We start from the raw sequence: 144179 nt of genomic DNA, 5'->3' as shown, positions 1-144179 counted from the left end.
TTAATCCCTTAACTTAGCACAGGGGAAAAAATCCTCACAGCTCTGCAAGCTAACAAAATACTCTTGCTCTTGAGGGTAACACAATACTCTTTCCCTTACGCTGGGGGAGAGAAAGAGGAAGAGAAGCATTGAACATTTCCTTAGAAATCTACTCCTTGCTTAACAAATTATGGAAACCTACTTCCTCAAAAATAATTCCAGGCTTCATTAAAATCATGATGAAAAGAGTACTGATGTCTTGATACACACAGGCACTACATAGAAATCCCAGGAGATGTGCTCTGTCCACATTAGATCTTGCTGTCTAAGGAGCCATCCCTACCCCACAAGTTGTTCTCTGCCCACCCTTTGATGGAGAGACATACAGACAATCTACCACTCATGAGTATCATGGTATCCAACACAGCACAAATATTATTCAGAAAGCCAATGCCCATTCTCCCATCTATGTTAGCAGAACGAATAGATAGGTTGTTTAGGTGGAGCAAGAAATAGGCAGTGAGGGATATTTGCTCAATTTTTCTTCTGCACTGTATTTTTCTTTTTTTTTTCCTGCTCCATTAACTATATTTCAGGCAGGTGGTGGAATGAAGATGCATACCAATTCACAGGTTGTGCAAACCCTGCCATTCTCCTGGTTGCCAAAGATGGAAATCATAACCTGGGTCTGCTGTCAATATTTTAGTAAATTCTTAACAGACTGTAAATGTATAGTTGTGTCAGTGTTTCTTGTTCTGGGCTTCATCCACATTCGTCTTAATGAGATGGCTCCAGGGAAAGAACGAAAAACCAAAGAAGGTAAAGATGTTGTTATTATTTGTTGAGAATAATCATTTAGAAAACATTTTCATTTACAGAAATTTGGTTGGGAAATATGCAAAATAGCTCCAATTATATTATGTGATTAAGAAAGGACTCTAGACTGAAGAGAATATGAGAATCCTGGTGATTTGAGTTTCTTTCATTTTGTATATTATATATAAAAATGTGTATAATGAGCATATATTTATAATTGCTAAATTTAGCAAATAAAAATAGCAGATGTCCAGTTAAATTTAAATATCAGATAAACAATGAATATTCTTTAGTGTATGTCCCAAAGATTGCATGGGACATACATATACCAAAAAATTATTCATTGCTTATCTGAAATTCAAATTTAGCTAGTCATCCTCCTTTTTATCTGGCAATCCTACATGTAATTAGTGGTAGTAGTTAAAAAGAAAGAAATAACATACAGAGAACATAGAAAATTCGAACAGCAGTTCTTTCCACATGATGGGATTTCTGCTTTTATTTTCATTAAACTTTCCAGAAATTTCCAGATTTCTTGCCATAATTTTTATAATCAGAAATAAAATGCAATGATAGTTTTTTCAAAAAGAATCTGTGTCCAGTCAGGCCAATATTTACATAAGTTGTATTAAAAGACAACCCAGTTATTTAGAAAATAGAATCTAGATTCCTCTTTTAGATAGTGAGCAGAAGGACTAACCAGGTATAAGAATCTATAATTGTCCATGCACGAACTGGGGAGCAAGCATTTGATTTAACCCAGGAATTCAAAATGGGAAGAAACTTTTCTTCTACTAAGAACAAACATACCAGCCTGGCCAACATGGTAAAACCCCATCTCTATCAAAAAATACAAAAATTAGCTGGGAGTAGTGGCACGCACCTGTAGTCACAGCTAATTGGGAGGCTGAGGTGGGACAATCACTTGAACCTGGGAGGCAGAGGTTGTAGTGAGCCGAGATCATGCCACTGTACTCCAGCCTGGGTGACAGGAGACCCTGTCTCAAAAAAAGAAAAGAAAAAACACAGGCTGGGCACAGGCAGAAGCTCACACCTGTAATCCCAACACTTTGGGAGGCCAAGGCAAAAGGATTGCTTAAGCCCAGGATTGCTTGATGCCAACCGAGGCAACATAGCAAACCTCCATCTCTACAAAAAAAAAAAAATACAGAAATTAGCCAGGCATAGTAGTGCATGCCTGCAGACCTGGCTACTCGGGAGGCTGAGGTGGGAGGCTTGCTTGAGCCCAGGAGGTCAAAGCTGCAGTGAACTATTATCACACCACAGCATTCCAGCCCAGGTGACAGAGGAAGACCTTGACTCTCAAAAGAATAAAAAAGGAAAGAAAGAAAAAATATGTCTATCCATTATAGAGCATTCCTGTAAATGAAAGTCCTGGAGCATGATGCACAGGGGAACAGGAAATATCATTCAAAAGTGAAAAGGAGAATAGTAAGGTTTTGAGTTTTTTAATCATCAAAGCATACAAATTAGAAAAGTATGCATTCACGTTTCCTAATACATGATCCATCGATGCTTGTGTTTGAACTTGCATTGAACTCATACCTTTTCTTTAAATTCAGTCAGTGTCCTATGTAAGTGGCCAGTTAAAAAACAAAATAAAACAAACCTCATGTCTATAGGCAATGATCTTCCAACTTCAACATTACAGACCAGGAAACTATTGAGTCTTTGCAGGCAAGCTTTTCAGAATCATGAAAATTTGAGTAAAATTGCTTTATTGTTAGTAATAAAAACCTCAAGTTATTTTTTCCATGACTTAAGAAATACCATCAAATAACTTTCATTAATATTCCACTTAAGTCAAAATCAGACACCAAATTTGTTTTGATTTATACTCATTTTTAAATTATTTTCACTTCATGGAATGATTTGTTGAAATTTGATGGTCTCTGTGATTTTATAAATCACCCCAGGAAATGGTTCCTCACAAATTTGTTGGGATTCTTAATAAGTTTACATGATTAATGATGATTAAAGGTTATTAAGAACTTAACATGATAAATATTAAATATCCTTTCTGGTAATTACTGGTTCTTATTCAGAGTCATTTTTGCAACGAGAGATGCTGTGAATGGTCTCTGGAGGGAAACAAAAATGTCAAACACAGCCCTGCTTTTTAATAATAGCCTTGAGCTGCAACTTCTAATTTTCATTGAACAGTTTTCTAAAGCCACCTCAATCCCCCCTGTAGGAGGATATATATGAAGAAGAGCTTAGTAATGACAGGCAAGCTGTACCACCACCAGATAGTAGTGATTGGGCCGAGCCCTGACAACCTCACCTCCTGAGTCTTCTTTTCTGATCAACCCCGTTTCCACCACTTAGAGGTGTGTGAATCAGGAAGACTATTTTAACCTCTTTGTGGCTCAACTTCCTTGTCTTTAAAATAGGGATTTTCCAAACTTGCAGATTTATTATGAAGGTCAAACTAAACATTGCACAGAAAATGCATAGTGCACTTAAAAAAAAAAAAAGAGCACTGAATAACTAGAAACTGCTCGTTCTATTTGCCCTCCTCCCAAGAGGATGTCTTGGGAAAGAAAATATGAGTCCTGCTTTGCCTGTGATTCTCAGAGGCTCTATACTTCACAGTCCATTTTCCAGGGCCTGAAGTCACCTCTTCTTTGGACCCCAAGAGAGACATATACTTTATGAAATTACCAAGCAGGACTAGGTCCACATGCGTCAAGATCATGATAACAGGAGATTTTACCAGATGATTTCTCCCTTTGGGAATCTCTAGAATTTTTAACCTGTCCATAATTCCCTTTATTGCTACATGCCACCACTTCAGGGCAATGCCCCTTGAAGGTGTCAAGCCACCTGACCGGAGGCTGGGGCACGGCTCTCTGTTCTGGTAAACAGAGCCTGCAAGTATCTCTGGATTTTGGAGGATGGAGAAAGGGAAGAGTTTTTACCAGAAGCAGCTGGTAGAACTGGTGTTTCATCCTGTGCCATTTAACACATGGAGCCAGGGGTGGGCCTGCACAGTCATGCATGAGGGTAGGCTGTCACCTGGTTAGATGCTGTCTCTGATGTCACTGCTGGAAAACTCTGCTCTTCCATATCTAAATCCACACATAAGTGGGATGAAGCTGTTGGAATGGAACAATATGTGATGATACTAGTTTGTGGAGTAGCTTCCTCTCCCTGTATTTTCCCCTTTCCTCTCCCTACTTTCAAACCAGTAGTAGGTTCTGGTCTTGTGGTCTTAGGATAGCAGGTGGGGCTCTGAGTGTGTTTTGGAGGATGGAGGAAGGGAAGAGCTTGTATCAGAAACAGCCTGCAAGTATCTCTGGATTTTGCATTCTAAAAGTCTAAACTTTTAAGAAAACATACAGGGGTTTTGAAGAAAGTGAAAGGAAGAGGGTATAAAGCCTGAGAGAAACAAAGGATCCCCTTTCTGACTTCTCCAAATTGGAAACAGAAAGCTCAGGCAGAAGAGGAGAAAGAGCGAGCAAAGCCTTTGGTGCCTATACAGGAATTAGTTCTCCATTGCTGTATAACAAATCACCACAAACATAGCAACTTAAAATACCATTTCTTAGCTCTCAGTACTATAGATGCAGCATGCTCTATAGCTCTCTGGTTCACAGTTCTATGGGCCCAGCTCTGTAAGTACAGCACAGTGTGGCTGGGTTCTCTGTGCAGAGTATCACAAGGCTGAAATCAAGGTGTTAGCCAGGCTGAGTTCTTGTGTGGAGACACTGGGGAGAAATCGGCTTCGAAGCTTTTCAGGTTGGCTGAACTCAGTTTCTTGAGGTTGTGGGTCTAAGGTCCATATTTCCTTGCTTGCTGTCAGGAAGGGCTTCTCTCAGCTCCAGGAGGCCAGCTGAATTCCTTGCCATATGGCTCATTCCATCTTCAAGCCAGCAATGATATATCGAATCCTTTTCATGTTTTGAATCTTTGACTTGCTCTTCTGCAACCAATAGGAAAAAACACTCGACTTTTAAAGGGCTTATGTAATTAGGCCAGTTCATCTGAATAATCTCCCTGATTTAAGGTCTTCTGATTTGGGGACTTCAATTACATCTGCAAAATTCCTTTACAGCAGTACTTAGGTTATTGCTTGTTGAATAATTAGGAGAAAAGTAGGTGGACCCCTGGCAACAGGGATCTTGAAGGTCATCACAGAATTCTGTCTACTACAGTACCAAAGCAAGGAACTGAGCCCTGCTTCTTGGCAGCACCATCGGGGTTATGGAGGCAATGGCTGGGTGATGTACCCAAGAACAAAGGATCTTAAGGAGTCAAGCAAAGATTCCCACATGGCCCCAGTTTGCATGAAACTAGCATGCCAATGTCAAAGCCCCAAGTACTGAAGTGGAACTGAGCAATAAACATCTGAGCATTGACCAATGGGGACATCTGAGCAGTAACCAGCAGTAATCACACTCCTGAAACATCATACTATGTGAAAGCTTAGAAATGCAGTCAGAAATTGAGTTATGGAAATTAATGACAGTGATATTTCTTGCACATCCCATAAGACAGTAGTGGGAGACCTTTGTATTACCATTACCAACTGTAGTACCTCGTATTTTTTTTATTATTGAATGAATGAGTGAATGAATGAATGAATGAAATAACAAAGAAATGAAGCTAGTAATCACTAGTTGGCAAAAGTTCACAAAAGCCACCAGCTTCTTAAATCTATCTTTCAGGTAAAAGAAAAAAACATGCATTAAGGCTGTTCTCAATAAATGTGTTCAACAAAAAGTCATTTTAAAACTTTTTAAACAAGATAGTTGGGAAAATGCTAGATTCACAGTGGTAAAAAGTTCTTTTCTGCAGGATTTTTAACATCCTTTAAGACGCCAATGTACATGATTTCCTTTGAGTGGTATAACATATGCAACTTTTCCAAAATTTACTTGACACAAAGAATCCCTTTTTTCAAGGAATGTGCCTGTAATCCCGTTTCTCTAAGAAAGTACCTGTAAGGATGCATGAGTTGGGTAATGCTGCAGTAACAAAATCTCACACACACACACATACACACACACAAATCTCAGTAGTTTCTAACAACAATGCTTTATTTCTTGTTCACTTTACATGGCAACTGTTAGTTGGCTGAAGCTCTATTCAGCATTTTCTTCACTCTTGGATCAAGCTTAAACAACCAAGTTTCCCATCTGGTTATTGCCAGTCTCATGGAGGAGGAAACAGAAAATGCTAGAACCATGTGATGGTTTAAGGCTTTTGCTGGAGGTAGCAACTAGCACCTTGTATGCCATTTCATTGACTGAAGCAAGTCATGTGGATCAAGCAAATCATGAAGATATATAACCCGCCACAGGGAGCATTCAGCACAACTGGTTCTAGAAACACACTTTGAGAAACCCCATACTAGGGACACAGAAGATGAAAATCTCTCTGGGTCTAGGGCACCCTGCGTTTCCCATGGTAGAAGAAGGAACCAGAACCACAGGGCAGTGCAAAATTATACCACAAACAAATCTTGGATTCTATCCCAAATCTGTTACACTTATAATTTAGACTTTTCTTTCAATTTGGGAAAAACAGTAAATAAAATAAGGATTGTAGAATTGTCCAAAATTTCACTTCTCTAGCTTAATGTGCCTAAATATTTTTAAAAGAAGAGAAACATTAAATCTTCCATTATCTTCTGCCTGAAAATTCTGATTGTCAGACTTACTCAAGAGAAAATAGAAATCTGCCTGCATCTGGAAGAAGAGAACACTGTTGGTTTGGTTTTCTTCTTTAAGCTATTTTGGGGATTGAGCTCCATGCATTGTAAGTGAACGCAGATCACCAATGCCCTGCCCTCTTCACAGCACTTGGCTCATCTTTTCTGACAGGGCTAGGTACACGTCCCCACTTGGCCCTGCCAATATGCCACTGCAGATAGATCTGAATGACTTGATGAAAAGCAAACCATTTTGTCCAAATAACTACTTGACTATGGGCTATATCTGAACCAATAACAAAGCTGGTCAAAGGCTTCAAAATCCCAATGATAGAACATGGCATTCAGTTATTGAAAAAAAAGAAGATTCAAGTGAAAAGGCACAAATCCAAGGTTAATGACTGAGACTTTCTTTTCTTTTCCCTCTTCTTGCCCTTGGCTTTTTCACTTCTGTGTACCAGGCAGGGGACAGAGGCAGCTTGTCCCAATTAAGAAAAATAAAAATAGTAGGTATGTTAATTACTAATTGGCTAATTACTGATCCTAAACTTAACTCTCCTGACTAAAAGTTCAAAGCACATTAAATTTTTTACTAACAATCCCTAGAACAACTCCATCCCAACAAATACATATGAAACATTTCAGGAATAAGGATCACTCATCAGGTTCCTCTTCTTTAAGGAATATCTTTATACTCGTAACTTAAGACTGTTGACCCATTCCGTGCAATAAGAAAAAGACGTTCAAAATCAGTTTTAAAAACATCACAGTTATTTGGACTCTATCTTATCTCTCACTCCCCCACCATTAAAAGTCCCTTCATTAGAGCTGGGTGTGGTGGCTCACGCCTGTAATCCCAGCACTTTGGGAGGCTGAGGTGGGCAGATTACTTGAGGCCAGGAGTTTGAGATCAGCCTGGCCATGTAGTAGAGTCATGGTGAAATCCTGATTCTACTAAAAATACAAAAAAGTTTAGCTGGGTGTGGTGACACACGCCTGTAATCCCAGCTACTAAGGAGGCTGTGGCATGAGAATCACTTGAACCCAGGGTGCAAAGGTTGCATTGAACTGAGATTGTGCCACTGCACTCCAGCCTGGGTGACAGAGTAATGCTCTGTTTCAAAAAAAAGAAAGTCCCTTCATTAAAAGTTACATTACACTGTACACACACACACACACATACACACACACATACAGTGTTTGGTTTCTTTATGCTACTTTGAGGATTGAGCTCCATGTGTTGTATATATATGTGTGTGTGTGTATATATATGTTGATATATGTGTGTGTATATATGTGTGTATACATGTATGTATATATGTATATATGTGTATGTGTGTATACATATACACATACATATTTAATATATATAGACACTTGCTGTTATATAACTTAAAACTCACATAAATTTGAACTTAAAATTATATGTCATAGAATTTAACATAACACGTTTTATGTATATATATAATTTTATATAATAGCTACACGTTGATAGCTAGAGACTATGATTGAAATCTTCTATTTAAATAAAGCATCTTTAAGGTAGTTTTAACTGGTGCCCTTTAAAGAGCCAGGGACTGGCCCAGTGATTGTGTTTTATGAATGTCTTATTTTATTCTCTCCTGGGCCACATGTTTTAAACAACACAACTAATAAGTCTTGCATTTTCATCTCTGCCAAAAAGGTTATTTGATTCATGAACAATGGGTTTGACCTAGATTTGACTTTACCTGAATGAAACTAGTCCTTGTTCTGAGCCATGTGTCATCAGGATTTAAAACCAATTCTTTAGGTAGATATGATGGATTCGCTGGCTCTTCAGAAATGAATGGCTAGAGAGGCGGGATACAAAAGAAGTATTTCAAGTCCCTTAAGTAGCTTTGTGCAACACAAGTTATTTCATACTGCCTAAAATAGGCACAAACCCAGCAGTGTTCACAAAACCGTAACTCACACTCTTTCCTCCTCTAGATGGTCTTCATAGTAGTCTAATTAAATTATTTTGTTAGCTAAAACCTATCATTGCAATATAATGAAAACTTCCTACTAACTTATAACTTAGAAGTCACAGTCAATCATCTTGAAACATCATGCAGTTTCACCACTTGATATTTATTATGAAACTGTCCAGAAAAATGGAATATGATATTTTAGTATTTATCTAGGCTATTAAGAAGATACATTTTAGTTATAGCTTTGGATAAGTGTTATAAATTATTTTTCTGACTTTTAACAAAATTCTTCCAACCAAAGAACTGGAGGAAATGTAAAGAAAGAAGAAAAGGCTAAGTCTGTGTTAACAAAGACCTCAGTTGTGGCTGGGCGCGGTGGCTCAGACCTGTAATCCCAGCACTTCGGGAGGCCAAGGCAGGTGGATCACGAGGTCAGGAGATTGATACTGGCTAGCACGGTGAAATCCCTTCTCTACTAAAAAAAAAAAAAATACAAAAAATTAGCCGGGCGAGGTGGCGGGCCCCTGTAGTCCCAGCTACTAGGGAGGCTGAGGCAGGAGAATGGCGTGGACCCAGGAGGCGGAGCTTGCAGTGAGCTGAGATCGCGCCACTGCTCTCCAGCCTGGGCCACAGAGCAAGACTCCGTCTCAAAAAACAAACAAACAAACAAACAAAGACCGCAGTCGTAAGCAAACTTGCTGAGACAAATAGGAATTTCATGTAAGAAAGAAAATAACTGGGTAGTGGTCTATCTATATTGTTAATCTTTTTTTAAAAAACCAGCTCCTGGATTCATTCTTTTTTTTTTTTTTCTTTTTAAGGGTTTTTTGTGTCTCTTTCTTCTTCAGTTCTGCTCTGATCTTAGTTATTTCTTGTCTTCTGCTAGCTTTTGAATTTGTTCTTGCTTCTCTAGTTCTTTTGATTGTGGTGTTAGGGTGTCAATTTCAGATCTTTCCCGCTTTCCCATGTGGGCATTTAGAGCTGTAAATTTCCCTCTTAACACTCCTTTAGCTGTGTCCCAAAGATTCTAGTATGTTGACTTGGAACCAACCCAAATGCCCATCAATGATAGACTGGATAGAGAAAATGTGGCACATAGACACCATGGAATACTATGCAGACATAAAAAAGAATGAGTTCATCCCCTTTTACCTTTACAAGGACATTACTTTTGCAATTGTTTCTTCTTTCCAGCATCCTCTACTCACTTTTTTCCCTCTGGATCACTCCACTGGCACATGGACATATTCCTGTTGTCCACTCTCAAAAAACACATAGCAATAGCAATGAAAGCAAACTCCCTTAGATCCCACAGAACCCTCGATACCTGACCTACTGCCCTGCTCCTCTTCACAGAAAAACTTCTCGAACTTGTATCCATCCATTCACAGTCTTCACTTCCTAACCCCCTTTAACCTTCAGTCCACTCCTATCAGTCTTTCATCTTACACACCACTGACTGCTTTGTCCAGGGTCACCATAGTATGTTGCACTTCCAAGGGTCTATCTGCCACCATGTTATATAAACTCTCAGTAGCTCTCAAACAGGTGACCATTCCCTTCTTCTTGAAGCACTTTCCTTAGGGAATCAATGAGTCCATAATTTCCTTACTCTCCATCTATGTCTCTGCCATTTATTTTCTTTCTTTATGTGCTACTCATCCTTGGTCCAATCTCTAAGATTAGAAGGGCTCAAGATTCAATCTTCCTACTATGTGTTTTCTCCTTGGGTTATCTCATCAAATCTCATGGCTTTTAATACTATTTATGTTCCAATGACTAAGGAGTCATCAAGTAGGACTCTCATACTGCAAATAACCAAAAATCAAACTCTGTCCTAAATAATAAAGGTTTTTTGGCTCACATAACTGAAAATTCCTCAAGCAAGATAATCCTGAAGGCCCAATGGTGTCATCCGAGGATCAATTTTTTTTTTGGCTCTCTGTCCTGCCTTTTATTTTATTAGTTTCATCCTCATAGCAATGTCCCTTATGTTGACAAAGTGGCTGCAACAGTTCCAGGCTTCACATCCACAAATCATATCATCCATAATGAGAGGGATATTTGATTTATGGTAGATTTTTCAGCGTTCTCCAAAGGAAATAAAATATTATTTTTTAGAAGATCCCAGAAAATGAGATTCTACATGTCCTATTTGCCCAAATGTTTTACAGACCTACTCCTAATCCAGTTTCTTTGGAAAGATTAATGCCATGTGCAGAATGACTTAAACCTAGTTTACTTTAAACAATAAATGTAATGTGGGCCAGGTACAGTGGCTCACACCAGTAGTTCCAACACTTTGGGAGGTCAAAGCAGGCAGATCACTTGAAGCCAAGAGTTTGAGACCAGCCTGGCCAACATAGTGAAACCCCATCTTTACTAAAAATACAGAAAAAAAAAATAGGCTGGGCATGGTGGCACATGCCTGTTATCCTAGCTACTCAGGAGGCTGAGAATTGCTTGAACCTGGGAGGCAAAGGTTGCAGTGAGCCGAGATCGCGCCACTGCACTCCAGCCTGGGTGACAGAGTGAGACTCTGTCTCAAAAATAAATAACCATAATGTGGAAGCAGAAGGAGTATTCACAATCAATATCTACACCAGACTCCAGGTGAGGAGTCAATTCCCTCCAAATAATATGGGTGTCACACAATAGTGGTAGGAAAAAGGGGATGGTGGGGAGGTAACCACTATAACCATACATAATATTCCAAAATGATGCTTTATTTTTTTCTCTCCTCTGAGCTCCAGACTTAAGTATCCAACTATTAATAGTTAAGTGCCATATAATGACATTTCAGTCTACAACACACTGCACATTCAATGGTGGTACCATAACATTATAATACTATATTTTTACTGTACCTTCTCTATGTTTAGACATGTTTAGATACACAAATACTTACTTAGCACTGTGTCACAATTGCCTACAGTATTCAGCACAGTAACATGCTGTACAGGTGTGTAGACTAGACTATGCCATACAGCCTAGATGTTTAGTAGGCTATACCAACTAGTTTTGTGTAAGTACACTCTATGATGTTCACACCATTAAAAAAATCACCTAATGATACTTTTCTCAGAATATATTCTCATGAAGTGATGCATGACTATATTTAACATCTCCATGTGACATGACCAAGCTAACCCTCTCTTGCTACCATATGCCCTCACTGAATCTGGTTTCTCCTCTAATATTCCCTTATCAGTAATTGGCATCACTATATATTACTTTGCTAAGACCAAAATTTGGAGATTACCTTTGACTTTTTGCTTTTCCTTACCCAGTAATCTAATCCGTCAGTGAGTTCTATTGGTTCCATCTTCCAATTACATTCTAAAGCTATTCATTTCTCTGTCTGCCTCCATTATCACCCTTACGTCCAAGCCATCATTATCTCTTGCCTAAACTACTGCAATCACCAACTGTCATCCTGATTTCTTTTTTGCCTTACTATAATTCATTCTTTACAAACCTCTAGAGTGATCTTTTAAAAATATCAGATCATGTCATTGACCTGCCTAACTCCCTTCATTGGCTTCCTAGCTCCTTTAGATTAAAAAAAGAAACCTCAACTTTAGATGTTAGATGGAGGCCCACCAACATCTGGCTTATGTCCACTTCTCCATTATTACCTCATTTCACTTCCCCTTTATTCTCTACATTTCAGACATACAGATTTTATTTTTTTAACCACATCCTATACATGGGCAGCTTGGACCTATTTTCACTGTTGAATGTTTATAGGCCCCAACAGCCCATTCTGTGGCCATAATTTCTTATCCCTGTAGTCCCTTCACTGGATCACTTGTTCATTATGTTCTCCAGGCCCTTGACTACATGATTCAAAAGTATATCAGTTCTTCCACCCATACTTCCTTCCCATCCACCATAGACAACATGGAGAAAATTATGCAATTATACAAATTAGTGCCATTGTCTCATGTGATCTTTGGACTTGTCTATGCCCAACATACTGTTTGACAATCTTGGCTGGGCACGGTGGCTCACACCTGTAATCCCAGCACGTTGGGAGACTGAGGCGGGTGGATCGCTTGAGCTCAGGAATTCAAGGCCAGCCTGGGCAACATGGCAAAACCCCATCTCTATAAAAAATATAAAAAATTGGCCAGGCATAGTGGAGCATGCCTGTGGTCCCAGCTACTCAGGAGGCTGAGGTGGAAGGATCACTGGAGCCCAGGAAGTTATGGCTGCAGTGAGCTGTGATCATGCCACTGCACTCCAGCCTGGGTGACAAAGCGAGACCCTGTCACAAACAAACAACAACCTTACTGCATGTCTCCAGACAGATCCCCTCCCATTGCCTTCATCATTGTCATCAATCCTCAATGTCATCTCCTCTCTCATCATTTAGCTTCTGAAACCACAGGAAAAAAAAAAAAAAAAAGAATGCTCTCTCAGTCTACTGCCCATCTAGCACAAAATAAGGTGCTTGTCCATCCATTTTTAATTTTTTCCACAATATCTCACAAAGAGAAGCCTTTTAGTTTGGATAAGTTCTGCTGTAAATACTGTAAATACTAAAATGAATGTGGTTTAAATAGCAAGAATATATAAACTCATAGAACAAGAAGCACGAAGTCTAAAGGTCAATGCAGTAACTGATGGCATCAAGGTCCCAACTTCTTCCCATCATTCCACTCTGCCGTCCTCACCATGTTAGCCTTCATCCCAAGGCGTCACTTCCTCATTCAATGTAGTTCAAAGGCAGAAAGACTGGTAGTAGGATCTCTTCTTGTATCTCTTATCAAAGGGAACACCCACCCCCCTCCAGGAGAAACCATGCAGACGACTGTTCCCAGGGTCATGCAGTGTGGACTGGTAAATATTTCATGGTCTGCTCTCCATGAAAATGCAAATAATCCTCAATTATTTATCTCCAGCCAAGACTTATTTTTAGTTCCAGACCTATATATACACTTGTCTTTTATAAATTTACACATTAATGACTTCCAAGCATCTCCAAACTATAATTCGTTATCTTTCCCCCAAGCTACTGCACCTATACTGCCATTGTCCACGACTGATACATCCAGACTAGATTGCTGCGAGTCATATTACATTCTTCCATTGCCTCTACCCTCTCTAATAAAAGCTCAGTATTGTGAGTCTCCTTCCTAAATATCTCCAAATCCTTACTCACTCATTCAAGAACCATCATCCTTTTCTGTACATTCAGTAACCCTGAATGTTCTCTTTGTCTCTAGATCCTCCTACACACCTTTAATCTATCTTCCCCGGGTTTTGTGGAGAGACCTTTCTATTATACACGCTGGCTCAAAATTCTTTACTGGCTCTAATTGTCCAAAGGGTGAAACTGAATTCCTTTAATTTACACGTGGACCTTCATTATCTGAACTCTAACAACATGTTCACTCTCATCTTCTGTCTTTCATCTCTCGTCGCTCTAATTTTGCCTTCTCACTATGTTAAACTATTTGTACAGAACACATCATGCTCTCTTATGCTTCCACTGCTTTGCACATTGTGTCTGTCTTTCATGTGGACTTTCCTTTCTTATGTAACAAGAAAACTCTTCATCCTTGAAGTCTCAGTAAGCATCTTTGTCAGTGTAAAGTCCTCTCTAAATATCTCAGAGAAAATAGGGGCTTCTATATTGACTGTACTTTGCACATATCTTCATAAAATAAATTTCTCACTGTATTATAATTCTTGATTTTTAAACTCTTCGAGGACAAGAACAGCTTCATCACTATACCCTTTGTGCCCAGAATAGTGTCAGGCATGCAGTTAAGTGTTTAAATAAATGCTTATTGAATAACAAAATGAATGAACATATTAATATTGAATTGCTAGAATAATAATTGGTGCTGTTGTAAAGACAACAGAAACTGGTTTAACAAAGCACTGCTATGAGTCTCAGATCAAGGATGCCCATCTCATAAAGATCAAATAACTCTACTTGTCTCATAGCAAGTCAGCCACCAACTTTTTGCCAACAATATAGTAAGATGGGTATAAATGTGTCTACTGTACTGTTCAAAAAATAAACTATTGATAAGTAACATGGTCTATTGATAATGGGCATTATGTGTACAATGAACAGCATATAAAAACATACATTTTGATAATAAAACATATAATAGAGACTTCTAGAAGCTAATTGACTCATTCCCTCTCCTCTAGGTCAAACTTAGGACAGCTACATTAGAATGTGTGTCTTTTATTTTTAATCCTTTATGTTCCCCTGCAACTTTCTAATACAAAATTTTCATATTTTAGGTTTTTGGACTGTGATCCTGAAGGGACTACAGGTTCTCTTTTATTGTATGCTGAGTTTTGTAATAAGGCATCAATTGTAGAGCAGGTTTAGAAAAAAAAAATTATTGATTGAATTTGATTATGTCTTGCTTGAGATGTGGGGGTAAGATTGGTCCAGATGGCTATCACAAATAGGTCTGGAGCTTAAATTTTCCAGTTTCTGTTGCTATTTAATAGTAAATAATGTCACCAAAAAAGTTCACAAATGGGTTTGGGTGAGTTTATGTTTCTGTCATGTAGACTTTTCTCTTTCTCTTTATGTCCTAAAAAGAATTTCAGGACAAGTTTTCTAACTGTAATCCGAGTCTTTTGTGCATAAACATTTATAATAACACAAAAAGATAATTGCCTATAAGGTAATGAATAGACTTTTTATACAATTTTTCTCACAAAGTACACATCAAAAATTATATAGTTATTAAATTCAGCCCTAACTAAAAGGAAAAACAAAGTGTGTTAAAATTATTTGGAACTCAGAAAGAATGGAAGATGCATGTATTGATGGAATGAATAAAGAACAAGCACTGAATCCTGGGCATTTTTGTGGAAGCTATGTCAATTTTGTAAAGCTGCATCAATTTGTTTTTCTTCTTTAGACTTCACATTTTTGACTTTTTTCTTTAAAATGCCTTTAGGAATCCTTTGAAATATTTTGAATTTCTCAGAAATAGGATAATTTAACAGTCAATGTTGTTCAAAAAATTCTCGACTCCTAATCTACTTGGTAAAAAGTGAATAGCATGACTGGTTACCATTTTGACTTACTTTACCAGAGGCAGGGCTGTCTTAGAAAATAGTCTCCATGCCTATTAGAGCTGAAGTTAAAATTAAATAGATCAAATGTGCTTTTATCAAGAGAGTTTTTAAAATTGCAGGTACTTTGAAATAAAATCTTAACAAAATTTCATTACAATCTAGTACTCCAAAGAAATATATATATAAAAAAAATTTGACTCATCTTGTCTCTACCCTGAATTTCCCTGAGATTGAGAAGGAATTATTCAATTTTCTCTTCTTTCTGACAGAACTATCCCAGATGAATAGCTTACAATGGCAAGGGGACCTACCGTAAGATTTGCACTCTGAGATTCCCTTGTTAAGGGTAGGAGACGGACTCATGGGAAGATTTTGGGATAGGAAGGGATGGGAAAGGAAAAAGGGAAGGAGAAAAAGAGGGCATTCCTCTAGAAGCTCACAAAAATACAGACATAACCTCATAAACCCTACCACAATACATGGGAAAAAAGTTGTGCCTTCCCCAAAGTTACACAATGTCCTCTTGTGTCTTCTTTTTCCCCGGTCAAGGTGAGATTTCGCATACATAATACTGTTCATTGGTGACTCTTCAAGGATGTAGAGTTGGAAAAGAAGAGGGTATTAGACATTGTAATGTACCTGAGCCCCCAGACTTCATAGCCCCACATTCTGATGGTAGTTTTCTGTTTTTGTTCAAAGAAAAGAGAATTAAGATTATGCCATTAAAACACTATTGGTTTAACCTTCTATGATAGGTAGACACATGGTAGCAATGGAGATAGAGAGAAAGGCATGTCTTTGGGATATATTTTTGAAGTGGACCAACTTATGTTATTGTTGAAGGAAAAGCAAATAAAAACAGAACCAAGAATTACCCTGAGGTTTTGATAGGGTGGATGCTATTGTCTGAGATAGAGAAAAATGATCAAGAAATAGGTTTAGGGGTGAGGAATAGAAATTAAGAGCTTTGGTTTGGCCATATTAAGTTTGCAATGTCTTTAGTAGTCCCAGTAAATGCAGACTTGGAAGGCTCCAGTGCTGTATTTAGGCTGATGTATTCTCCTCAGTTGAATGACACCAGCATCCACTCTGTCTCCCAGGAGGAAAGCGTAAATGGCAGCCCAGAGCAGCCTTCCCCTTCCTGCCAGCCATTCACCTGCAATCAATTCAAGCTGTCTACATCTCATCATCCTGTTATTACATCTAAATTCTCATACCCAACTGACTTCTTCAATCCAATTCCTATAACATTGTGCCCCTTTCAATCATTAGGACCAAAAACGTGTAGTTGTATAACTGCTACTGGATGGTATCCATCACAGCACAGGACACAACCCAACAGATGATAAAGATTTGATAATCTGCTGGGCATGGTGGCTCACATCTGTAATCCCAACACTTTGGGAAGCCAAGGTGGAAGGACTGCTCAAGCCCAGCAGTTTAAGATACGCCTGGGCAATATAATGAGAACTCATCTCTACAAAAAAAATGTAAATGAGATGGCCATGGTGGCATATGCCTGTAGTTCTAGCTACTTGGGAAGCTGAGGCAGGAAGATGGCTTGAGCCCAAGAGGTCGAGGCTTCAGTAAGCTGTGATCATGTCACTGCACTCCAGCATGGGTGAGAGTGAGACCCTGTCTCAAAAAAAAAAAAAAAAAGATGATCTGAATATGGTAGAATTTTATGTTTCTTTTATTTTTTGTATCCTTCCCACACAACCCTAATGTGGGTACTTCCAACAATACCCACAGGTAATGCTGCCACAGCCCCAGTAGAAGTCTGGTTAACCAGAGCTCCAGTTAAGGCATCAAAACTAGTTCCAAAGTCTAGAAAAATCTCAGCATCACTCAGTTAGCCCAATGTTTCCAGCGCAGGTGTGTCCAGATCAAGTACTTCACCTTTGATGATTCCTTATCTCTTTCATGCGATGAGGCAATAGAAGGAGAGTGGAAAGAGAATAAATGCTATGTATATGTCATTTCATTTCCACGCTCTCAATCATCATCATTCTAATATCATATGGTATGGGTGCATTTTCCTGTTCCAATGGCCATCAGAATGGATCTCTAGTTAACACCAATGGTCTACTGTCTATATAATCATTACAGAATGAAAAGACAGGAGTAAGCATAAATGATTAGAAATTGTTCAAATTTCTTCAGAATAGGTTCTTACAATAAGTCTCTACTGGGGCCAGGTATGGTGGCTCACACCTGTAATCCTGGCACTTGGGGATGCCAAGGAGGGCGAACCACTTAAACACATGTATTCAAGACCAGCCTGGGCAACGTGGTGAAACCTCATCTGTACTAAAAATGCAAAAAGTAGCCAAGCGTGGTGGTGCACACCTGTAGTCCCAGCTACTCGGAAGGCTGAGACAGAAGAATTGCTTGAACCGGGGAGATAGAGGTTGCAGTGAGCCAAGATCGCCCTACTGCACTCCAGCCTTTGTGACAGAGTGAGACCCTGTCCCCACAGAAAATAAATAAATAAATAAATAAATACAGTCTCAACTGGTCCTGACAAGTGAAATGAAGACCCAGGACATGGCAGAAAGGAAGACAGAAATTACCCTAGTTAGACAAAGTACATTGAGATGAGGCAAAACCAATCAGAAGCAGCTCATGAAGGTGTGCATCAAGAGATGAAGACACTTATATGAAGCTGGCATGGGCATTCCATGGAGGTCATTAGAGTTCATGGGCAGAAATGTGAATTTCATTCCTGAAGTAACTGAGAAATTGTTAGAGCAAATTTGACCAATTATAATTAATCCTATTGGACCAGCCAGGGTCAGAAACACGCTTCCATTCTCTTTTCCAGACCTCAATTCCATAAGAAGTTAATTTGTATTGCACAACCCAGTCTTCTGGCTTAGATAGAAACATTTCGTTTTTTAGAAATTACCAAAAATATTTATAGCTTGACTAAGCTAATTTAAAACACACAGCAAAAGCATGGCATGCCTTACGTTCTCTGGGCTGCAGCTGTGGGAGTGGCTGCATATCTCTAAGCCCACATGATGGCTCTGTCAAGAGTGCTTTATTAAAAGCAACACGCTCCATTCACCAGGACTGTTGCATGGATTACATAGGACCTCTTTTGTTCATTAGGTAACTGTCTAGCATGGAGATGCAATTGTTTCCTGTCACGTTTTCTTCAGAACCTAAACTTTCGAGGCATTTGGGCCTTGAGCAAGAGCCTGAGCTCATCTCAGGGTGAGGCATTTTGTGTACTGACCCAGCAAAATATTTTACAATCCGTCTCCTAATCCAGGAAAAGCTGAATCTTACCCTTGAATAAACCCAAAATTTGCCCTGAAAAACAAATGTGATTAAACAAAACAATTGGGAAAAGATTTGCTTTGTTCTGCTGAGAAGATTCAACATTTGCCCAATGGCCACAGCCAGCCTAGCCATCAGGAATCATGGCCAAGGTATGCAGGCAGCCAAGCTCATCCCTTCACACCTGACAGACACCAGACATTGCTGCCTCTCCTCCTGGCCCTTTAGGAGAAGCAGAGACTACTATTGGTTTCTTTACTATCAAAGACAGACACCAAAATCTCCTCAAATCTCCAGAAAATGTGAAGTTTATCATTTCTAAGTATACTGGACAAACTCTTTTTTTTTCTGATTTAACTAGTAATGTGTCATCTGGAAAAGCTATTTTGTCATAAATTAGAAAGGGCATCAAGAAGAAATAAAAATTATGTTGCTCCAGCATGTACATGGAGAAAAGGTAAGTGGAAGAGCAGAGGGGAGGGGAAGGGAGGCCATTAGGAAAGGCCACCACTACCAGCTAAGGTTTGCGCTGTAAACTTCTTTAAGCAGATGTTGATTTCACGTGCTACATTTGATACACATGTGTCTCCTGATAAAAGCAAAAGGAATGAAATTTCAAAGTCCAACACTGTCATCACCACAAAGCAATATGCAAATTATGGCCTTAAAATAAGGGTCTGAGAGGCCTGGGTAGTTTCACCCATACAAAGGCAATTTCTTTATCATCCTCTTACTGTTTAACTACAGTAATCTCCAGTGAGGCGAGCTTGAGATTCCTACAAAGTGCAATGTTGTGATCCATGACATTTAAGACAAGGAAGGGGCCTCTCCAGAAATGAGCCACTGGGCTGAGCCTGGGCAGAAAATAGACTGCAATGAGTCACACAATGTAAGACGGCACAAAAGATGATTCACCAGGTCTAAAGGAAAATAAATAGAAGTGAATGGCTAGTGTACTCAGGGAAACTCAGTCCCAATGGACAGAGTTTATTGGTCTGCATTACTCTGAGTTCCGTCACGGAGCTGTTGGGATGAGGTGATGGTGCTGGAAATGCTGAAACGGATGGGGGTGAAGAAGCAGCTCCTTTTGGGGCGGTAGCAGTGCAGTAGCCGCTTGTTTCCACTAAGGATCTCTGTGGCAGGGGGATACGTCTGTACTGGATGCTCTGAAGTGTATGATATGAAATGATTTATCCAGAAGGCTGCACAGCTGGCATCAGATAAAACATTTGGAACCACTTTAGCTGTGCATTACCTAGAGGCAGCATTCCCTTCCTCGATGCTAAATTTAAACCATTCCTGTCATTTCAGACTCTCTAATGAAATCTGTTTCTCACGGGATGTCTCTGTCTTAGAAATGGCATGTGATCTCCTTGCAAAATGAAAAGGAATTTATAACATATAAATCACCTGTTCTTCCTCTCTCACCCTACACACACACGCACATACACACACACACAAACACACACACACACACACACATATCTTCTGTTAAAAAAAATTCAGAACAGAAGAAATGCATGGAAGTGATAAAGGTGTGATTCTCAGAACAGGGAATGATGGCGGGGGGGGCGGTTAGTGCCTGTCAATAGCTCACAAGCAGCGATGCTGACTCCTGAATGACTCACGCAAAAGTCCCAGAGGGATCGGTTCCCTCAGTCGCCCTTTAGGAGAGACAGAAAACGTGATAGAAATGTTCCCACAGAATCACGACTTTATCAGATCCAAGGCTTATGCTGCTGCTCACTATGCTGGAGTGTAAATAAGTCGATGTGCGCTATTGTAGCTAAAAACCTAGTAGAAAACATTCAAAACACTCACCTACATAAATGTACGCAATTCAAGCTCCAAAGGGAAAGTATAAATAGTCTGAGTCTATCCTGTTCTATGCTTGAGTATTAAAGTAAGTTTTAAAACCTTCCAATATTACTTAATGCAATTTAAAAGCTAAATCTATATTGTGATATTACTATCTTTATCTCAACTATAATTCCAAAACCACTTCAAGATTCTAAAAATCAAGTTTAAGCAGAACTCAGGAAGGGCTGCAGTTTGAAGTCTAAACACAAATGCTCTTTACTATTGGTAAATAGGGGCCTTACTTACATTGATTATAAGCCACAGTTACAAGAACACCACATCTTTAACTTTTCCCATATGCCTTGGTTTTGCATGGTGATGATGCTACTGCTTACCATGGTTCTTCACCTCACCTGGAATTAGCCAAAAATTGGATGCTATTTCAAGGGTGCTAGGAAAGATGCCTGGGTCTCGTCCCAATTTGTAACAGCGCAAAAACTGGTTAGTGAGCCTTGTCTGCCTGAGTACCCTCCTTCCTCCGCACAATGTGGCTCAGAAACAGCAGCTAAGTGCAGGCTTCCGTGCCCCTCTCTTAAGGTGAACAGACAGAGAGGACACCAGGAGCCCTTAACAATGATGGTTCAGTGGGAAATTAGAAGAGTTTGGTTGTTTTATGTCCAAAGAAGCAGACCCTCTGAATACTTTCCTAGAGAGTCCAAACCATTCAGGTTACTTGATCTCTTGAGTTTCCAGGGTTCTCTATCCAGGCCTTTGGCCAAAACTGCTGTGGTCACCATGCATTGAGATTACAGTGTTCAAACAGTTAATGTGGCTGAAAGCTTCCACTTGACATTTTACAGGAGGTGACACAAAGCCACTGGAGAAGAAACTGGTTCTTCATAGGAAGTCCTAAAGCCCTACACCATAAATCACTTCAGGTGTCAAAACATCTTCTTGAGCCACATCATCAATGTTTCTGGCTTTCATTAACACAAGTAAAACCACCTGCAGTCCTCACTACCAAAACCAAGAGCTTTAGTCTTCCCGAAGTTCTACCTTGTTTCTTATCCATATTAATTATTGCAGAAACAACTAATCCCTTCACTCGTTTCTTCGTGTCAGGCTTGCCATCTAAAGGATGTTTTCAGAAATATCAAGCAGTTTTTGACCACCTAGTGTATGTCAGTGTATTCTGGCAGAGACAAATTACTGTTTTGCATTACTTACCATATTATCTTGCAATAAAAGACCTGCAAACTCATCACAAGATCAACTGCAGAGTCATCTACAGAATGTAAACATATCTATAATGACAAAGAAGACATTGTTATATTACCTCATCAAAATATCCTACATTGGTGCTATCCTACACATTTTGCTGCCAATTCCAAATCTCTTCCTGGTGGTTTTAGCCCAAGTAAAAGTTGCCCCAGTGAAGGTGTGTTAATGAAGTCCACTCCACTCCCTGCCTGGTTACTAACACCTTTACTCAATGCTCAGAACGAAGTCTGATTAATTCTTCACTGACTTTCAGAATGCAAACGGTATCCATATTTTCTCTTCCATTAAAATATGCAGTGATTAGCAGAGCCTGGCAATAGCACAGCCAGTCATTCAAATCTCTTTAGAAGCTACTTAAAGATACTTTGTAGGCAAGAGTCATGAAACCAAGATTTCAGGGTCAAATATAAAACAGGCACAGCTCTTAAGTATATTCCTTTTCTAATAAAAAGTATTTTCAGATCTCTTCTATCAAAATAGAAAATAGTTTTGGTTGTTCTGACAGCAGTTTATCATACTGGCTCCCTCCTGAGGTTTCTAGTGCTAGGGTCTGGCCAAGTCTGTGCTTTCTGCACAATGTGTGAAGGGGACTGTTAGCTGTTTATTCCCTATGGCCTGGGCCCAGATCTGTGTCTTCCTTTCCTAGGCTTATTTTCAAATAGAAAATAAAAAATAAGTCCCACTTATGTCAAAGAGGTTCAAAGAGCTTTGTATTAAAGAAAAAACAACTAACTTTGATGGCAACCCACTGAAATAAGGAAAAGGTGTTAACAAGATTCTTATTGGAAGATTGCAATACTAGGCAGGGAAGGCCACGGTATGCCAACAAGCATACTGCAGTACAATTGAACAATAATTAGTCCTAATTTCCAGTCCATGTGCCAAAAGCCTGGCTTCCTGCTGAAGCATCACTTCATGCTTTCAGGCAACACACTTATTCAATATGTGAAACTAAATTCAGAATCATCTTCCTGTTAAATTAGTGTATAAAACTTCTGCTAGTTGAAACCCCGGCCTTTAGAGCCTCTATTGTCATTGTTAAAACACAGCTATTGTGAGAGTTGGTACCATAGAATCATGTTCCAATGGATATACTTGTATAAAATAAATGTCAAATTTAAAAGTCATATTATGTTCAGTTGAGCAAGTGCATTCCTCACTGAAAGTATTATTCACAATTGCTTTGGGCTTTGTTATTCCAAGTGTTTAGTTTAACTAAGAGTATACATTTAAATAGTGTTCCAAACTAAATCACGATTTCAAAGCACTGTGTACTCAGTAGTCAATGAAAACAGGCCTCTCCTCTGTGTGGAAAAATGGACAAATTGATTTTTACCTCTAGAAATCATCTGGCTGCTCTGCATATGTTTACATGACATCCCAATAGATGTTTTGTGTGTGTGTGAGAAGAACTTTCCAGTAACACAGGAATAACACAATTAACTTTTCTTAGGTGAGGTAGATTTACCTTATAGATTTGTTTTGCGAGTAGGGATAAGAAACAGCCTGAGAATAACAGGATGACATCAGGGCAGTTGTGGGGAGCAGAATGAATTGTCTTAACCATTTGTCAGCTCTGGTAGCTATAACAGAACAACACTGCTTCCATTCTCCTCCTGGTCCTGCTTATGAAGTTTCTCCTTCCACTCCCTCCTCTCCAAAGAATATAGTAAGGAGGATGCACATGGTAAGTGTTTAGACACATTTCCTTCTGTGGACATACTTCTTATTGACATTTTTCGAGTGCAGAGAGTATATGCCAAGTACCTGACATTTCTAACATTCATGAGGGAATAGGGGTTTGAGTGGCAGTTCTATGGGGGTATAAAGAGCATAGAGTTGGGCAACTGCAGGACTATGGAGCTAGTTTTGTAGAAAACATTCTTCTCAAGGATGGGGTGGAAAGGAAAGGACTCAAAATAAGACAGTCAGCATTTATTCACTTGACCATTCACAATTACTGAAAACAGTAACTCAACCTCCTGATCTATAGTATCCTGAGGTGCAAGGAGGGACTGAAAATAAAAAATTTTTTAAATTCACCATTTTACTATCTTAGACAGTGAACAAGAGAGCTACTACTTAGGAAAAATTTTAAGCCCAAATGCTTAAATTTATTGGCATAGCTTTTGGGGGGATTACATTGTGATTATTTTAAATGCTCTTCTTTCTTCAAAGAAAAAGCAAAAACAGTGTTTATAAAGCACATTGCCATGCAGTAAAGCTCCTTCCTCAAAGAAATTAGGTGATTTCAGTCACCATATGTGGTTTGAGTCCATCTAAGTATAAACTTAACGTTTCTAGTAAATTAGTACCCTTGTTTTGTAAAAAGTACAGCTGCGCAACTTACAATGGGGTTATGTCTTGATAAATATCATAAGTCAAAAATGTATTTAATACACCTAATCTACTGAACATCCTAGCTTAACCTAGCATAACTTAAAGGTGTTCAGAACTTACATTAGCCTACAGTTGGACAAAATCATCTGGTACAGAGTACACTTTACACTGTAGAGTACTGGTTATTTACCCTCGTGATATAATGGCTGACTTGGAGCTGCAACTCACTGCTGCCCAGCATCACAAGAAAGATCATGGAGCACACGGCTAGCCCCAGAAAAGATCAAACTTCAAAATTTTAACTACAGTTTCGACTGAATGTGTATCACTTTTATACCATCACAAAGTCAACAAATTGTAAATCCATTGACATACAGTCATAAGTCTGGGACAATCTGTGTAGTACTTTGTAGTTTTGTTTTTAGTTTTTGAGACAGGATCTCACTCTGTCATCCAGGTTGGAGTCCAGTGACACAATCGTGGCTCACTATAGGCTTGACCTCCCCAGGCTAAGGTGATCCTCCCTCCTCAGCCTCCCAAGCAGCTGGCACATAGTCATTTCTAAATTGAAAACATGTGCAAAAGATGCAATGGTTAAAAAAAAAATTTTTTTAAAGACATAAAACTTAGGATTCCTTGGGGAAAGGGAAGTGCCTATTTTCTCATTGTGCTTTGACCCTTGCTTGGTTTCCACTGTGGGCATTCACTAGCCCTTTACCATGACATCTTCTGTGGGCTCAGGTCTGTCCTAATTTGAGAGATCTTTCAAGAGTCTGTACATTTCATCTGCCTCTGAAGCCACAATGTAGGATTTGGTAAGAAGTTCCACTGACCAACACAGGATTCACTAGTTCAGATTATCCCTGCTCAGGTTACTTGCTGCAAAAACTCCTTGGCTCTGCCTAATCCCCACGTTGTCCATTCTTTTCCCCAATTTGGTCTGTTTACAGGATTGGGTCTCTGCCTAGGTTCCCCCTTTAATTTTTGCCAGTTAGTTGCCCTATTTAGTACACTCTTTACCCTCAAAGACAGGTGCTAGATCCTGAGCCTGAGTTAATGGAGAAAGAGCCCTAATGGTTTTCGCCAACAAATATCTAGAGCTACGTACGACTTCTGTCCTTGTACTCTCAACGAAATAAAGGCATATCATTTGGGATCATGATCTGAGTTTCCTGGCTCCAGAGGCCCAAGTTCTAAGTCTCCCTACTACTATTTATTCACTTAGCTGGAGGTGTGTGCAACTTGTCTCTGAGGTGGTAGCAATAATCTCTCCCATCTCACATGCACAGTTTTAAAAACCTTTTTATTTTGAAATAATTGTAGTCTCACAGAAGGTTGTAAGAGTCCCATGTAGTCTTCAATCAACTTCCCTAACTGTTAATATAAAAAGTATAGCTATGGGGCCGGGCACAGTAGCTCACACCTGTAATCTCAGCACTTTGGGAGGCCAAGGTGGGCGCATCATGAGGTCAGGAGTTAAAGACCAGCCTGACCAACATGATGAAACCCTGTCTCTACTAAAAATATAAAAATTAGCCAGGCATGGTGGCATGCATCTGTAATCCCAGGTACTCAGGAGGCTGAGGCCTGAGAATCGCTTGAACCCAAGAGGCGGAGGTTGCAGAGAGCTGAGATTGCGCCACTGCACTCCAGCCTGGGCAACAGAGCAAGACTCCGTCTCAAAAAAAAAAAAAATTTATAGCTGTAGTACAATATCACAATTACAGTACAATATATAGTGATATAGTACAATCTGAAAACCAGGAAGTCGACATCAGTGTATTACTGTTAACTAGAATACAGACCTTACGGTTTTGATTTTTTAACCTAAATTCATTTATGTGTGTGTATGTGCATATAGTTCTATGCAATTTTATACCATATGTAGATTCATGTAACAACCACCACAATCAAGATGAGAACTGTTCCATCACCAGAAAAGAATTCCTTTGTGCTACTTCTTTGTATTGTGCCCCCTTCTCCCAATGACCCCCTCCCCACCTTCAGTCTCTTTCCCCTGCAAGCCACTAATTTGTACTCTATCTCTATACTTTTGTTATTTTGAGAATGGTATATCAATGGAATTATATAGTATGTAATCTTTTAAGATTGACTTTTTTTTACTAAGCATAAATTTCTCAACTTACAGTTATTAAACTGGAAAAAAGTGAGATCAAGGTAGCCAACCAGTTTCCCCAGCACCTTGGGTTCCTTGGCAGAAGAACTGTCTCTGCCTCAACCCAGGGAACACATCAAGGATGCCTGAAGGGAGAAAAATTCCTGAGGAGAGCCAGAGACAAAGAGTAGGCAGGTGGGACAAGCATCCCCAGACCAGGAAACTCTGCTCTGTGTCTTGGGCACCATGCATTAGGAGGTATATTCCACAGGTACCCTGGGCAAGAACAGCCTTCCCACACTGTCAGGATATCCCCCTGGGGACCTCCTGTGTGTCAGGATGGACAATGCTCCAAAGTTGGCAATAGCTGAGGCAAACCTGGGCTTAAGGTGCCATCTAGTGCTGAAAAGGAGGCAGCAACATAGTGTGAAGAAAAGTTCAACAGGTATATTATTTAAAAAATCTCCAAGCAGGCCAGGCCAAGTGCAGTGGTCCATGCCTGTAATTCCAGCAGTTTGGGAGGCTGAGGCGGGTGGATCACTTGAGGTCAAGAGTTTCAGACCAGCCTGGCCAACATGGTGAAACTCTGTCTCTACTAAAAATACAAAAATTAGCCAGGCATGGTGGTGCACACCTGTAATCCCAGCTACTCAAGAGGCTGAGGCAGAACCTCTTGAATTCAGGAGGCAGAGGCTGCAGTAAGCTGAGATTACACCATTGCACTTTAGCCTGGGCAACACAACAAGATTCTGTCTCAAAAAAAAAAAAAAAAAAAAATCTCTAAGGAAACACATGCAATAAGAAAACAAAAGAAAACTAGAATAAATAGCCCATTCTTCACTGTAAAGGCATTCACGTACATCCATAACAACAGCAAACAGAAAAGCATGACTTCCCCAAAGAATCAATGCAAGGAAGCAGTGACTGACCATAACAAGATGGCAATAGGCAACCGCTCTGAACAAGAATTACAAAAACTCAGTTTTGGGCCATGCACGGCGGCTCATGCCTACAATCCCAGCATTTTATGAGGCCGAGGCAGGTGAATCACTTGAGCTCAGTTTGAGACCAGCGTGGGCAACATAGTGAGACCCTCACCTCTCTTTCTTTTAATTTAAAATAATAATAATAATAATTAATAAATAAATATCAGTTTTGGCCAGGTGTAGTGGCCCATGCCTATAATCCCAGTACTTTGAGATGCCAAAGTGGGTAGATGGCTTCAGGCCAGGAGTTCAAGATCAGCCTGGGAAACATAGTGAAACCTCATCTCTAACAAAAAATATAAAAATTAACCAGGTGTGGTAGCATGCACCTGTAGTCCCAGCTACTTGGGAAGCTGAAGTCGGAGGATAGCTTGAGCCCAGGAGGTAGAGGCTGTAGTGAGCCAAGATCGTGCCACTACACTCTATCCTGCGACACAGCCAGACCATGTCTCCAAAAAAAACCTTGGCAGGACACGGTGGCTCACGTTTGTAACTCTAGCACTTTAGGAGGTTGAGGAAGGTGGATCACTTGAGGTCAGGAGTTTGAGACCAACCTGGCCAACATGGTGAAACCCCAACTCTACTAAGAATAGAAAAAAAAATTGCCAAGCGTGGTGGCAGGCACCTGTAATCCCAGCTGCTTGGGAGGCTGAGGGAGGAGAACTGCTCAAACCCAGGAGCTGAAGGTTGCAGTGAGCCAAGTTAGCACCACTGAACTCCAGCCTGGGCATCATAGTGAGACTCCACCTCAAAACAACAACAAAAACAGTTATTTGAAAAACTTTCCAAAACTTGAGAAAGATATAAATTCTAGGGACAAGAAGGTCAGAGATCACCAAACAGATTAAATCCAAATAAACCTTTCCCAAAGCATTTAATAATCAAATTCTCAAGGAAAAAGAAAGGATCCTAAAAGCAACAAGAGAAAAGATAATAACATATAAAGGAGTTCTAATTCATCAGGCAACAGAATTCTCAATTGAAACCATAACTATACAAGCTAGGAGGGAGTGGGACAACATTTTCAAAGTGCTAAAAGAAAAAAACCTGCCATTCAAGAATACTGTTTCCCGCAATGCTATTCTTCAATTATAAAGGAGAGATGAAATCTTTCCAAATAAAAGCTAAGAGAATTACCACCACCAGATTTGTCTTACAAGAAATGATAAAAAGTTGTTTTTCTACCTGAAAGAAGAGACCACTAATGTTTAAAAAGTAAACAGCTGAAGGTAGAAAACCCACTGGTAAAATTAAGGACACAAACTCAGAATACTCTAATACTGTAACATCAACTCTTAACTCTCATATGAAAACCAAAGGATAAATATGTCAAAAACCATAGCAATAGCAATCTATCAAGAGATAGGCAATATAAAATACTTATACTGAGATAACAAAAAGTCTCTGAAAAAAAAAAGAGAAATAACAAAAAGTCAAAATGTGAGGGGGGGGTGAAATTATAGAGTTTTTGTAGTTTTTCTATTTCTCTTCTTCTTATTCTTTTTTTTTTTTTTGGACAGAGTCTCACTTATCACCCAACCTGAAGTGCAATGGCATGATCGTGGCTCACTGCAACCTCTGTATCCTGGATTCAAGTGATTCTCATGCCTCAGGCTCCTGAGTAGCTGGGATTACAGGCATGTGTCACCAAGCCTAGCTAATTTTTGTACTTTTAGTAGAGACGGTTTATCACCATGTTGGCCAGGCTGGTCTCAAACTCCTAGCCCCAAGTGATCTGTCCACCTCAGCCTCCCAAAGTGCTGGGAATACAGGCATGAGCCACCATGTCTGACCTATTTCTGTTCTTTTCTTTGTGATCAAATATAAGTTGTAATCTGTTTAAAATAATTTGTTACATCTCTAAGATGTTTTTTGTAAGCCTCAAAGTAACCACAAAACCAAAAGCTAAAATAAATACACTAAAACTAAAGAGCAATAAACTGAAACATACTACCAGAGAAAATCATTTAATCACAAAGGAAGACAGTAAGAAAGGAAGAACGAAATAGAGAATCTACAAAACAACCAAAAATTAAATTTAAAATGGCAGTAGTAAGTCTCTATCTATAAATAGTAACATTGAATGTAAATGGACTAAATTTACCAATTAAAAGACATAGGCTGAACAGAAAAAGAAATAAGACATAGGCTGAACAGATAAAGAATAAGAAATATATGCTGCCTACAAGTAATCCACTTCACCTATAAAGACACACACCGTGTAAAAATGAAGAAATGAAAAGTGATATTCCATGCAAATGGAAACCAAAAAAGAACAGGAGTAGCTATACTTATATTAGATAAAATAGACTGTAAGCTAAAGACTGTAAAAAGGGACAAAGAAGGTCACTATATAAGGATAAAAGGGTCAATCCAGCAAGAGGACATAATAATTATAAATATCTATACATCCAACACAGGAGCACACAAGTATAAAAGCAAATGTTAATCAGAGTTAATTTACACACTAGACCAAATGGGCCTGACAATTACAGAACATTTCACCCAATTGCTACAAAATACACATTTTTCTCATCAGCAAATTGAACATTCTCCAGAATATACCATATGTTAGGCCATAAAGCAAATCTCAATTCAAAAAAAGTTGAAATCATATAAAGTATTTTTTTTACTATAATGGAGTAAAACTAGAAATTAGATATTTCTAGTTATTATTATAGGAGGAACCTTGGAACCTAAACAAACACATGGAAATTAAACAACATGCTCCTGAATAATAAATACATCATTGAAGAAATTAAGAAAAAACATTTAAGATTTTCTTGAAACAAATGAAAATAGAAATACAACCAGATTATACAACCAATAGAAATAATATCAAATTACATGGGTATTTCATATCCAGCTGCAAAAACAATGCTGAAAGGGAAGTTTATAGCAGTATATGTTTACATCAAAAATGTAGAAAGTCTTCAAATCAGTTTTTTTATTAAAAACTGATTTGAAGATTTCTTGAGATGCTAATAACGTATCTCAAGAAACTAGAAAAGAAAGAACAAAACCAAATCCAAATTTAGTAGAGGACATAATAAAGATCAGAGCAGAAACAAATGAAATTGAAACCAAAAAACAAACACAAACAACCAACAAAACAAAAAGTCAGTTTTAGAAAAGATAAACGGAATCAACAAATCTTTAGCTGGACTAAGAAAGTAAGTGAGAAGACTCAAATAAATAAAATCAGAAACTAAAAAGAAGACATAACAATCAATATCACAGAAATACAAAGAATTATTAAAAACTATTATGAACAATTATATGCCAATAAACTGGAAAATCTAGGAGAAACGAATAACTTTCCAGACACACATAATTGTCCGAGACTGAATCTAGAAGAAATAAAAATCCTGAATAAACCAGTAAGTAATGACAGTAAAGCAACAATTAGAAAAAAAATCTTCCATCAAAGAAAAGCTCAGGAACTGATGACTTCACTGATAAATCCTATCAAACATTTAAAGAACTAATATCAATTCTACTCAAACTCTTCAAACATGTTGAAGAGGAGGGAATACTTCCAAACCCATTCTATTAGGTCAGCATTACCCTGATACCAAAATCAGGCAAGGACACAACAAAAAAAATTACAGGCCAATATTCCTGATGAAGACAGTTGCAGAAGTCCTCAACAAAATATCAGCAAACCAAATTCAACAACATATTAAAAAGACTATTTATCATGATTAAGTGGGGTTTATCCTAAGGATGCAAGGATGGCTCAACATATACAAATAAATCAATGTGATACATTGGATTAATAGATCTAAGAACGAAAACCATATGACCATTTCAATAGATGCTGAAAAAAACATTCAATAAAGTTCAACGTCCCTTTATTGTAAACAACCCCCCACTCTCCCCACCAAAAAAGAAAATGGATCTAAAAGGAACACAGGTCCAGACAATAAAGACCTATATGAAAAGCCCAGAGCTAACAGCATACTTAACAGGAAAAAATCCAAAGACTTTCCTCTAATATATGAAATAAGACAAGGATGCCCACTTTCACCAGTTTTATTCAACATAATACTGGAAGTTGAAGCCACAGCAATCAGACAAGAGAAGAAGGAAAAGGCAACCAAATTGAAAATAAAGAAGTCAAATTATCCTTGTTCACAGAAGCCATAACCTTGTATTTAGAAAACCCTAAAGACTCCATCAAAAAAACTGTTAGGACTAAAAAACAAACTCAGTAAAGCTATAGGATTAAAAAAATGTACAAAAAAATCAGTAGCATTTACATACACTAGGAGTGAACAATCTAAAAAAAAATCAAGAAAGCAATGCCATTTAAAATGTCTAGAAAAAATATAAAATACCTAAAAATAAATGTAAACAAAAAAGTGAAAGATCTCTACAAGGAAAAGTAAAACCTCTGGTAAAACAAATTGAAGAGGACAGAAAAAAAATAAAAAGATATTCCATGAACATGAATTGGAAGAATTAATATTATTAAAATGTCAGTACTACCCAAATCAATGTACAGATTCAATGCTATCCCTATCAAAATGCCAATGACATTTTTCATAGAAATAAAAAAAAATCTTAAAACAAGTACTGAGCAACAAAAGACCCTGAATAGCCAAAGCAATCCTGAACAAAGAGAACAAAGCTGGAGGCATCACAACACCTGACTTCAAAATATACTATAAAGCTGTAGTAACCAAAATATCATGGTACTGATATAAAAACTGACATATAGACCAATAGAACTGAATAGAGAGCCTATAAATAAATCCCTCCATTTATAGCTGACTCATTTTTGAGAAAGATACCAAGAATATACATTAGGGAAAGTACAATCTATCCAAAAAATGGTGTTGGGAAAATTGGATAATCACATGCAGAAGAATGATTGGATAACCATATGCAAAAGATAGATCCCTATCTCTCATAATATACAAAAGTCAAATTAAAATGGATTAAAATCTAAGACCTGAAGATAGCCATTCCAAGATGGCTGAATAGGAACAACTCCAGTGTGCAGCTCCCAGCATGATTGATGCAGAAGACAGGTGATTTCTGCATTTCCAACTGAGATACCTGGTTCATCTCATTGGGACTGGTTGGGCAGTGGGTGCAGCCCACAGTGAGGCAAGCAGGGCAGGGTGTTGCCTCACGCAGGAAGTGTAAGGGGTCAGGGGATTTCCCTTTCCTAGCTCAAGGAAGCCATGACAGACTGTGCCTGGAAAAACGAGACACTCCTGCACAAATACTGTGCTTTTCTCAAAGTCTTAGCAACTGGCAGAAAAGCAGATTCTCTCCCGTGCCTGGCTCAGCGGGTCCCACACCCACAGAGCCTTGCTCACTGCTAGCGCTGCAGTCTCAGATAGAACTGCGAGGCGGCAGCCTGGCTCGGGGAGGGGCAGCTGCCATTGCTGAGACTTGAGTAGGTAAACAAAGCAGCCGGGAAGCTCGAACTGGGCAGAGCCCACAGCAACTCAGCAAGGCCTACTACCTCTATAGACTCCACCTCTGTTAGCAGAGCATAGCTGAACAAAAGGCAGCAGACAATTTCTACAGACTTAAATGTCCCTGTCTGACAGCTCTGAAGAGAGCAGTAGTTCTCCCAGCATGGTGTTTCAGCTCTGAGAATGAAAAGACTGCCTCCTCAAGTGAGTCTCTGATCCCTCTGTAGCCTAACTGGGAGACACCTCTCAGTAAGGGCCGACAGACATCTCATATAGGCAGGTGTCCCTCTGGGATGAAGCTTCCAGAGGAAAGATGAGGCAGCAATATTTGCCATTCTACAATATTGGCTGTTCTGCAGCCTCCATTGGTGATACTCAGGCAAACAGGGTCTGGAGTGGACCTCCAGCAAACTCCAACAGACCTGCAGCTGAGGGATCCGCCTATTAGAAAGAAAACTAACAAACAGTCTTTCTGTTTGTTAGATGTTTCCATCAACATCAACAAAAAGGTCATTTAAAACAAATCCCCATCTGTAGGTCACCAACATCAAAGACCAAAGGTAGATAAAACCAGAAAGATGGGGAGAAACCAGAGCAGGAAAGCTGAAAATTCTAAAAACCAGAGTACCTCTTCTCCCCCAAAGGGTTGCAGCTCCTTGCCAGCAACAGAACAAAGCTGAACAGGCTTCAAAAGGTTGGTAATTACAAACTTTTCCCAGCTAAAGGAGCATGTTCTAACCCATCGCAAGAAAGCTAAAAACCTTGAAAAAAGGTTAGACGAATGGTTAACTAGAATAAACAGTGTAGAGAAGACCTTAAATGACCTGATGGAGCTGAAAACCATGGCACGAGAACTTCGTGACACATGCACAAGCTTCAATAGCAAGTTTGATCAAGTGAAAGAAAAGGTATTAGTGATTGAAGATCAAATTAATGAAATGAAGTGAGAAGAGAAGTTTAGAGAAAAAAGAGTAAAAAGAAACAAACAAAACCTCCAAGAAATATGGGACTATGTGAAAAGCCCAAGATTGGTGTACCTGAAAGTGACAGGGAGAATGGAACCAAGTTGGAAAACACTCTGCAGGATATTATCCAGGAGAACTTCCCCAACCTAGCAAGGCAGGCCAACATTCAAATTCAGGAAATACAGAGAGCACCACAAAGATACTCCTCAAGAAGAGCAACCCCAAGACACATAATTGTCAGATTCACCAAGGTTGGAATGAAGGAAAAAATGTTAAGGGCAGCCAGAGAGAAAGGTCGGGTTACCCACGAAGGGAAGCCCATCAGACTAACAGCGAGTCTCTTGGCAGAAACCCTAGAAGCCAGAAGAGAGTGGGGGCCAATATTCAACATTCTTAAAGAAAAGAATTTTCAACCCAAAACTTCATATCCAGCCAAATTAAGCTTCCTAAGTAAAGGAGAAATAAAATCCTTTACAGACAAACAAATGCTGAGAGATTTTGCCACCACCAGACCTGCCTTACAAGAGCTCCTGAAGGAAGCACTAAACATGGAAAGGAACAAACGGTACTAGCCACTGCAAAAACATGCCAAATTGTAAAGATCATTGATACTATGAAAAAACTGCATCAATTAATGGGCAGCATAACCAGCTAACATAATAATGATATGATCAAATTCACACATAACAATATTAACCTTAAATGTAAATGGGCTAAATGCCCCAGTTTAAAGATACAGACTTACAGATTGGATAAAGAGTCATGACCCATCAGTGTGCTGTACTCAGGAGACCCATCTCTCGTGCAGAGACTCACATAGGCTCAAAATAAAGTAATGGAGGAAGATCTACCAAGCAAATGGAAAGCAAAAAAAAAAAAAAGGCAGGGGTCGCAATTCTAGTCTCTGATAAAACAGACTTTAAACCAGCGAAGATCAAAGGAGACAAAGAAGGCCATTACATAATGGAAAAGGGATCAATTCAACAAGAAGAGCTAACTATCCTAAATATATATACACACAATAGAGGAGCACCCAGATTCATAAAGCAAGTCCTTAGAGACTTACAAAGAGACTTAGAGTCCCATATATAATAATGGGAGACTTTAACACCCCACTGTCAATATTAGATCAACGAGACAGAATATTAACAAGGATATCCAGGATACTCAGTTCTGCACCAAGCAGACCCAATAGACATCTACAGAACTCTCCACCTCAAATCAACAGAATATACATTCTTCTCAGCACCACATCACACGTATTCTAAAACTGACCACATAATTGGAAGTAAAGCACTCCTCAGCAAAAATGTAAAAGAACAGAAATCACAACAAACTGTCTCTCAGACCACAGTGCAGTCAAATTAGAACTCAGGATTAAGAAACTCACTCAAAACCACACAATTGCATGGAAACTGAACAACCTACTCTAAATGACTACTGGGTAAATAATGAAATTAAGGTAGAAATAAAGATATTCTTTGAAACCAATGAGAACAAAGATACAACATACCAGAATCTCTGGGACACATTTAAAGCAGTGTGTAGAGGAAAATGTATAGCACTAAATGCCCACAAGAGAAAGCAGGAAAGATCTAAAATCAACACCCTAGCACCACAATTAAAAGAACCAAAGAAACAAGGGCAAACAAATTCAAAAGCTAGCAGAAGGCAAGAAATAACTAAGATCAGAGCAGAACTGAAGGAGATAGAGACACAAAAAATCCTTCAAAAAGTCAATGAATCCAGGAGCTGGTTTTTTGAAAAGATCAACAAAATTGATATACCACTAGCAAGACTAATAAAGAAGAAAAGAGAGAAGAATCAAATAGACACAATAAAACGTGATAAGGGGATATCACCACCGATCCCACAGAAATGTAAACTACCATCAGAGAATACTATAAACACCTCTATGCAAATAAATTAGAACATCTAGAAGAAATGGATAATTTCCTGGACACATACACCCTCCCAAGACTAAACTAGGAAGAAGCTAAATCTCTGAATAGACCAATAACAGGCTCTGAAATTGAGGCAATAATTAATAGCCTACCAACCAAAAAAAGTACAGGACAAGAGGGATTCACAGCCGAATTCTACCAGAGGTACAAAGAGGAGCTGGTACATTGCTTCTGAAACTATTCCAATCAATAGAAAAAGAGGGAATCCTCCCTAACTCATTTTACGAGGCCAGCATCATCCTGATACCAAAGACTGGCAGAGACACAACAAAAAAAGAGAATTTTAGACCAATATCCCTGATGAACATCAATGTGGAAATCCTCAGTAAAATACTGGCAAACTGAATCCAGCAGCACATCAAAAAGCTTATCCACCATGATCAAGTCAGCTTCATCCCTGGGATGCAAGGCTGGTTCAACATACAAAAATCAATAAATGTAATCCATCACATAAACAGAACCAGTGACAAAAATCACATGAGTATCTCTTGATGCAGAAAAGGCCTTCGACAAAATTCAACAGCCCTTCATGTTAAAAACTCTCAATAAACTAGGTATTGAAGGAACGTATCTCAAAATAATAAGAGCTATTTATGATAAACCCATAGACAATATAATATTGAACAGGCAAAAACTGGAAGCATTCCCTTTGAAAACCAGCAGAAGACAAGGATGTCCTCTCTGATTCAACATATGGCTGGAAGTTCTGAACAGGGCAATCAGGCAAGCGAAAGAAATAAAGGGTATTCAATTAGGAAATGAGGAAGTCAAATTGTCCCTTATTGCAGATGACATGACTGTATATTTAGAAAAAAACCCATCATCTCAGACCAAAATCTCCTTAAGCCGATAAGCAACTTCAGCAAAGTTTCAGGATATAACATCAATGTGCCAAAATCACAAGAATTCCTATACACCAATAACAGATAAACAGAGAGCCAAATCATGAGTGAACTCCAACTCCCATTCACAATTGCTATAAAGAGAATAAAATACCTAGGAATCCAACTTACAAGGGATGTGAAGGACCTCTTCAAAGAGAACTACAAACCACTGCTCAACGAAATAAAAGAGGACACAAACAAATGGAAGAACATACGATGCTCATGGATAGGAATAATCAATATCATGAAAATGGCCATACTGCCCAAGGTAATTTATAGGTTCAACGCCAACCCCATCAAGCTACCAATGACTTTCTTCACAGAATTGGAAAAAACTACTTTAAAGTTCGTATGGAACCAAAAAATGGCCCGTATTTCCAAGACAATCCTAAGCAAAAAGAACAAAGCTGGAGGCATCACGCAACCTGACTTCAAACTATACTACAAGGCTATAGTAAACGAAACAGCATGGTTCTGGTAGCAAAACAGAGAGGCCAATGCAACAGAACAGAGGCCTCAGAAATAACACTACACATCTATAACCATCTAATCTTTGACAAACCTGACAAAAACAAGAAATGGGGAAAGGATTCCCTATTTAATAAGTGGTGCTGGAAAAACTGGCTAGCCACATGTAGAAAGCTGAAACTGGATCCCGTCCTTACACATTATATAAAAATTAATTCAAGATGGATTAAAGACTTAAATGTTAGACCTAAACCATAAAATCCCTCGAAGAAAACCTAGGCAATACCATTCAGGACATAGGCATGGGCGAGGACTTCATGACTAAAACACCAAAAGCAATGGCAACAAAAGCCAAAATTGATAAATTTAACAAAATTAACAAATTTTGTTTTAAATTAACAAAATAACAAAATGGGAGAAAATTTTTGCAATCTACCCATCTGACAAAGGGCTAATATCCAGAATCTACAAAGAACTTAAACAAAGTTACAAGAAAAAAACAAACAACCCCATCAAAAAGTGGGCAAAGCATAGGAAAAGACACTTCTCAAAAGAAGACATCTATGCAGCCAACAGACACATGAAAAAATGCTCATCATCACTGGTCATCAGAGAAATGCAAATTAAAACCACAATGAGATACCATCTCACGTCATTTAGAATGGCGATTATTAAAAAGTCAGGAAACAACAGATGCTAGAGAGGATGTGGAGAAATAGGAATGCTTTTACACTGTTGTTGGGAGTGTCAATTAGTTCATCCATTGTGGAAGACGATGTGGCAATTCCTCAAGGATCTAGAACTAGAAATACCATTTGACCCAACAATCCCATTACTGGATATATACCCAAAGGATCATAAATCATGCTACTATAAAGATACATGCACACATATGTTTACTGCAGCACTATTCACAATAGCAAAAACTTGGAACCAACCCATATGTCCATCAATGATAGACTGAATAAAGAAAATGTGGCACATATACACCACGGAATACTATGCAGCCATAAAAAAAGGATGAGTTCGTCCCTTGCAGGGACGTGGATGAAGCTGGAAACCATCATTCTCAGCAAACTATCACAAGAGAAAACCAAACACCACATGTTCTCACCTATGGGTGGGAATTGAACAACGAGAACACCTGGACACAGGGCAGGGAACATCACACACCGGGGCGTGTTGGGGGGTGGGAGCCTGGGGGAGAGATAGCATTAGGAGAAATACCTAATGTAAATGATGAGGTGATGGGTGCAGCAAACCAACATGACACATGTATACCTATATATCAAACATGCATGTTGTGCACACATACCCTAGAACTTAAAGAATAATAATAATAATAATAAATCTAAGATCTGAAACCATAACAATTCTAGAAGACAACATCAGGAAAATTCTTCTAGACATTGGCTTAGGCAAAAAGTTTATGACCAAGAACCCATTCTTAGGTGGGAACTAAAAAAGTTAATATGGAGGTAGAGAGTAGAATAATAACTACCAGAGACTGGCCAGGGTGTGTGTGTGGATGGAGAAAGATGAAGAGAGAGGTTGGTTAATGGTTACAAATGCAACAAAAACAAAAATAAATATATGGGACTTAATTAAACTAAAAAGCTTCTGCATAGCAAAAGAAATAATCAGACAACCTACACACAGAGTGGGAGAAAATTTTCACAACTATGCATCTGACAAAGGACTAATATCCAGAATCTACAAGGAACTCAAACACAACAGCAAAAAAAAATAAATAATCCCACCAAAAAGTGGGAATAAGGACATGAATAGACAATTATCAAAAGAAGATATAAAAATGACCAATAAACATGAAAAAGCGCCCAACATCACTGATTATCAGGGAAATGCAAATCAAAACTACAATGTAATACCACTTTACTCCTATAAGAATGGCCATAATTTTAAAAAAATTACTAGATATTGGTGTTGATGTGGTGAAAAGGGAACACTTTTACCCTGCTGGTGGGAATATAATACAACCACTATGGAAAACAATGTGGAGACTCCTTAAATAACTAAAAGTAGAACTACCATTTGATCCAGCAGTCCCACTACTGGGTATCTACCCAGAGGAAAAGAAGTCATTATATGAAAAAGACACTTGTACACACATTTATAGCAACATAATTCACAATTGCAAAAATATGAAACCAGCCCAAATGCCCATCAATCAAGTAGTTAAAAAATGTGATATATATATCATATCTTATATATGATAAATATGTGATATATTTTATATATGATATATATGTGATTATATGTGGTTATATATATATGTTATACACACACACACACACACCATGGAATACTACTCAGCCATAGAAAAGAATGAAATAGGGACATTCGCAGCAACCTGAATGGAGTTGGAGACCATCATTCTAAGTGAAGTAACTCAGGAATGTAAAACCAAACATCGTTCTTATAAGTGGGAGCTCATCTATGAGGACACAAAGGTGTAAGAATGATACAATGGACTTTGGGGACTCGGGGAGACGGGTGGGAGGGGGTTTAGGGATAAAAATCTATACATTGGGTACAGTGCACACTGCTCCTGTTCCCCAAAAACTATTGAAAAAAATCTGGAAATTAAAAAAAATGAAATCCTATAATTTGTAGCAACATGGATGAAACTGGAGGTCATTATGATAAGTGATATAAGCTAAGCACAGAAAGACAAATATTGCACATTCTCATCCATAGGTGAGCACTAACAAAGTTAATATGGGTGTAGAGAGTAGAATAATAACTACCAGAGACTGGCCAAGGTGTGTGTGTGTGGATGGGGAAAGATGAAGAGAAAGGTCGGTAATGGTTACAAATATACAGTTAAATAGATAAATTGAGACCTAGTGTTCAATAAATCAGTAGAGTGACTATCGTAAACAATAATCTATTGTATATTTCAAAACAGCTAGTAGAGAATAATCCAAATGTTCCCAGCATAAAGAAAAAATTTTAAGGTGATAAATATTCCATTTATCCTATTTCATACATTATATGAATGTATGAAAACATCATGTACCCCAAAAAAAGTACATCTATTATATATCACAAAAATATGAATCATAAACTAAAGAAAAATTTATATTTTAATATAAAATGGATCAAGTTTTTCTATTACATCACAGTTGTCTTTGGTGACATACTGCTCAGTTTATCTAGGCTTGTTACATTGTGTCAAGGAATTATATTGGCTGCGATCTCTGCTTCAGCAACTAATGCTGTTTTGATAAGTAAGCATCTTTTAGTGTTTATTATAAGCTATGTTCGCTATGTTCGAGCAATCTCTAATGAATTAGCAATCTGTAATACTCTCATTAGGTAGAAATTATTATTCCTAATGTACAGATAAGAACCTGGGACTCAAAAAAGTAAAATAACTTTCTAGTATGTCTAATTCCAGAGTTTTTATATCTAATGCTGATGCCTCTATGATCCAGAATAATTGCCATAGAATTTCAGTCCCTAGATAAATTGCTTGACAAAAGCCTTCATTGGTTAAGTGAATTTAGTATACATTTTAAAATAAAGTATGTTGTAGAAGTCCCTTCTTGACAGTTTTCAATGCATATTAGCATATTAAAGCCTCCAAGAAGTCCTGCTAAGCGAAGTCATCGTTTAACCCAGCATTTTGCAAATTAATTTAGCCATAGGGCTTTTTAGAAAAACACAATCAGCACTCCTCATAGCCAGCATTCCATAATTCCACAGCATATGTTTTAGGGAACTCTGTTCTGAACATACATTCTGCCCTGTTTTAAGATACCTGATATTTCTATAAACTATATAATCCTGTAAGAAAGGCACCAAAGTGCTACTATGTTACAAGAACTCAATGAACAGTTAGTTCATTTATATGGCATTATGGCATCTTACCAAGAGATAATAATCCCTATGACAAAAGTAGTAAAATGTGTGTGTGGGGGGGGGGGGTGCGTGGGTGTGGGGGTGTGTGTGTGTGTTCCTTTGGTTTCTGAAGATAACCCTAGAGAAGTAGAAAGTTTACACCAAGTCTGAAGGCAAGTGCTGTTAAAAAAAACCAAACATCTCCTTAATGAGCTTGATTTTCACCTTGAGTAGCATACTATTGTGAAAAGTTTAAGAAAACAAGGTCATTGGTTGGGGGGTGTCTATTTAACTAGTGCAAAATAGGATTTAACATATACTAAAGAATTTACTTTCTTTAAATCTCAGTTGCTGGTTTTAATTTTAGTACTTATTACCTGTGTCTGTACACGGTTCATGTAACATACTACATTATGTTATTACCTACCACTCTCAGCTCAAAAGTCAGTTTCTAGACAGAGCCTACACTTTCTATTCCCTGTCCTTAAACTCTACCCTCTGTCAGCTAGATATTTAAACAAATGCTTGGTAATGGGTGTGATGATAATGACAACGATAGTTTTAGATGCAAAGTTATGGACATACACCTAACATAATGTCATACTAAGTGCCTTTTTTTTCTAAATGTCTTTGTATTAGTATTAGTCCCCTTTCATACTGCTATAAACAACTGCCCGAGACTGGGTAATTTGTAAAGGAAAGAGGTTTCATTGACTCACAGTTCAGCATGGCTGGGGAGGCCTCAGGAGACTTACAATTATGGTGGAAGCCAAAGGGGAAACAAGGCACCTTCTTCACAAGGTGGCAAGAAGGAGAAGTGCTGAGCAAAGCGGGAAGAGTCCCCTGTAAAACCATCATATCTCATGAGTACGAACTTACTATCACGAGAATAGCATGGGAGAAACCGCCTCCATGATCCAATTACTTCAACCTGGTCTTTCCCTTACGTGCGGATTACGGAGTTTATAATTCAAGATGAGATCTGGGTAAAGACACAAAGCCTAATCATATCAGTTTTTCATTTTTAATACAATTGCAAAATGAGTCAAATACACTGTTCTATTTTATAGTCACAGCATAGAATAATGAGCAAACCTAGGCTGGTCACTGCTATGTTATTCTTATAAGGAAAAAGAAAATTCATCTTTCCATTCCAGCTTACCTGGTATTTCCATTTCACTAGGCTATAAATAAAACGAATACTAGAGTTAAAAAACTTGAATGTTTTTCTCTTTCTAGTGAGAAGTGTAATTAGTACTTTGTTTAAAGATATTTTTAAATCCTTTAAATGATTTGAGGTCAGTAAGCTATGTAACAAACAGCACGTTAGAGACGCAATGGCTAAAACTCATTTTCTCCAAAAATTAATTAAAATTATTTTATCTAAATATAAGAAATGCCAAACTGAGCTCTAATAACTAAGACAACACTTATCTTTAATAGAACCATCTATATTTTCTACCTATAGAATACTTTTAAATGTTCTAAACTAAGACATTTGTCAGGCACAAATTGTTACTAATCAAACAAACTAAATTAAGAGGTTTTTATTTGCTATTTTATTACTAATTTTTTTCAATGGGTGAATACTACTTTTTCTGTGTCCTAAACGACTTAAAGTACATAAAATATACTTTTATAATATACTAGAACTTACCATTTCCCAAAACTTTAAGACTGAGTCATTAGAGTATGCTACACACTAGAGTGGAACAAAACTTAGTTTAATCTGAAGTTCATGATTTGGTTTAAAAATAACCCAAAGTTTACTTTGCCTTCTAACTTTGTAACATTTTAAAGCTTATTCAAGTCATGATACAATGAAAATGAAAGACAATTGACAAATGTACTTTGTGTTAATTCTGTTTAAACACTTGTCCACCTAGAAACTCTAGAGGTTTTCATACAGAATACAAAAATGCCATTACCTTTCCAATCTTAAGCTAATAATTGTAATACAATTCACAACTTAAAATTCTAAACTAACATGCCATCTGTTGCTATGAATCTAAAAATGTTGCCATATTTGGAAACTTTTATTACATTAAAGCATGAAAATTTGGATTTCTGAACAACCAGTAACTTGTAAAAAAGCTCTAATTTCTACTTTCAGAATACGTTTAGGATTCATATGTTCTTGTGATTCCAAAGAATTTGAGGTCCAGTGAAGCACAAAATTAAAACCAATTTTAAAAGTATTAAACTTTAATAGAAATTGGCACAAGCATTCATAAATCTTAACTAATTTTGTTATCCTCCTTCAAATCAATTTATTTACCTGGTAGTCCAGTTAGTAAGTTGCTAAGTTACTAATTGCTAAGTTGCCAGTTAATAAGTCCAGCTGCTAAGACAACTCAGCAATTAATGTGTATTAGGATCGGATTTCTTCAAATATGCTATAACTATATGGCCTACATTGGTCATTTATCAGAATACACAACTTGACTCTTCGCATTAACACATCATAATGGATTCAAAGGTTTACCTTTAATAAGTTTAATTTGTAACTTAAATAGGTTTTAAATATGAAACAAGTTTAAATCCTATAAAACAAGAGTTAATATATGTAAATAACCTAAAGGCTTACTTTATATTCCACCACAGACTTTGTCTTAAAATATCTGGTAGTTATAGGACAGGGTGAAGATAGATGCATTTTCAAAAACTGGGGCTTATTTCATGAAGGAAATTTGGCTTAATAATTTGAGCTTTCAGATGGGCGTGGTGGCTCATGCCTGTAATCTCAGCACTTTGGGAGGCCAAGGCGGGTGGATCACGAGGTCAGGAGATAGAGACCATTCTGGCTAACACGGTGAAACCCCGTCTCTAATAAAAATACAAAAAAAAATTAGCCAGGCCTGGTGGCGGGCACCTGTAGTCCCAGCTACTCAGGAGGCTGAGGCAGGAGAATGGCATGAATCCGCGAGTCGGAGCTTGCAGTGAGCCGAGATCATGGCACTGCACTCCAGCCTGGGCGACAGAGCGAGACTCCATCTCAAAAATAATAATAATTAGAGCTTTCATGTTAACTAAGCTCAAGGCGATTGCTTTATAGTCTCAAATTTTAAAATATTAAAAATATAAAGTTAAAATTTATATGAGTAAGAGTTATGTCTGGTTCTCTTTTCTATAAGGCCATCTATCTATTTACATTTTAGAGCTTATACTTTAAATTTTTTTAATTATAAAAGTGATATATTTGCAGAGCTTGAAAAAGTCAAACCTTGTTTTAAAAGATTTAAACCAGCTGGGCGTGGTATTATTATAACTTCTGTGAAGAAAACAAAAGTTTTTCCAGCTACATGGTCTGCTAGAAAATAAAAATTAAATGACTTAGACTAAGAAGATGTGGAAGAAATTACAGGGCCAGACTCATTTTCAGATGCTCAAAACAAACGATCAGTTGCCAAGTAATGAAGTACCTTTTTTACATTCTCTCACCTCACCCATTCTTTGTACATTTAATTATGTGTATGTGCTTTTTAGATCCCATACCTGTATAATTATCTTTAATTTTTGGTTTAATTTGCATAGGAAATGAAGAACTGGATACATTAAAAAATTTTGTTTTGAATATGAATTTATACTGCTGTGTTAACAAAGACTGCAGTCGTGGCCGGGAGCGATGGCTCACGCCTGTAATCCCAGCACTTTGGGAGGCCAAGGCGGGCCGATCACGAGGTCAGGAGATCGAGACCATCCTGGCTAACACAGTGAAACCCCGTCTCTACTAAAAATACAAAAAAAATTTAGCCGGGTCTGGTGGCGGCGCCTGTAGTCCCAGCTACTCAGGAGGCTGAGGCAGGAGAATGGCATGAACTCGGGAGGCGGAGCTTGCAGTGAGCCGAGATTCGTGCTACTGCACTCCAGCCTGGGTGACAGAGTGAGACTCGGTCTCAAAAAAAAAAAATTTAAACCAATATAGTTGTCCCCTGACTTCAGCCCAGAACCAATCAACTTCCACTCTTTAAAGGTTTCTTCTTTGTGCTTTGTTTTCTGCTATCTCTAGATAATTTAGTATGTTGCTTTTTGTTAACTCTTTGGATAAAATATTTAGCCAACCTTTGACAGTTCTGTAAAGCATCTCTCCACATTTTTCCATCTGTCAAACCTGTCAGATAACCCAACTGTCACTTTTCGAGTCACCTTCCTGGGGCCTGCCATCCTCTCCAGTTCACCAGAATGGTTTGCTCTCTGGGTCTGACAAACTTTCCCTTCACCATTAACCTGAGATTTCCACTTGTATCTCCCCCTCTTCATTGTTGGTTACCCTATTTCCTGGATATAATGTGTTCCTCTCAATCTATTTCTTTGTTTAGTGGAGTACATTCTCCAGTAGCCTCTAAGAAAGGGCATATGGTAGGTTTATTAGAGACTTTATTTGAAAACACCTTTATTCTATCTTTGTACTTAATAGAGAGCTCTGTGGCCGGACGCAGTGGCTCACGCTTGTAATCCTAGAACTTTGGGAGGCTGAGGTGGGTGGATCAGGAGTTCGAGACCAGCCTGGCCAACGTGGTGAAACCCTGTCTCTACTAAAAAAAATACAAAAAATTAGCTGGGTGTGGTGGTGGGCACCTGTAATCCCAGCTACTTGGGAGGCTGAGGCAGGAGAATTGCTTGAACACAGGAGGTGGAGGCTGCAGTGAGCCAAGGTTGCGCCACTGCACTCCAGCCTGAAGAAGAGTGAGGCTCTCTCTCAAAAAATAAAATAAAATAAAATAAGAAAGAAAAAAAGAAATCCTACTGCACATTAAATTGTGCCTCAAAGTCTCTACTAAAAAGGAAAAAGGTGTATTGTCTCCAATTCTTTCACCTTTTCACATGAAGATGAAGGGGTTGGAAATTCCCTTTATTTTTTCAGTCTTTTAAAAGGGTATTATGGATATGTTATATTTCATATGGCTTTTGTTTTAAAGGGAGCATATTCATCAGATTTTATCGTTTAGGGGTTCCAAATACATCCTAAGTTGAGCACCATAGCTAAAGTACATTGTAAGTATTTTGAAAAATACCTGCAGTAAAAATTCATATTCAAAACAAAATTTTTTAAATGTATTCAGTTCTTCATTTCCTATCCAAATTAAACTAAAAATTAAAGATAATTATACAGGTATGGGATCTAAAAAGCACACACACATAATTAAATGTACAAAGAATGGGTGAGGTGAGAGAATGTAAAAAAGGTACTTCATTACTTGGCAATTGATCGTGTGAGTATCTGAAAATGAGTCTGGCCCTATAATTTCTTCCACATCTTCTTAGTCTGAGCCATTTAATTTTCATTTTCTAACAGACCATGTAGCTGGAAAAACTTTTGTTTTCTTCACAGAAGTTATAAATAATTAAAATCAGTGAACTCTAGGGCACCCAAGGAAATCTCAAAATCTTTTAAAGCTGTACTAAATGTTTGAGATTTTAAAAGTAAGCAACTTACAAACATCTCCCTTTCACTATCAATTAAGGAAAAGCCTCCCATTCCTAATAAACAAAATTGAGGCTTTTAAATTTGTATAGCAAATGTTTTCCATTTTCTTCCAGTTACCAACCCTCACTATGCAAAAGAAAACATTTCTAGACTACCAAGCCTGTACGTATCTTCCCTTCTCTTTTGCCTCAAAATATCTACTTTAGCACGCATCCGAATCACCTGGAGGGCTTGTTAAAACAGATTGCTAGGCATCCCTTCTTGTTTCCAGTTCAGTACAGGCGAAGTCCATGAATTTGTATTTATCACATGTTCCCAGTGATGTTGATGTTGCTACTCCAGGAATCAATAAAATTATCCTCAATTTCTTTCCTTCAGTTTAAGAAAATTAAGTAGCACTTCTTTCCTTTCCTACAAGTTTAACTTTGCACTCTTGGTTTTATCTTCATTCTCATTCTACCATTATTTCTGTCTTTCCAGCATCGCAGTCTCTTTCTGTGTGCATTGACTCCTCCCTTTCTGCCTTCTAGATGCACAGACCTCTTTTTAAAAATATATATAAAACAAATGCACCATCTATTTTAAAGTTATATGTCTCTCATAAATCTGTTCACTGCCAAATTTCTAGGTAAAATATCCTTGAACCAAAACCTCTACATTCAGCCAGGTGCAGTGGCTCACACCTGTAATCCCAGTGCTTTGGGAGGCTGAGGCAGGTGGATCACTTGAGGCCAGGAGTTCGAGACCAGCCTGTTCAACATGGTGAAACCCCATCTCTACTAAAAAAGAATAATAATACCAAAAATTAACCAGGCGTGGTGGCACATGCTTGTAATCCCAACTACTTGGGAGGCTGAGGCAGGAGAATCCTTGAACCCAGGAGGCAGAGGCTGCAGTGAGGTGAGACCGCGCCACTGCACTCCAGCCCGGGTAACAAGAGCGAAACTCCGTCTCAAAAAAAAATCAACAAAATCTCCACATTCTATTACTTCTCTCCATTACTTAGGTCATATTTCAATCAATTAGAGTCCAAGCTGGAAACAGACAACACTCTCAACTTGGGAGAATTATTATCAAATTCTTTATAAAAGTGTGGGCAGGATGTAGGAAAACCACAATGGATACTGCAGTTAGTTGGACTAGACATAACACGGGATCCTTTGCCATTCTTAGGCCTGAGGGTGAGGGAAAGCAACATCCCTAGAAGCTGGAGAGATTGTTGTATGGAGACAGCTGCCCAACGGGAGCTGTGACCTTCCCATGATTGTGGCTCATAACAACATCATGAGAGAGGGCAGAAAAAAAAAGCTTCATTCTCTTTCTCCTGCCAACATGCCAATATTCTGCTAGTGCTCCAAATGGCTATCAAGCCTGTGCATATCTTTCCTTCTCTTATGACTCAAAATACCTACTTTAGTACCCATCAGAATCACCTGGAGGGCAATACTGGCTGTCAGAGGGAAAATAAGCTGGTTGGTAAAGTCCTAGAGATTACTCTCACAAGATATAGTGGAGAACAAAGAATGGATCTGCAAATAAGCAATATCTCTTACCGTATGGTCCATCTTTCTTGTTCCTCAGATTCTTATCCTTTATTTAGGTAGACACATTTATGTCCTCAACACAGGAAACATACAAACATACAAAGTTCTACAAGCTACTATTTCATAAGATTGATGTCAATTTAGTCATATTCTTCTCCTGTACACATAGAACATTCTCCAAGACAGATCATATATTAGACTATAAAAGATATTTCAACAAACTTAAAAGGACTGAAACAATACAAAATATGTTCTCCAAATTTAACAAAATTAAATTAGCAATCAATAACAAACGGATATTTGGTAAGAATTCCCAAATATTTGAAAATTAACCAATATACTTTTAAGTAATTCAAAGAAATCAAGAGGAAATTTAAAAATATTTTGAACTGAATGAAAATAAAAACATGACATATATAAATTTATGAGATGCAGCTAAAGCAGTGCTTAGAGGGAAATCTATGGTTCTACATTCCCGTACTTGAGAAAAAGAGAACTCTCTAAGCCTAAACACATAGAAAAAGAACAACAAATTAAAGCTAAAGGAAGCAGAAAATAATAATAAAGAGAACAGAATCAATGAAAACCAATGAAAAACAGAGAAAAATCAATGAACCCCAAGTTGGTTCTTTGACTTCAATAACTTCTTTGACAACTTCAATGTTGAGTGATATGATTAAGGAAAAAAAAAAAATAGAGAGAGAAAGAAAATAAGGATTAACAAAATTACAAAAGTAGGGAGGAACTTGACTACCAAACCTTATGAAATTAAAAGGACTGTAAGGCACTACTATGAACAAACTAGACAACTGAGATGAACTGGATAAATTCCTAGAAATAAATAAATTATTGAAACTGAATAAAGAACATATAAAAAATCTCAACAGGCCTGTAATATGTAAAGGAATAGAAAAAAATAATAATAATTTAAAGTCTTCCCACAAAGAAAAGCCCATACCTGGATGATTCCACTAGTTAATTCTATCAAAATTTAAATAAGAAATAATACCAATCATTTATGAACACTTCTATAAAAGTGAATCCTTCCCAATTCACTCTATAAGGCTAGTATTAAAGAGATATCAGAGTAAAAGATAGGGGAAAAAAAGGAAAAGAGAAAGAAAACCACAGACCAATATCCCTCATAAATACAGATGCAAAAGTCTTCATTGAAATGTTAGCAAATCAAATCCAGGACCTCTTTCTGAAGTGCTGTCATGGTCCACTTCTTGACTTACTGGTAAATTACTTAGCTAAATATTTTTGTCTTGTGCACTTATCTCTTTATGTTATGGTTCAAGATTTTAAAAGATTTAAACATACACATATACAAGAAAGAAAAAAAATGCCTAGTCTATGTCCTCAAAGTACAAGTAATTTAGTAATAAAGACCAGATCAATAGAAAAACAAAAGTAATGGCAGAATATGACAAGTACCCTAAAAGGTATACGGTTACAAGGAAATGAGAACATAGGTGATCCATGTATGCTACTATTTTTATGTTACTTTATGTTTGAGGGTGTATGGAGGGAAACCAGAAAAACTATAAAGTAAAGAGAATTTTGATTGCCTTAATTATGGATAGGTAGAATTTTATCTGAAGAGAAAGAAAAATTTAGGTAGAGATCTGCATGAGCAAAGCTTGAAGCATATTTGGGAGAAACATTAGGTCTAGTTTGGCTCCACCACTATACGTACAGTATTTTTTTTTTTTTTTTTTTGAGATGGGGTCTCACTCTGTCACCCAGGCTGAAGCACAGTGGCATGATGTTCGTTCACTGCAACCTCCGTCTTCCAGACTCAGGTGATCCTCCCACCTCAGCCTCCCAAGTAGCTGGGATTACAGGTGCCCACTACCACATTCAGTTAATTTTTGTATTTTTAGTAAAGATGGTGTTTCACCATGTTGGTCAGCCTGGTCTTGAACTCCTGGTCTCAAGTGATCCACCAGTGTTGGTCTCCCAAAGTGCTATAATTATAGGCATGAGCACCACGCCTGGTCAGCTTTCTTCAATTTATAAAATGAAGAGAATACACATAAAATGAATCAATAAGGCTTCAGATCTAAAATTATATGAAAGAGCTACTTACACCTTATCATGAACAAATATATACACCCTGGCCTCCAAAACAGCGATAGGGAATCAACCCAGACATAACTAGCAATAACTTTCTCAAATGACTGGATATTGCTCCTATATAAAGCCAAGTTTTCTTAAATTTATTTTAAAAACCATCTCTTTAGGACCTGAAAAAGAGTCCTGAATCTCAATATCTTGTCAACAAATTTGACTTTGCAGTCTTCTTGATTTTGCAAATTTTAAGCATATTCTGCCTCTGACATGCCCTTATCCCAATGTCCTACGGAACCATCACTTTTTCAGGCTGAACAGTTCTGCCAGGAGGCGAAGGTTGCAGTCAGCCAAAATCGTGCCACTGCACTCCAGTCTGAGTGATGGAGTGAGATTGTGCCTCAAGACAAAAAAAAAAAAAAAAAAAAAGTTCTGTAAGTGTTTCCATAAATCTTAAAGATCTCTCTATCCCACTGATCTTTTAAATTTGTCATTTCCAGTATTTCTTCAATTCTATCAAGTATTTTTGAGGTTATGGAATTAGAGATGAATACTGTAGCAGAATAATGTTGTTTTGTTAGGGGAGAAAGAAAACCCCTATCACTTTGCTGGGCTTTTTGACAGCAATGTGTCAGACAGCTACCTTCATGAATTATTTATGAAGAAATACAGTTTATGGCAGTGTTTCTCTTTAACTTTACTAGCAAAAGGACTCCTTTTTTCCCAATAAAATTATATATAATACCTCACTACATAATACAGACCATGAAGTGCAACTGCTCTGGCTGTGGTTTGTAACGGCCTAAAGCCTCACAGACTCGGTTCAGTTCATGCCCCTCTTTCACAACCCATCCAACAAAGACCCCCAAGACTGCTTCCCAGGCAGCATGGAAGACAGCAAGAAAATCATCACTTTATAGCATCTGTAAATATTAAAGATGTCAATATATACAGCAGAATCAAAGTTTCAAATGAAATCAATTACTTCAAAGGCTTCTTTACAGCAACAACGATAAAACATTTATAAAATTCATTTCTCAATTTACTCAAACACACATAAAAATTCACAACATCATATTTAGAAAACTGCCTTTTTAAATCTGTCTTAGAATAAATGCAGCATCAACTTAACCATGTACTGGCTATTAGTGTAGCACATCAGAAAAAATATTAACTCTTTCCATAATAAATGTCAATATGGTAAAAAATGTGAAGCACACATTAGTGAAATGGATCAAGATCATTTTTTATTGCACATCTGCTTACATGTCTGCTGCTTTTGGGTAGAGCTAAACCTGAAATATTGAGTCAGTTTCTGCCATTTTACATCAACTAAATTATAGCAGTGAATTGCTTATGTGTCTTCCAGACTTATCTTCCAGAAACTAGAACATTAACCTTTCCAATTTATCTAGGTACTGAAGCACAAATTTAACATTTGTTTTTCAAAAATTTAAACACTCAGAAATAAACCAAACAACATCCTATAAAGAAAACAATTTTTATGTCTAGATGTATAACTGAGGTTCAGAGAACTTCTGATTATACAGTATTATAAAGGTAATGACAGTCCAACCCTCTTCCAAACTGTTTAATTCCTGTATGTGTAATTAAGCATTTATTTTCAGAAATTTTAATACTTTCAGAAATTGATTCTCTCACAACTAGGTGTTTTTAAGATCCTCCATCCCACTAAAAATAAATAACCCACAATGATTCCAAATCTTTTTTTTTTTTCCAGAATAATCAGTATTCTTATTCCCTTTCCACTGTACTCTACTGCTTAATGCGAAATGGAGAATATGTGGTCCAAACAGAAATACGGCATTTGTGCAGGTCAAGCTTTGAATAGACATGGACCACAGGCATAGCCTGATTTTTAAAAAGCAACAAGAATGTTGACACAACTATTAGACCAAACACAAAATTCTGGCCATTAATGAATCAGAAGTAATAACTGATGCTCCTACTTTAAATTCATCAATGCCATACTTAAAAAGTCAAGCAACAACACATACTTGGCAAAATCTTCTAAATTCTCAAGTTCTCAAACAAAAAAGTTATTTTTAATACTTCACTCCCCTTATATCTTATGATTCAATCACTTATATTTTCCTTTGTTAGATTATTCAGAAGAAACAATTCTACTTAACCTTAATAAGTTTTTGTCTCACACATTTTATATAAAGTTACTAAAATCACAATTCTCAGAAATTTATTTTTAATCATACAAACATTATATGATTTAACTGCAGTAAAGAAATTATATCCTTTCTTAATCTATTTAGAATGATATTATAAAATCTCTAAGACTCTTTTCCACAGCTTTTCTTTATATGAACAAACTCATAATTATGAAAAATGCATCTCAACTCCACGGTGAACTAGCATCCATGCTTATTCCACATAGGTACTGCCAGTGGTCCCTGTGGTGTCCTTTCAACAATGACAAACTCTTCAGGGTTGCCAAATGCCTCATAGAAAACCAATAAATCTTGTATGGCATGCTCCTCAATCTGAAAGGAAGAAGGGAAAGAAGACTTTTTACTCTTTTAATTATAAACTAAGCAGGATGTATTTGCCTTCCAATTTCCTTTTGAGGTACTACCACTTTCCATGGATACAATACAGTGAAATTAAATCAAGTATCCTGCTATCTCTGTGGCAAGGAGAAAGCTTGGGGCCTGAGGTAGAATCATGAGATACTCATGGGCTCTTGAATTTGAATCTTGAGCAGAAGGAAAAAGAAACTGAAAATGATTGCTGAAATTCATTCATTCCAATAGCTTTATTCTGTGAGATACTTTCTGCTATCGTACAAGTCGTCTAAATCTTGCTTCTGAGCTTTCCAGTGCTACTATGGGTCTTTTCTGTTTCCAAGCCTGGCTGTCTGGTCTTTCAGCTAAGTCTATGGAATCTTAATAGCCCTCAAATAAATTATGTTTTCCTTAAGTTAGCCAGAGTAGGCTTCTGTTGCTTACAATCTCAGAATTCTTACTGATACAGAAGCCAAGTGTAGCACTAGAGAATACTGCCAAATTCTCTACTGGTCATTTTTAAAAACAAATAATCCAAAGTATCACCAAAGCAAAAATATAAGCTTTATCATAATTTATTAGTCATAAATTAATTGTCCTGAATATCTACAACTAATACATACACTGCTAGATGCCTCAGTTCAATTTTACCTGGCATTTACATTTTAATTTCATAGATACAGGCACCTTTTCAAAGCAAACAAACATGATTTTCTTAAAATCTAAGTAGGAAATATAGTTGTTCTCTAAATTAAACCCTACTAAGTGTGTTATTTACCTGAATCAGAGCCAAGGGTTTTTCTCGACTTCTAATAAGAGCTGCTTCCTGTTGTAGTTCTTCTTCTACAATAGATGCAAAAGTGACTGGGGCTACCATGGATGGAGTAGTCACTGAAGAAGATAGCCAGGGACTGAAAGAATAATAATAATGAGTTTCACTCATCTTCCTAAATTTTTGCACACAAAATTTTCTCTGAAATACTCTTTAGCAATGCTACATTTTTTTCCAGTGATCTACAATGAGCGAACCTGGAAGCTTTCGCAGATTACAGAATGAGTTTCACTCATCTTCCTAAATTTTTGCCTGCAAAATTTTCTCTGAAATACTCTTTAGCAATGCTACAATTTTTTCCAGTGACCTACAATGAGCGAACCTGGAAGCTTTCACAAAGATTACAGAATGATGAGGTGAGAAACAGAAAAACAGGAGAACTAACGTTTTATTTGGACCAGTGTTAGAGAGAAGATTTTGGAAAGTACCAGGAAATGGGGAGGGAGCAGAAACAACATAACTGAACAGAAAGGTAACTCCAACTACAGTACAGAGAGGATTCAAGTAATACATTCTACTCAACACCATACTATTCCCAATTTCTTAACATTCTCTTATTCTCTTTTTTTTTTTTTTTGAGACGGAGTCTCACTGTGTCACCCAGGCTGGAGTGCAATGGCATGATCTTGGCTCACTGCAACCTCTGCCTCCCAGGTTCAAGCGATTCTCCTGCCCTAGCCTCATGAGTAGCTGGGATCACAGGCGTGCGCCACCATGCCCAGCTAAGTTTTGTATTTTTAGTAGAGACAGGGTTTCACCATGTTGGCCAGGCTGGTCTTGAACTCCTGACCTCAGATGATCCACCCGCCTCAGTCTCCTAAAGTGCTGGGATTATAGGTGTGAGCCACTGCACTCGGCCTTAATGTTTTCAATGCTAAGCAGCAACTTAGCTTTGGAGGCCCATAACTTATCAATTAACCTTACTTGGGACTGTCTAGAAGTGGTAAATCTGAAATATGGTTGCCTTCTGGTCCTGGGGCACCATGGGTAGAGCATCTGCAAAACAAATGCCAAAATTAAAGATTAAAGCTTCTAGTAATATTAGTCAAACTGCTTATTAATATATACAGAGGAAAAACTGTAAACTCCCGACTCCAGAGGCAAATTAAATAAGTGCAGTCAAGCTTACCTTTAAAATTATAAGTAAACAAAATAATCTATATATATTTATAAAACCTTCTGTATAAAATATCATAGAGAAAGATATTGTAATAAATAGCCTATTTCTAATAATATTATATATATACCAGATAAACCAATAATCTCTAAATCAGATAATTAACAGCCAAATTTTGTGAGGAACTAATATACTTTATGAGCAAAGAATTACAGATAGGACAGAAATACAAAATATGATCTTTACCTTCTAAGAATTCACAAGCCAGTTGAGGAAACAACATACAAAATGACATATAAAATAATAGAACAGAATTTAAGACAGTATAACAAATTGAGTTATACTGGCTATAAGAACTATACAAATCACAATATTTAATCATTTGAGAGGGCCTCATGGAGAAGAATGAACTTGAGAAGATAATAAAAAAGAGGTATATGATGAAAGCAATAAGAAGCATTCCAGTAAGGAGAAAAACTTAAAAAGGTATAATGCAGACGAGCTAATTGTGGAATTTTACAGTTAGAAATTAGATCTAGAGATTATCTAGATCACTCCAATGCTCTCTTTCAGCAATGAGCAAACTGAGGACTAGACAGGTTTAACAACACAAAGTCAGAGAGTAAATTAACAGGACCTAAAATATTGACTTCATGACTCATTTACACACATTTATTGAGCATGTCAGGATTATCGTAGGTGCTGAAAATCAAGCTGATTAAAACCCAATCTTCTCCCCTCAAAAAATTCTGATGGGAAAGATTTAAAAATATACTTAAACAATGATAAAACAATGTATACAGTACTATGGATGCACAGGAGAAAAACTAAAGTATAGAAGATGGTATACACTGATGGCTTCACTGAGGAAATGACATTAAAGCTGAGGAGAGGGACAATTAAAAAGAATTTTGGTTGTACAAATACATAGACCTATAAAAGATTTCAGTGCTTTAAGTAAAGGCAGGCTGTTCTCTTCAATAAGCAAAGAATGTCTGAATTCAGGGCAAGGAAGAAACTTAAAGAGAAATAAAGTTTAAAAGAAACAGTAGGGCCAGAGTACAAAATGCACTGAAAGCTAAAATGTTAAGCCCTGATGTGTGGGCAAACAAATTTACTAAGAGCCTAAGTACTTCATGTGTATTATCCCATTTAATCTTTGCAATACCCTGTGAAGAAAGCATATATTAACCCATTATAGAGATGAAAAAACAAACTCAAAGAATATTAAATAATTTGTCTGATTCACAAATTAGATAAGTAGCAGAGAGATAACAAAAATCTGGTCTTTTTGATTTAGAGTACAGTGTCTTTTCCATGATCACACAGCCGCCTTTATTTCTACTATCCCCCTTATTCTGGAATACATTCCACTTCAAATGTCTTCTCATTGTTATACTGTTGGCTCAAATGTCATTTTCTCTCTCCTCCTACAAAACTTCAATCATTATGATAAAGCATCACACACTGTTATTATCGTTTACATGTCAACCTTAATTGCTAGACTAGTCTCTTGAGGAGCAGGACTGCTTCATTCATCTTTGTATCTCAGTGTCCAGCAGAATACTTGGAAATACTTGTTTATGAAAAATTAATTAGAAAATTAATGACTGAAACAGAAATTCAAAGGATTTTTTTAGTATACAATAATGAAAAGCAGAGGTTTTTAGGTTCTTTATTGCTTTAAATTACTGATAACTTTTCTTAGAGATATAGCTACTGAATTACAAACTGATATAAGCCCTGTAGTAAACCTGCATGGTATTACTACTCTCATTTCCATATGATGAAACTGAGATACAGAGAGATTCAGAAAGAGCTGTATAATGTTATACTGAATCTCAAATATGTTTCCTAAGACTACAATTCCATAACTTTTTCCACTGATTTTTCAGTGGATAATTTCATTAATTACAAATTTATCCAAACAACGTGTAGTGTGTCTTAAATGTCTTAAAATGAACCAAATTTGTCAAATAAAATAGAGCTATGATTAAACAAATATCAAAAACATTCTACACTTTCAAATAATAAATATAGCATTATTGAGTTTTCGACATTAGCAACATAAAAGTAGATATCTCAAGAGACAATCTGTATAAAATTTAGCCTTCTGAAAATAAACAGCAACATAAAAAGGTTAACTGACATTTTCCTTAAAAGATTTTTGTTCAGGCAGGGCGCGGTGGCTCACGCCTGTAATCCCAGCACTTTGGGAGGCCAAGGCAGGAGGATCACCTGGGGTAGGGAGTTTGAGACCAGCCTGACCAACATGGAGAAACTCCATCTCTACTAAAAATAAAAAATTAGCTGGGCTTGGTGGCGCGTGCCTGTAATCCCAGCTACTCAGGAAGCGGAGGCAGGAGAATCGCTTGAACCCAGAAGGCAGAGGTTGCGGTGAGCCGAGATCACGCCATTGCACTCCAGCCTGGGCAACAAGAACAAAACTCCGTCTCAAAAAAAAAAAGATTTTTGTTCAAACCAAAAAACATTAATATTGTCACATTTACACTTTAAAGTAACTAAATTATTCTTTGCTCAGTTGGCCTTAAAAAAAATTGTACTAGCTTAATTAGAAAGATTTTTATATAAGATTAGAGCTGATATAATCATAGAATAATTTTTGCCTTACAAGTAGTTTTTCTCACTAATTAGAAACAAGCTTAGCTGGGTGCAGTGGCTCACACCTGTAATCCCAGCACTTTGGGAGGCTGAGGTGGGCAGATCACCTGAGGTCAGGAGTTCGAGACTAGTCTGACCAACATGGCGAAACCCTATCTCTATTAAAAATACAAACATCAGCCGGGCGCGGTGGCAGGCACCTGTAGTTGTAGCTACTGGGGTGGCTGAGGCAGGAGAATCACTTGAACCTGGAGGCAGAGGTTGCAGTGAGTAGAGATCACACCCTTGCACTCTAGCCTGGGCGACAAGAGCAAGACTCCGTCTCGAGAAAAAAAAAAGAAACACAGCTTACATTTTCTTTCCAGAATTACGTAAGGGGACATTTCAGTGAAAGGAAAATAGGAAATAAAAGCACATGAAATGAAAAAGAATACCTAAGCAACAATAAACAAATAAAAATTGTACAAATTGCTCACTTTTAGATGTTAACACCCTCAAATAACATGGTCATTCTTGCCCTAATCTTGGAAAAAACTAAATTTTCTACAACTTAAACAAGAATGTATAATTTGTGGAATTTCCTGAGATGAGTCCCCAACCCCTGGCACCCTAACTCCCCAAAGGACCATAAGCATTCCTATCTTCTTAACTCCTACGATTTCCTGTTTATACTGCCCCATCTTCTCTTACTTCTTCTTTTAAAAATCCCATCCTGTATTCAAAAGCTTATGACAATGAAAGGGATCAAGAATTAAGTGATCTCTTTTTTTCTAATATTATTCACATGCTTATAAATATAATAATATTTAGAAATGAATATAAAAAGTGCTTATGAACTAACACAGCTCAAGCTCTTCTGCAATGAAGTCTTCCTGACACCAGCCCATGCTCGGTTTTCCTTCTCAGAACCACTCATTTGGTACTTCATCATTTTGTAATCTCTTTAATACTTCTATATTGTATCATAATTTTTTTTTCTTTTTTTTTTTTTTGTTGTTGCTGCTGTTATTTTTGGAGACAGAGTCTCACTCTGTTGCTCAGGCTGGAGTATGGTGGCATGATCCTGGCTCACTGCAACTTCCACCTCCCAGTTCAAGCAATTCTCCTGCCTCAGCCTCCCTAGTAGCTGGAATTACAGACATGCACCACTATGCCTGGCTTTTTATTATTATTATTATTTTGAGATGGAGTTTCGCTCTTGTTGCCCAGGCTGGAGTGCAATGGCGCAATCTCGGGTCACCGCAACCTCCGCCTCTGACTCCTGGGTTCGAGCAATTTTCCTGCCTCAGCCTCCCAAGTAGCTGGGATTACAGGCATGTGCCACCCCAGGCCTGGCTAATTTTGTATTTTTAGTAGAGATGGGGTTTCTCCATGTTGGTCAGGCTGGTCTTGAACTCCCGACCTCAGGTGATCCACCTGCCTCGGCCTCCCAAAGTGCTGAGATTACAGGCGTGAGCTACAGCGCCTGGACCTTGTATCGTAATTTCATTCTTACTCTGTCATTTAACGTCCATGTATGTATATTAATATTTATCAACTAGGTTTCAGACACATGAAAGGCTGCGCCTATGCATTTTACTTTTATATATACCCAACAGAGGCCAGTACCAGGTAGCCCATAATTTGCAAATTAATGAATATTTTAGTTTGTCTGTAATGTTTTATATTTCCTTTTTAAAAAAGCATACTTATTATGTTTTCTATGATAGAAAAAAACCCTGAAACTCAAAGCTATGTTTTCTTTCTCAGAATCACTATCAGTGATAGCCACAGTTATTTAAAACATTAACTCCCATACCAAAAATACTGAAGCTATGGATATGTCATACTGTCATAAACTCCATTAAGTCAAACTTCCAAAGCAGTATAACAGGGCACACTTATAAAGAGCCCTGATGTTATAGCACACTCTAGTGATCAACTATGAAACCGCAGATCCATATTTTAAGTTCCATGACAAATCGTTATATATCTAAAGACATTTTTTTAAAGTTTCAATGAATATTAATATTTAAAATATAAAAATACAAAAATTATCTTTATTTTCATACCTTTAAATTGATATATCTAAGACATGCAATACAAATCACTACATTAGAAACAAATGTTACTTCAAACAGGGTAACAATTTTAATTAATTTACTCATTCAGTCATTCACCAGACTCACGAAGCACCTACTACATGCCAGGAGCCAGTCTGAACACTGGTAGTAAAATGATGAGCAATGACAAACCTCCTTGCTCTCATTGAACATATAATTAAACATACAGACATGAAAATACTTAGAGTAGACAAATATTAAAGAATCACACTAATAAACGTACAATAAAAAAGTGCCATGAGAACATACGACAGTAAACTGCCCCAGTAAGTCAGACTTCTCCAAAGAATATAACTGAATAGATATTGAAAGAAGAGTCAGAGTCAGTCTGTCAAAGGGTAAGGAGGTAGAAAGACGGAAAGTGCATTTGAGAACTAAGAGAAGGCCAAGATGACTAGAACACAGAGATCAGGTTACAAAATCAAGTTAAAGACAGTAGGCAGGAGCCAGACTATGTAGGCCTTGAAGGCCATATTAAGAATGCTATAGCTTTTTTCTTAAAAGCAGTAAACTCCAAATTTTAAAAAAGAACACACTGGCTTAATATATTGGAGGAAAGAAAGGCAAGACCAGTCAGTAGGGCAACTCTGGTGGCCCGGGTGAAGTATCACAGTAAACTGAATCAGAGGTGATAGCACTGGAGATAAAATTTAGTATATGGATTTGAGAAATATTTAAGAGATAAAACTGGAATGCTCTAACAGTAGACTGAATACTTGTGAAGAAAATGGAAGTGCCAAAGACACAAATTCTTCCTATTTACTGAGGAAGAAAATTCCGAAAGAATAGGCTATGCTATGTTTTTCTATATTTTTGTTTGATTTCGGTTTTATGAGAGGGGTATGAGGAAAACATTAAGTTTCGTTTTGGACATGAAGTTTGCGGTGTTTCTGAACATGCAGATAGAATGGTAGGGTCAGTAAGAGATAATTAAGTCTAAAGCCCAGATGATACATACGGGCAAGAGATATTAGTAATGGAGCTGGGAGACAGAATGAATTACGGACTGACTGGGAGGTGACAACTCTTTTGAGAAATCTGGCTGTGAAGGAGATGGAGAATTGGTAATGACAGGACAACTGATAGAAGAAAGTGTGCCCAGACCACATGAGAGATCTGAGCACATTCAAAACCAGAGGGGAAAAATCTAGTTAAAAGGAAAAGGTTGAATCTTACACAAGAAAGGAAAGGGATAATTAATAGTTTTCAGGCTTCTGAAGTGGGAAGCATTAAGATAAAAGCACAGGTATTGGCCTAAGATAAGAGAGAGAACTTTTCTATGGCAAAACAAGAAAGGAGCATAGTTCTATATAGGCAGGGGCTAATTTGTTCACCACTGTAACTCTAGTACTTAGCATAATGTCTGATACAAAGTTCACAATCAATAAATGTTTGATAGCCAATTTGAAGACCATGTACCTAGCTTTATATTTATAAGCCTATCATAATTATAATTGTATAAATTAATATGCAAAAAGATTTAATCTGCTTCATATGTTAGTATTCCATTTAAGGTTTTGTTTTGTTTTGTTTTGTTTGTTTGTTTGTTTTTGAGATGGGGTCTCCCTCTGTTGCTCAGGCTGGAGTGCAGTGGCACAATCAAGGCTAACTGCAGCCTTTACCTCCCAGGCTCAAGCAATCCTCCCAACCCAGCCTCCTGAATAGATGGGACTATGGGCACATGCCACCAAGCCGAGCTAATTTATTTTTCTTGCTATTTTTTGTAGAGACAGGGTTTCATCATGTTGCTAGGCTGGTCTCAAACTCCTGGACTGAAGTGATCTGCCCACCTCGGCCTCCCAAAGTGCTAGGATTACAGGCATTAAGCCACCAAACTCAGCCTAAGATTTTTATTTTAAAATAGTATTTTAATGCTAGAAGTATTAGACAAGTTAGGGAGATGACTTCAGATCTTTTAAGGCTCAAGAACTTTCCTCCTAAAAGTAAATATCTGTAAAAAAGAAGACAGTCACAACACTAACAGTGAAAATACGCCTAAATATTTAATCTAAATCAGGAGTTTCCAAACACTGTTGTCAGAAGACTCTGATAGTTCCTTAGGGCAGGTAAAGTGACATTAAACTAGTATAACTCCCCAGTCTCCATTCCGTGCTTCAGTCAGAAAAGTTTATATTATCTGTTTGATGCACTTGAATTGGACATAACATACCTTACTTATTTTGTTTTGTTTGTTTGAGACCAGGTCTCACTCTGTCACCCATGCTGGAGTGCAGTGGTTCGATCACAGCTCACTGAAAATACTGCTTTTAAATTATAGATTTTGATGCTTCATGTAGGCATTTAAAATATGAAACTTTTTTCTTTAAAATACATTGGACTTTCTAAAGCAGTATTAAAAATAGCTAGGCCAGGTGTGGCAGCTCATGCCTGTAATCCTAGCACTTTGGAAGGCTGAGGTGGGAGAACTGCTTGAGGCCAGAAGTTCGAGACCAGCCTGGGCAACATAATGAGAGCCCCATCTCTACTTTCATGAAAATTAAAATTAAAAAATAGTTAGAGAAAAAATTGCAAATACCGAAAGGTTCATCAACAGATGCACAGATAAACACATTGTATGTGGTATGCCCCTACAATGAAATACTATTCAGCGATGAAACAGAATCAATGGATACCCATAACAGCATGAATAAATCTCAAAATAATTATGCTGAGTAAAAGAAGACTTTTTACTACGGGTACATACTGCACGACCCTGCTGATATAAACCTCTAAAATGTACAAGCCAGTCTGTATTGGCAGATTAGTAGCTGCTTAGGAGGGGGAAACAGAAGGAAGAGAGGAAGGGATTACAAAGGGTCATGACAAAACATCTGAAAATGATGCTTATGTTCACTATTTTGAATGTTGTAGTGGTGTCATAGGTGTATATATATGCTGAAACTACAGAATGTGTACTTTAAATAGATGCAATTGATTTTAAGTCAATTATATCTCAATAACTGTTTCAATTTTTTTTTTTAATTTATTTATTATTATTATACTTTAAGTTCTAGGGTACCTGTGCATAACGTGCAGGTTTGTTACATATGTATACTTGTGCCATGTTGGTGTGCTGCACCCATCAACTCGTCAGCACCCATCAACTCGTCATTTACATCAGGTATAACTCCCAATGCAATCCCTCCCCCCTCCCCCCTCCCCATGATAGGCCCCGGTGTGTGATGTTCCCCTTCCCGAGTCCAAGTGATCTCATTGTTCAGTTCCCACCTATTTTTTAAGTAGGGAAGGAATTTACACATGCTAATTTTAATTCTGAATGTAAAAGAGTGTACAAAAAAATCTGCCTCATAAAGTTTTAAATATTATTTCAGAACATAAAACCACCACAGACTATTTTAAGGTAGAAACTGTATTAGTTTTAAGTATGTTTTATTACCTGACAATTTTTGGTGCCTGAGAATTTTCAATTCCTTTAAAAGAAACTTTTTTGAGATGATCGCCTGAACTATGGCTAGTAACAGACTTTTTTTCTTCTAGTAAGAAATCCCGGAATGACTTGGATGAAACTGAATGTAGAGAAGATGCCCTGCAAAAGAAAGCAAAGATCATGTTAAAACATCCATTTTGTAAAAGGGCATTGCTGGAAGTCATAAGAGAACAATAAGAGAATGTATACTAAAAATTTTACAATATACAATTACAGTTTTCAGTGTGATGTTGGATTCTTGATGCCAATTGTGAAATATCCAAAACTATTCCATAAGAAAAAGCAATCAATGAAGACCAAGTCTAGAGATAACTTAGATGTTAAAATCAGCAATAATATTAAAATAGATACTATAATTATGCATCAGATAATGACAACAAAAGTTCATTAAAAATAGGTAAGCTCAGCAAAAGAAGCTATTAAAAAAAGAACAAAACGAAAATTCAAGAATTTTTAATATATTTTTTAAAATTCACTGTATAGATTGAAGAGTTGGTAAACTTGAAGATAAACCAAAAGAAATTTTTGAATCTGAAAAACAAAAAAGAGAAGTTGAAGAAAATTATCCCATAATGAATTATAAGATAAAATCAAAAGGTCTGCCATATGTGTAACTGAAGTCCCAGAAATAAAGAAGAGAGATATGGCAGAGAAAAAGAAACAATGGCCAAAATTTCCCCAAATTTGGTAGAAGATATAAATTTAAAGACTCTAGAATTTTGGGAAACCCGAAAAAAGATAAAACAAAGAAAACCATACTTAGGCACATAATAAATAAACAGCTGAAATGTCCAAAGCTAAATAGAAAATCTTGAAAGCAGCCAGAGAAACGCAACACAGAATGAAAATGAGTAGCTTGTTATTTGAAACAATGAAGCCCAAAAGACGATGGAAGGGAATCTTTAATATGATGAAAGAGGTAAAGAATGTCAATCCAGAATTCTATATCTATGTGAGTAATCTTGAAAGTAGGTCCTCTTCAAGTCATGCCTTGAAATGACTATAGCCCTGGCCAAACCTTGACTGAAGCACTGTGGAAGATCCTGAGTCAGAGGCACTCAGCTGAGATTCCTGACCCAAAGGAATTATGATAATAAATGTTGGTTGTTTTAAGATGTTGTTCAAGCATAATCTGTTAGGAAGCAATAAATAATTACAGAAATTAAAAGGGTAATAAATCTTATAGAGCCGGGTACAGTGGCTCACACCTGTAATCCCAACACTTTGGGAGGCCAAGGCAGATGGATCGCTCGAGCCCAGGAGTTTGAGACCAGCCTGGCCAAATGGTGAAACTCTGTCTCTACAAAAATTAGCTGGGCATGGTGGCGCACACCTGTAATCCCAGCTACTCAGGAGGCTGAGGCATGAGAATCGTTTGAACTGGGAGGCAGAGGTTGCAGTGAACTGAGACTGAGCCACTGCATTCCAGGCTGGGTGATAGAGCAAGACTCTGTCTCAAAAAATGAAAAACAAAACAGAAAAAAAAAAAGATAGAAATGTTATAAACAACTTAACACAAATAAATTTGACAATTTACATGGAATAGACAAATACCATTTTTAAAAAACCAAATTACTGAAAATAACAGAAAATCTATATAGACTGAAGCTATTTTAAAAATTGAATTAATCTCACCAGGTTTTTTAACTGCAAAAATTGACAAACTGATTCCAAAATTTATATGAGAATAAAAAATCCCAGATTAGCCAAAGCATTCTTTAAAAAAAAATACAAAGTTGGAAGAAGACAAAACCAATTACAGTAATCAGGATAGTATATGCTAGGCCTGAATGTATTTCCTCCAAAAACTCATGTTGAAATGTAAATGTCACGGTGCTTGTATTGTGAGATGACACCTTTAAGAGGTGTTTAAGTTATGAGGGTGCCTCACAAACCGACTAATGCCATTATCACGGAGAGTGGTCAACCCTTTTTGTGCTCTCTCACCCTGCTGGCATATGCCTTCCATTATGCTATGAAGTAGCAACAAGGCTTCCGCCAGATGCCAGCACCTTTATATTGGACATCCCAGCCTCTAGAACTGTGAGCCAATAAATATCTGTTCATTAAAAATTACCCGCTCTGTTACAGCAGCACAAAATGAACTAAGACCGTGTGATACTGGCATAAGGATTGACAAACAGATTTCTTCAAATATGTTCTATTGTTCTTTCCACCGACTATGCCATAATTTGAAAGAGTGTCTGATTTCCCACAATTTTACCTTCCTAACTCACAAGCTCCAGCTATTTTCTACCTTTACAGCCACAGAAAATTTATGGAGAAGCATTTTAGACATTTGAACCTAAATAAAAATTAACCAGAATTTTGTTCCTCAGCTAAAGAAGTCCTGTAATTTTACTCTAAATAATATTTTTAGCTTTAAAATGTTAAATAATTGAAATTGTTTTATATTGCATGTGTTAGCTCTAAATGGAATTTGAAAGAATTTACTTTCAAACATCAAGCCAGGCCACAAAGACCATGTATTCTTCCACTGAAGATGACTGATGAGAAATGTTCTATTATTTCTCCAAGTAAAACATTTAATTTTGAGAAGTAGCCAAATCCCATACATACTTAGTGTTTTCACATTAAATTTAAAATTTGCCTGGTTGGAACTTCAATCTAATGCAAAAACCCAGTTATCTCTAATACTTTCCATTGCCACACCTAACTGCCAGCAGCAGGAGTACAACTATATACACTGGGAATTTGTACAGACTAGGTGAATGAATGCGTGAACAAACTAGTGAAAATCCTACCACAACCACAAGTACATTTAGAGTGCTAATTTGTGATTTGCTAATGAATTGCACATTAACCTTAATATTAACATAAACATATTTTTAAAAATCTTTTGAAGAAGTAAAGTCTCATTAGATGATACTTCAGGTAATGATGTACCTTTAAGAAGGATTTTAAAAACAGTTAAATTGGCTGGGCACGGTGGCTCACACCTGTAATCTCAGCACTTTGGGAGGCCCAGGTGGATGGATCACGAGGTCAGGAGTTTGAGACTAGCCTGTCCAACATGGTGAAACCCCATCTCTACCAAAAATACAAAATTAGCTGGGCATGGTGGTGTGCGCCTGTAATCCCAGCTACTCGGGAGGCTGAGGCAGGAGAAGTGCTTGAACCCAGGAGGCGGAGGCTGCAGTGAGCCAAGATTGTGCCACAGCACTGCAGCCTGGACGACAGAGCAAAACTCCGTCTCAGGAAAAAAAAAAAAAAAAAAAAGATAAATCACCATAGTCATGAATATATTCTGTAAATAACAATCTGTAAATCTGATTAAAAGTTAACTTCAGCCAGGAACAGTGGCTCACGCCTGTATTCCCATCACTTTCGGAGGTGGAGACAAGAGGACTGCTGAGCCCAGGAGTTCAAGACCAGCCGGGGATACACAGGAAGACCCATCTCTACAACAAATAAAAAATTAGCTGAGCATGGTGATGCACACCTGTGATCCCAGCTACAAAGGAGGCTGAGGTGGAAGGATTGCTTCAGCCTAGGAAGTCAAGGATGCAGTGAGCCAAGATTGTACCACTGCACTCCAGCTTGGGCAACAGAATGAGATCCTGTCTCAAAAACAAAAAAAAGTTCCAATTTTTTTTTTAAACCAATGCATACGAGATATGTCCTCAGGAAAACAATCTATTCCATTTTTACTTCAAGCATATATTTACAAGTATTTACATTCTATGTGTATCTGATTAAAAATCAAGTGATATGCTGAATTATGTGGTTATCTCATAATTTTAAAATGACATGAAAAATTATATCACATTATATTCATTCAATGATTAATGTTATATCTAGAGTTCAGGTTAAAATACTTTGTAGTCTTTTCCAATTCTGTGGAGAAAGTCATTGGTAGCTTGATGGGGATGGCATTGAATCTATAAATTACCTTGGGCAGTATGGCCATTTTCACAATATTGATTCTTCCTATCCATGAGCATGGAATGTTCTTCCATTTGTTTGTGTCCTCTTTTATTTCACTGAGCAGTGGTTTGTAGTTCTCCTTGAAGAGGTCCTTCACATCTCTTGTAAGTTGGATTCCTAGGTATTTTATTCTCTTTGAAGCAATTGTGAATGGAAGTTCATTCATGATTTGGCTCTCTGTTTGTCTGTTATTGGTGTATAGGAACGCTTGTGATTTTTGCACATTGATTTTTGTATCCTGAGACTTTGCTGAAGTTGCTTATCAGCTTAAGGAGACTTTGGGCTGAGACAATGGGGTTTTCTAAATATACAATCTTGTCATCTACAAACAGGGACAATTTGACTTCTTCTTTTCCTAATTGAATACCCTTTATTTCTTTCTCCTGCCTGATTGCCCTAGCCAGAACTTCCAACACTATGTTGAATAGGAGTGGTGAGAGAGGGCATCCCTGTCTTGTGCCAGTTTTCAAAGGGAATGCTTCCAGTTTTTGCCCATTCAGTATGATATTGGCTGTGGGTTTGTCATAAATAGCTCTTATTATTTTGAGATATGTTGCATCTATACCGAATTTATTGAGAGTTTTTAGCATGAAGGGCTGTTGAATTTTGTCAAAGGCCTTTTCTGCATCTATTGAGATAATCATGTGGTTTTTGTCTTTGGTTCTGTTTATATGCTGGATTATGTTTATTGATTTGTGTATGCTGAACCAGTTAAACCACAATGAGATACCATCTCACACCAGTTAGAATGGTGATCGTTAAAAAGTCCAGAATTTTCTAACAGGTGCTGGAGAGGATGTGGACAAATAGGAACACTTTTACACTGTTGGTGGGACTGTAAACTAGTTCAACCATTGTGCAAGACAGTTTGGCGATTCCTCAAGGATCTAGAACTAGAAATACCATTTGACCCAGCCATCCCATTACTGGATATATACCCAAAGGAGTATAAATCATGCTGCCATAAAGACACATGCACACGTATGTTTCTGCGGCACTATTCACAATAGCAAAGACTTGGAACCCACCCAAATGTCCATCAATGACAGACTGGATTAAGAAAATGTGGCACATATACACCATGGAATACTATGCAGCCATAAAAAAGGATGAGTTAATGTCCTTTGTAGGGACATGGATAAGGCTGGAAACCATCATTCTCAGCAAACTATTGCAAGAACAGAAAACCAAACACCACATGTTCTCACTCATAGGTGCGAATTGAACAATGAGATCACTTGTACACAGGAAGGTGAACATTACACACCGGGGCCTGCTGTGGGGCGGGGGTAAGGGATAGCATTAGGAGATATACCTAATGTAAATGACAAGTTAATGGGTACAGCACACCAACATGGCACATGTATACATATGTAACAAACCTGAACATTGTGCACATGTACCCTAGAACTTAAAATGCAATAAAAAATAAAAAAATAAATAAATACTTTGTAGTCTCGTAAGAATTCAAGAAAGAAAATTATTCAACAATTTAATAATAATAATTTCAATTTATACTGAAGTGTTTTGCTTTGCTGTGCTTTGCTGTGCTTCATAGTTAACTGTGTTTCTAAACAGGTTGAAGGTTTGTGGCTACCTTGCATGGAACAAGTATATCCTGCCATTTTTCTAACAATACATGCTCACTTTGTGTCTCTGTGTCACATTTTGGTAATTCTCCTGGTATTTCAAACTTTTTCATTATTATCGTATCTATGGTGATCTTTGATGTTACTATTATAATTGTTTTGGAGCACCATGAACCACATCCACACAAGGTGGCAAGCGTCATTGATAAATGTTTGTTTTCTGACTGTTACACCAATTGGCAGTTCTCCCATCTCTCTCTCTCTCCTCCTTAGGCCTCCCTATTTCCTAAGAAACAACAATATTGACATTAGACCAACTAATAACCCTACAGTGGCCTCTGTGTGTTCAAGAGAAAGAAAAAGTCACGTCTCTCACTTTAAATCAAAAGCTAGAAACGATTAAGCTTAGTGACGAAAGCACCACCCTGATCACTCAGCAGTCATCAACATCAAGGCAAGATCCTCCACTATAAAAACATGATTCACTGAAGGTTCAGATGACCATTAGCATTTTTTAGCAATAAAATATTTTTACATTAAAGTTTTTTTTGTAGATATTACGCTATTGCACACTTAGCAAACTACAGTATAGTATAAACATTACTTTTATAGGCACCAGGAAACCAAAAATTTCTTGTGACTTGCTTTATTGCGATGTTTGCTTTATTGAGGTAGTCTGGAACCAAACCTGCAGTATCTCCAAAGTATGCCTGTATAGTCTTAAGAAGTCATAAAAAGAGCATAAACTACTAATTGTAGACAATTCAGACACCTCTCACCTTGATGATAATAATTCAGAATACCTATAACATCTATAATTATCTATAATTGGTCAGTTTAAATTTTCTTGGTGTCCTAAGATACATAAAACTCATTACTCATGTTTGTACTTAAGTTTTCCAATCACGTTTTCATAAAATAAATGTATAACAAATATCACTTTTATTTGATAATTATCAAATTCTGTTTTTGTTTTTTTTTTTTGAGAAGGAGTCTTGCTCTGTTGCCCAGGCTGAAGTGTGGTGGCATGATCTCAACTCACTGCAACCTCCACCTCCTGGGTTCAAGTGATTCTCCTGTCTCAGCCTCCCAAGTAGCTGGGATTACAGGCGCCCACCACCACGCCCAGCTAATTTTTGTATTTTTAGTAGAAACGGGGTTTTTCCATGTTGGCCAGGCTGTTCTCAAACTCCTGACCTCAGGTGATCTGCCTGCCTCGGCCTCCCAAAGTGCTCGGATTATAGTCGTGAGCCATCATGCCCACCCAGATAATTATCAAATTCTTTTCAAAGAAAAATACCCTATGTTTTGGGTCAAAATTTATGGCATCTTTCCTCCCATCTTCCTAGAATTCTCCTTAATATGCCATAATAGACTCCTTTTAAAATTTGGATAGATAGTCCCTTCAATGTGGCACTCTAAGCTCATGTTGCTAATAATTACCAAGGAAAAATTTTTCCTATGTTTGAAAATTAGTCAGAAGTTTCAGATAAATGACCACTTGAATACCTTCCTCTGAAATCCTAAAGTGTACAGCAAAGTAATCAGAAAGGTATAAACCCACAAGGGCAAAAATAATAAACTATTAGGACAATGGCAGTCTAAAAAGCAACACATTTTTGAAGGATAGCAAAAGAGATAGAATGATAAAACTGATGTCACTGAGTGGACAAAAAGAAAAACTAACAGTCATCAGGTGGGTGATGGTAAGGAGGGAAGCTGAGAACTCTGGAAAGGGGCATATACTGGAGACAGAGTATGTATCGAATCCTGAAGTTGACATGAGGATGAAAGTGTGAAAATTGTTTCAGTTTATTTAAGGAGGGGCTCAGAGTGCCAGATGTACTCCCTATTGCTGTATGGTCACATGACTACATCTCCTCTACTCTGGCAGAAGGAAAATTTGATTCAAAGTCACTAGTAATAGAAGACGGCGGGAGTGAACTGTTGTGTACAAAGTCTATATACTAAATGTGAAAACCTATTACAAATGGTGACAAGCTCAGTCCCAGCTCTAACCTCCCTACACTGAGATAGGTTTCCAGAATGCTAGCAACCAAATGTACACCTTACCAGCAAAAAAAAATTAAAAGGCTGCTCTTTAGAAAAACTGACAGACTAAAGAGACCAAGGAGAAAAGATATGGAGATAATCAACATATGGGGAGATTCGGGGGTCCCTAAGGAAACTGATACGTTACCTTATAATCACATCTATCAGTCTACTTGTAGCACACAGGCACACAGAGCTTCCAATCAGAACTTAAGAGAAATCAATCAATCAATCGACAAAATGAAATAAAATAAAATATATATAAGGTAGAATGAATAAAACAAGAGTGTAAATCAATCTTAGCTTTCTTTTTTTTTTTTTCGGTTGAGTGGTTTCTTTTGTTCAATATCATATTGGTAAGATTCATCCACACTGTTGTATTTAGTCATGATTTATTCTTTGTCATTACTCTGTAGTATTCTACTATAAAAATAATTGATCCATTGACTGCTGATAGACATCTAGGTTGTTTTCATTTTGGGCTATTACAAATAATAAATTATGAACATTCTTATACATGTTTTGTGGTACATATGTGTGTATGTTTCTGTTGGGTATATACTGAAGACTGAAAATGTCTACAGAGTGCAGAGATCTTCAACATTAGAATATTAAACAGAATACTATAGAAAAAGATATCATCAACAAACAAACCAAAAAAACCTCTTGATAAAGATTTTAATGGTTGAAAAAAGTCAGGCAAATATTCCAGAAAGTAGAATTGGAAGGCATATATGTGGACAATAGAAAAGAAAAAGTGTGGTGGCTCACACCGGTAATTCCAGCACTTTGGAAGGCTGAGGCAGGCAGATCACCTGAGGTCGAGACCAGGCTGGCCAACATGGTGAAACCATGTTTCTACTGAAAATATAAAAATCAGTCGGGTATGATGGTAGGCACCTGTAATCCCAGCTATTCAGGAGGCTGAGGCAGAAGAATCACTTGAACCTGGGAGGCAGAGGTTGCAGTGAACTGAGATCCCACCACTGCACTCAAACCTAACAACAGAGTGAGACTCCATCTCAAAAAAAAAAAAAAAAAAGAAAAAGTAAGAAATTTAGAGAGGCCTAGGAGGACCAATATCTGACTAATGTGATTTGTAGAGAAAACAGTGAGGAGAAAAAGTATCGAAGTAATATAACATTACATAAGATTTCCCTAGAACTTAAAGACATGCTGTTGCCAATTCAAAAAGCCCAAGTATCCAGCATGTATCAAAAAAGACCTACATTATATTACTGTAAAATATCAGAACATTAGAGATAAAGAAAAGACCCTATAAACTTTCAGAGAAAAAAAAAAAGTGGAGAAGAAAACAGGAGGTAACATAAGAAGATTTAGGAATTAAATGGCATTGAATAAGTTCTCCAAATGATTTCCAATTTAGAATCTCGTTCCCATCTATCAGTCAAGAAGAATGAAGGCTAGAATAAAAACATTTTCATGAATATGTGAGCTCCAAAAATATATGTCCTATCCATTCTTTATCAGAAACCTACTGGGTTGTGATTCATCAAAACAAGGAGTGTATCAAGAAATACAAAGCCACAAGATCAAGAAAACTGGGGATCAAACACTGGAGAGAAGGGAAGATCTGCAAGACAACAGTTAAAGAAAATCTCAAGATGACAGATATTCAGCAAGCCTGGAAAAGACCCAGTTCAGATCTCAGAAGAACACAGGACTCTAAAGAATATGCCTCCAAAAAAATAAGTGAAACAATTTTCACTCATTCACTTTTTGCTTAAGGAAAGTGACTGATGGCATGGTTATAGCTATATTACCAAGTCCAAGGCTTCATCATGAGCTTAGTTAATTCTCTCAAACTGCAATTTAGTGCATGACAGTGGTTCCAATAACTTTTCCCTCTTTTTGGATTTTCCATACTTTTGTTCAAAGAAAGTACATCTCAGTGTTGTAGCAGTCAAATCTCAAACCCCACAAGGGTAATGGTCAAATCTGTCTTGTTCATTGCCTTATCAACAGAAACTAGCACAGTTCCTTACATTTAGAAGGGGCTTAAAAAATACTGATAAATTTTAAAATTCTGCTAAGCTCATCCTCTCCAGTTTTGCACTCTTTTCTCTTTTCCTTGGGTATTCTTACCTCTTATTTTACTTTTTCAGTAACCATGCTTTGGACCTACTAGTAACCATAACAGGCACTGATTTAGTTCCACTGGTAACACTTAGAATAAAATTATTTGCTACTTTCTTCAAAATAATTAACATTTTAATTGAGAAAAATATTCCTTCTTACAAACAGAATAATGTGGCCTTAGAAACATTGAAGGGATTCCCCTAAACCATGGGTAGTTGCCAAGATCTTCCCCAATTCTTGTGAGAGAAAGAGAGTTCTACTTATTTCTTCATAAGGCTTCACATTCTCCATGTACTTCTCCAGTACTGGTTTCCAGATATTTTAAGTTACAAAGAAAAGGAAGGATGGAAGGGAAGCTGGAGTACAACCTATTTTACGCATCTCAAAATTATATCTGACCTCTTTGGAGACTATTCCAATGCTGCCACTATGTGTAAATTCCAATGGAGAAAATGTAAACACAACATTAAGTAAGAAGCACTGTTTTACAAAGTGAAAAATAACAAGCTATGATTATAATCATGTAAAGATATTTATGCAGCATGCAGAAGGACAAAAAAATTAGTGTAGTATAAAGTTTTCTTTTTATATGTGTCTGATATATTTAATTTCTTATAAAAAATTTAAAAAATTAAATTTTAAATCACTTTAGCAAGAAAATCTAATTAGAATATCAAGAAGAAATTATATCTATATATGAAAAATATATCCACATTTTGAAGTGTATGATGATGTACATCATCATGATGTGTACGCCAAAACACCCCAAATTAAAAGAAAATAAACACAACAAAAAAAGTGTTTGCTTCCCAAGTTTCAATTTTTAACTTGAAAACAGAAGGGGAGATGAAATATTTGAAAAGACTTTAGAAACACTAGAAGTAGGAAGGAACTCAAAAGTCAAGTACTACCTTAAAAGCAAATGCACAGATCTATATTAATTTTAATAAAAATAGGAGCATACCATGCATTCACTGGTTTGGGGGCTTTCGAAGGAGTAGATAAAACTGTTTCCATGCTATTCATTCCTGAATTGTTTTCCTTGGTAGTCAATGCAATCATTTTTCGTTGCTTCTGAGAAAGTTTAACTCCATGAGAAGCTGTTTTGCTAGAAATTAAATTAAAACAATTAGTTTCAGTGGTTTCTTCTGACAAAGTTTAATTCCATGAGAAATGATTTTGCTAGAAATTAAATCAATTAACATTAATTTCTGCTTAAGAAAGGTTACTGGTAATAATAATGTTTTCTATTTATTTGATGTTATTTTGCCATTATTGGATCAAAATGCTCACAAGTTTCAACAATGAAAATATCAGTTTATACTAACAATGATCAAGTAATAGCTACATATGAGCCCTCCAACATATTACAAACTTCAAGAACTTGCATGACAAGCCTTAACTCTTTGCTTTTGTAGCCAATAGTCCACAATTATTAATTTAGAGTCAAGTTTCTGGGATGTAATACTGTATTCTACAAGAGCTGGACTATCAGCTCAACTCTATCTTCAGCACATACTTAAGAAATAATATTATGGAGGCTAAATTGACCAGAAAAGGATGTATAATTAACTATAACATCAAATGCAGAAAAATAATAGGAAAGATGCAATAAGTCTGTCCAATTCTTAGGGCAGAAATATAACATGAAACGATCTTTTATAATTTTTTAACCAACCCTAAATGTGACTTTGGTGTAGCTCCACATTTTTGTCTACTTTCTTCTATTTCCATGATGGTTCTGAGATCCACAACAGGAGGGCTGACTGGACTAAAAGACATAGAAGGTTACTTTGCAAGGCATTCATTTACCTATAAAGCCCAACCCCCAACTTCACTGAAACCATAAGTGAAATGTGAGATTAATAGTCAGAGTATAATTTAGAATTATCAGCTGTGAGCCAGCTTCAAAAAGGATACTTTGAGTAAAAGTTACTTTTATATATACACATATAAATATTAACATATATCCAAAGTCATAATGTTAAGTGATACAGCACATATACAAATAACAACTAATATGTATCCAAAGTCATAATGTTGTGATATAACTGAAATTCCTATATTTAAAAAAAAACATTTTTTTAAAAAGCCAAGCAATAGAAAGATTCTCTACTAAATTAGGCAGAAAACCTCACCAAAGTTCTAATTAAATTCTTACTTTTAGGTTGAATGAAGCTTGAAAATTATACTCTTTCCTTTCTATTTTTAACAAACAAAACTCATTCTACTGTTTAATATTAACAAAAACAAACATTTAATAGTAAAACTTGGGGATACTAAACAATATTGGAGACCCACCAGAGGGAGTTATACCATAATAAGGAAAAAATTCTACGATCATTATAAATAGATGGTTTCTGGCCAGGTGTGGTGGCTCACGCCTGTAATCCCAGTACTTTGGGAGGCCGAGGTGGGTGGATCACCTGAGGTCAGGAGTTCAAGACCAGCCTGGCCAACATGGTGGAACCCCATCACTACTAAAAATATAAACATTAGTCAGGGGTGGTGGCAGGTGCATGTAATCCCAGCTACTTGGGAGGCTGAGGCAGGGGAATCGCTTAAACTTGGGAGGCAGAGGTTGCAGTGAGCTGAGATCATACCACTGCACTACAGCCTGGGCAATGAGGGCGAAACTTTGCCTCAAAAGAAAAAAAAAAAGAAATAGATGATTTTTGACCTAAATGAAATCTACACTACAGATAAAAATAAGTCAGCCAGGCGCAGTGGCTCACGCCTGAAATCCCAGCACTTTGGGAGGCCGAGGTGGGCAGATCACGAGATCAGGAGTTCGACACCAGTCTGGCCAACATGGTGAACCCCCATCTCTACTAAAAATACAAAAATTGGCCGGGCACAGTGGCACGTGCCTGTAGTCCCAGCTACTCGGGAGGCTGAGGTAGGAGAATCATTTGAACCCAGGAGGTGGAGGTTGCAGTGAGCTGAGATCATGCCACTGCACTCTAGCCTGGGCAACAGAGCAAAACTCTGCCTCAAAAAAAAAAAGTCGTATTATTTCATATTAAAGGGGAACCTGTTTCCTGTACTTTTTTTCTTTCATCAAAAACAAATTCTACTTATTATTTATACTAGGCAATACTTCAGAATGAATGTAGAAATGTTTGTGTATATGTTAATATTGAGAATGTTTATTGCCTATTGCTAAGCATTTTGTCAATGAGCATAGTACTGAAACAGCCTAATCTATCTTGTGGACCAAGCTATTTTTAAAACATGTTTAACAAAATATCCTAACATTAGCAATCAGAAGATGCTGCCAGATGTTCCCACATATTAAATATGTACCAATTTGTGTACTTAAGCAAAAAAAAAAAAAAAAAGAAACTAATTTCTGAACTAAACTTTAAACCATGAAGCACATAAAATGGAACATCATAATCTTTGTTCCAACTCTGCAACATATAGCCTATTTCAAAAGAATTAAATAGTCCAGATGATAAGATAATCCATAAGTCAACTAACAGTTTTAGACTTTATCAATCATTGTAGGCATATAAACATGAAGCACAAGCTCAATTAACATTTTGAAAGAATACTACATTCTAATTACACCTGCACCTTCATTTGACTTTTTTCTTTTTTTGAGATGGAGTCTGCTCTGTTGCCCAGGTTGGAGTGCAGTGGCATGATCTGGATTCACTGTAAACTCCGCCTCCCAGGTTCAAACAATTCTCCCACCTTAGCCTCCCAAGTACCTCAGATTACAAGTGTGTATTACCACACCTGGCTAGATTTTTGTATTTTAGTAGAGATGGGGTTTCACCATGTTGCCCAGGCTGGTGTCAAACTCCTGAGCTCAGGTAATCTGCCCACCTTGGCTTCCCAAAGTGCTAGGATTACAGGCATGAGCCACCGTGCCCAGCCTTCATTTCATTTTTCTAAATAAAAGAAAAATATATATATATAATATAGGCAAGTTAAAAGGATAGTATAACGTTAAATTAATATCATCTGAAAATTAACTGAATAGTTACACATTTTGTGAAATTTTAAATACCCCTTCACATACTCTAAGAGATAAAGTCTATGATTGACAAAACGGTCTTCCTGTGTGGCATTTTTAACCAATATATATATTATCTAAGAAATAACTGCTGATATTAAGTTTCTCTCTATATATGTAAAACATAGTATTTGCTACTATTCACTGATGATAATACAAAGGCAACTAAATTTTGCCTGGGGTTGGTGGCGGGGGGAAGTCTATTATATAGTTGGTTAGCAATTCGTAGGCATTTAGGCAATTTTCTGTACATTAGAAATTTATATTAATATTTCTTAAATGTTCATCATTAAAAAATTAAATTGCATTAAAAATGAATGATATTTCTCAAACTAATAGTTACAGAATAAAATAAAAACCCTACCTGAAGGAACCAGCAACCCAACTGGCAGAGTTGGTAGTATCAATTCTGTTATTGGGAATGGGCTGTGGAGCAGATATTTTAAGTATTGGTGACTTTTCCCATGGTTTTAAATCTTCCCTAGCATACACAGGAGATGCACCATTAACATACGGTTTGACTTTCGTCTGGGGAGAGAAAAAAAAAATAAAAGAAGTTAATGAGCACCTAGAACAGTAACACATAGCTGGTACTTAATAAATATTAGTTACATTATAATGAAGAGTAAAATCTTATGACAATAAGCCATCTAGTATTTTCAAATCATGTTCTTCTACAGTTTTGTGCCTTAGCCTACTCTCAAATCACATTGTTGACTATAACCAAATTATTATGAGCTTTGAGAATAATTTCTAGGGGAACTAGTTAGCATATTAAATCTCTAACCAAATAGTAAACATGTAATAGTTGTACAAATAAGACATGAAGTAGTAATTTTAAAATTAATATCCAAGGCTTGAGTACGAAACAAAATGAAAGTTTTGTATAAATGTCATATAACTCACTCTGATGTAAAGCACTGTGAATAAAATGAAAGTCAAATAATACTGACACCTTGAAAGGAACCCTAAAACTACTGCTATTGTAATACGTCAAGGAAGTTATTAAAATGGTATATCTACTTCCAGGATAGATTCTTCTGTTATTGCAAATCACTCACAATATGCCCTGAGCCTTCCTTTAAACCTCAGTTGTCTTACAGAACAACCTTAGTGTGAATATAAATTGCCCCCAAACTTCTATTCTATATTTTAAAAAAAATCAATCCTGCTGGGGTGAGGTTGCTCACACCTGTAATGCCAGCACTCTCGGAGGCTGAGGTGGATGGATTGCTTGAGTCCAGGAGTTCAAGACGAGCCTGAGCAACATGGCAAAACTCCATCTCTACCAAAAATATAAAAAAATTAGCTGGACGTGATGGTGCGCACCTATAATCCTAGCTACTCTGGAGGCTTAGATGGAAGAATCACCTAAGCCCAGGAAATCAAAGCTGCAGTGAGCTGATACTATACCACTGCACTACAGCCTGGGCAACCAGAGTGAGAGACCCTGTCCCCCAAAAAGAAAAAAAAATTAAATCAATCCTTGAGGCCTAAAAGACTCTAAGAAGAAAGGGTTAACTTCTGTTGTCTCATGAATTTCTAGGAATTCTGATATGTTTTGTGGATGCGTAGGGGTTAGGGAAAAGTGACTCTATCTCTATTCAGTTACACATTTTTCTCTAATAGGTTAACAACTATGGAATCAAATTTTAAGGAGTGTCTAAGAACTGTCCTCCCCAGAGTTGATCACGCTAGGAATCCTGCAGCTTAATGTGCTAGATTAGGAGAAGAACTCAATCATTTCCAAATTGTTTTGCTCCAGTTAATACCTTGGAGGAAAGAGACTGCAAAATTTGAAAGCAGGCTTATTTTTGAAATCATTTGCCTTGACAATTTTTAACTGATGTTAACTGACATTTCACAAGATAAATTTCAATAATTTAGCTATGAATATATTTTTTCAGTATGTCTGTACAGTATTATTATATTTTACATCAACATTATATTTTAGTTGCATAAAGATTAGAAATAACATCATAAAGGGCTTAAAACTGCCATTAAAATCTCTAAAACTAGAAATGTTATGCAAATTTAAGAAAACTAACACTATATTGTGTGATTCTTATATACCAACCTGGAGACTGTTTTAAAATTAGGGCAAAAATAAGGAAATATTAAAGATAAACTATCTATAAACCTAAAATCTGAAGGTAAGGAGTCAGTGCTTCAAAAAACAAACCTCAATCTTATCTGAATGAAATCCTGTGGTGAAATCAGGGGACTGTAAATCTCTAGGACTACCCACTCCTGCATAGCTTCCTTCAGAGTCTGATGTCAATAGTTCTGGAAGAGATTCCACAGAATTGGTCTTACCAGACTTTAATAATCCTAAAACATGAAATTAAAAAAAAATTAAACACATATGCATTAAACATATATGCATTATATGCAGTGAATCAGACAGCTAAAAACTTTCATTTATCCAGACTTAATAACATTCAAATTATATTTATGGTATAAAAATCTTAATAATTTAACTGGAGAAAGAAATCAGTTTAAGTGAAAAACTGAAATGGAAGAGATTATAAAACAATAGTTTTATTCATTACAATCACACACCAACTGTGTAATGAACCTGAGGAAGATAGTTCTTTGGATCTGCTTTAAAAAGTGATTGAAAATATTTTTGTCCGCCTAAGAGACAAAGGAGAAAGGGAAAATAATTAAAGTCCAGACCTCTTTTCCTTTTCTCATCTGTCTCTTGGTACAGTGGTCTCTGCACCCAAGCGAGGAGGGTAGCTTCATTCTATCTGGGAGGAAACCTGTGGCCTTTTTGCCTCTCACTTAGCCAGCTGACTGACCCAATAGCAGAGGCTCCCACAGAAGACGACTGTGGCCTGTTTGAAGTGTGTTCTTCCCTGAAATCTCTGGCGATTCAGCTCGCTTGAAGCAAGAGGGTTGTTATGAAATGTATGTATCATTTCTTCTCTTAGGCAAGCTAAATGCCTGGCCTCATGCCACACCTGGTATCCAGGTTCAAACTTTTGCTTAGATTCACATGTTCATTTCCGCACATTTCAAATTTATTAGAATCTAAATGAAGCACCAAAATAAGCTATAAAATAAAGATGTTATCTCAGTTGTAACTAAAAGTTGTATAATTGATTTAAAACCTACTGTCTCTTATACATTGTTCTCTTTAAAGTAAATCACCTTCACAAGCTAAATGTCCCTTTCATTGTTATCACTGCAATTTGGAAAGAACATTTAAACATTTTTTTCCACATAACCTTTTGAATTTTTTTTTTTTTTTTTTTTTTTTTTTTTTTGAGACGGAGTGTCACTCTATTGCCCAGGCTGGAGTGCAGTGGCGTGATCTCAGCTCACTGCAATCTCTGCCTCCAGGTTTAAGTGATTCTCCTGCCTCAGCCTCCCAAGTAGCTAGGATTACAGGCACGCACCATCACACCCGGCTAATTTTTTTTGTATTTTTACTAGAGATGGGGTTTCACCATATTGGCCAGGCTGGTCTGGAACTCCTGACTTTGTGGTCCGCCCGCCTTGGCCTCCCAAAGTGCTGGGATTACAGGCGGGAGGCACCACGTCTTGCCTCTTTTTGAATATTTTTGAGGCTGGCAAATTTTCAACTAAGAGAATACATCTAATATTAGAACACTTTCAAAAGTCAGTTAGAAATAAATCCAGAAAAAAGAGGACAATTAATGTGGCCAACAATTACTTCTGGTCAAAAACAGTTTCGCCAAATGTCGTTTGTCTAACTTTAAGATCGACACAAACATTAAGCTATTACGCAACTGTCTTTGATGAAATTGGCATCATACTCAAATTTTCTTCCTTAACAGGTTTTTTTTGGCCTCCAATTAAATTTGACCTTTTAGTTATCTTTGACTACAGATATCTTGGCCAAAGAAAGAACAGTACACCAGGAAAATATGGACCTGGAACCAAGAGAACAAATTTTATTTCTTTTGGTCACTACTTCAAATCACTTATGTTTTTTGAGCTTGTTTCCTTAGGTTTAAAGTAAGGGACATAAATTATTTCATTACTAATGTCACTTCTAGCTCTGAAATTCTAAGATTCTAACACAAATGGTAACAATAACATTATTTAAAACAAAGCAAATATCTGCTTTTCCCTAAGTCATTTAGGTGACTGGCAAATCATTACTTTCAAGACTGTCTATCCATTATTCATCCTTCCATCAATCCACCCCTGCCTCCTTCTAAACACTAATGGTAATTCATAAAACACAGAGAACACAAAATCACAGAATTTTTAATTTAGAAAAGTCCTAAGATACAGCTTTCCCATTTACTAGGTCTCCTGATTCCTATTTTCAGTGCTTCATAAATAAATTTTAGGCATATTAACTATCCTTTTTATATATTTATGTTACCTAAAACTATTCTTGACATTCTTTTGAGCTTTAGTGAACATATCAAGCACTTAATTTGAAGCATCTCAGTAAGCATAAAAAAAAAATCCTTCTTCTTTGCCCTGCCTAACAGCTTTTTTTCCCAAAGGAACACAAAACAATGTACTCTTCTGTTTTTCAAAGTTGTTTGTATACAGCTGATTGACTATGAAGTACTGTTGGTAGAAACTATACTAGGTTATGTCTTAGTGCTATAGACAAGAGTAACCTACCATTTCTGAAAGCCATACTGTAGTCTCATAATTTTATAGTCACACTTCATGTTTTATCTAAAGAAACTACTAAAATGTATATAGTTTAATCTAGATCAGATGAATCTGGAATGTGAGACAATCTATAACACAACTGGACTAACCTTTTGGAAAACAGAAAACAAAAAACAAAAAAGTACAGGGGTACTATACTAAAGAGACTAAAGAGATACTAATAAGCAAAGACAATATGAACCTTGATAGAATACTATTTTTTTTGTTGTTAATGTTAAAAAAAAAAAAAAAAGACTATAAAAACATTTGTCAACAATTAGGAAAATGTGGATATGGAGTGTAATACTAGTTAACACTAATTAATGTCAATTGTCTTAGGTATGATAATGGCATCATGGTTGTGTATAAGAGTATTCCCATCTTAAAAGATTCATATTCAAGTATTTACGGGAAAAGGATCATGCCTACAACTTATTCCAAGTGGAATAATTTTTTTTAAGTCTCTGTATTGTCTGTGTGTGTGTGTGCGTGTGTAACATATGGAGGAAAGAGCAGACAGTAAGCGACAAAGAGTCTGCAAGAAAATGCAAATGTGATGGGAAGTTAACAATAAATCTGAATAAAATGTACATAGGTGTTCGTGGTATTTTTCTTTCATCTTTTCAGTAAGTTAAATATTCTCAAAATAAAAAACTGGGGAAAAATATTTTAGAAAAACTACATAACCTGACCTTTACTTTCAAACAGGCTCACATAATGCCTAAATATATTTTATATTCTACTACCAGATTATAACCTCCTTATGCATACAAATGGCATCTTACTTGGAGTACTGACATATTTAAATTGAATCAACAAGATAATAGTTATCTCTGTCATGTTTTGCCAACCTCTAAACCCCTATGCCACTGGAAAGAGTGGTCTTTCTAAAAACAAATCTCATCCAGTCACATCCTGTTTTAAATCATCAACGGCCACCCATAGCCTTTAGACTAAAACACAAATTCCTTAGTTTGGCATATAAGTCTCCAAAATCTGATCCTATCCAACATATCTCCTATACTGAACTATATACACAAGAAATGTGCAACTCTTTCTCTCACTACTAAGCTTGGGAACACATTGCCCCCTTTGCTTAATATATCTATCTGCCTCCTTTTCTTAGATAACTTCATTCTTCAAGACCCAGCTCAGCACTGCTTTCCTCTAAGAGGACTTCCCTGATCTCAGATTGGTTTGGGTACCTCTTTTTGTGCTCCCAGAGCAAACTTCAACTGGAGTACTTATGACAAACTATCACTTTTGGTACCTCCATAAGGACTGTTTATTTCAGTAGCCCCAGCAGATGACATGTATGAATAGAGACACAGAAGATTAGAACTGGAAATACATGCTCACTTTCCACGAACCTGTAGATGATGGACTCTGAATAATATCTGAAAGGTTATAACCTCCAGAACTATCTGAACGTTTACGTGGCTTCTTTTTAGCTTTAGTTTTTGCCTTCTTGAACATAGTTTCCCTAGGAAAAAGCAAACATACTTTCAGCAGAGTTTAGGGATGTAACTAAGATAAATGCACTTATTTAACCCAACATGTTTAACCTGAAGGCTACTTATTAAAATATTTATATTTTAAATTTGTTAGACCTACAGATATTAATTATGTATTTATTTTGTATTATACCAAAGTTAAGAATGAACATAAATATGTATTTCTTATGTCAGAATTTCTCAATTTCGTCTTCCAATACCAACACAAAAGCATCACATGCCCAAGATGAGAGTGAAGGGACACAGTAGAGAAAAGAAAGGAGGAGGAAAAGAAAAAAAAAAAAACAAGGAAACAGAGCTTACGAATGATTTTGTTCCATATTTATTTCTTCTTTCAAGAAGATATCTCCATCTTCTACTTCCAAATAGCTAATATCTGGTCCATCTTGATATGGTGTAATGACTCTTCTATCCATTGCTGGAATCTGCAGAATTGAAGATATCACTTTTCAAATACAAAATCTGTGAAGTTGTTTTTGTTTTTGTTTTGCCTTTTTGTGCAGACAGGGCTCTTGTCACGTTGGCCAGACTGGTTTGGAACACCTGGTCCCAAGCGAACCTCCCATCTTGGCCTTCCAAAATGCTGGGATTGCAGGCATAAGCCACCACACCCAGCCTAAGGATGTTTTTTAAATTATGTAAGATATTCTATCTTTCATATTTGGTGACATTGACTAGAACAGCCTTAAATGCTCAATAACTTCCGAAATTTACAAGAGTGGGTTGAATTTTGATTCAATTCAATAAAAACTTTATTCCATAAACCTGCCAAAAAAAGAAACTTTAGAAAAAGCTCCACTTTATTATTAAACATAGAGTAATCCATTTCTTAAGGATCATATGAATTCATCTTTTTGCACTGTCCTGACCTTTGGTAAATAACAGAAGACTCACTCTGAAGCTTTCAGTAACTTTCATTTATAAATAAATTAATAAATATTAACTTTATTATTAAATATCTTGAATTTTGATTATCAAACTTATCTGTGAGATCTGTAAAGGAATCCTATATCCTCAGTTTTAAAAGATCTTAATGTACTTGAAGTCATTAGGAAACTATTCCATTGATAAGTCTAATGTAATATACTGCTTAAGCTGGTAATATTATAGCCACAAAAAAATTAAAACATAAACCTTACCATTTTCCGGTAAAACTCAGAAAGATCCTTCAAAACACCATCACTTAAAACATCAAGAGACCTAAAATAAAGGATACAAAATTCTATCTTAAGATTCAAGTTACTTGATAACCGTCAAGATGTTCACATATGTAGATATTTCATATTGCCAGATAAGTAACAAAGTTGTTTTTTAAGCATTATATATAGCAGTTGCTACAAACTTGGAAATAGATGTGGTTATATATTACGTATTTCAAATAAACAGCAAAGCAAACATATTACACAAATATCTTGAATAAAACTCAAGCAACTTTTTTTTTGGGGGGGGCGGGGGGTAAGTCTCACTCTGTCATCCAGGCTGGAGTGCAGTGGTGCAATCTCAGCTCACTGCAACTGCTGCCTCCTGAGTTCAAGTGATTCTCCTGCCTCAGCCTCCCAAGTGGCTAAGACTACCAGGCACACACCACCATACCTGGCTAATGTTTGTATTTTTATTAGAGATAGGGTTTTCACCATCTTGGCCAGGCCAGTCTTGAACTCCTGACCTCAGGTGATCCACCTGCCTCAGCCTCCCAAAGTGCTGGGATTACAAGCATAAGCCACCACACGCGGCCTCAAGCAACTATTATAAATTAATGTACAAAGAATCTTCTCTACTTGAGAAGGTTTTCATAAAAATCAACTAAATGAATCTATGTAATGCTTTTAGAACACTGTCTAGCATACAGTTAATAGTCATTACTATTAAAGTAAAATATAAAAACAAACTACACAATGAAGCTTTAAAATAAAAACCGACACCAGGAACTCTAATCTCAAATTTCCGTATTCTCCTGTTCTCGTCAATGATTTTATAGCAAGTAAAATACTCTGACCTTTTATTTTTTAAAAAGTATAAATTTATTTCATTTTAAAAAGATCACTGTTAAAAACTTTCAAAAGTTTTCAAGAGCTCTCTAATTCTAAAATGTACATAACTTCTAAATCATCAGCATTTATCAAATTCTTTCCATCCAGGTAAACATCATTGTTCACATTTAAATCACTAATAATATCTGCTATTATATATAAATATCTCCTTTTGCAACAATCATACAATATATATACCTTACTTACCTTGCTTCAAGTAAAGCTGCCATATTCAATCCTATAAACTGCAAACAAGACAGTTTCAACTGTTTTGCATTATACATTGCTGCAAATTCCAGTAGCATAGCAGCATTCTTCAGGGTAACTACAAAGAAAGACAAGATTTGCAAAATTAGATAAAAGGCACATTACCACAGCAAAATAAAATACATTTATGTCTAAAGCTCTAAGATTTGAACATCTGGAATAAAGAAAAAAAATTCTTGCCAAAAATAAGTCAATTCTGGGGCAAATATGTAACTCTTCCATCCCAATATGCCAAAATAATTTCAAAAGATTGGCTATGAGGAAAAATAAGCTCACACACAAGAATATTCTAAGCAAAACAAAATACAGAAGGGGCATAGTGCCACCCAAAAGCAAACACATAAGAACTGACAATCTTCCACCTAACATTTTCTGAATATTATTAAAAAGCTTTCATTAATGAACAACTTTCCTTTTCATTTACATAGCAGTTATTCCCTCTTCCATAAAACTAAAAAAGATATAAAACTAAGAAAAACTGATGAAATAATTCTATAAAATATATTAACATTGAGTTATCTATCAGAATTTATGTGGGTATATTTATATATATATATATGAAGTATATAAATATATACATATTTTGAAAATATGTACATCACAATCATACTATAATATTTTTCATGCCAGTGAAAAATCTGATATACTGTGCAAAAGATTCTGGATTTAGTTACAATCCTAGTAATATTATATATAAAGTACCCATTTTCCTAGAGACTCTCTCAGAATATTCTACCTATGTAACAGGTAACTTTCAGCTTCCTGTTCCCTCCACTATTTTTCTTAATTACTCTATCAGTACCAGCCAATAGGGGAACACAGCTGTTTTCTACATTTGGCTTCTTGCATTTCTTTTTCTTTCTCCCCTGTAATTCTATCAAAAGTTGCAACTGCTGCAGTCAATAATGGTCTCTGTCTCACTCCTGACTAACCTACATTTTCAACTAATGATGAACACAGAAATGGAAGGAATGATAAAGTCAGATCATATAAAAACTTCTTTAGAGTTGTTCACTTGGGAACAAGTATCCACATATTCCTAATAATCAGAGACCAAAGAAGTGGTAGCCTCCTTTTCCTAGGTTCTAGGAACATCAAGGAATTAATAAAGGCAACTGTGCAGCCAGAGCCATGAAAGAACATTGAGGAAGAAAAACTGTACAAGTGTAAAATATCACTTATATGTACGTCTTATACCTGTTGTATGCTGTGTCCTTTATTTTAAAATATTTTTCTTTTGTTGCTTAAAAGATCAGGGCTGTTGCTCTCTATTTAATAACCAAGGAGTAGACAGTCCATAGAGCTCAAGAAAAGTGAGAACTAAAATGCCAAAGCCAAGACAAACTCCTAGCAAGAATGAACTAGAAAAAAATTGACAGGAATTCCCTTTACACTTCCTGAAGTAGCAATGAAGCAGAACAGATAGAAGATTAGAAAGCCAGAAAGGCTGTCATGTGGAAGCTAAGGAAAGTTAACCTTTACTCTAGAGTAAGCAATTATAAATATGTAAACAGGGGAAGACGTAATTACCTCCTTAAAGAAACAGAAGTAGACAGGAGAAAGAGCATTTAAAACACTACTGTGACACTACACAGAAGGAACAGATAACAGTGACCTCAACTGCATAGTGACAGTAAGAACCCAAAGGTGGGCGAAATGTGACCAACACAGTTAAGAGGAGTAAGTTTTGACAGCTGAATGAATTTGAGTGTCAGGACCAAAATAACAAAGAAAAACTAATTTTGGATTTCAAAGCAGAGTGTCCAGGAGGACAGCCATGAAATTAACTAAAATAATGAAGAGAGTAAGAAAGAAGAGTTCAAGAAAAAAAGAGATGTGCTTTGTTCAGATATATAATGGGAAAGTTAAATTTTAAAAATCGTTGCAAATAGTAGAAAATGGGTAGCTAAAAACACCTAAAGGCAAGATCAGGGCAAGAGTACGAAAATTTCACTTTCAAACTCTCACCCTGGAAATTAGCAAATAAACTTGACACCATCTTTATTCTTCAAGGTTTTATGACATTTCAATAAAAATATTACATTTCAATTCTAAGTCGTATATACTTTCACATATTTCTACAATAAAAGTTCACTTACAAATGATGGCATGTAGTAATTTACATATTTTGGCAGGTTTTCATGGTACCAAAAAAATGGTCTATTTTACCATACATGGAATCATAAAGTCAATAAAGTAAAGTAATCCTTGATGAACCTGAAAACATACTAATACTCAAATTCAAAATTACTCACGTTTTTCAGTTAATGCTACTTCACAAATCTCTTTCAATCGGGTTATGAGAAGTTGATCAGCCACCACAAGAACACTACAAATAAAATCTACATTTTGAGATTCTAAAAAGAAGAAGAAAACACACATCACTCTTTCTTTGCATACATTATATCTAGAAAAAAAAAATTTGAAGTAATGAGGACACTAGAAAAGAAATTTAAGATTATTTTCTAAATGTTGAAAGGGCAACTATAATAAAAAGTAAATACATCAAAATATATTTCTACCTTTTAGGTAGAAAGCTGACAAGATTACACCAAAATGTCTTGGTCTCACACTAGGACCACAAAATGGCCAACTTAAGTTGATCATTTCAGTCTAGAAGGCTACTAGAATGCCTGACTTGTTTATAATCTCCTATGTTGTTAGAAAAACACTTCTCAAACTAATACAAAGAGGGAAAACTCAAATCTCAGCATCATACTTAATATATATAGGGTGGGGAAATAATGCTCTTATGCTTTCTTATTTAAAATAAAATTTGTCGTCTAAGAGTGCTTTTTTGTAACTATAGGAGTTCCTTAATTTAAAACAACTTTGTTGGGCCAGGTGCAGTGGCTCATGCCTGTAAACTCAGCACTACAGGAGGTGGAGGCAGATGTACCACTTAAGACCAGGAGTTTGAGACCAGTCTGGCCAACACGGTGAACACATCTCTACTAACAATACAAATATTAGCTAGGTGTGGTGGCACATGCCTGTAGTCCCAGTTACTGGGGAGGCTGAGGCATGAGAATTGCTTGAATATGGGAGGCAGAGGTTGCAATGAGCCGAGATCACACCACTGCACTCGACTGGGCAACACAGTGAGACACCATCTCAAAAAAATAAAAAATAATAAAAAATAAAACAACTTTCTTGGTCCTAAGTACTACTAATGGCTTTTTACCCCTGAGCCACTGCCAAAATAACATAAATTGAAAGAAAAAAATAACAACAACAGAGAAAGAGAAGAAAGGGAAAAAAAGATTAAGAAGAAAAAAATCTGAAATAGAAAAGAGCTTTAAAATACGAGGCAAAGATGAAGTCACTAGGAATGACAGACTAAGAACTTCTAATTCTCTCCTCTAAAAAAAAAAAAAAAAAACAGTAAGACAACTGTGGAAAATTGTCATAATCAACTTTGTCAGAATTCTGAAATCAGCCAAAAGCTTATAATAATCTAGGAAGTGTTTACTTAAGAAAAGCAATTGAATCTTGTTAAGAACAGTGGGATCTGGGACACTGCAGCCTGTCCTATTCAGATCTTCCTCTCCCCTCCTCCACAGCAGTAGTGAAAACCAACAGCTCCATAAGCATAGTGAATCACATTGACAGCCTAGTAGCCACAGAAGAAGACAGAACAGTTGTAGAGCAATAGTATCCTTATTTGACCTGTCTGCCAGTTCCCGGAAAATCCCACTAGAATGCTTATCTTTATTTGACCTGACTCAAAGCTTGCCCAGTGACAACAGCCTTTTATCTGGGGGCAAACAATTAGCAGTAAGTAAAGTAAAGATATAGAATTAGTGATCAAAAAACTTCTACAAAGAAGACTCCAAGACTAGATGGCTTAATTGGTTAATCTGACTGAATATTTAAAGATGAATAATATAATTGATGCATTATTACAAGATAAATTAATACAATTCTCCACAAACTCTTCAAAAAGTAGAAGATGAAGAACACTTTCCAACTTAGACAAGGAGGCCAATATTATGCTGATACTAAAAACAGACAGGGACATCACAGGAAAACTAAACCAATATCCCTTACAATTAAAGATGTGAAAATCCTCAAAAAATGCTACAAAACTAAATCCAGTAACATATAAAAAGGAATTATATAATATGACCTAGCAGAATAAATCCAAAATGAAAGGATGATTCAACATATGAAAAATCAATCAATATAATACACAAAAATAAAGCATAATAAACACATGACCATCTTAAGAAACAGAAAAACATTTGACAAAAATCCCACATCCTTTCATGATAAAAACACTCAATAAACCAGGAATAGAAATAATCTTCTTCAACCTGATAAATGGCAACAACAAAAAACCCACAAGTAAAAAGGCTGAATGCTTTTTCCTAAGATCAGAAACAAGACAAGGATGACCACTGTTGCCACTTCTATTCAACAGAGTACTAGAGATTCATCTAATCAGGGCAATTAAACAAGAAAAAGAAATAAAGCACACCCAAATTGGAAAGGCATACGTAAAACCATCTCCATTTGCAGATGACATGATACTGCATATAGAAAATCCTAAGGAATCCACTAAAAAAACTACGAGAATTAGTGAACAAGTTCAGCAAGGTTGCAGGATATAAGATCAATATACAAAAATCAATTGTAATTCTAAACACCAGCAAAGGACAATCCAAAAATAAAATTTAAAAAAGTTCCATTTAAAATAGCATTAAAAATTCTTAATAATTTTTAACTAAGAAAGAGCAAGGTTTGTACACTGAAAACTACATAAATCATTAAAAGAAATAAAAGACTTAAATAAATAGACAAATAAATGGAAAGACAGCCAGTGTTAATGGATTATAAGACTTAAATATTAAAATGGCAATAATCCCCAAGCTGATCTACCAATTGAATGTGATTCGTATTAAAATCCCAGCTGCCTTTGTTGCAGAAATTGGCAAACTAATCCTAAAATTCACATGAAAATTCAAGAAACCCAAAATAGCCAATACAATCTTGAAATAGCAGAACATAGTAAGAAAACATACATTTCCCAATTTCACAACTTACAACAATGGTAATCAAGAGAGTGCTATATTGGCATAAACAGAGTTCATTGAAATAGAATTGAAGAGTACAGAAAAAAAACTTTAAATTTATTGTCAGCTGATTTTTGACAAAGGTGCTAAAACAATTCAATGGGAAAACAAACATATTTTCAACAAATGGTACTGAAAAAATAGGACATACAGATGTAAAAGAATAAACTTGGACCCATACCTCACAACAAATGCAAAAATTAACTTAATAAGAATGGTGGTTACTAGAGGACAGGGGATTAGGGTAATGGTGAGATACTGGTCAAAGAGTACAAAATTACAGTTATAAGATGAATGAATAGGATCTAGACCTTATATACAGCATGGTGACTACACTGATACTAATGTACTGCATACTTGAGATTTGCTGAAAGACTAGATCTCAAGTACTTTCACCACAAAAAAAAAAAAAGGTAACTATGTGAGGTGATGGATATGCTAATTAGCTTGATTGTGGTAATTATCTCTCTATATATAAACATAGATATTATATATATATCTCAAAGCATCATGTTATACACAGTGACTATACATAATTTTTACTTGTTAATTACACCTTAATAAGACTAGGGGGAGAAATTAACTCAAAATGGACCAAAGACCTACATGTGAGAGACAGAACTATAAAACTCTTAGGAGAAAACATATAGGGTAATCATCATGACATTGGATTTGACAATGAATTCCTATATATGACACCAAAAACATGAGTAACAAGTCAACATAGATAATTTGGATATCATCAAATGCCTGTAATCCCAGCACTTTGGGAGGCTGAGGCAGGAGGATCACTTGAGCCAGGAGTTCCAGACCAGCCTGGGCAATATAGGGAGGCTCTGTCTCTACAAAAACTGTTTATAAATTAACCAGGCATGGTGGTGCACAGCTGTAGTCCCAGTTACTTGGGACGCTGAGGTGGGAAGGATCACTTAAGCTCAGGAGGCCAATGCTGCAGTGAGCCATGACCATGCCACTGCACTCCAGCTTGGCCAACGGAATAAGACCCTGTCTCAAAAATAAAATAAAAATAAAAGTTTTTGTGTTTTAAAGGACACTTTATCAAGGAAATGAAAACAAGTCAGAGGAGAGAAAACATTCGCAAATCATATATCCCATAAGGGACTAATATCCAGACTATACAAAGAACTCTAGCAGCATCTTAAAAAAACAAATAATTGAGAAAAAAAAGTGTTCAAAGGACGTGAGTATGTACCCAAAGAAGACATGCAAATGACCAAAAAGCATATGAAAAGATGTTCAACATCATGAGTCATTAGTGAAATACAAATCAAAAGCACAATGTTGTATAGCTTCACACCCATTAGGATGGCTATAATAAAAAAAGTTGATATTAGTAAGTGTTGGCAAGGATGTGGAGAAACTGGAACCCTCACACTGTCAGTGGTAAAGTTAAATGGTACAGCTAGCCACTGTGCAGTTTGGCAGTTCCTAAAAAATTAAACATGTGACCCAGCATTTCCGCTTCTAGGTATATGCCCAAGAGAAATGAAAACATAGCCGGGCGCAGTGGCTCAAGCCTGTAATCCCAGCACTTTGGGAGGCCAAGACGGGCGGATCACTAGGTCAGGAGATCGAGACCATCCTGGCTAACATGGTGAAACCCCGTCTCTACTAAAAAATACAAAAAAACTAGCCGGGCGAGGTGGCGGGCGCCTGTAGTCCCAGCTACTCAGGAGGCTGAGACAGGAGAATGGCCCGAACCCGGGAGGCAGAGCTTGCAGTGAGCTGAGATCCGGCCACTGCACTCCAGCCTGGGCGACAGAGCGAGACTCCGTCTCAAAAAAAAAAAAAAAAGAAAGAAAACATAGGCCCACACAAAAACAGGCATGAGTGTTCACAGCAGCATGATTCCTAATAGACAAGGGTAAAAACAACCCCAACATCCATCAACTGAAGAATAAATGTGTTATATCCACATAATAAATATTACTTGGCAATAAAAAAGAATGAAGTGTTGGTACCTGCTACAACACGGAAAAAATTTTAAAACATCGTACTTAAGTAAAATGAGTTAAATACAAAAGGCCGCATGTTGTTTAATTATATTTATATGAAATGTCCAGAATAGGCAAATCCATAGAGACAGAAAACATACCAGGGGTTTTCTAGGGACTGGGGATAAGAGAGAGTGGAAAGTGTCTGCTAATGGGTACAAGGTATCTTTCTGGGGTGATGAAAATGTTCTAGAATTATACAGTGATGATAGTTGCACAAATTTGTAAACATACTAAAAACTACTTATTGTATGCTTTAAAAGTGTAAGTTTTATCATGCAAATAATTTCTCGATTCTTAAAAAGAAATGAAAGAAGTACAGAAAAAAATACCATGTCTCAGTTATCTTACTCTTAAGTATACAAATCTTCAGAAATCTTGTCCTCGGTTAAACTCTATCTCCTTTACAAGACTACCCAGATTTCCTAGGCAGACTCAGAGGCTAGCTTCTTAAAAATGCACCAGCTTTTTAGAGAATTACTCTGTTGGATTATATTTGTTTTCTATACGTTTGTCTTCTCCACTAAATTGAGTTTCTTGAATATAGAAAAAGGTCTATTCACTTTTTTATAATCCCCAATATACAGCTGGGGTTAAAAAAAACTAATGGAATATGACAGAACATCTGGTACCACTCCAATGACTAAACATACTTTGTAACTAAAAGTTAGTGTTTTGCCTAACAAAGTATATAAATCACCTCTCTTCATAAATTTTGGTACAATTTTTAATCTGTTTCTTTCAAGATGTGTAACCACAAAGGGGAAAAACAAGTAAGAAAGAACTTACGCAAGTATTTGTCAAAACTATCCCTGTTGTCAATTCATTCACCTCCATCATAGAAGTAGTTGGAAATTGAACTGCTAAATCTAATTTCAACCATTACATACAATTCCTTTTTTTTTTTTTTTAATGAAACGCTTCACAAATTTGCATGTCATCCTTGTACAGGGGCCATGTAATCTCTGTATCATTCCAGTTTTAGTATACTTGCTGCCGAAGTGAGCACTAATTCTCAAAGAGTTCATTTTCACACGGGTATTGAAAACCTTCTTTTTCTGCTCCTCTACTATTAGCAATCATTCCTATTGCTTATTCTAAATTAAGCCTTTATTGGCCAGGCATAGTGGCTCATGCTATAATCCTAGCACTTTGGAAGACTGATGTGGAATAATCCCTTGAGCCTACGAGTTTGAGACCAGCCTGGGCAACATAGTAAGACCCTGGTCTCCACAAATAATAAAAAATAAATTAAATATTTTAAAAATAAAACAAATTAAGCCTTTATTGGTGGCTTTTGTTCATTAGAAATTAAGATTCATGTTGATTTTACCATTATTCCATTATATCTGAAGTATCTACAATGTCCTAACTCTTATTAATACCTTTTATCACCACAGCTTCATCAGTATAGAGGTAGTCCAAAATAACTTTTAATATATCAGAATGTATTGGCATTTCCAGAGCTGCACAACTGGAAGCCTAAATAAAATAAGACAAAATAAAGTAAAATAATTCATTGTAAACAATAAAATATTACATTCTAATTTGGGTTATTGGTACAAAACACTCTGAACAGGAAATCACATCAAATGCAAAAGAACATAAAATTTACAAAACACATGGCTAAAATAATATTAAATTTAATTTTAAAACACAACATGAAAAAGGAACAAAAAATTCAGAAAACAAGAAACACAGTGGTGTTCCTAGTACATTTCTAAATAATAACAGGGAAATTTTTATTTAAGTAGCTTCTTGGCAATAATTTTAAATTCTAAGAGTTGCTATTTTCCAGCAGCCTCAAGCATAAATAAAGTTTAATATAAATGAAGAACTGAACTAAAATATCGAGTTCTGATTTTGAATTTCTTTACTACATAATTTCCACAAAATATAAAGAAACATAGTTACCAACCTAGGCGCTTTTTACTTAAATCTTACCTCAATCCATGAGCTACTCAGCATACTATGAAAATATTCTAAAAGGAAAAAAAAAAAAAGTTCAATGCAATAAGAATAGTGAAACAATAATAGAGCAAATAAATTAGCAGCTTTAAAAAGTACACCTACCAAGTCTAGCACAAAGAACACATTTATGACAAGGAAATTCCTTTCCATCCACTGATTTCATGGTCACGTCACACAGAAATGAACTGGAAGAAAATGTTTAATTGAAGCAAGTGCAATTTCTTTACATAGTTAATGAAAAAGATTATAGGATTTGGCTTAACTTTCAATTTTCTCCTAAAGGTGGCAGAGAATAAATAACTTGCAGGAATACATACAATAAAATACTTCCTCTTCTTCCACCTTAGGGAAGGTAAGGGCCTTAAAGACAGTATTTGAAAAGGGAGTCAAATACAAATATTCAAAAAGTATTTTTCTGATTTTCCTTTTTTTCTAATTTCAGACAAACTGTTAATAATACTAAGTGATATCATATTTAAGTCTCTGTAATTCACTTATTTGTAGCAGCTTATCTGGGCCAACCACAGTTGAAACAACGCCACAGTTTATCCTTCTCCAAAATCTTTCCACTTACACAGAAAGGATGAATAGCTAAAAGCAAAACTTTTTTTTCTTTGAGACGGAGTCTTGTTCTGTCACCCAGGCTGGAGTGCGATGGCGCAATCTTGGCTCACTGCAACCTCTGCCTCCCAAGTCCAAGCGACTTTCCTGCCTCAGCCTCCTGAGTAGCCGGGATCACAGGCACTCGCCACTATGCCTGGCTAATTTTTGTATTTTCTTAGTAGAGAGAGGGTTTCACCATGTTAATCAGGCTGGTCTCAAACTCTTGACCTCAGGTGATCCACCTGCCTCGGCCCCCTCAAAGGGCTGAGATTACAGGCGTGAGCCACCACGCCAGGCCCTAAAAATAAAACTTTTTAACAATATATTTAGAATAGTATATTTATTATTAAACATTTTTTATACTAAAGGAAATAATCATAATGATGAAGAGATATAATTAATTTGGTTTGAGGGCTCACAACATTTCCTAACTATAACAAGGCACAAAATTCAGGCAAGAAAAAATAAAAATTAAAATTCCTCTCTCTATTAGAAAGTCATCAGAAAGAAAAAACTCCTTTGATGTCTTCAGCAGTTAGTATTTTATCAATTTACTTCAACAGCTCCCCAACATTTCCAAAAATGCAGAATACTAGAAAAGGTAAGAGGGTATCTACCTATACATTTTGCTTCATATGTGGGTAAGCAGAGATCTATTTCCACACTTAAATGCCAAAATCTAGAGATGAAATGTTAATCTTCCTTTCCTTACTTACCATTTTTTCTGACTTAGCTTCAGTTTATTACCAGTTTTCTTGGCAATGACATTAATTTTTTCATTTTCAAATCTGACTCCATCTAACCTATCAAGGAGAGATAAAAATTAACAATTGATATATATAATTCCCTTACAAAAATAAACGTACAACAAAAAATCCAACAAATTAGCTTACACCTAAATATAATACTATATCCTAAAGTATCTCAACAAACCCCTACTCTGAGATAAAGAAGTATCATACTTTTTCTTCTATTTTAGTTAGAATTCAAAATAGATTAAATATTACTGACAAAAGACAATCAAAGCCAGAGCACAAAGTTTTTCTTTTTCTTTTTTTTTTTTTTTTTTTTTTTTTGACAAGGAGTCTCGCGCTGTCGCGCAGGCTGGAGTGCAGTGGCCGGATCTCAGCTCACTGTGACCTCCGCCTCCCGGGTTCACGCCATTCTCCTGCCTCAGCCTCCCAAGTAGCTGGAACTACAGGCGCCCACCACCTCGCCCGGCTAGTTTTTTGTATTTTTTAGTAGAGACGGGGTCTCACCGTATTAGCCAGGATAGTCTCGATCTCCTGACCTCATGATTCGCCCGTTTCGGCCTCCCAAAGTGCTGGGATTACAGGCTTGAGCCACCGCACCCGGCCTTTTTTTTTTTTTTGAGATGAAGTCTCGCTGTGTCACCCAGGCTGGAGTGCGGTGGTGTGATCTCAGCTCACTACAACCACCACCTCCCAGGTTCACGTAAATCTCCTCCCTCAGCCTCCCCAGTAAGTGGGACAACAGGCATTTACCACCATGCGGGGCTAATTTTTGTAATTTTTTGTAGAGATGGGGTTTTGCCATGTCAGCCAGGCTGGTGTCAAACTCCTGACCTCAGGTGATCTGCCCACCTCAGCCTCCCAAAGTGCTGGGATTACAGGTGTGAGCCACCGCGCCCAGCCCCTTCATTACTTCTAAACAGAAAACATGATACACCCCCCTCCTCTGTTCCCACCCTACAACTAAGGTTTAACTGCCACAAGCAACATAAATACCTTAAAAAGAGAGAGAATTTCAAATAATCTGATTCATAATATGATACTATGGTATTAGGCAATTTAAATATGACAAAACCATACCAACAATATGAGATAAATATTATCTTTCCCATTTCTTATATTGAGAAACTGAGGTAAAAGAAAGAAAATTGTCCCAGCCAGGAATAATAAAGCTAAGAGACATGTATGTCTAACTTGAAAGACCTTTCCAGCATACCGCACTGCCTGCCACTCCAGATCCCTGTTACATACACAAACCAGAGTTCAAACCCACCAACAGCTTTCCCATACATTAATGTAATCCAACCAAACCAGAGTTCAAACCCAATAACAGCTTTCCCATCCATTAATGTAATCCAAGAAGTCCCAGAGATAGCTCTGCCAGCAAATGTAGGAAAGACACATCCATGTACCTCCCCCAAAAAAGGAGGGGTAGGGAGAAAGGGAGAGAGAGGAAGAGGAGAGAAAAGAGAAGAGAAGGGGATGGAACAAGTGAGAGGTGACTGCGGGAGGGGAAAGAAAAGAAAAGCAAGGAAAAAAGGGTGGGAAATTTTTTAAAGGAGGACTGAATGACGTACAGGAACAGATATAAAGGAGAAATCATACCTACTACTCAAATTACTGAAGCCAAATTTCTTTGCAACAGTTTGCAACATTCTTACAGGATCATCTTCCCTAATATTTTTTCCTTTTTTACAAGATTTAGGTTTGCTCTTCTGCCTTTCACTAACTGTTTGAGCTTGATTACTTTTGTAAACTTCAAATGCAGACTTCTGGTTATCATCTTCATGGAAATTCACTTCATTCAAATGAGAATTCAGAGTTCCCTGATATTCTTCTGGGTTTTTGTTTAAGTGTATTCTTGGTTTGAAGCCATGAGTTAAAAAGTCACAAGTATCTGTGTATGTAAATTGTAAAAGGTATTCAAACATGTCAGGATGAACCTTCTCTACCACAAAGAGATGGCACCCTGCAGAATCTTCATCCTTCCGGTAAATATCTGTAAATTCTGAAGTACTGCCATCTGAAAGAAACAATTTCTGAAAAAAATCAGAACGCACTGCCAAAATATATTTGTGTGCAGGGAAGAGTCTATTGCCAACTTGAAATGTCACATCATGAATGCTGTCCATTTCATCTGTTTCCCTCAACAGTTTGCCAAACTCTTCAAAAAAGGATGATGAGGACACAGCTGGAATTTCATAAAGGCTAGAAACAAGATAAAAACAAATTATGCTTCAAAAAAAATGAAGGAAATCCTTTTCCATACCTAGCCAATTTTCCTTTAAAATGCAATTTTTTAAACAGTATTTAGAAAATTTTAAATATGGCATTTCCTAAAATACAGGAATATTGAACAAAGCTCTAGATACTGTATCATCCTTTAATTTGTTTTCTATTCCTTTTTATATTTATATTCTATTCTTCTCTCAAATTAAAATGATAAGAACTTGGCCGGGCGCGGTGGCTCAAGCCTGTAATCCCAGCACTTTGGGAGGCCGAGACGGGTGGATCACGAGGTCAGGAGATCGAGACCATCCTGGCTAACACGGTGAGACCCCGTCTCTACTAAAAAATACAAAAAAAACTAGCCGGGCGTGGTGGCGGGCGCCTGTAGTCCCAGCTACTTGGGAGGCTGAGGCAGGAGAATGGCGTGGACCAGGGAGGCGGAGCTTGCAGTGAGCTGAGATCCGGCCACTGCACTCCAGCCTGGGCTACAGAGCAAGACTCCGTCTCAAAAAAAAAAAAAAAAAAAATGATAAGAACTAAGTTGTCTGTATCCCTGGTTCTTACAGTACTATGGGAATGCAATTACACTGTCCCAACCAACATTTCACCCTTCTCAGTAGGAAGACCAACCCTCCTGTGGTTTGCTTTGGATTGACAAGTTTCTCAGGAGATGAGACTTTCAATGCTAAAACTGGGGCAGGCCTGGGCAAACCAGGATGGATGATCACCCTACTTGCAGAATTTCCTCCCTCTTCAACAGTACCCTTGATGTTTATCTTAACCTGATACCTCTCTGCTAATGTGACTTAGGAGATTTGCACTGGGATTTACAGATGGCGCCACAACACTTCTTTTGCCAATTCTCATCATATTCAAGGGTCACAAATTTTTGCAAACTGCCTAAGAAATATTTATAATACATTTTTCAGAATCTGAGAACCTAGGGTACATCATAAAGTATGAAAGACAAGTCAGGCGGGGTGCGGTGGCTCATACCTGTAATCCTAGCACTTTGGGAGGCCAAGGCTGGCAGATCACCTGAGGTCAGGTGGTCAAGACCAGCCTGGCCAACATGGCGAAACCCCATCTCTATTAAAAATACAAAAATTAAGTTGGGTTTGGTGGCAGGCAACTGTAATCCCAACTACTTGGGAGACTGAGGCAGGAGAATCGCTTCAATCTGAGAGGTAGAGGTTAGAGTGAGCCAAGATTGTGCCACTGCACTCTAGCCTGGGCAACAGAGCAAGACTCCGTCTTAAAAAAACTAAAAAAATAAACTTTGCGAGTACATGTATAGATATTTTCAATATTTTCAATAAATGTCAGTTTACAAACTAAAGGAAATATTCATCACTCTGAGGATAACAAATTCTACCTCTGGATTACCCTGTAAACACGATTATGTCTAAGGTCTCTATAGGTCTTGGCAACAGCTCTTCAATTAAATTTGCACCAGGAGCTACTGAAAGCAAGAAAATTCAGTGATTGTTCCTTCTAAAAAGTGAAATTTAATATATACAAGTATACCTTGTTTTAGGATCTGACTGCAGGATTGCAAAGTTGCATCCACTTGGATCTGTGCTGACACTAACAGCTCTATGTGCAAAGGTAAGTTTCTCAAGTCGAATTCTTTCATACACACTATTTATATCAGAGACATAAGACACATCTGATGAGGAATTGTGAAGGTTTGATAAAATCTCTGTTAAAAAAAAAAAACTACCATTAATCAAGGCTTTACTGAAACCACTAAAATGATTGAGAAGTAAATGGAATAGAAAAGCAGTTAGAAAACTATGGAACTCTTTTTCATATATATTCAGTGTTTTTGAAGAACTACATCCTCTCTTCAACACATTTTGCACTGAATATATTGGTTGTATTATATAGGAAATTTTTGGTGGATTGATTCTAAAATATCCATGATTCCATCTCTTTCAACAAACACATCTTCCATACTGCAACCAAAGTTACCCTTCTAAAAAGCAAATCTAGTGTCATAATAGCTTTTAAAATTCTTCAACTTAAACTTCCTGTTGCCCAAAGGGAAAAAAATTCTCCAACTTGGATTAAAAATATATAAATCTAGTGTCTTCATAATCTGCTTGTTTATTTGCTTCCTGCCTTTCTCTTCCCCCTTTCTTGCATGTATTCAGAAAATATGTGAGTGACCAAACAGGGCTACTGTGGTATCATCAGTCTGGTGATACAGTAGTGAAGAAGACAGACATGTTCCTGCTCTCATAGAGTACACAATCTAGCAGGGAAGATAGACATTACACAAATTATTATATCATTGCAAGTAAAATCAAGGTTATGAAGGCAAAGGATACAGTGCTTCCACAAAGATACGAAATTTACATGAATGAAATGATTCTGGCTGTAGTGTGAAGAATGTTTAAGGTAAACAAAGAATAGATATAAAGAGGCCATTTAAGGAATTACTGTAAATCCAGGAAAAGAATTAAAAGATGATATAGACTAGGTTGTAGCAATGAATCTGTAAAAAAGTGGAAAGATATAAGAAACATTTGAGAAAGAGAACAAAACTTGATGACTGATTAATTCTAGCGTAAGGGAAATCTGAGTGTCAAAGATAATAATTTACTGAAATAGAAAACACTGAGAAGCAGAAGTTGGAGCATGAGATCATGAATTCAGTTTCAGATCACTAAATATGTCTGACACACTTCTAAAGACTTCCATACGTTGAACCTATGTTCTAGTTACTCTCACAAATTAATTCATTTTAGTCATATGGGGCTTTACTAATCTTCCTCTGATACTCAGTCATTCCAATTTCTATGCTCTCAAGAAACTTACTATGTGGATATTAACATTAGTCTCAGTGAACTGCAAGTATTTATATACATGTCTATTACCCCTACAAGCCTATGAGTGCCTCAGAATAGAGGCCCATTTTATATATTTTTGCATCTTTAAAATTTTCCCCTATATCTGGCACATAGTAAATATATATTAAATGTTTACAGACTTGAATAATCTATAAAGAAATAAAAGAAATACAACTAAATCATTAAACTTTACGAAAGTCATTTCTCTGTGGCTTTATGATTTTGAAGAACACATTTATAATTTTCTGAGTAATTATAAACATTCTTGATTTGGTTTTGGCACACGATAACTGAGTTATTCATACAACAGGTGATTTAATGAGTGACTACAATGTGCCAGGAAATATGCCAAAGGCTAAGGATATAGAAGAATATTCATGGCCCTTGCCATCACTAACCTTACACTATAATTGGAAACAGGCATTAAAAAAACTAATCACAAAGATAAATACATAAAGGTAAAACCTAATAATACTTGTCAGTTGAACCTAATACTTGTCAAATTAAAGGATAATTGAAAGGTACTTTTACGTTTCATTCACATATATGAACTGACCTTTCTTTTCAGAACTCTTTCTTTTTTCTTCAAACCATCTCCCTCTAAATCCTTCTCCATCTTGCGTAACAAACAGAATTTCATTTTTATTTAAAGCAATATCAGAAATGAAGACCTGACGTGGATAGGCCCATCGACACTGCTTCATAGAACTGTTGACTGATCTCCAGCAAAACACCTAAAACAAAACCAAATCATATTGAAATATAAAGCAAGTAGCATTTGAACTACCAAAACCTTAAATCAAGATACCAAGAGACAATGCTGTTAAAATAAAAGCTCTCATTAGTATGTTTCAATGTTCATTCTTCCACAGAAAAGACAAATACTATAATAAAAATCAAGATGATTTTAAAGAAATATCTTTCAGAAAAGTATATTAAGCAAGCCTGAAGCATTAGAAAATATTTCAAAGGCACTCCTCTTAAGAAGTAGCAATTTCCAGTATTACTTGTTTGGGGCAAACTGATCTGCTATAATGCTAAAGAAAAACAAAATCTTAAAGCTACAACTTACAAGTCAGGCTTCCTGTAGTACTATCTCTTTACAAGAAGAATGATCCCCCTATGAAAATCCAAACTTTACTCTCAAGAAAAAAGTAAATGTATGCATAACTCAGTTATATAACTAAAACAAAATCTTAGAAAAATCATTACAGAATTCAATGGTTGTAAATGGTTCTGCAAACCTCAGAGTCCCTGAAAAGTAGCTCCAGGGAACTTGCTAAGGGATGGAGAATGATGAGAGATGGAGTGTCAGGCTTCCCAATCCACAGTAGCAATTGTTTTATCTGTTTCATATACTGGTACTCCAAGCACAATTTCATTTGAAAAATTAGTAAGTGCTAATTTTTAAAAGTTCAATTCCCTCATAATCAAGTTAAGAAAACTAGAACACAAAATGGTTATCTGACAAGGTCACTAAAAGGTTATTCACACAAAAAGACTATACTGATTGACACTGATGCTTTTAGAGCTTGGTTTTCTTAGTGAGACTCTAGTTTGCAGGAAGTAAACACCCAGAAGTATAAGCTATATCCATTTTAAGTGATACACATCCCAAAATCAAATATAACTTTTTATACTCAACTATTTTACATAACCCCATTTGTTTCCTTCCACTAGTACAAATTGGAGCTCTAATTCCTTTTTTTCTTCAACTTTTAAGTTCAGGGGTACATGAGCAGGATGTGCAGGTTTGTTACATAGGTAAACGTGTGCCATGGTGGTTTGCTGCACAGAGCATCACATCACCCAAGTATTACGCCCTCCATCCAACAGCTATTCTTCCTGATGTAGAGCTCTAATATTTAAACCCAGTTACTACTATTAAAATCATCTTCATTCTCCATCCCTATAATGTATGCCTGTAACGACCCAGTAGGTGGAGTTTTATGATTAATTCCTCAATTTCTAAAATGTCAAACTTTACAGCACATTATAAACCTTGGAAAACATTATTTTAATTTTATAAGTAAAACCAGAAAGTTATCTGTGTTTTTCTACCCACACTGTGTGTTTTTCAGTATCATTAGTGTATAATATATACTTTTAAATATAATTTTTAAAATCTGTATTATTTAGAGATGGCTCCCACTCTCCCACCCTTCAAAAAAAATTTAGAGATGTATTTTATATAATATACAAATACATCAATTAAAGTATATATTTCAGAAAATTTTTTTAATATTTCAAATTAATAAATTTATTAGAGAAATGTACTGGTATGTTTGCATAAGGAACTAAAATTAGAACTTTTCATTTAAGAGATAAGAAATTCCTTACACACTAGTGATCTGAAAATCTTTCATATATAATGTGGATAGTTATAATGTATACACATATTATAATGCATACATTTGTATAAAATTAAATCTGGAAAAAAATTTCCAACTATGCAACAAATGTATCATATTGCCTGATCTTTGCTTTTTTAAGAATAGTTATGTGAGGCCAGGCACAGTGGCTCACACCTGTAATCCCAGTAATCTGTGGGGCCGGGGAGGGTAGATCACTTGAGGCCAGGAGTTTGAGACCAGCCTGGCCAACATGGCAAAACCCCATCTCTACTAAAAATACAAAAACTAGCAAGGCATGGTGGCGCATGCTTGTAATCCCTGCTACTCAGGAGGCTGAGACATGAGGATCGCCTGAACCCAGGAGGTGGAGGTTGCAACGAGCCAAGATCATGACACTGCAATCTAGCCTGGCCAATAGAGCGAGACTGTCTCAAAAAAAAAAAAAAAAAAAAAAATTTATAGTTACATTACATATCTCATATTTATGCAATTCAGTATCATTTATCAGTATTCAGTGTAAATAACATCAAAATCTTTCATTTTAAGCACAATAAATAAATTTTTTGATTACAGTTTAACAAATCAGTATTGTGCAACATTAGATTAAATGTTGTCTGTCATACTATCTCTAAATCCCAGCTCCATACTAATTAGTAATGGATGCCTCAAATATACTTATTTTGGCACCCAGCAGTAATCATCAAAGTCAACAGGAATCGTCACTAACATAGCAATACATTTTCATGTTACCAGGTCTGCCATAGCTATCAACCGAGAGTAAGATTATACTTTTACATAACATATACTTACCCTTCCAGCTCCATCCATTGCAAGAATGCAAATTTGACTCCCATTTTCTTTCAAATGTTCAGGATCAACCTTGTATTCCATATGACCCCCAGACACAAGAACTTTCTTCAAGTTCAATTGTCTAGATTAAAAAAAAAAATTCTAGATTAATATGTTCTCTAAAATACACATGCCTAAACTTCAAGGAAGTTACTATTCAAACAATCTACAGGCAATTATTGTGAAAGGTGAAGTAAAATGATTTGGTCTTTGGTATCTCTAGTCTTCCATTCTGTAAATTTCCCCTACAAGGTGGCTGTTCCTTTCTATGGCAAGTCTTTTTCCCTCAAATGCCTTTACCCACACAAACACACACATTAAATGCCTGAAGTTCCACTTGCTAATTCAAACATTCACTCTGGAGTTTAAATAACTGGTATGGGCTGGGTGCAGGGACTCACGCCTATAATCCCAGCACTTTGGGAGGCCAAGGCCAGTGGATCATTTGAGGCCAGAAGTTCGAGACCAGTCTGGCCAACATGGTGAAACTCAAGCTCTACTAAGACACAAAAATCAGCCGGGCATGGTGATGCGCGCCTGTAGTCCCAGCTACTCGGGAGGCTGAGGCAGAAGAATCACTTGAACCAGGGAGGCAGAGGTTGCAGTGAGCAGAGATCACACCAGTGCACTCCAGCCTGGGTGACAGAGAGAGACTCTGTCTTAAAAAATTAATAAATAATAAACAAATAACTAGTATAGCTATAAGCTCTTAAGTGCATCTGTATTTTAACAGAAAAGACAAATTTTAAACCTCAAAATAGAAATGCTTAATTTCAAAAACGGCTAATCCTAAACAGATATGGCTACCATGAAAATCATCTGTACTACTATTCAATAACTCATTCATTAGCTACACATTTCATTATATCTGCACATTTGATGTGCATAGCAATATATGAACTCTGCCTGCTGCTACTCCAATGACTGTTCTCCCTTTTAAAGGAAAAAGAAACTTTTCAAAATTACTATATTGTATAACTTAATCTGTAACAAAATAATTTACTTAATGTAAACTTGGATATAACATATTTATGTGATTTAATGTTATATAGGCAAGTTTTATAAATGTTAACTAAAAATACAACTTAATATCTTACATATCACCTCAAACTCAGCAAAAAATCTATTTACTCAGTTTTAAGAAACATATTCACATTTTCATGTTTATATAACTAAAATATAACCTAAAATTGAAGTCAAAAGTAACTTTCTGCCAGGTACAGTGGCTCACACCTGTAATCTCAGCATTTTGGGAGGCCAAGGTGGACGAATCATGTAAGGTCAGGAGTGCGAGACCAACCTGGCCAAAATGGCGAAACCCCATCTCTACTAAAAATACAAAAAAATTTGCTGGGCATGGCAGCAGGTGCCTGTAATCCCAGCTAATTGGGAGGCTGAGGCAGGAGAATCGCTTGAACCTGAGAGGTGGAGGTTACAGTGAGCGGAGATCATGTCACTATACTCCAGCCTGGGCAACAGAGCAAGACAATGTCTCAAAAAAAAAAAAAAAAGGAACTGTTATACAAAGAAGGTAAGTTTTTACAAACTGATAGACATTTTCTGTTCATGAGTACCTTCATGGATGGTATCTGTTTTACATTATCAAAAGTATTTTGTTGCATTTAAATTTAAATCCCTAATTGTTTTAAAAGTTAGACAGCTATTCTCTAGAAATCCTGTACACAACTGCTTCCACTAGTTGAGCTATCCACTTCCAAGAATCATTTATATTTGCACGAAGACCTATTTCAGTACTTGTATTTATTTAAACTAATAATGTATATATTTATAATGAATTTCTCATAGTAAAACACTATATAAATGGTAAAATATTAGTCTGAAACCTGTCTATAAAAGTTGAATACTTTGGAATGACACAATAAATATGCGCAGCAAAAAACTGTCAATAAATTATCAATTATAAAAGATTCAAAATGTATTAAAAATGTAGAATTCTGCACTTACATTACTGCACAATTGTTTTTAAGCACTGGTTCCTTAAATCATTCAAAATGAAATGACAGATGACACATTATGAGTATGGTTTATATGAAAAGACAGGGAATTCCAGTTGGTGCACCCACCCATACTTAAAACTTTATAAGGCTGGAAGCAGTGGCTCACACCTATAATCCCAGCACTTTGGGAGGCTAAGGCAGGAGGGACGCTTGAACCCAGGAGTTCAAGACTAGCCTGGGCCACACAGCGAGAACCTGTCTCAATTAAAAAGAAAAAAAAACACTTTATGATTCTCTGCTTTGACTTGTCAACCAACTGCTACTTTACTGCATTCCATTATAACATTTTTTAAATATATATATACTTATCAGTTATAAACACTGAGTCTGGTTAGAGGGCTCATGACATATGATTATATTTTAAAGACAAATACACGTATAATGTAAAAAAGGCTACAGAGAAACCAATGATAAGAGTGTCACAAATCAAGAATTAAGATTAATATATTTCTGTGCACTGAAAGCATAAAAAAAGAAAAAACATATATCTCATATATAACTACATATTAAACATAATTCAGAAATACCACTTTACAACTTACACAGAAATTTTATATATATTCACTAGATCCATGCCAAAAGACAAAAATGAAAGACAAAAATTCCTGATGTTTCTCCTCATTCAATATTTTCCATTTGACATTTATAGAACATAGCCTAAAGCTGACACTCAGATATTTGCTGGAAGAGTTGAATTATTATTAAAGTTATGTTTCTTTCACAGAAATACACATACTTAGAAGCCATCTTCTTACACTGATAGTCTGCAAGTAAGTAAATATCTCCCCTTGTGGTAACACAGACTGTAGCTCCATCACTTGCAGCAACCAAAGACAGAGCGATGTCTTTATGGTGAAGGGCAGAGACCTGACGAGGAGCAGTTACACACTTTTCTCCATTGGGATCTAGCAAACAACCTAAAAAATGATACAAATAAGCAAATCACAAAATAGCTCTTTTAAGCTATTTGGCCAAGCACAGTGTCTCATGACTATAATCTCAGCACTTTGGGAGGCCAAGGTAGGCAGATTGCTTGAGCCCTGGAGCTCGAGACCAGCCTGTTCAACATGGTGAAACCCCATCTCTACAAAAAAATAGCCCAGCATGGTGGTAAGGGCCTGTGGTCCCAGCTACTTGGGAGGCTGAGATGGGAGGATAGTTTGAGCCCAGGAGGCCAAGGCTTCAGTGAGCCGTGATCGCACCCTGAACTCCAGCTGGGATGACAGAGTGAGACTTTGTCTCAAACAAACAAAAAGTCACTCATAATCTCATTCTAATCAATAAAAATTAAAAAGAAAAGATAATTTTTTAAAGAGTCCAATTTAATTTCCAGATATTGTCATCAAGGATTTCTTACCCAGTTGTCCACCATTTAGTCCCATAGTGTAAACAGCTTCTCTAGTCCATAGGACTGTATGAAACCTGCCTGCTGCAACGCCAATGATTGTCCTTCCTTTCAGATATTTTGCCTGTATCTATTCAAAGACAAATAAAACTGCAATTTACTATGTATCTATGACCTACTACAATTTTTTAAAGATCCAGCAGACCAGCAAATATATGGTATACTTGCTGTTAGTGGCCCACCCCTCAAGTGCAAATGGCAGTTGTCACTAATAGATCTCAGCACTCGTACTAAGACCTGAATCCTTCTCAGAACACAAAACATTGTGACGCAGCCACTTTCAGTCAGCAGTTTTAACATACAGAAAATTGGCATGGTATAAGAATCAAATTATTAAACTTTTAGCTATTTTTCTTTTTCTAACAAGCAATATGCAAAACAGCCAGTCTCATTCTTAATAGAAAACCGTACTTTTAAATTAGATATTTCCAAGGTCTCTCAACAGTGGCATTATTGACATTTGGGGCTAGATGATTTTTTTGTCATGAGATTGTCCTGTGCACTACTGTGCACCTTCTGGAGATGGCTGTACACATGAGAGTAAAACAGTAGAATAAAGAATACTGGTTTTTGAACCCATGTCCCCTAACATCAACTTGTCACATGTGATATCTATGCAGAGGCAGATTTAATGAAGCAAATAAAACTTATGTCTCTGGGTTCCTCACTTGCCTGAACCCATTTGGTATTGATAAATTTCATATTTTTTCTTAAGGAGGGCCTAAAAGTGTTTAAGTTTCAAACCCAAAATATCTGGACCTCCCTTTGCTTATGAATACTTAAAAGATGCAGTTTGGTGGCTAATCTCCCAAATGCAGAATTTCCCAAGTGCTTTCTTTCTTCCCCCAAACAAATGCTAATACGTACTATGTTTAATTTCTCCCGTTAAAAATAAAGACAACAGGCTTGGTGCGGTGGCTTACGCCTGTAATCCCAGCATTTTGGGAGGCTGAGGCGGGCAGATCACCTGAGGTCAGGAGTTTGAGACCAGCCTGGTCAACATGACAAAACCCTGTCTCTACTAAAAATACAAAAAAATAAAATAAAAATTAGCCAGGCACAGTGGTGTGTGCCTGTAATCCCAGCTACTCAGAAGGCTGAGGCAAGACAATCGCTTGAACCCGAGGGGCAGAGGTTGCAGTCAGCCAAAATCATGCCACTATACTCCAGCCTGGGCAACAGAGCAAGACTCTGTCTCAAACAAAATAATAATAATAATAATAATAAATAATAAAGACAATATATACCACTGAAGATAAAGCTAAATAACAGAAATAAAATAAGTTGCTCTGTCAATAACCTACATTTTTTTGTCCATATAGGTTTTATTGCAAATGTAAAAGCTTATTATTTAAAGGAGTAAAGCTTACCTGTCTGGGTACATTACAACTGGAAGGTGGAGGAATAATTCCCAATTGATGAAAAATGTTTAGACCAAATGTATAAACACATCCATCTTCAGTTAACACAACAGTATGATCCTCAGCAGCTGCCACTTGGGAACAACTATGACCATTCAGTCCTTCCACAAGCCGAGGGACCTACAAAATAAAATGAACTTTAGTACACTACATTAACCATTTATACAGATATGCAAGTAGAATTTGATGATGCTACATCTAAAATGACATGAAATGACATGACTGATACATGGCTGTATCAATCATAGGTAAATTCTACATTTCAGCAAAGGGTAGATGAGTTAAAAGAATATGGTTGTAAGTTTATCAGCAAAATACAAAAGCCCAGTAAGACATTTCAGTGAAATAATTCAATTCAACAAATGATTTTTGAGCCTTTACCATACACCAAGTGCAAATTTGTTTGGTATGAATAAAGGGAACTCATCAAAGTATACACTGGTACATTGAAAAAAACAAAAATACAGAATCAATGCTTCCCTTCAGGGAGTAACCAAACATATAGTATCATATTCCTTTGGAGTCATTTAAATGTCCTGAGTTCAAATCTTACTTCTGTCACTACCTATTTGATCTCAACCAAATGTCTTAACCTCTCTGTACCTCATTTTCTTCATCTGAAAACAGTAATCAGTCAATAAATGATTGCTATTACTAGTATCATCATCATGCATAAAATGAAGACAATACTTGTGCCTCACAGGGCTGTTGTGAGGCTTAGGTAATAATTATATATGAAAAGCACAAACAATACTTAGAACAAAATAAACCCTCAAAAATGGAAGCTATTATCATTATAGCTTTCCCCTTTTTTAAAGCACCATTTAATAGATAAGTATACCAGAAGTCCCCACATAAAAAAAAAATTAAAATAACCTAGTGAACCAGTTTTCTGATAGGTAATGTACTAGGTCTCTTCTAATTAGCACTAAGTTTCAGTAGCATTAATATCAATTTTGTGACTATATAATGAAAATACTGGCTCAGTTTTTAGACCACAGAAATCTTAATGAAAAGTTAAAAACAAAAACCAGAACTATTTCAGGAAAAGTGTTTTACAATTAGTATGCCTTCTTTTTGTTGTTGTTGTTATTGTTTGTTTGTTTTGAGATGGAGTTTAGCTCTTGTTGCCCAGGCTGGAGTGCAATGGTGGGATCTCGGCTTACCACAACCTCTGCCTCCCAGGTTCAAGCAATCCTCCTGCCTCAGCCTCCCGAGTAGCTGGGATTACAGGCATGTGCCACCACGTCCAGCTAATTTTGTATTTTTAATAGAGACAGGGGTTCTCCATGTTGGTCAGGCTGGCCTCGAACTCCCGACCTCAGGTGATCCGCCTGCCTCGGCCTCCCAAAGTATTGGGATTACAGGCATGAGCCACTGCGCCTGGCCTAGTCTGCCTTCTTTTATTTCAACTGTAGAAACATTTTAAAGCTTATATACACTCCTGACTCGGTATTTGCTATAACCAAAGTATTACTTTTTTAATCCTTTTGCATTGTATGTAAACCCTTAATTTGAACGTGATATACCAGGAAACAGATTTTTTAAAATCTATTATCAATTGGTGTATTATTTCGTCCTTACAGTTGAAAAAAAAAACTTAGTTAACTGTTTCTTTCAGCTTATCAGCACTTTTCTAAAGTTACCTAAACAGTGTAATGACATTTCAATTACCAAGCATGTCTGTTCATCTCCATGTCCTAATCGCCCTCCAGGACCATGACCACAGGTATAAACCTGCCCTTTCTGAGAGAGAAACACGGAGTGAAATTTACAAAGCACCACCTAAGGGAAAACAAGAGAATATTAGTAAACATCTCTGAATAAAATATATTTTATGAAAAAGAAATAGAATATTGTTAATTATTTAAACAGGATAATGGATACAAGGGGAATTCATAAGATTTAAATTTTCACATTTTAAGTTTTCTGTAATAAAAATAAAAGATATATATGCTTTGTTTTAAAATTATGTCTGAAAACATTGACATGAAAAAACAGAACAAAGAAAGAATTAAGCATGTTACCCACAGAAGAGATTACTCAAAGGAAAATATAATTTTAAATCTTCAATTCCAAAACTTAGTAGCCAATTGTTTTCCAATTTCATGAAATATCAAATAGAAAGAAATGAGCAGAGTGCAACAGGAAGTATAAGATTACCGAATAGTGATATATGGTATTAATAAAAATAACAGAAACATCTTCAGAGTGTTTTTAAAAAACAATAATGCCATTTATACATAGTGTGGGGGGCACGATGTCCTTTACCTTATCTCTAGTTTTATCAACACATCTTTAATATTATACATTTATAATTATTTTAATAAATAATTTTATATTTATTTTCAAGTTTTTCTCTTTCCTTTCTCACTTCCTTTTTCCTTATCTGCCTCAATCTCAGTACCCTCCCTTGCCCCTGATACACAGACTTACCATTCACATACTACAGAAGACAAAGATACTGAAACAGTTGAACTGCTTCAGCAGAACACAATACAGGAAATGATCAGCAGTTTTAAATATATATATATTTACATATCTAACCCCGGGCCACATTTTGCTATTTTCCAAGCTCTGATATTCATTATACTCGCTTTACCTTAATAATATTTTTTAAATCTTCTCATTTTTGAAAATTGTTTGCATTCATATTTCTTACAACATCTGCAAATATTTCTAACTTAGGATATAAAAAGATGAGTAAGAAATAAAGAAACCCTAAAATCATTTCCAGAAAGTCAAAGTGATTTGGAAAACAAAAAAATTATAAGCTAAACAAGCTCTAAATATTTACACATATCCTAGACCACTCGGAATTTTGTAAGCACAATATAGCTAGCAAAAAAAAAAAAAAAAAAAAAAAGTAATGCAAAGATTATTATCTGATTTAGCTGTACCACAAATACCTAAAAAGTTTAAAAATAAAATCCAAATTTGTATTTTAAATTTACAATTTGTCAGTGAAATTCATTTTATGAAATGAGAAAGAATACATTTCATTCAATTTTATATTCAATATTAGAATGCCATCCTACAGTTGCTGGCTTCTACTACTAAACAACAGTTACAATACTAGACAGTTTTAAGTCATCTAACTTTAAAATCCCAGAATTTTTTTTTTTTTTTTTTTTTTTTTTTGAGACAGAGTCTCACTCTGTCACCCGGGCTGGAGTACAGTGGCGCGATCTCGGCTCACTGCGATCTCCGCCTTCCGGGTTCACGCCATTCTCCTGCCTCAGCCTCCCGAGTAGCTGGGACTACAGGCGCCCACCACCACGCCTGGCTAATTTTCTGTATTTTTGATACAGATGGGGTTTCACTGTATTACCAGGATGATCTCGATCTCCTGACCTTGTGATCTGCACACCTCGGCCTCCCAAAGCGCTGGGATTACAGATGTGAACTAACGCGCCCGGTCTAATACCCCTGAATTTTTAAATGAGAACTGAGCATGGATTTTCACTTTAATTATCTGGAATATATAATACTAACATTAATAATCTCTATCTCATAGTAGTTAATTCATTTGGTACTGCATAATACAGAATCAGCCCCTTTTCAATAACTAATGGGGCTCTCTATATAACTGGTACTCAGTTAATATTCCCATACTTGCTTTCTCTTCCCTGACTGAAATTTATACTGATTTCTTTCCTCTCAAACCTATCCACTATGCTTGCTTCACCCTCATTCTGCGGTAAATAAAATCCCTTAGATCCTTAATACCTTCACAAAATACACCCATTGCCTTGCCTTACCTGAAATGTGGCTTTCTCTTTGAGTACACTAGTTCACTCACAACCCTCACAAATGGAATATACTCAAATATTCCAAACTACATATTTCTTAGAATCAGACATTTCAATCACCCTCTGGTTTCCTAATGCCATCATGATTCCTTCACTTTTGTCTTTAAAATCCCTGCTCCGTAACGGTTCATGAAATAAAGGTATATCACGTACTGCCTCAGAAAAGGAAAAACAGGTGTCTTTCTTGTGCCACAATTCCAATCAATCATTAGTGGCTGCTAATGGTTGGATTACCATTTTAAGGAGGAGTCTGAGGACCCGCTCAAGCTCAGCATTAAAAAAATTTTTTGATTAGCATGTCTGCAAAAAGCTCTAGACTAGGTGTGAGCAGCTTGTATACTTGCTGCCCCTGCTCTGATTTCTCACCATCTTGCTCACCCCCTCACATTCACTAAAGACTTGGACACCAAGCTTGATTCTTGCCCATTACAAGTCCTTTCATTATCTTAAGTTCCTTCCAGGTCTATGTAGATGACCCACTAGAATATTAGCTTTCATGATACCATTCTACTCCCTACTTCTCTAGCCACTTTTCATTCCTATATGGGCTTTTATTCCTGTTCTCTCAAAATTTAATATTCTCTAGAGTTTAAGAATTCTATTGCTTTTTTTGTTCAATTGGTGGTTGTGATACATTAGGTTGCGACTTTTAGTTTAAAAAACAGTGCTCTATGGAACCCTAAATATAGTGGTCATATAGTTTATCATGCAAACATTTTTGAGAATGAAAGAGGATACTAACAATTACACTAGGAAAATAATCATAAATCAGAACTGTCCTGGGCAAACTAGGGATATGTTGTCAAATAGCTCTAAAAACTGTCTAAGAATTCAATCTCAGGATATAAGCTAAGTGTTGTTATATATGTCATATATGAATAATAGGTGAAAGTTAGAAAGAGCCAGTACTATAGTGATAAAAACACTCCAAGCTCATATTCTGGATCAAAGAAGTTTTATGAACTTGAAAATGCAGAAAGAATATAACTAGGAAGTTGTAGGAAATATAAGCTGAAACGGTAATTTAGGAAGACTGAAAAAGTTCTTACATTCCAAGTCACAGAGTTTGGACTTTATCCAAAGGTGATTTAGCTATAAAGACATAATTACCTCTTTTTTAAGACAAATAATTCTGGAGAAGAATATTATCGGGGTTGGAAATGAATGGAGCCAAAGAGTCAAATTAGGACACTGTTGTCACTGTCCAAAAAAAGGTTCATGAGACACAGAAGAACTAAATAGACATGCTCTGAGGTATCATCTTCAGGATTTATAAATTGAGATTTATAGCATTAAAAATTGAATAGGGTAGTTTAGGAGTGGCAAAAATAACACTTTAGATATTCTAAATTTAAATATCTTGAAAGACACAGTACGACAAATAAAGTTCAAGAGAAAGACTGGGGCTAGAGATACACATACATACACAAGTATACACAATGTTATATAGAAAGATTTGTCAACAGTAGCTGTATCTAGGGAAGCAGAAGATATCATGCATTATAAGGATGTAAGGCCACAGACCAAATCTTTACAATTGTATCTATTAAAGTTTTACAATTACTTACATTTAAGAACTCAGGTTCACAAAAAGCATCCCTCGTGCCTAAAGCACCTGAGGGCAAATTTTTGAACTCCACACTTCCAAAACATTGCTTATCTGTCTCCGCAAGTGATGAAATTTTAGTTCTACTATCTACTATCCAATCTGAGAACTGAGACTTAGACATTTAATTATTTATTGCTTGTCAGTGAGAATATAAATAAACAGAATGACTGGCAGTTTACCAGACCGTCAGTTATAAAACTCTATAGCCTTTCCAGACTGCTGTCATCCAACTTCACATCAGATTAAACATACTCTCTTCATGATAAATAGCTTGGAACCTAAAAACATTATTTTGTTACAGAAAAATGAAAGAAGTGTGTTGTTTTCTAAATTGAAATTATTTTGTTTTAATGCCACCAAAAAAAAAAAAAAACTGTTGTTCACTTATCAAAAATAACACTGAGCTTCAACAACAAATTCACTTGAGAAACAGCTTACAGAATTCTAATGTTCGTTAAATAGAAAAGCTAGAAAATCAAGAGCAGCTCTACCCTCTTAAACTACTATCTGTGTAACATTTTCTAATTTCTAACACTAATTGCACAAATATCTTATATTTTAGGGTATTTTACAAAGTCTAAATATAGTTAAGGCTAACAATATCTAAAATAAAATTAGTAAAGTTCTATTGATTGATTACAACATTAAAATGTTACCGTACCTTAAACAAAGTTACGTAATTCACATGAAAAGCTGAACAATCAAATACAAAAGTTCTTTCTCATCTCTAAAAGTATGCAGATTGTACTTCAAAATACCTGCTTGATATAAATCCCACTCCTGGAGAACAGATCCACCAACTCTGGATGATGTTTGCTATTCTGGCTTCCATGACCCAGGGTAAAATTTGTATTATCGCCCCAAGTATAAACATCTGTAGGATCTAAAATAAAAATTAGTTTTTATACTTTTTTATATTTTAAAACAAATATAAGAACTAATTTAACTACAATATTTGAAAGATGCCAACACTCTTTTGTGAAGGAATCTATTAATATAATATTAGGTAATTCTAGAAATAGAAAATCCAAATCATAGTACAGGCCTGTCTCAATGCAAGCAAACAAACGTTTGTTCCTTGCTTCTTTTCTTTTTTTTTAAACAATTGAGACAAGGTCTGACTTCCCGGGCTCAAGTGATCCTTCCACCTCGGCCCCACAAAGTGCTAGGATTACAGGCATGAGCCACTCTGCCCAGGCTGTTCCTTGTTTCTTTAGCAGCTAAAGTTTAACTGCCAAATGAGTAAAATACCACCGGTCATATCTGCTTAGTTTCCATGAAAATAATATATAGACCTATATCAAATGTAAGATATTATTAATCCATGCAGACAAAGGTTCTAAACGTAGCAAATGTGGTTTTATTGTTTGTACAGGAACACTAATTTTCAATACTTTGTTTTTCATAGACACAAAATCAAATTAGTGATTAGGGTAAAGCCCATTAAACTGGAATAGAAATCACAGCTAAGTTCATGATATAAATCTTCATTTTTATTTTAGAAGATGAATAAAGTCCTAGAATGGAATTATCACTGTTACCTGCAACACAGCATCCAGGGTAGAAATGAAAATACAGAATGTGTCCTTACTCAGCTTGCTCACTAGTTAAATGCAAACTATACACTGCCCCAGTTAAATCTTTTCTTTTCTGCCAATTCCCACTTCCAAATCTAAAAGTGCAAACAAACTGGAGGGATAAGTGAATCTGAGAATGTGCGAATAAAAGAATAATTGGGGCTGGGCACGGTGGCATACGCCTGTAATCCCAGCACTTTGAGAGGCCAAGGCAGGAGGATCACTTGAGTCCAGGAGTTCCAGGTCACCCCAGTCAACATGGCAAAACCTCATCTCTATAAAAAAAAAAAATATAAAAATTGGCCGCATGCAGTGGCTCATGCCTGTAATCCCAGCACTTTGGGAGGCCAAGGCAGGCGGATCACCTGAGGTCAGGAGTTCGAGACCAACCTGACCAACATGAAGAAACTGCATCTCTACTAAAAATACAAAATTAGCCGGGTGTGGTGGTACATGCCTGTAATCCCAGCTACTCGGGAGGCTGAGAGAGGAGAATCTCTCAGCTTGAACCTGGGAGGCAGAAGTTGCAGCGAGCCAAGATCGCACCATTGCACTCCAGCCTGTGCAACAAGAGCGAAACTCTATCTCCAAAAAAAAAAAAAAATTAACTGAGCATGACGGCATGGGTCTGTATTCCTAGCTACTTGGAGGGCTGAAGCGAGAGGATCGCTTAAGCTCAGAAGGCTGAAGCTGCAATAAGCCGTGTTCATGCCACTGCACTCCAGCCTGACTGACAAAGCGAGACCCTATCTCAACAACAACCACAAAAATAATGATAATTTCCAGAGACCCTATCTTAACAACAACAAAAGGAAGAACAATTTCCATTCCTTTTTCCTTCTACCTCAATGCTGATGTTACTTTCTGAATATATATCAATTACTTTACAGTAGTTACGATTGTAACAGTCCTCCCATTTTAGATTGTACTTTTATAGACATAAATATGGATTCAAATTTTAAAATGCAAAATGTGTTCTGAATATCAAACAAAAAACATCCAACATATATCAAAGTAAAATTTCTTTGCAGATAACCACACACAAATAAATTTCCCGACTACTTTAAGAAGAATAAAATTTCATTAAAATTTTCTAAGCTAAGCTGCACCTTAATGGAATACATTTGTGATTTTTTTTTTTTTTTTTTTTTGAGACGAAATCTAGCTCTATCACCCAGGCTGGAGTGCAGTGGTGAGATCTCAACTCACCGGTTCAAGCGATTCTTCCTGCTTCTCAGCCTCTCAAGTAGCTTGGATTACCTGCCACCGCGCCCGGCTAATTTTTGTATTTTTTTTTTTTTTTTTTTTTTAATTTTTTTTTTTGAGACGGAGTCTCGCTCTGTCGCCCAGGCTGGAGTGCAGTGGCCGGGTCTCAGCTCACTGCAAGCTCCGCCTCCCGGGTTCGGGCCATTCTCCTCTCTCAGCCTCCTGAGTAGCTGGGACTACAGGCGCCCGCCACCTCGCCCGGCTAGTTTTTTGTATTTTTTAGTAGAGACGGGGTTTCACCGTGTTAGCCAGGATGGTCTCGATCTTCTGACCTAGTGATCCACCCGTCTCGGCCTCCCAAAGTACTGGGATTACAGGCTTGAGCCACCGCGCCCGGCCTAATTTTTGTATTTTTAGTAAAGACGGGGTTGTACCATGTTGGTCAGGCTCGAACTCCTGACCTCAAGTGATTCGCCTGCCTCAGCCTACCAAATTACTGGGATTACAGGTGTCAGCCACAGCGCCCAGCCCATTTGTGAAATTTTCTTACCAGTATTCTCGAACTCCTGACCTCAAGTGATCCGCCTACCTCAGCCTACCAAATTGCCAGGATTACAGGTGTGAGCCACAGCGCCCAACCCATTTGTGAAATTTTCTTACCAGTATTCTTGAATACTACATGACTTGGTCTATCCTTCATTACAAGATCCAAAGCTGACAAGCCTTCTTTATCTTGAATATACAGACTAACACCATGCTAAAACAAACAAACAAAAAAATACATAAATATATATATATAAAATCAATTACCTATAATCAGTAACTTTCTTTTTTTTTTTTTTTTTGAGAAAGAGTTTCGCTCTTGTTGCCCAGGCTGGAGTGGTGCAATGGCACGATCTTGGCTCACTGCAACCTCCACCTCCCAGGTTCAAGCGATTCTCCTGCCTCAGCCTCCTAAGTAGCTGGGATTACAGGCATCCGCCACCATGCCCGTCTAATTTTGTATTTTTAGTAGAGACGGGGTTTCTCCATGTTGGTCAGGATGGTCTCAACCTTCTGACCTCAGGTGATCCACCCACCTTGGCCTCCCAGAGTGCTGGGATTACAGGTGTGAGCCACCACGCCTGGCCATCTTCCTATTCTTATATACCAAAAAGTCAGATAATCAATCCCATAAATACACTGAAAAAAAAATTTAATAACTTATCTCTCATATTCACACACATTTTTCTCTCACATACTGCAGAGAATAATTAAGAAAAATCACATATCCAACTCTTGCTGGAATAAGGAAGGACCAGAACATGTGAAGAAATACAAAATTAACACTTTAAATAAAAATTAACTACAAGTGAACTTTTTTTTTTTTGCGACGGAGTCCCACCTTGTCACCCAGGCTGGATTGCAATGGCACGATCTCAGCTCACTGCAACCTCCGCCTCCCGGGTTCAAACGATTCTTCTGACTCAGCCTCCCAAGTAGCTGGGATTACAGGTGCCCGCCACCACGCCCAGCTAAATTTTGTATTTTTAGTAGAGATGGGGTTTTACCATGTTGGCCAGGCTGGCCTCAAACTCCTGACCTCGTGATCAGCCCGCCTCAGCCTCCTAAAGTGCTGGGATTACAGGTGTGAGCCACCGCTCCCGGCCATGTGAACATTTTTGATGGTAAAGCAGGTCTGATACCACTTTAATACCCCATAAATGCATTGTCCCTACAAGTCCCTAGCTCTGGGTTTGTGTCTGTGTGGGACTACATGTGAACATAAACATTTAACTCTTTTTGTGTTTGAGGAGCCATACTCTCCCGGGCGCGGTAGCTCATGACTATAACCCCAGCACTTTGGGAGGTGGGCAGATTGTCTGAGATCAGGAGTTCAACATCAGCCTGGCCAACATGGTGAAACCCCATCTCTAGTAAAAATACAAAAATTAGCCAAGTGTGGTGGTGCATGCCTATAATCCCAGCTACTTGGGAGACTGAGGCATGAGAATCACTTGAACCCAGGACACAGAGGTTGCAGTGAGCCAAGATCGCACCATTGCACTCCAGCATGGGCAACAAGAGCAAAACTTCATCTCAAAAAAAAAAAAAAAAAAAAAAACTATCTGGGGAAGGAGAGACATAAAATTTCAAATCAGTTTATTATATTTAGCTTATACTTACTCTATTTTAGTTTGAGGAATTTTTTGTTATTTATTATTTGACAGTTAATTCTTTATAACCTGTTTATTCTGTGAGGTATCTGATATCCCTTCAATATCTTTTGTTTATGTTACCATAGTTGGTTCCAATTGCATGCAAAAATAATTTGAGTATACCAATATTTATCAAGCATTTTCCTATTTGTTCATTAATTTTTTTTGCTTTTTGTTTTTGAGACGGAGTCTAGTTCTGTTACCCAAGCTGAAGTGCAGTGGTGTGATCTCGGCTCACTGCAACCTCCATCTCCTGGGTTCAAGCAATTCTCCTGCCTCAGCCTTCCCAGTAGCTGGGATTACAGGTATGTGCCACCACGCCCAGCTACTTTTATTATTTTTAGTAGAGATGAGGTTTTGCCATGTTGCCCAGGCTGGTCTCAAACTCCTGACCTCAGGTGATCTGCCCGCCTCGGCCTCTAAAAGTGCTGGAATTACGGATGTGAGCCACTGTGCCCGGCCATTGTTCATTAATTTAATTGCTTGGTTTTGGTTTATCTCCCCCTAGTAGAATAAAAACTTAAAGAAGGGATTCTGTCTTGTTCACTGCAATATCCCTAGCACCTGGATTACTGCCTGGCACATATCAGGCACTCAAAAAATATTTCTTGCAAATACCTCACCGATGGCATATTATTTAATACATATAACCTATGATTCTGTTAAGTCTTCTATTTACCAATGGGAAACATTAAAGCAAGTTCTTTCAGCATAGTAAGTAAAGCACCAGTATAAAAGAGCAATGGTTTAGCAACAACAGATACAGCAGAACTTCACAAGCATAAACGGTCTTTACCAGCCATGCATCCTGTCATGGAATCAAGAAGCCCCAAAAAACCTGCATGAGATAATCTGTCTCCATTCCAGCTTTTTGTACGCAACAAGTTTCTGCTAAGGTTTTATATCTTTGGCAATAAGAAACTGACAATTTACTGTGCAATTTAGAAATGTCATAGCTGTAAAGTTTTATCAAATGCAAATTCACTTAAAATGTGTGTGGTTTCTTCCTGATAATCCATAATACGTGAAGTGCTACAGCTGGCATCAGAGATGGAACTGACATGAAGACACCTATCACTGCACCCCTTCCAATTAAAGAAGTGTTGGAAGGTCAAAGGAAAAAAATATGCTGAACAAAAGCAGACAGCCTACCAACATGAGAATGCTGAAGGGTCAATACAGGATTTAGGGGAAAACCATCAGTGGAATACATCCACTGTTACATATCTATCACTGATCAGCAGGGCTCTGACGCCAACAAGACAGTCAAGCTAAGGGCAAGGTGGCAAAGGCACAATTTCCAGGCTTCTATTAGCCAAGGTGGTTAGAGTGATTGAGGATTTCAATGGGGCAATAAAATCCCACAGGAAGGAAAGGACCAAAATTCAGTACATACCATAACTACTTCAAACTGTAGCCCTAAATGCTAACACCTAAATGGCAACCCCTAGGATGGCAGGAAACCAAACCCAGGGACCTTCTCAAGCTCAACAGGGTTGGCAGTCATCCAACTTTCCAGTAGAAACTGAAAAAAAAACCCAAGGTTTTACAGTTGGAAAAGGGTAAGAATGGAGCTGACAGATGCTTTAACTCTTACTAACCTAGGTTTCCCTATAATGACAATACGGAAATTAAACAGATACCCCAAGGTTTCAGATATAAGAGGAATCAGTTCTACCATTAACAAACTTAAAAACGCTTTTCTTCATGGAGAGTCCCTGGGGAAAAAAAAAATAAGGAAAGGGCTATTATTATTCTCTTTTTATAGACAAAACTGAAGTTCAAGATTTAATAACGTGTCCACGATGATTCAGTAAGAAGTAGTAGTAGCAGTAGTAGTAGTAGATCAGTAGGGAGTTTAACTCCAAAAAAGAATATTTTACTATTAGTATATAATTAAAAATTATTCTGATCAGTAAATGTTACTACATAAAAGCCACTATAGAAATATTTTTTAAGTCAAAATTAAATGAAGACACTGAAGATAAGCTTCTGAATTTGACCAGAAGTTCCTTAAGGCCCAGAAATGTTTTTTTCTTTTCCAGGTCCTCCGCAAACATGACAAAAAACTTGTTAAATTTAAGGCCGGACACGGTAGCTCACGCCCCTGCACTTTGGGAGGCCAAGGCAGGTGAATCACTTGAGATCAGGAGTTCAAGACCAGCCTGGCCAACATGGGGAAACCCCGTCTCTACTAAAAATACAAAAATAAGGTGGACATAGTGGCACGTGCCTGTAATCCCAGGTACTGGGAAGGCTCGGGCAAGAGAATCACTTGAACCTGGGAGGTGGAGGTTGCAGTGAGCTGAGATCACTCACACCACTGCACTCCAGCCTGGGTGACAAAGCGGGATTCCGTCTCAAAAAAAAAAAAAAAAAAATTGTTAAATTTAAAACTTATGACTTCTTACAGTGAGTTTCTAATTTGCATTCATTAGTGAAATGACATTGGAGTGCATCTCAAAATACTTTATTATTTGCCTAGTCAGTACAACACACCTAATCTACTATAAAGAAAATTTTAAATAAATTAAGCAATTTTAAAGACTAGTGTTTTTTCTTTTTTTTTGTTTTGAGACGGAGCCTTGCTCAGATGCCCAAGCTGAAGTGCAGTGGTGCGATCTCAGCTCAAAACAACCGCCACCTCCCAGGCTCAAGTGATTCTCCTGCCTCAGCCTCCCAAGTAGCTAGGATTACAGGCGTGTGCCACCACACCCAGCTAATAATGTTTGTATTTTTAGAAGAGACAGGGCTTCACCATGTTGGCCAGGATGGTCTTGAACTTTTGACCTCAGGCGATCCACCCACCTTGGCCTCCCAGAGTGCTGGGATTACAGGTGTGAGTCACCTTGCCTGGCTATCAATTTCTCTTTTTGAGACAGTCTCACTCTGTCGCCTAGGCTGGAGTGCAGTGACACAATCTTGGCAAACGGTAACCTCTGCCTCCTGGGCTCAACCGATTCCCATGCCTCAGCCTCCCAAGTAGCTAAGACTACAAGCACACGCCACTACACCTGGCTAATTTTTGTATTTTTAGTAGAGATAGGGTTTTATTACGTTGGCCAGGCTTGTCTCGAACTCATAACCTCAAGTGATCGACCCACCTCAGCCTCCCAAAGTGCTAGGATTACAGCATGAGCCACCACACCTGGCCTCATCAGTTTCTTTAGAACTTACAAACACCATATGCTAACTAAACAAGAAATGAAACATACTACTCAAAAATACAATTCCTAAATAATGTTCAACAACTAGTGCCCTTTTAAAGTTAATAATATAGTTATTTAAGAATAAACCATTTTAAAATACTAAAAGATATTGTTACGAAAATATAAAATGGGATGCCATTAGACTGGGGCAGCTCTAGCACTTTAAGTTCATCTGTAAGTAAACAGAAAACCAGTAAACAGTAAAATGAAACTAGAGTCTTTACTAATCAGAAACTACCAACTAACCTCTAACTAAGGTCTTTCCAATCTAACCAATTAAATATATTTTCTTTGTCTTTCTTCTTCATCGGCCTATGAAAGCTCACTGCTCAGGCTGCAGCACAGCTCTCTGAGCCTCTTCTCGTTCTGAACGCTGCCTGATTCATAAATCATTCTTTGCTCAAATAAATTTTGCTTATTTAATGTAAAGCATTTCCTTTAATAATGTATAATACTCATCAAATGATGTATAGAATTTAGTTCAAAATGATATGAGATGTACAAATAACATAAAATTGGCCAACAGTTCATTATATATAGTAAGCTTTGATAAATGTTTAAAATTTTACATCATAAAAAAGTTAAGTAAAAGGATATATGGAGTTTTAATTCCAAAGATCAGTTACAGTAGTAAGCGATAGCAAACAAGTAAGAAAAAAGGCAAATCGGCCGGGCGCGGTGGCTCAAGCCTGTAATCCCAGCACTTTGGGAGGCCGAGGCGGGTGGATCACGAGGTCAGGAGATCGAGACCATCCTGGCTAACATGGTGAAACCCCGTCTCTACTAAAAATACAAAAAACTAGCCGGGCGTGGTGGCGGGCGCCTGTAGTCCCAGCTACTCGGAGGCTGAGGCGGGAGAATGGCGTGAACCCGGGAGGTGGAGCTTGCAGTGAGCCGAGATTGCGCCGCTGCACTCCAGCCTGGGCGACAGAGCGAGACTCCGTCTCAAAAAAAAAAAAAAAAAAGAAAAGAAAAAAGGCAAATCTTTTCCAAAAAGCATGTAGGAGGTATGAAAATGATTAAGAAAAACATATTCCAGACTAAATATGTTTAAAATAAACAAATGACACTTACCTTCAAGAGAGACCAAACACAATCAATATGTCCATAAAAAATGCTTCTGTGCAATGCTGTCCATCCAGACTCTTTGTCTTTCACCAACAGATCCACTCCTTTCTGAATAAGCCAATCTAACACTCCTTTCTTTCCACAGGAGGAAACAAGGTGGAGAGCATTCCGGCCAAAAACATCCTTGATAGTTGCAGCATTGTAACAATGACTGGAGAGAAAGGCCTTAATCTGGTTTTCGCTCCCCTTTGTTACCACAGAAAGGACATCCAAAGCATGCTTCAGGGATCGACACTTTGATGTGCAGTCAGGCATGGGTGAATTCATCCTAATTGTTTTTATACCGCTTACTTCAGAATCGTGAAAACTAATTTTAAAAAATGAAAAAGCCAGGACACAAAGGTGCTACTGAGGAAGAGTTACCGAGAATAAATGACCTTTTTAGGATAATTTAAATCCTCACAATAGTATAAAACTATATATCTTTATACAACTTTTTGGCACTTAAATCAAAAAAATTATAAATAGCTCTATAAAGTTCATATCAAATACAAGTTCTTCATTTAAAAAAATTCCACAGTTTATAAATTATTCCTGGAGTCAAGCACCAAGGGGGAGTGAGGAGGGGAACTCCCCCTCCACACTGTCTGATCCTTTTAAATATCCATAATTGCAAGGGTGACCTATGAGAGAAGAAGAGAAAATAAAAATTCAAAATCTGTCTCTCGCTCTCCTTGAGTACTTTAGAACACAACTACCTCCATATTTAGATACCCTTAACCCATTTATGCTTAGTGTTCCATTACTGGAACACTAAGGTTGCGGGAGTTATTTATATCCTAATGCTCAAGGTCATCGCCAAGGTCTCATTTTTCACAAAAAAATCTGCAACCTCTGGCATAAACGGGTTAATTCATTTTTTTCTTAAATCTATCGACCTTTCATATTTATGGTACCTATATTTATATCAATCATCCTTACTCCATTTTTCCACTCTCATGTTTAAAGTTAACCTTGGGCCGGGCACGGTGGCTCAAGCCTGTAATCCCAGCACTTTGGGAGGCCGAGACGGGCGGATCACGAGGTCAGCAGATCGAGACCATCCTGGCTAACATGGTGAAACCCCGTCTCTACTAAAAATACAAAAAACTTAACCGGGCGAGGTGGCAGGCGCCTGTAGTCCCAGCTACTCGGGAGGCTGAGGCAGGAGAATGGCGTAAACCCGGGAGGCGGAGCTTGCAGTGAGCTGAGATCTGGCCACTGCACTCCAGCCTGGGTGACAGAGCGAGACTCCGTCTCAAAAAAAAAAAAAAAAGTTAACCTATATTGGTTGTACTCTAGAGTTTCTCTTTTCCTTCCAGTCCTTCATTCCTTCTATGCTGTATTTTTACACTCTACTAGTTATGTCCCCACAAGCTTTGAATACGCTTAAATCTACCATCTTTCTAAGAATCCCATCCCAAACCTATACCCCCTAAAACTATATCACCACCACCAACACAACAATAACCAACACTCTCATCAGTTATTCCGTTTTTACTAAGTACCCAGGCACAGTGTTAACATTGTTACTTCTGCCTGAAAGATCCTTCATCATAAGAAGAGATGATAATTAAAGGTATTCAAACAACTGGATAGCTATATTTAAAAAAACAACTTTAGATACTGTACTTACTTTATATCTTATACCAATATAAATTTTAGATGGTTCAAAGGCAAACAAAAAAACGAAACTACGAAAGCACTGGATGAAAACACAGAAGGTTCTTTTTTTATAATCACAGAGTACAAAACACCTTTTTAAGTAGGATCTGAAATCCAAAAGTCATAAAAGATTAATTCAATAGTTTAAAAATTACATAAAAATTTTTAAAGACAAAAGGAGAAAATTTTCCCTCAATATATATGGTCTTTTTAGTTCTTCCTTAATGTATAGTCTTTGGGAGCAGAGAAAATCAGCTATAAGAAGACTATTCAGAAGGACATACATGAGTTTACTATATGTACAGGGAAAGCTTCTATGTATTAGAGAGAAGTACGAAATATTCTAAATCTGTATTTTCCCACTCCCACTTCATACCACACCAAGAGTCAGAAATCTGAGATCTAACTAGTTTTCTGATCTTAAACTACTTTGATTTCGCCACCTGGAAATGAAAACATTGAACTAGATGATTATAATCCTGTCTATTAGGTTGGTGAAAAGTAGGTGCTGGTTTTGCTATTAAAAATAACGGCAATGGCCAGGCGCAGTGGCTCACGCTTGTAATCCCAGAACTTTGGGAGGCGGAGGCGGGCAGATCACCTGAGGTCGGGAGTTTGAGACCAGCCTGACCAACATGGAGAAACCCTGTCTCTACTAAAAATACAAAATTAGCCAGGCGTGATGGCACATGCCTGTAATCCCAGCTACTCAAGAGGCTGAGGCAGGAGAATCACTTGAACCCGGGAGGCAGAGTTTGTGGTGAACCAAGATCGCACCATTGCACTCCAACCTGGGCAACAAGAGCAAAACTCTGTATCAAAAAAAAAAAATTAATGGCAATTACATTTAAGAGTCCGATCCCAAACCTATGCCCCCTAAAACTATATCACCACCACCAACACAACAACCAATCCTCTAAAATGGCAATTATTTTTAATGGCAAAACCTGCAATGACTTTTGCACCAACTTAATAGCTCCAGATCTGTTTCTACTAATCTATACATTGTGTAATTTGATATAGTCCTCATAAAAGTCATCCCCCCCCTTAAAATGTTGATTTGAACAACAACAAAATAACAGAACCAAATAAAAATGTGTTTTGAGGTCAGGCACCGTGGCTTACGCCTGTAATCCCAGCACTGTGGGAGGCCGGGGTGGGCAAGAGATCAAAACAATCCTGGCCAACATGGTGAAACCCCGTCTCTACTAAAAATACAAAAATTATCTGGGCATGGTGGCGCACGCCTCTAATCCCAGCTACTTGGGAGGCTGAGGCAGGAGAAACGCTTGAACCAAGGAGGTGGAAACTGCAGTGAGCCGAGATCCCGCCACTGCACTCCAGCCTGGGGACAAAGCAAGCCTCTGTCTCAAAAAAAAAAAAAAAAAAAGAAAGTGAGCCGGGCGCAGTGGCTCACGCCTGTAATCCTAGCACTTTGGGAGGCCGAGGCGGGTGGATCACGAGGTCAGAAGATCGAGACCATCCTGGCTAACACAGTGAAACCCCGTCTCTACTAAAAATACAAAAAAAAAAAAATTAGCCCGGCATGGTGGCGGGCACCTGTAGTCCCAGCTACTCAGGAGGCTGAGGCAGGAGGATGATGTCAACTCAGGAGGCGGAGCTTGCAGTTAGCCAAGATCACACCACTGCACTCCAGCCTGGGTGACAGAGCAAGACTTCTATCTCAAAAAAAAACACAAACAAACAAAAAAGTATTTGGTAGCAAAGAGGAAAAAAAGGTACCAATTCTCAAGTAGTTTAAAAGGTTAAAAATGGAAAGCATGATACTGTAGTTACCCATTATCTATTTGCTTTTTACAATTTCTATTACCCACAATCAACCACAGTCCAAAAATATTAAATGAAAACTTTGGAAATAAATAATTTATGATTTAAATTGCATAACATTCTGAGCAGTATGATGAAGTCTCATAGTGTCCCACTCCAAACCACTCCACCTCGCCTGAGACATGAATCATCGATTTGTCCAGCATTGCCATACTGTACATGCTACCAACTCGATAGTCACTGAGTAGCTCTCTTGGTTATCAAATTGTAAAAACATAGCATATAGAGGATTCAGTACTCTCTGCAGTTTCAGGCATCCACTGGGGGTTTTAGAATGTGTCCTTGAATAAGTAGTGACTATTTATTGCATGTGGCAAAACAGTTCATCCAGTTAACTTCACTCTTTTAAAGCTCTAAAATCCCACCATCTTTGTATTTTCAGTGTATGCATAATACCTGGAAGGAACTACTTATTGGTGAATCCCTCAAACCTTACATTAAAGAATTAAGATGCAACAGAAAAGAATTGCTTAATTCATTAGTATATATAATTTAAACATTTAAAAGGGAAAACAAGAATGTTAAAAAGTTTCCATACTATCATACAGAGAAAGCAGCAACTACAGAATACTATGAACATAAACATGGAAACGATTAAGAGCTAGGATTTCTTAGAGTTTTACATATATAGATTCAAATATAGCAATGTCAGCTGTTATCAGTTATATAACTAAAAAATTACATAATCTCTCCAAGTTGTTCCTTCATCTGAAAATAGAGACAATTCACCCATTTCACAGGGTTACTATAATGATAAATGAAACTACCTAACATGGTACCTGGCACTAAATATGCATTCAACAAATGAGAGTTTTCATTACTATTGCTTCTTCAGTCACAAAAAGGTAATAAATTTTAATTCCAAAATTCATGTTTGAGCTTCATTATCACTGTTAACGCTTCTCCAAAGAAACCATTATTGATAAAGTTACTAATGACCTCCAAATTACCAAACACTTTTGGATATTTTCAATTCTTATCTTACTTGCTTTCCCTGCTTTTATGTCTTTAAAACCTCTTTCCCTTAAGGAGTCTAAAAGAGATACTGGAAGGGCAGGAAGTCACAGAAGCATTTAAGCATGGTCTCTCTCTCTCTCTTAACCACTTCTTCCCAGGGCATTATCGCTTCCCCTGGCCTTCAAATACTGGCTTCTCTCAAATGATCCTCAGTCCTCTACTTCATATTCTCCCTGATAGTTTCAATCCTTTTCATGCTTTTAACTCTACCATACACATGATTATAAATCCCCAAATCTGTCTCTTGCTCACATATTTGTCCTAAATTCCAGGCCCATATTTCCAATGTCTATTGTACTTCTTATCTATGCATTCAAAAACTGCTTATTGAAGGGGGAAGAAAGCAAAGGAAATAAGCATTTAAACACCTAATACATACAGAATGCTTTACATCAGACCAGTCAAGTAAACCACCCAAATCATACCACCAGGAAAAGAGGGAGTCAGACTTCAAATACAGATCTGTTTAATGATGAGGTCCATGTTATTTCTGCTACGCTACACTGTCTTCTTCAGCACATCCACAGTAGGTCACAAGGCATTGGGAATACGAAAATAATTAGGACCTAAATATTTTAGATAAAATAAAATACAGGTTCATGGATAATACTCAGGTGGATGCATAGCTAGTTAAACATGTACTAACTGAACAAAACTTATGATCTATTACACAGTTCCTATTATCAAAGGGTCACAGTTTGGTATAAGAGAGTAATTTTATATGGTCGAAGAGGACGACCATCCCCGCTAGAGGAGGGCCAGTCTTCAGTCAAGGGTATACGAGTAGCTGCACTCCCCTGCTAGAACCTCCAAACAAGCTCTCAAGAGAGTAATTTTATTTAGGCAAGTAACTAAAACATATCATGATTATAAACCTATGGTCAAGATAAAACAAGTGACACACAGGAATGAGGAGTGCAGAAGAGGGGTCCAGGGAAGACTTTCTACAGGAGATATATAAACTATGTATAAACTAAGACTTAAAAGATGAGTACCGGCCAGGCACAGTGGCTCATGCCTGTAGTCCCAACACTTTGGGAGGCTGAGGCAGGCAAATCACTTGAGCCCAGTACTTTGAAATCAGCTTGGGCAACATGGTGAAACCCGTCTCTACAAAAAAAATACAAAAATTAGGCGTGGTGGCACGTCCCTGTAGTCCCTGCTACTCTGGAGGCTGAGGTGGGAGGATCACTTAAAATTGGTCAGTCAAGCCTGCAGAGAACCAAGATCATGCAACTGCACTCCAGCCTGAGCAACTGAGCGAGACTCTCTTTGGGAAAAAAAAAAAAAAAAAAAAAAGAGTACCATATGCGATGGCCTGATAAATTCTGGGTGAGAGCACATTTGAAGCAGAGGGATAGTAAATATAAAAGAACTAGAATCACCTTGGTCCATTCCAAAATTTCTAAATAATTCAGAAGACAGAAGTGAGGCCTAACAACACACAAGGATAGACCAGATTTTGGACAGCCTTATGTGCCCTTCCTTAGAGATTAAAAAAAAAAAAAAAAAAGGCAGGCAATCCAAAGACAAGATGTGGTAGTAATTCCCAGGTTTCTTGCTTGGATAACAGATAGAGAAACTAGAAAGAAGAGTAAGGGGTCAATACTTTGGAAGTCAGTAAAGCAAAACAAAACTAAACAACAGAACAAACACAAAAATTATAGGTGAAATTTTGTTTTATACATTATAGATAGTGCTCTACATAAATATAATCCTTATTTCAGCCTTATTATTGCCCCTGTAAATGTGATCACTTTCATTTTCTGATGAGGAAATTCACCTGAAAATTTTAAAAGCCTACCTAAAATAATATCAACAGAAAAGTGCTCTTGATCCTACCTATCCTAGGCTACCAAACTGCTCTCCCAAAAGGCAGTTAGAAAACTTTTAATGATAGTAGTATAATGTAGTAGAAAAAAGTACCATGGAATTCAATTCAAAATAATTGAATTCAAAAGCAGTTTGGTAGGGCAGCTGGAGACTCCGAAGCTTAAGATTCAAGCGATTCTGCCTCAGCCTCGCAAGTAGCTGGGATTACAGGCACACACTACCATGCCCGGCTAATTTTTTTGTATTTTTGGTGGAGACGGGGTTTCACCATGTTGGCCTCGAACTCCTGACCTCAAGTGATCCGCCCGCCTTGGCCTCCCAGACTGCTGGCATTACAGGTATCTTTTTTTTTGGGGGGGGGGGGCGGAGCCACATTCTGTCGCCCAGGATGGAGTGCAGTGGCACGATCTCCACTCACTGCAACCTCCACCTCCCGGGTTCAAGCAATTCTCACTTCAGCCTCCTGAGTAGCTGGGATTACAGGCATGAGCCACCGCACCCGGCCTAAAAAATTTCTTGAAGTAAACTCTGGTTTGACTAAAAGTTTCTGCAAGTATTTGCAAATGTAATTATTTTTAGAAATCAGTTCTGTCCTCATCTACCTTCCTTCAATTTCCAAAACAAATAAAAGTTAAGGAATTCAAAATACAAAAAGAGAAATGATCAAGAGGGGGCTGGCAAGTCTGTGAATTTACACCACTTTATGGGCATTGAAACACTACTACTCATAAAAGTCACATCCTTTCAGTATTTCTGATAAATTTCAAATGGCCTACTTCGAGCATAAGTTAAAAGGTGCTACATGAATCTCTGGCTAACACAGCCAAGTTTTATGAACCACGTTGGAAAATAGGAGTCAAGGACGGCCTGTGTTACCTAATTCGCAGCTGAACTAAAACTCTTTGAGCCAGACAGATCTGCCTGTTACAAAAACAAAAGGCATGTCTTCTCTGTCTCTCTCACCACCCCCCACCACCCTCCAAAAAGAATCAGTTCCTTTTTACATAACAGTGAATGTCCACATATCAGAGTTCACCACCTGCTTCCCGACAGAGTCGGTATCCGCGGAGTGGACTCAAACTTGTGACTCCAGGAAGGGGATAAAGAACATGAGCGCCCCTAGGAATGGCTTCAAATCCAAGACTCGAAGGAAAGTGACACTACACAACTATCACAACTAGGAAGGCAATGTCGCTGGAGGGCGTGTCCCGCAGGACGGGAGCTTAGCGCATCGCCGGGACAGGCCATTCATTAGCTAAAGGGGGCGGTAGGGACCCTGGCCACTCGGCCCTCTCCGCGCGGCCTCGCGCGAAGCCCGGCAGCCTCAGGGCCGCAGAGTCCCCTCCCTACGGTCCCCCCGCGCAGCCGTCCGCAGCCACCCGCACCCTCCGGAAGGCGAATACTCTCCCCCTGCCCCCGGACTGAAGGGAAGCCGCTCCGCACAGTCGGGCAGCGCCAAGCCCTCCCTCACCAGTCGCTAGATGAAACTGCGCCGGTGGATTCCGCAGGGTCCACACAGAGCCACACAGGGACTCATCCTCAGTGAAGGCAATAAGAGAAACCGAACGGCGCCAGAGGGGCCGGTCCCCAGAGCCGGGTCAGTTCGGCAGGCGGCTGCAACCCAGCCGCGACTACAAGAATCGGGAAGGGGGATGTGGAGGAAGGGCCCGAGCGGGCGGTACTCAGTAATAAGGCGGGCGCTGATTGGCTAGGGCTCCTGTATGTCTCTTGATGATTGGCTAGGGCTCCTGTATGTCTCTTGATGATTGGCTGGTGCTTGCCCAGAAGGTTTCGCGTGGCAGCACCTCTGCCATGGTCTTTTTCCCTGACGCCCCAAAGGAGCTTGACCTCGCCGGCCTTGGGGCGGCTGACTTAGGCCAGGGGCGGGGAAGGGAGAAAGGCCGCAGCAGGGGACTCTAGGCCAATAGCGGTGATGGGAGTGTCGCTTTCCAGGCCAGCCATCTCCTAGTTAGAAACGTCTCTCCAGGCAGCTGGAGACTCGGAGGGGAGGCTAAACCGGAGTGGAGAAGGAGACCTGGCCAGATGCCTTGGACACCCGGTCACTACGCAGCAGAAGCCAGGTGCATAGGCGTCTTGCACAAAAGAGTTTCCTCCCGTGGCCTTAGCAGTGGGGTTACTGCAAAGCCGAAGGTGTAGTCTACGTAAACCCAGCCTCACCCCTCTCTGGATCGCTATACACCCGGATTATCTGGCAGTCACTCCTTTGGTCAGAAGGCGTCACTGCCCTCTTAGATCACCACAGTGGGACTAGCTGCCGACCCGGGTCACGCCACTCAGTGCCTGACACCAGGCTTACACTAGGCTTTTTCCACTTGAACTCTGAATCTAAAGGCCATTTAGAAAGTGGTCGAGTGAAAAAACTAGGAGGGACAGTAGCCAATAATCAATACTAGGGTACTGAATGGGAAACATACTGCTGCTGAATGCCTAATATGGTAAGCACTCAGTAAATGATTGTTCAAGGAGGGGTAGTGTGACTCAGAACAAACGACACTAGGAATCACAAGTTGGCTGTACAGCTCTGCCACGTTGTGAATTTTACAAGCCATTGAGTTGGCCTCATCTCATCTCTAAAAGAAAGGAGTTGTGCACGTCTTAATCCCCACTGAGCTCTGCTTGCTCCGTTTTGAAGCTTTTTTTGTGGAAGAGTAGATTACTAGCCCAAAGCCACACAGCTGCTTAGCGAAAGAGAAAGGGAGACTAGGACCCAGCCCTCCTGCTGCCCTTCCCAGCACATAATTGTTTCTTTGCTCTTTATTCTGAATACCCTACTTCCTACAAAACAAAAACCAGTTAGTAATGTAAAAATTGAGTGATTTTGAAAATAAGCTTAAGTTGTATCTCCAGATATTTTTTGAAAAAGAAGCTACGTATAATGACTTTCATGTTCATGAACAAAGAAGCCAATAAAAGCAAATAAAGCTACTAATGTAAATAAACGCATTGACCTGAGTTCATAACTTTTCTCTCTCTTTCTTGTATCTGGGCAAGTTAATTCACTTTTCTGAAGCCTCAGTTTCCTCATTTGCAAAATGGGAGAAATAATCTATTTTGGGGTTGTGAAAATGTAATGATAATATATAGCACTTAGCAGAGGGCCTTAGTAGCGCACAATAATACTTCATAAATAGTGCTAATAAATGAAGTATTACCTTAGTGGCTGAATTATTCCAAGCAGGCATTCATTATTTTAAAAATGACAGCCAAGCAAAGTGAGTCACACCTGTAATACCACCACTTTGGGAGGCAGAGGCCGGTGGATCACTTGAGCCCAGGAGTTCAAGACCAGCCTGGACAACATGGTGAAACCCTGCCTTTACTAAAATTAAAAAAAAATTAGCCAGGCATGGTGGTGCACACCTGTGATCCCAGCTACTCAGGAAGCGGAAGTGGAAGAATACCCTGAGCCCTGGGAGATCAAGGCTGCAGTGAGTCAAGATCAGGCCACTGCATAAGCCTAGGCAACTGGGGTGAGACCCTGTCTCAAAAAATAATAATAAATAAAAGTAAAACTTACCAGGTCTCGGACAATTTGTGGTAAGCATTTGGGATCCAACAGTGGACAAAAATACATGTAGATCCAGATATTCCCAAGCATAATAAATTGCAACATTTATAAGTATTACAAAGAATACTGTGATAGATTTAATCTGACTTCCAAGAGATGTGACACATGAAGTAAAGAATGAGTAGAAGATAACTCAGATAACTAGATAACAAGGAGATAAGTAGACGAAGCAGGAAAGAAATAACCTTCCAAGCGAAGGGATATAGAATTGCTCCCCTTTTCCCAGGAAAGTTAGATGCTTTCAAAAGTACTGACTGGTTATTTGCAAGACAAAATATTAAAATAAGTAGAAAATATTAAAAATGAAATACAATTAAGTGAAAAATATATTGTAGATGTGGTTAAGTGAGGAAGAAATCAAAATGAGCCATTTTGTTTGATTTTTTAAAAAATTTTGTGTTTACACATTAAAGAATAGGTCAAAATATATCTACAATGATTTTTCTGTGGTGGAATTATGGGTGATTCTTAATTTCTATCATTTTGACTTTTGTAATTTTTATTGCAATAATTTAAATATTACTTGAATGATTAAAAAAATCAAAGTTTGGAAAAATAATTGACTAGAGTTTCTAAAGTCGTTTTATTTTTTAAAGTAAAAAATAAAAAACCAGAGATGGCTTTAAAAGATTGCAGTGATGGGGCGAGGGAGTAGAAAAAGAATAGCACAGGCCTCAAGAGTGGAGCACTGCAGAAATGTTTCTAAGCCACATGGCATCTATAATAAACTCCCCATATACCATTTTTCCAAAATAAATTGGTAGTACTATCCTTTATAATTAAAAGTACTAACATCATTATGTGTATTTTGCTGTCTTTCAAGTTGTATAGGAGTGGGAAATGACAGTGCTGGTGGCGGAAGAGAAAATACTAGAATTTGATTAGAAACTCAAACCTGATTACGGTCTGCAAGAATGGTTATTAGAGGATGATCAGTAGTGCAGCTGGCCTAGAGATAACTGGAACCTTATTGTTTGGCCTCATTCTCTTCTACTCCACACCATCTTCCACAGGACATCACTGGTTGACTACAACTTTCTGGCACATAAATTAAGTACCTTACATAAATCACATATCTCCCCTCAGGTTTGCCACTAGGGAAGATAGCACTGAGCCTATTATCTCAAGCACAAAAGTTCTAGGCACCATGTCGGCTTGGATTAGGTGAGGAATCAAGGATACCATGATTGACAGCCTCTATTAGAGTCACGGTTAAAGCAGAGTGAAGAATAACTCTCCAAAAGAAAGCAGGGTGCGGCAGACAAAACAATAGGCCACATAGGGTGTTTGTGTTCTTCTGGATTCAGGTGTATGATCCCAGCTGCATTCTTCCTATAGAATCATTATCTTTCCAATCCTTACTTACAGAGGGCCACCTCCCCACATATCTATGAAGCCTTTCCAGATGGCCTTTCCTAACAATTATTCCCTTTATACTGCTTCTATCACTTAGTCATATAATGTATCATACTGTTTTATTTTTAGATTTGTTAGTTTTACTAATGGAAACAAGGGTTCTAGAGGCAAGCTGCCCGGATATGAAATTTTACTGCTATGCTTACTAGCTGTGAGATGTCAGACAAGTTACATAAACCCTTTAAGCCTAGTTTCCTCATCTCTGAAATAGGGTTAATAGTATTGCTTTCATAAAGTTCCTAAGAAGTTTAAATGAGATTATGTAGATACAATATATATATTATAGATATGAAGCTCTTAGTACAACTCTTAGCAACTTAATTGACATAACCTGAAATGAACTTCTGGATGAATCTGTTTCCACCAAATTAAAGGGTGGAATGGGGAAACAAAGAATAACCCACAAGGTGGCAGTATTTGAATATAACTTTAGAATCTTATGTTTAAAAGCATAGTCCACCAAAAAAATCTCTGAAATTCAAGGCAAATACTGGAGAAATTCAAGGCAAATTCAAAGCCTGAATGAAATAAGCAGAACTTTGAGATAAATCAAACTTATAAACTTAGCAGGTTTAGCATTCTGTTATAATCAGAACACTGAACTCCCAAAACTCTTTCCTTTACTATGACTGAAAAATGTATCATTTTCCTTTCTCAGCCTATCTTACTGAGAATTGCTCCTATTCCTTCTCTACTTAGCTAAATAATAATTAAATCTGTGTTGTCACACAAAACCAAACAGGCTTTGTGTGAGCAACAAGGCTGTTTATTTCACCTGGGTGCAGGCAGGCTGAGTCTGAAAAGAGAGTCAGCAAGCGTGGTGGGATTATCATTAGTTCTCATAAGTTTGGGGATAGGCGGTGGAGTTAGTAGCAATGTTTTTGGGGCAGGGTGTGGATCTCACAAAGTGCATTCTCGAGGGTGGGGAGAATTACAAAGAACCTACTTAAGGGTGGGAGAGATTACAAAGAGTCTTCTTAAGGGTGGGGGAGATTACAAAGTACCCTTGATCAGTTAGGGTGGGGAAGAAACAAATCACAATGGTGGAATGTCATCAGTTAAGGCTATTTTCACTTCTTTTGTGGATCTTCACTTGCTTCAGGCTGTCTGGATGTATAGGTGCAGGTCACAGGGGATATGATGGCTTAGCATAGGCTCAGAGGCCTGACATTCCTGTCTTCTTATATTAATAAAAAAAGCAAAACAAAATAGTGAAGTGTTGGAGCGTCGAAAAATTTTGGGGGTGGTATGGAGAGATAATGGGCAATGTTTCTCAGGGCTGCTTCGAGCGGGATTAGGGGCAGCGTGGGAACCTACAGTGGGAGAGATTCAACTGAAGAAAGATTTTGGGGTAAGGGGTGATATTGTGGGATTGTTAGAAGGAGCATTTGTCAGATTCTTAACAAGAATTGATCGTCCAGCTAGGGTGTCTTCATATGGCTGGGAATCTGGACTAGGCAAGAGAAGATTAGCAGCCTGGCAAACTTCCTGTCTAGCCTGCTGGAGGACTGGAAGATAGTCGCCTAGAGGGTTGGTGTCTGGGATGAGGTTGCGGCCGAGTAAGAAAGTGCATCCATATAAAAGTTCAAATGGACTGTACCCTGTAGCATCTTGAGGACAGGCTCTAATTCTGAGAAGGGCAAGAGGTAAAAGTACTGTCCAGTCCTTTTTAAGTTGGAGCCTGAGCTTAGTGAGATGTGTCTATAAAAGACCATTAATCCATTCTACCTTTCCTGAAGATTGAGGACGGTAAGAGGTATGAAGGTTCCACTGAATACCAAGAGCCTGGGAAACTGCTTGGATGATTTGACTAAAAAAGGCCGGTCCGTTATCAGACTGTATAGAGGTGGGAAGGCCAAACCAAGGAATTATGTCTGACAAAAAGTGGCCTTCTCAGACCCTGTGGGAAAGGCCTCTACCCACCCAGTGAAAGTGTCTACCCAGATCAAGAGGTATTTTAGTTTCCTGACTCAGGGCATGTGAGTAAAGTCAATTTGTCAGTCCTGGGCAGGGGCAAATCCTGCAGCTTGATGTGTAGGGAAGGGAGGGGGCCTGAACAATCCCTGAGGAGTAGTAGAATAGCAGATGGAACACTGAGAACTGATTCCCTTAAGAATAGATTTCCATGATGGAAAGGAAATGAGAGGTTCTAAGAGGCGGGCTGGCAGCTTGTAACCTACACAGAAGAGGTTATGAAATTATGATGGAATAGAATTGGCCTGTGAGGCTGGAAGGAAATATTTTCCTTGGTCCAAGAACCATTTGCCTTGTGTGGGAAGAGATTGATAGGTGGAAGTTTCAGTGGAAGAGTAGGCAGGAGTGACCAATGAGAAGGAGAAAAACTGGCCGTGAGGGACAAATGCTAGCTGCTTCTTTAGCTACCTTACAAGCATAAGCATTGCCCTGAACGATGGAATCTGATGCCTTTTGGTGGCCTTTGAAGTATATGAGTCCAGCTTCATTTGGAAGTAAAGCAGCCTTGAGAAGAGTTTTTATTAAAGAGGCATTAATGATGGAGAACCCTTGCATAGTAAGGAAACCTCTTTCAGCCCATATAACAGCATGGTGGTACAGGATATGGAAGGCATATTTAGAGTCAGTGTAAATATTGACACAAAATTCCTTTGCAAGAGTGAGGGCTCGAGTTAAGGCAATGAGTTTGGCTTGCTGAGAGGTAGTGGAGGAAGGCAGAGAGGTAGCCTCAATGATAGATGTGGAAGATACTATAGCATAGCCTGCCTTTGCTGGTGTGTGGCGATTAAGCCTGGTGGAACTGCCATCAATAAACCAAGTGTGATCAGGGTGAGGAACAGGAAAGAAGGAAATATGGTGAAATGGAGGGAATGTCAGGTGTATCAGAGAGATACAGTCATGGGGGTCAGGTGTGGTATCAGGAATAATGTCGGAGGCCGGATTGAAGTCCGGGCCAAGAACTATGATAACTGTGAGACTCAACAAAGAATGAGTACAGCTGAAGGAGCCTGGGAGCAGAAAGTAAATGTGTCAAGTGTGAGGAACAAAATAGATTTTGGAAGTTATGAGAACTGTAGAGAGTGAGTTGAGCATAGTTTTGTGATTTTGAGGGTCTCTAAAATTATTAGGGTGGCAGCTGCCGCCACACAGACATGACGGCCAGCCTAAAACAGTAAGGTCAAGTTGTTTGGACAAAAAGGCTATAGGGTGTGGTCCTGTTCCTTGTATAAGAATTCCGACTACATAGCCCTGCACGTCAGCTGTGTGTAATGACAAGGGTTGGGATGAGTCAGGGAGAGCTAGTGTGGGAGTAGTCTCTAAAGCTGTCTTCAAGGAACGGAAAGAGCAGTGGGGAAAGGATTTAGGATCTATGGGGTCAGCTAGGCTTCCTTTTGTGAGTTTATATAATGGTTTTGTTAGGATGGCAAAACCAGGTATCCAAAGGCAAAAGTATCCAACCATGCCAAGCAAGGAAAGGAGTTGTTGTTTTGTAGAAGGGGTTGGGGTTTTAGAGATCAGTCAGACACAATCAGCAGGGAGAGCATGTGTGTTTTTATAAAGAATTATGCCAACGTAGGTAACGGATGGAGAAGAAATTTGAGCTTTGGAGGGGGATACCCAATATCCCTTGGAGAATAAATGTTGAAGGAGCAGGAGGGTGTCTAGTTGAGAAGATTCAAAGGAGGGGCTACAAAGTAGAAGGTCATCAATATATTGAATAAGGTGAGAAGTGGAGGGATGGAAAGAAAGTAAATCATGAGAAAGAGCTTGGCTGAAGTAATGAGGGCTGTCCCTGAAGCCTTGCGGCAGCACAGCCCAGGTAAGCTGCTGGGACTGATGGGTGTCAGGGTCAGTTCAGGTAAAAGCAAAGAGAGGCTGGGATGAGGGGTGCAGGGGAATAGTGAAAAAACATCTTTAAGATCAAGAATGGAATAGTGAGTTGTGGAGGAAGGTATTGAGAACAAAAGAGTGTAGAGGTTGGGCACCACAGGGTGGATAGGCAAAACAATTTGGTTGATAAGGTGCAGATCCTGAACTAACCTGTAAGACTTGTCTGGTTTTTGAACGGGTAAAATGGGAGAAATGTAATGAGAGTTTATAGGTTTTAGAAGCCCATGCTGTAGCAGGTGAGTGATAACAGGCTTTAATCCTTTTAAAGTCTGCTGTGGGTTGGGATATTGGCATTGAGCCGGGTAAGGGTGATTAAGTTTTAATGGGATGATAAGGGGTACATCATCCATCGCCAAGGAGGGAGTAGAGGTGCCCTATACTTGTGGATTAAGGTGAGGAGATACAAGCAGAGGATGCGAAGGAGGCTTTGAACTGGGGGAAAGGGCGGCAGTGAGGTGTGGCTGTAGCCCAGGAATAGTCAGGGAAGCAGATAATTTAGTTAAAATGTCTCAACCTAATAAGGGAGCTGGGCAGGTGGGGATAACTAAAAAGGAGTGCATAAAAGAATGTTGTCCAAGTTGGCACCAGAGTTGGGGAGTTTTAAGGGGTTTTGAAGCTTGGCTGTCAATACCCACAAAAGTTATGGGGGCAAGGTAAACAGGCCCTTGAAAAGAAGATAATGCGGAGTGGGTAGCCCCCATATTGATTAAACAGGGGACAGACTTACCCTCCACTGTAAGAGTTACCCGAAGCTCAGTGTCCGTGATGGTCCAGGGGGCCTCCAAGGCAATCGGGCAGCGTCAGTCTTCAGCTGCTAAGCCGAGGAGATCGGGGAAGGAGTCGGCCGAGGAACGTTGGGTTTGGGCTCCAGGGACTTGAGGAGCGGCAGCAATGTGAGTTGGACAGTCCGACCTCCAGTGGGGGCCCGCACAGACAGGGCACGGCTTAGGAGGAATGCCAGGCTGCAGGCATTCTGAGGCCCAGTGGCAAGGCTTTTGGCATTTGAAGCAAGGTCCACGAGGATGTTTTAAAGGAGCCCCTGGGAGCTGTGGCTTGGGTGTTCTGAAGTTTTTGTATGCTGGAGACATGGTTGTGGGTTGTCTTACAGTGGAGGCAAGTAGCTGTAACTAAGAAATGCATTACTGTCTGGCTACTTCCTCTCTATTATTGTACACCTTGAAGATGAGCTTGGTTAAGTCCTGTTGTGGGGTTTGAGGGCTGGATTCCAATTTTTGAAGCTTTTTTCTAATGTCAGGAGCTGACTGGGTGATAAAATGCATATTAAGAATAAGGTGGCCTTCTGGCCCCTCTGGGTCTAGGGCAGTAAAGTGTCCAAAGGTTGCTGCTAAGCAGGCCATGAACTGGGCTGGGTTTTCGTCTTTACCTTGGGTAGTTTCTTTAAGTTTGTCATAATTAACAGCTTTGTGAGTTGCGTTTTTAAGCCCTTCAACTAGGCAGGAAACCATGTAATCTCGCCTAGCTATACCTGGGGAATCTGCCTGACGGTTCCATTGGGGATCTTCTCAGGGAACTGCTCTAATGCCTTCCTGGAGGTCTGGCTCATGAAGCCCGTGGTTATCAGCGTGAGACTGCGCTAGAGAAGAACTTTTCCTGTTCATCTGGGGAGAGGGTAGAAGTTAGGATGACATTTAAGTCACTCCAGGTTAAATTGTAGGACAGAGTTAGATATCGGAATTCCTGTATATATTTAGTGGGGTCTGATGAGAAAGAGCCTAAACGCTGGCTGATATGGGAAAGGTCTAATAGAGAAAAAGGCACATGTACCCTGACTATGCCTTCAGCTCCAGCCACCTCTCTAAGAGGAAATTGTTGGGAAGGTGGTGGAGGGCTAGTCGCGGAACAAAACTGTAAGCCAGACCGGGTGTGAGGAGGGGAGTTGATAGAAAGATTATAGGGTGGGGGAGCAGAGGCTGAGGAAGAATTGAGACCTGGCTCCGCCTGGCGAGGAGCAGCCTGAGAAGTGGAGAAGTCAGATGAGTCTGTAGAAAAGAAGGATTCAAAGGACTCAGAGCTTGGGGTGGAGACTGAAGGAACAGACAGGAGAGAAGAAAGATGTGGGACGAGTCGCATTGGGAGCAGAGAGACTAGGGAGGGACCAATGTGTATTTTTTGTTGTTGTTGTTGTTGTTGTTGTTTTTTTTGAGACGGAGTCTTGCTCTGTCACCCAGGCTGGAGTGCAGTGGCCGGATCTCAGCTCACTGCAAGCTCCGCCTCCCGGGTTTACGCCATTCTCCTGCCTCAGCCTCCCGAGTAGCTGGGACTACAGGCGCCCGCCACCTCGCCCGGCTATTTTTTTGTATTTTTTTTTAGTAGAGACGGGGTTTCACCGTGTTAGCCGGGATCGTCTCTCGATCTCCTGACCTCGTGATCCGCCCATCTCGGCCTCCCAAAGTGCTGGGATTACAGGCTTGAGCCACCGTGCCCGGCCTCTTGTTGTATTAAGAAGGATTCCATAAAATGTGTAAAAGAATGCCGGGACGTCTGGCACCTCAAACCATTTGCCCATTTTTTCGACAAAAATTGTCTAGGTTTCATAGGATGGAGAAATCATAAGTGCCATTTTCTGGCCATTTAGAAACATTGTTGAGTTTCTATTGGGGCCAAGCGGTGTTGCAGAAGAAAATAAGACGCTTAGATTTTAGGCCAGGTGAGAGTTGAAGAGGTTTTAAGTTCTTGAGAACACAGGCTAAAGGAGAAGAAGGAGGAATGGAGGGTGGAAGGAGTCTGCCCATAGTGAAGGAGGCAAGTTTAAAGAGAAGGGTAGAGACATAGAGAAGTGGGGTGGGGAGCAGCCCTGGGCTGCAATGTGGGTGACCAGCCAAAGCAGGTGTCCCTGCAATTCACTTGCCACCAAGGGAATGTGGGTGAATGACCAAGGCAGGCATCCCCACGGTGATCAGAAACCAATGGAGTGTGGGTGGATAATCAGGCAGGTGTCCCCGCAATAATTAAACATCAAGGGAAGGCTGTCTTCCCGAGGCCATGACTGGCACCGGAATTCTGGGTCCACGGGTAAAATGTGTCTCCTTTGTCTCTACTAGAGAGGAAAAAGAACTGAAATTGGAAGGGCAGGGAGATTGAAGGGTAGCAAGAGAGGCTGGAGAAGAGAGTGAAAAGAGTGCTTATCCGATCTGAAATTGGTGAGATGTTCCTTGGGCTGGTTGGTCTGAGGACCCAAGGTCATAGGTGAATCTCTTCATGGAGTGAGGATGAGGACAGGGGACTGGTCTCCTGAAGGAGTCCCGCTGACCCGGAGAGAGAGAGAAGAAAGAAAAAGAGTGAGTTTGATACATAGTGATTGGAGCCTTCTCTTCATGCCATAAATCCCTAGGACTGATAGAAAAGACACACTTAGGCTGGGCGTGGTGGCTCACACCTGTAATCCTAACATTTTGGGAGGCCAAGGCAGGCAGATCACCTGAGGTCAGGAGTTTGAGACCAGCCTGGCCAACATGGTACAACCCCGTCTCTACTAAAAATATAAAAATTAGCCGGGCATGGTGGCAGGCACGTGTAATCCCAGCTACTCGGAAGACTGAGGTGGGAGAATCACTTCAACCCAGGAGATGGAAGTTGCAGTGAGCCAAGATCATAAGAGCGAAACTCTGTCTCAAAAAGAAAAAAAAAAAAAGAAAAGAAAACAGACTTAACATAATTAAAATCATCAGTGCATTGTAAAAAAAGAACCTTGGCCATTGAAGGTCCAGAACTTATGAAGAGTTCTTGAAAAATGAATAACAGGCTGGATTGGAAGAAGTAACAGCCTGTGGTGTCATGATACATATTGGTTGTCATCCACAGCTCCTGGCTTATAATTCCCATAGCCCTTGTTACAGTCATTTGTTATAAAGTTGGGTGTGTTAGACCTCAGGAACAGGCCTCTGACCTTCTCCTGCCCTTCTTCCACTCTAATGTTTCCCCACCTTTCTGACTCTGGGTCTTAAGACCCTCCCATGAGAGAGTCCCACCCTATACCCTGCGGGAAGGAATACTGATGTCATAAAAATCCAAGAGGACAGAGTTCATGAGCTTCCAGATAGGTGAACATGTGGAAATTCCTGGAGGGTGGCACACACAGGGAGGACATGGAAGCTCCATGCCCCTTCTTTCATATCTCACCCTATGCATCTCTTCATCTATATCCTTTGCAATATCCTTTATAATATACCAGTAAATATAAGTATTTCCTGAGTTCTGTGAGCCACTCCAGCAAATTAATAGAACTCAAAGAGGGAGTCATGGGAACCCCAACTTGAAGCCGATCAGTCAGGAGTTCCAGAGATCTGAACTTCTGACTGATGTAGGGGGATATCAGAGGCATTTGAACCATAGTGACTCCATCTTGAACAGGGGCTGGGTAAAATGAGGCTGAGATCTGTTGGGCTGCATCCTCAGAAGGTTAGGCAAGAATAGCCTCAGGATGAGATAGGAGACTGGCACAAGATACAGGAAGAACCTGCTGATAAAATAGGATGCAGAGCTAGGGCACAGTGGCTCACGCCTGTAATTCCAGGTAGATCACCTGAAGTCAGGAGGTCAAGACCAGCCCAGCTAACATGGTGAAACCCCATTGCTACTAACAATACAAAAAATTAGCCTGGCATGGTGGCAGGTGCCTGTAATTCCAGCTACACAGGAGGCAGAGGCCCACAGAGGTTGTAGTGAGCCAAGATTGAGCCTTTGCACTCCATCTCAAAAATAATAATAATAATAAAATAAAATACAAAAAAAATAGCTGGGTGTGGTGGCACACTCCTGTAATCCCAGCTACTTAGGAGGCTGAGGCATGAGAATTTCTTGAGCCTGGTAGGTGGAGGTTGCAGTAAGCCAAGATCGCACTCTAGCCTAGACAAGAGAGCAAGACCATCTCAAAAAAATAAAAGAAAAGAAATGCATGGAAAAAGATTTAAGCACAATAAAGCTGGAATGGCTATTAAAATAGCAGAAAAGCAGATTTGAGACAAAAATTGTTGCCACTAGCCAGGCGCGGTGGCTCACGCCTGTAATCCCAGCACTTTGGGAGGCCAAGGCGGGTGGATCACCTGAGGTCAAGAGTTCGAGACCAGCCTGACGAACATGGAGAAACCCCATCTCTACTAAAAATACAAAATTAGCTAGGCATGGTGGTGCATGCCTGTAATCCCAGCTTCTCAGGAGGCTGAGGCAGGAGAATTGCTTGAAGCTGGAGGCAGAGGTTGTGGTGAGCCGAGATCGCGCCATTGCACTCCAGCCTGGGCAACAAGAGCAAAACTCCATCTCAAAAAAAAAAAAAAAAAAAAAAAAATGTTGCCGCAGATAGAGGGTTATTTGATGATAATAATAAAAGGGTCAGTTCTTGGCCAGGCGTGGTGGCTCATGCCTATAATCCCAGCACTTTGGGAGGCTGAGGCAGGTGGATCACGAGGTCAGGAGATTGAGACCATCCTGGCCAACATGGTGAAACCTTGTCTCTACTAAAAACACAAAAATGAGCTGGGCCTGGTGGCATGTGCCAGTAGTCTCAGATACTCGGGAGGCTGAGGCAGGAGAATTGCTTGAACCCAGGAAACAGAGGTTGCAGTGAACCGAGATTGTGTCACTGCACTCCAGTCTGGGCAACAGAGCCAGACTCTGTCTTGGGAAAAAAAAAAAGAAAAAGAAAAAGAAAAAAAAAAAGAAGAAGGCGGCTCAATTCTTCAGAAGAAGTAATGTGTATGCAGTTTTGTTATAGATGTAGTAAAAGAAAAAAAATACTTTGTATATGCCTAATCATAAAGATTTACATTCCTGATAACAGAACTTCCAAATACATGAAGTGAAAATCAACTGAACTAAAAGGAGAAATAGACAATTTCATGATCACAGCAGGAGATTTTAACATTCTGCTCTCAGCAATAGATAGAATAGTTAAACAAAAAAAAATCAAGAAATTCATAG

At 37.8% G+C, this 144179-nt stretch overlaps 1 protein-coding gene and 1 non-coding gene across 3 annotated transcripts; both read right to left on the bottom strand.

The window, feature by feature from the left end:
* Positions 1-51141: 51141 nt before the first annotated feature.
* LOC105495711 (inhibitor of Bruton tyrosine kinase) lies at positions 51142-131031 on the bottom strand. 2 transcript variants are annotated; one of them, XM_011765441.3, is made up of 29 exons: positions 130845-131031; positions 122978-123654; positions 117157-117253; positions 114472-114596; positions 109967-110077; positions 108242-108412; positions 106824-106941; positions 106203-106383; positions 103410-103530; positions 100802-100979; positions 98918-99092; positions 96767-97369; positions 95126-95212; positions 93909-93991; positions 93780-93817; positions 93221-93317; positions 87001-87102; positions 84686-84803; positions 83588-83648; positions 82752-82873; positions 82305-82417; positions 78470-78618; positions 76652-76815; positions 73942-74034; positions 73228-73371; positions 62524-62673; positions 54210-54281; positions 53232-53364; positions 51142-52432 (listed from the first exon to the last, which is right to left on the bottom strand). In XM_011765441.3, exons 2-29 carry the CDS (start codon positions 123296-123298, stop codon positions 52301-52303), a joined length of 4059 nt encoding a protein of 1352 aa, XP_011763743.2. In that variant the 5' UTR covers positions 123299-123654; positions 130845-131031; the 3' UTR covers positions 51142-52300. The 2 variants fall into 2 exon arrangements, with proteins under 2 accessions (XP_011763743.2, XP_070952911.1); XM_071096810.1 differs by lacking the exons at positions 114472-114596; positions 117157-117253.
* Positions 92742-92844, bottom strand: LOC112429355 (U6 spliceosomal RNA). The gene has a single exon (XR_003021547.1). It is a non-coding gene; the product is annotated as a U6 spliceosomal RNA (small nuclear RNA).
* Positions 131032-144179: the final 13148 nt, after the last annotated feature.

Source organism: Macaca nemestrina, chromosome 5 (genome assembly GCF_043159975.1).
Source record: "Macaca nemestrina isolate mMacNem1 chromosome 5, mMacNem.hap1, whole genome shotgun sequence".
In the NCBI taxonomy this organism is placed as follows: domain Eukaryota; kingdom Metazoa; phylum Chordata; class Mammalia; order Primates; family Cercopithecidae; genus Macaca; species Macaca nemestrina.
Note: the sequence above shows the minus strand (reverse complement) of the source record. Positions and strands in the feature narration are given on the sequence as shown.

Excerpts from the sequence above, each read along its gene's own strand:
- LOC105495711 (XM_011765441.3), bottom strand. The coding sequence starts at position 123,298 with ATGAATTCACCCATGCCTGACTGCACATCAAAGTGTCGATCCCTGAAG. Across the intron at positions 97,370-98,917 it reads CAGTCAGATCCTAAAACAAG|CCTTTATGAAATTCCAGCTG; the intron begins GTATACTTGTAT and ends TCTTGTTTCTAG. Across the intron at positions 87,103-93,220 it reads TGAAGCTGTGGTGATAAAAG|AATCTCAAAATGTAGATTTT; the intron begins GTATTAATAAGA and ends TCTTCTTTTTAG.